The sequence below is a fragment of the Callithrix jacchus genome, chromosome 11 (genome assembly GCF_049354715.1).
Source record: "Callithrix jacchus isolate 240 chromosome 11, calJac240_pri, whole genome shotgun sequence".
NCBI classification, from domain to species: Eukaryota; Metazoa; Chordata; class Mammalia; order Primates; family Cebidae; genus Callithrix; species Callithrix jacchus.
The window spans coordinates 104,502,794-104,609,102 of NC_133512.1; the positions used below are offsets into that span (position 1 = coordinate 104,502,794).

The window sequence follows — 106,309 nt, forward strand, 5'->3', positions numbered from 1 at the left end:
TGCAGACGCATATGCTTAAAATTACCTCTGTAAAGACACAGAAGAAAGTGATAACATTGGTTGCCTTGAGGGAGGAGAATCAGGTAGAAAAGTGTTTCAAAGTATCCTTTAAAATTTTGAACCATACAAGTATATTATGCTTTGATGTTTTAATATTTGAGTATAGTTACATCTTCTTTCGATATTCTGGCACTTTTGAAAACGTCTGTATTTGGGGTACTCTATGATCCTGATTCTCTAGGTGTTATAATTAACATACATGTCTTACTAATCCAAAACTCAACCATGTAGTCTTTCTAGAACATAAATGGGAATCAGAAAATAGCAAAATAAACCAGCAAGCAGACAAAATAAATGTTACAAAGTCCATGAACTACATAAAGCTTAGGCACTTTACTGACAGGAAGTCTGTTAGACTCCCTTTAATCTGTTGATTTATTTATTGGACACAATTACATCAAGCTTGATAAAATGATTTACGCATCGAAAGAAGATAAGAAAAGGCAGCGTTGGCGGGGCGCGATGGCTCACGTGTGTAATCCCAGCACTCTGGGAAGCTGAGGTGGGCGGACCAGGAGGTCAAGAAATTTAGGTCATCCTGGCCAACGTGGTGAAACCCCGTCTCTACCAAAAATACAAAAATTAGCCGGGCATGGTGGCGCGTGCCTGTAGTCCCAGGTACTCGGGAGGCTGAGGCAGGAGAATCACTTGAATCCTGGAGGCAGAGGTTGCAATGAGCTGAGATTGTGCCAGTGCACTCCAGCCTGGCAACAGAGTGGGACTCTGTCTCAAAAAAAAAAAAAAAAAAAAAAAAGGGCTGGGTCTACTGAAAACAACAAGCAGTGTATTAGCTCTCAATTAAGAGGCATGCTGAGAGAAATTTATAATCAACTGTGACCAAAGGACTTAAGACATTTCGTTCATTTAGTGCAGGAGCAAACCTTCTCTGAGATCCCATATTTATGACAGTGACGTCCAAATGATGGCCTTGAGAAACCAAGAAGACATTCAGATATGCTCAAAAAAATCAATTAAGACTGATATTCATGCCTAATATTTAAATAAAATATAAAAACTTTTAATGATTAAGTCTAAAACAGGCTCCGCTCTCGGGAAAATGAAATAACACATTTCATGTTGGTGGTGTTTTAATTAGGGTATATTTTTAAGTGCTTAACTAAAGAGGTCACCAAATGCCAAAGTACTTGGTCAGAGCTTCCCTTTTCTATTGAACATAATAAAACATCAGCTCAAATGAAAACATCAGTATCAAAGATTGGCAGGAGGTTTGCAAAAATGGAGTCAGGAAAATTATTCTTGCAAAAGAAAACAACTTTATAATACATAAGAGCTCAGGAGAAACTTCTAACTTTTCTTCAATGGAATGACTCCAAAAATCACAGTCAATGGGTAATATGATTTAGCAAATAAATGAGAGGAATTGTGGCAGTCATTAATCTAGGACAGGTTAGAATAAAAGAGATGGTAACATAATGATTAACCGTAACAGAGTAATTAGGAGTATTGCTGACATACTCTTTGACCCAGCTATTCATTTCTAGGAATTGTTCTTCTAAAGGTAATTGCATGAGGGTGCAGAGATATTCAAAAGGACCTATATACCCTGGTTGGAAGCATACATATCTTTTGCTTTAAAATAATGCAACTTGACTGGATGTGATGGCTCACACCTGTAATTCCAGCACTTTGGGAGGCCAAGGCAGGAGGATTGCTTATGCTCAGGAGTTTAAAAACAGCCTAGACAACATAGGAAGATCTCTATCTCTACAACTGATTTTAAAATTTGGCTGGGCTTGGTGGCAGGCACCTTTAGTTCCAGCTACTCAGGCTGAGGTGGGAGGATCAACCCTGGGAGGTCGAGGTTTCAGTGAACTGTGATCACACCACTGCACTCCAGCCTGAACAACAGAGTGAGACTTTGTCTCAAAAAATAAAAATAAATAAAAGAATGTAACTGGAGACAACTTTAGTGTGTAAGGAAAGGGAACCAATTAAATACATGTTGTATTTATTAAATGGAATACTTACTATATAACCATTAAATAGAAGTGGGGAATACTATGTATATTGATATATAAAATTGAATACTTTAAAATAAAAAGAAAGCTATAGGATATCATACAAGGTATCATATATTTTGTTTTAAAACATTTCTCTGCATGTGTGTGTGTGTGTGTGTGTGCGTGTGTGTTAGGATATGATTAGAAAAAGGGTTAGAAAGATACCCCCCAAACTATTATATCAGTTGGCTGAGAATTTGAGGGAAATGGACAACAGGCTAGAAATTTTCACATTACTTTATGCATAGCTGTATTTCTTGATTTTTTAAAGTTATTTTTAAAATGCTGATAAAGAAGACTATTGTTGTTAAACTTGAAAAGCTAATTGATGGGATAGACCAGGAAATCAAACCCAAACTATAATTGGATTAAAATAAGGCATTAAAAATGACAAAGCTTGAGATGGTGTATAATAATCTGTCTTGGATATAAAGAGAGTTTCTGAATAGGTGGTGTCAAATAAGTAAAAGTCATTATAATTAATAGGAATCATTTTGTCTGCCTAGAACGCCTTCCTCCTTTCTCTGAGGAAGCAACTTTTTTCCCTTGGGAAATGCTTCTTTCCCCTTTGCAAACATTTGGCTTAAGAACATGTGATTTTCCTTCCCAGTCTATGCACTTGACCACAAATGATAGGCCTGAAGGTGAGCACATAACTCAAACTGGGCCAATCACGTAGACACCACGTTACCCCAGTGATAAGTGATGGTGCTTGTGTCTACCTGACTCAAGCAAGACCACTCACAGCTCTCCCTCAGCAAATGCCAAACTGGACTTGAGGAGAAGGAGTGTCATCCCTTTGTTGATACTGGGAATCAAAGGTGCATTCCTAGAGCTATCACCACCCACATGGAGGAAACCAGGTTGCAGAAGAGATAATGGAGCCAGTGTTAGGAAGAAGCTGTGACAAGGAGTGGAGGGCAAAATAGACCCTATACTCTTCCTTCCTTGTGGTTACACAAGAAAAAAAAATTCTTTTTGACTAAATCAGTTTGGGTTGGGTATCTGTTGTTCACATCCAGAAATATAATGACCAATAATAGAAAAAAGAAAAACTTATGAACAAGCCTACAGTTACTTGCTTCCACCTTTCATTACATGGCAATGCAATGATGATACATGAATCTAAAACTAAGCTGATAATATTCAAAAGATTGCAGACTACAACTTTTATTTCTTTTTCTCTTCTTTCTTTCTGAGATGGAGTTTTGCTCTTGTCATGCAGGCTGGAGTGCAGTGGTGCAGTCTTGGCTCTTTGCAACCTCTACCTCCCAGGTTCAAGTGATTCTCCTGCCTCAGCCTCCCAAGTAGCTAGGACCACAGGTGCCTGCCACCATGCCCAGCTAATTTTTGTATTTTTATTTTTAGTAGAGATGGGGTTTCACCATGTTGGCCAAGCTGGTCTCAAACTCCTGACCTCAAATGATCCACCCACCTCAGCCTCCCAAAGTGGTGGGATTACAGGCATGAGCCACCTCACCCAGCCTAGGATGACTACAACTTTTAGAATCTATATCACAAAATTCTTGAAGAAGACAATATTTGTAAGTTATTGAACAAAACCTCCTCCCCAAAGACCATTTTTTTTCTTGTTAGGTGATCATTTATTTGGAAACAAAACAAAAGGCAGAAAAATTATTCATAGATTCGAAGGCCAGAGAGAGAATCGCTGACTACGTTTATTATTGCTGAATAATATTTAAGGAGGCCGATCCAAGATGGCCGAATAGGAGCAGCTCTGGAGTGCAGTTCTCAGTGAAAAATGCAGAGGGTGAGTGATCACCGCATTTCCAAACAAATTTTTACCGCCCACAGACCAGGAGATTCCTGGGTAAAAAAGCACCACGAGTCTCTGGCGCAGCTGTTTCAGCCAGCACAGCAGGTTTTCACACAAAAACTCTCACAAATCCGGGTGCCATTTCAACTGGTGACTGGAAAGCCTGGAGAGAGAGTTGCCTGTTCAACTGAAAAAAAAGGGGGCTTGAAACTGGGAGCCAGGTGATCTGGCTCAGCAGGTCCCGCCCCCAAAAAGACCAGCAATCTGACACGCTCTGGATTGAGAGTTTCACAGCAAGCACAGCAGGATGAGGGATGGTCCAGCTCTGTGGGGGGAAGGGCATCTGCCATTACCGAGGCAGTCCGCCATTACCGAGGCAGTCCTCCATTACTGAGACAATCTGCCATTACTGAGGCAGACAGCCATTACTGAGGCAGTCTCCCATTAGAGAGACAGTCTGCCATTACTGAGGCAGACCGCCATTACCAAGGAGTTCTAATTATATCCCTGTAAACAAAACTGCAAAGAAGTTCACACAGCAGCTGGGCAGAGCCCATGGCAGCTCAGCAATACCTCTGCTGGCAGACTGTGAGTAGGCTACCTCCATGCTGGGCAGGGCATCTCTGAAAAAAGGCAGAAGCATGACAGGAACGTATAAATAAAGCCCCACCTTCCTGGGACAGAGCACCAGATGAATTCCACTGCAGCCAACTTAAACATACCTGCCCAGCAGCTCTGAACAGAACAACAGAGCTCACAGCTCAGCACTTGAGCTCCTATAAGGAACAGACTGCCTCTTCAAGCAGCTCCCTGATCCCCGTATATCCAGAGACAACTCATAAATAAGAGCTCAGGCTGACATCTGGCAGGTATCCTTCTGGGACACAGATAACAGAAGAAGAAACTGGCAGCAACCCTTACTGTTCTGCAGCCACTGCAGGTGATCCCCAGGCAAGCAGGGTCGGGAGTGGACCTCCAGCAGTCCTACAGCAGAGGGTCCTGACTGTTGGAAGGAAAACTAAGAAACAGAAAGAAATAACTTCATCGTCAACAACAAGGACGTCCAGAAACCCCATCTGAAAGCCACCAAACACAAAGATCACAGGTAGATAAATCCACAAAGATGGGAAGAAACCAGCACAAAAAGGATGAAAACACCCAAAACCAGAAGGGATCACATCTCCTCACCAGCAAGAGAACAAGGCTGGATGGAGAATGAGTCTGATGAATTGACAGAAATAGGCTTCAGAAAGTGGGTAATAACAAACTTCTCTTTGCTAAAAGAACATGTTCTAACTTAATGCAAAGGAACTAAGAACCTTGAAAAAAGGTTTGACGAAATGCTAATGAGAATAAACAGCTTAGAGAGGAATATGAATGAATTGATGGAGCTGAAAAACACAACATGAGAACTTCGTGAAGCATACACAAGTTTCAATGGCCAAATCAACCAAGCAGAAGAAAGGATATCAGAGATTGAAGATCAACTCAATGAAATAAAATGAGGAGGAAAGATTAGAGGAAAAAGAGGAAAAAGAAATGAACAAAGCCACCAAGAGATATGGGATTATGTGAAAAGACCTAATCTATGTTTGATAGGTGTATCTGAATGTGATGGAGAGAGTGAATCCAAGCTAGAAAACACTCTTCAGGATATTATCCAGGAGAACTTCCCCAACCTAGCAAGGCAGGCCAACATTCAAGTCCTGGAAATAAAGAGAACACCACAAAGATATTCCTCAAGAAGAGCAACCCCAAGGCACATAATTGTCAGTTTCACCAGGGTTGAAATGAAGGAAAAAATGCTAAGGGCATCCAGAGAGAAAGGTCGGGTCACCCACAAAGGGAAGCCCATCAGACTCACAGCAGATCTCTCAGCAGAAACCCTACAAGCCAGAAGAGAGTGGGGGCCAATATTCAACATCCTTAAAGAAAAGAACTTTCACCCTAGAATTTCATATCCAGTAAAGCTAAGCTTCATAAGAGAAGCAGAAATAAAATTCTTTACAAACAAGCAATTGCTCAGAGATTTTATCACCACCAGGCCTGCTTTACAAGTGCTCCTGAAAGAAGCACTAAACATAGAAAGGAACAACCAGTACCAGCTACTCCAAAAATGTATGATGGTAAAGAGCATGACACAATGAAGAAAGTGTGTCAACTAATGGGCACAGCAGCCAGCTAGCATCAAAATGGCAGGATCAGATTCACACATAACAATATTAACCCTAAATGTAAATGGGCTAAATGCCCCAATCAAAAGACACAGACTGGCAAATTGGATAAAAAGTCAAAACCTATCAGTGTGCTGTATTCAGGAAACCCATCTCACATGTGAGGATACACAAAGGCTCAAAAAAAAAAGGGATGGAGGAAGATTTACCAAGCAAATGGAGAGCAAAAAAAGGCAGGAGTTGCAATCCTAGTCTCTGATAAAATAGACTTTAAACCAATAAAGATCAAAAGAGACAAAGAAGGGCATTACAAATGGTAAAAGGATCAATGCAGCAAGAAGAGCTAATGATCCTCAATATATACGTGTGCAATATGGGAGCACCCAGATACATAAAGCAAGTTCTTAATGACCTACAAAGAGACTTAGACTTCCACACAATAATAGTGGGAGACTTTAACACTCTACTCTCAATATTAGACAGATCAATGAGACAGAAAATTAACAAGGATATCCAGGGCTTGAACTCAGACCTGAACCAAGCAAACCTAATAGACATTAACAGGACTCTCCATCCCAAATCCAGAGAATATACATTCTTCTCAGCACCACATCACACCTACTCTAAAATTGACCACATAATTGGAAGTAAATCACTCCTCAGCAAATGCAATAGCACTGAAATCATAACAAACAGTCTCTCAGACCACAGTGCAATCAAGTTAGAACTCAGAATTCAGAAACTAACTCAGAACTGCACAGCTTCATGGAAACTGAACAAGTGGCTCTTGAATGTTGACTGGATAAACAATGAAATGAAGGCAGAAATAAAGATGTTCTTCAAAACCAACGAGAATGAAGACACAACATACCAGAATCTCTGGGGTGCAGTTAAACTAGTGTCTAGAGGAAAATTTATAGCAATAAATGCCCATGTGAGAAGCAAGGAAAGATCTAAAATTGACACTCTATCACCAAAATTGAAAGAGCCAGAGGAGCAAGATTAAAAAATGCTCAAAAGCTAGCAGAAGATAAGAAATAACTAAGATCAGAGCAGAACTGAAGGAGATTGAGACACAAAAAACTCTTTGAAAAATCAGTAAACCCAGGAGCTCGTTTTTTGAAAAGATCAACAAAATAGACAGACCACTAGCCAGATTAATAAAAAAGAAAAGAGAGAATAATCAAATAGATGCAATAAAAATGATAAAGGGGATATCACCACAGATTCCACAGAAATACAAACCACCATCAGAGATTACTACAAACAACTCTATACACATAAACCAGTAAACCTGGAAGAAATGGATAAATTCCTTGACACTTGCACCCTCCCAAGCCTAAACCAGGAAGAAGTCGAAACCCTGAATAGACCAATAACAAGGGCTGAAGTGGAGGCAGCAATTAATAGCCTACCAACTAAAAACAGTCCAGGTCCAGATGGGTTCACAAGCGAATTCTATCAGATATGCAAAGAGGAGCTGGTACCACTCCTGAAACTATTCCAAACAATCCAAAAAGAGGGAATCCTTCCCAAATCATTTTATGAGACCAACATTATCCTGATACTAAAACCTGGTAGAGACTCAAAGAGCACCCAAGATGATGGGGAAGCTGGTTAACCCCCTTAATCGTTCTTTTTCAGGTGTAGATTTTGAGTTGGGGGGCGATTTTCCATGTACTTGGTGCTGGGCACAATGGTGGGGGAGGAGCATTGCAGATGTGTAAGTCTGATTCTTTTACCATTTGCTTAATGTTTTCACTTCTCTGTGGCCTTGGGAACCATTTCATTCTTGCATTTGCCTCGGGTTGTTGCTGGTGATTATCTTGGCACTATATAATGGTTTTCTGTTTTTTTGTGTGGGAAAGTGAAACCATCTTGCTTCTATATTGCCATTTTGGAACCAGAAGTAAAAAATCTTTGCATTAGTTAACTTTGTAGAATTGAATTAAATAAAGTTATCTTCAACTAATTTTAGAAAAACATGTAAATATTGTCTATGTGGCCCAGCGCAGTGGCTCATGTCTGTAATCCCAGCACTGTGGGAGGCTGACACGGGCGGATCAAGAGGTTAGAAGATTGAGACCATCCTGGCCAAAACAGTGAAACCTCATCTCTACTGAAAATACAAAAATTAGCCAGTTGTGGTGGCACATGCTTGTAGTACCAGCTACTAGGGAGGCTGAGGCAGGTGAACCCAGGAGGTGGAGGTTGCAGTGAGCTGAGATCGTGCCACTGCACTCCAACCTGGGTGACAGAGCAAGACTCTTTCTCAAAAAAAAAAAAAAAAAGAAGAAATATATTGTCTATGTATAAAAACTCATACTTGTTAAATCAGAACAGGATAAGAAGAATAGGAAGGGGACAAAACAATTCCATAGGGCGGATTTCAACCGTAATTACTATTTTGCAAAAAAATTCAAACATATAAATAAACCTCTCAGAAAACTGTTATTCTATACTGAAAAACAAAGTCAAATTTATACAATTTCAAAAACTGAAGATGAATTAGGACATTTCTAAATTACACAGAAAGTATAAATAATATTCTAAATAGTAGAAATCATGGTGGGGCATAGTGGCTCAAGCCTGTAATCCCACCACTGTGGGAGACCGAGGTGGGCAGATCAGTTAAGACGAGGAGTTCGAGACCAGCCTGGCCAACATGGTGAAATCCTGTCTCTACTAAAAATACAAAAGTTAGCCAGTCATGGTGGTGGGCACCTATAATCCTGCTACTCAAGAAGCTGAAGCATGAACCACTGAAACCTTGGAGGTGGAGGTTTAGTGAGCTGAGATTGCACCCCTGCACTCCAGCCTGGGTGACAGAACAAGTCTCTGTCTTGAAAAAAAGTAGAAATCAATACACAAATTATTAGGCATAATGGGAACTATATAACGTAAGGAAAAGGCACACTAGAAAAGAACACTTAACAACTTTATATTCAATTAAACAATGTATCATTAAAACATTAATGCACAATTGTTTGACATGGAGGAGAGTGTCGCTGCCATCAAAATTCTCTTTGCAAACCTCCAAGTACATGGAGCTAATTGAGGAGAGCTCCAGCTGCCAGCTTTGGAATCTATCCCTATGCCACCTACATACTGCTCTTATGGGATTTAAGGCACAACCTATTCCTGGAGAAAAGGATTATCTCCGACTGCAACTTTGGCTTGAGGACTTCCTATTGGTTTTCCCAACCTTTTCAATGTGGCTGTCTAGAAGGTTTCCGCTCACCTTTTCTCTCTGTTTCCTACACTCCAGGTCACACTTGCACTGTGGCTTGATGACTCTTCCCAGTGTTCTCTGGTTCCTTCTCCATATTCCTTCACAGACATTTCCCCCTAATAAGCACCTGCATGGTGAATCTGCTTTTGACATCTGCTTCTCTGAGAACATGGAATAACACAAAAAGAATGACAAAATAATACATTTGTGGAGAAAGATCTGAGTTGCACATCATTGAAATTAGCAATTTCAAGTAGCCAGCGTACTAGAACCTCAATAGTTCATGTGTAGCAGAAAAAGGAAGTCAGATTTGGATTCAGCAATGCAGTGGTTTTCTAAGAGGGGTAGATACTAGTGGTAAACTTGGATTTCTTTTTGGAAGAATTCAATGTTTTGAGAAGATCCCAAGTAGTAGTAGGTCTCAAATGCAGGAAGCATCAGCACCAGGAAGTAACTGGGAATGCATAATTGCGGGTGACTCCTCTCTTCACCCAGTTACTGAGGGTTCAAGGAGCAAAATCAAGCTCCCCAGGGAACAGCAATGGTCAAGGTGGAGCTGATATCCAGTCCTAGAGTTTTTACAACCAGAAATGGAGGCAGAATTTCTACTGCATCAGTCATTATAGAGGTCATGGTAAGAAAACAATGACTCTGGAGGCTCACCCGATCATCACAAATAACCTGTTAGGAAAAAGATAACTCATCACGGACTCCTTGTATGGGCAGTACTAATACCTTGAATGTAATCCTTCTTGGTCAGGATTACCTCAAAAAGAATGGCGATTCTTAGGGGTGGGAAGATAGGAACTGACAATATCAAGATGATAAAATGAATTAACAAAAATATTGACTACTTGGACAATCCAGTTACTCAGGCAACGTCAATAAATGGTAAACTCAGATGAGGAAATTAAAAATATATTGGTATATAGCTGTTAACAAAAAATCTTAAGTAAGCCATAAGGATATATTTAAAAATATTAACCACTAACCTCTTAATGGCAGAAATTCTGCCCAATACATGTTTTAGCCATAATATATTTTAAAAAGAAATAAATAATGAGAACATTAATAAATTGTTTCTTTTTTGCATATTAAAAATACCTTTTTATAAGTAAAAATTGGCTTAGAAAACAAATTAAAAATGCAATAAAAATCTATTTTAAAGTAATAATAAACAGAGCTCTGCATATTAAAATGTATTGGGATGTAGGCCAAAACAGTGTTTAGAAGAAAATGTACTCACTTAAAGGTCTTTAATAAGAAGAAATAAAAAAGAGATATTCATGAAAAAAATGATTGTACTGTAGAATTCCAGAACAGAATAAAATATTATTTTAAAGCAAAATAGGGAAGCAGTTTAAAAGCATAAATTAATAACCTGGAAATAACTGGCACAATTATATACAAAATTAAAAGCTAATTATTTGATGAGAGGAAGAACACTGATAAACCTGTGATAAAAATATAATTTTAAAAACAGAATAATTTGATGGCATAAATATATCTATATGGATACCCCAATGTGATATATCCAATTTTAAAACATCAGGCTGGGTGCAGTGGCTCACACCTGTAATCCCAGCACTTTGGGAGGTTGAGGTGGGTGGATCACTTGAGGTCAGGAGTTTCAGACTAACTTGGCCAACTTGGTGAAGCCTGTGTCTCTATTAAAAATACAAAAATTAGCTGGGTGTGGTGGTGCATGCCTGTAATTACAGCTACTCGAGAGGCTGAGGCAGGAGAATCACTTGCTCCTGGGAGGCAGAGGTTGCAGTGAACAGAGATGGCCTCACTGCAATCCAGCATGGGTGACAGAGGGAGACTCCATCTCAAAAAAATAAATAAATAAAAAGTAAAAAAATAAAAACATCAATATACACACCCAGAGAGAGAGAGAGAAAAAAAAAATCCTAACGTTCCCTAAATTAATCTCCTTTCCTGGGCACCCTATTCAATAAATGGTGCTGTGAAAACTGGACAGCCATATGCAGAAGGATGAAACTGGACCCCTATCACCACCACATACCAAAGTTAACTCAAGATGGATTAAAGACTTCAATATATGACTTAAAGCTACAAAATCCTAAAAGGAAATCTAGGAAAAATTCTTCTAGACATTGGCCTAGGCAAAGAATTTATGATAAAGACCCCAAGAGCAAATCCAACAAAATAAAAAATAGACAAATGAACCTCAGCTAAAGTAAAATTCTTCTGCACAGCAAAACAAAACAACAGCAACAACAACAACAAAAGAGTAAACAGAATCTACAAAAAGGCAAGTAACTCAATTAGAAAAAAACAAATAACCCCGTTGAAAAGAGGGCAAAGACTATGAACAAACATTTCTCAAAAGAAGACATACAAGCAGCCAATCAACATAGGCAAAAAAGGCTTAACATCACTCATCATCAGAGAAATGCAATTAGAACCACATGAGACACCATCTTACACCAGTCAGAGTGGCTATTAATAAAAAGTCAAAAGACAACAGATGTTGGCAAAAATGCAGAGAAAAGGGAACACTTATATACTGTTGGTGGGAATGTAAGCTAGTTCAATCTCCATGGAAAACAGTGTGAAAATTTCTTAAAGACCTAAAAATAGAACTACTATTTGACCCAGCAATCCCAATACTGGGTGTCTCCTCAGTGGTAAGAAATTATTATATCAAAAAGACACCTGAACTCATGTGTTTATTTCAGCACTATTCACAATAGAAATGATATGGAACCAACCCAAATGTCCATCTACAGATGTTAGATAAGAAAATGTGAGATATAGATATAAGTAAGTGAGTGATGTTTGTAACCTACTCTGCCAATCTTTGTCTTTAACTTGGGTTATGAGACCACTTACAATTAATATATATGGTATATATATATATATACATCACATAGATATCTCTGTGTGTGTGTGTGTGTGTGTGTGTGTGTGTGTGTGTGTGTGTGTAATGGAATACTATGCAGCCATTAAAAATAATGAAACTGTGTCTTTTGCAGCAATATATATGGAACTGGAGGCTATTATCCTAAGTGAAATAACTCAGAACTTGAAAATAAAATACCATGTGTTCTCACTTACAAGTGGGAGGTAAACAATGAGTATACTTTGGACATAAAAATGGAAATAATAGACACTGAGGACTTCAAAAATGGGGAAGGTGTGAGGGTTGAAAACTTATCTGTTGGGTGCAATGATCCCTATCTGGGTGATGGGTGTACTTGAAGCCCAAACGTCACCATTACACAATATATCCATGGAACAAACCTGTACCCCCTGAGTCTACAATTTTAAAAAAATCTCCTTTCCTGGATTCTCTTTCTGTCTGCCCAGTGTTAGAGAGGTGCATGCTCTGACTTCCTCCCTGTGTGGTCTTCTAGAGTCCCTTGGCTGTAATTATAACTTCCTAGTTGTTGTCTCTGGCCTTGATTTCTCCCTTAAGCGGTAAATGCTTTTTAAAAGTTTTTACTTAAAAATCTCTTCTTCAACATCTAATAAACATCCCTTAATTGAAACATTTAAAACCAAGACGCTCTCCACATGTACCCACTCACATACGGTTCCTCCTTCAATTGTCTTTCCCTCAGAAAATGGCACCACCGTTCACCCAGGTATTCAGGCATCAACCTCAGCATTATCATCTCACCTGGAATTCATCAACTAGCCCTACTGGTGCTACCTTTGAGGAAAGTATGTATATATGTTGATTTCAGCTGCTTCTTGCCACCTTCATTCCTATCAGTTTAATCCATATCTCTATTTCTTGCCTGGATCTTGCAGTAATTCCATTTAACACCACCTGCCTCAGGAGCCTGGACAAGCCTTTAAAATCTGCCCGGTGACATCCCACCACACATGAAGGAAAGTTTATCGTGTTCCCTCAGATCCTCACATGGGTAACGCCTTCACTCCGTCTGCTCAAATGCTGGATCACCTTATCAAAAATGACCTCATTACACCACTACCTTTCTGGCCATCCCCTTTTTCTGCTTTATCTTTCTTCGCAGCAGTTATCGTGACCTGAAATTATAGTATTCATTTGTATACTTGTATATTGTCTGCCTATTTCTCCCTCTGGGTGTCAGAACACACATTCACCCTGGCCCTGCCCCACTCCCAATACCTTTCTTTTTTTCAGAAACAGCAACTCCCAAAACTCCCTAGCCCAGAAGATGAAGTGGAGACCTAGAGAAGGCAGTGCGTTGCTTGAAGCCATGGAACTCCCCCATCCCATGTCATGTACAAAATTCACAGAGGTTTTAAGACATACTAGAGATTAGAGTTTTCACCCACGATTGAGAACTGACAACTGAGGCCTCAGAAGAGAGGAGCCGCACTAATGAATGCCTGTCAGGAATGAAGAAAAGGCCTGCCATCTATAAGTATGAGGATGGGAGTCAAAGGTCACTTTAGGCAGACTGTCTTTCAACTTCCACAGAGGAACTAGAATGGATTATTTCCCTAAGTGAGTGAATCTCTAGGTATGAAGGAGGCATGCTAGCTTTGATCCACCACTGCTCGCAGAGGAGGATCTCAATTAAAATAAAGTATACAGTATTACTGCATGGCTTCTCACTACCACAGGCCCAGTGTGTTTGGAAATATTGAGAAAGAAGTTGGAGGGTTGCGTCATCATGACAGCTTGGAGGCCCTCAAGGCATCTGGCAGTCCTCAGGTTTAGTCAGGGGAGGAACAACAGTTTTAAGTGGGCTTCTGTAGGTTCCACGGTAGAAGCCAGGACAGGGTACATGCCATGCGGCTTTAGACATTCACAGCCAGCCTGCCTCTGGGCCATCTCTTTTTTGGGTGAGCAGAGTGTGGTTCTGACCCTTCTCAGAAGTTGTTAGGCATTCCAGGCTAAAGTAACCCACCAGTCTTTTAAATATAGATAGTACAAATCCAATAACACTCTTATATTTCAACATAGCATTGGCACTAAAACCCAGACTGCTGTAATAAAATCAAGTTACATCCGCCAGTTCTATATTTATGGACCACAGGCTTTAGAAAATTTAGAGGACAATCTGGAAAGCAAAGCAAGAAAATTTTATTTCAAAATAGGATTTGCTTGGGAGACTCCAGGTCCCCAAAAGAGAATTACCGTGGAGACCCCTTACCAAGGCAGCCACACAAGCAGATCTAGAGTAGGTTTAGAGCCAAAATACACATTTTCCTGTTGTCAAATGATAAATCTGTATAAATCTTATCTTGTTCAACTAAGAAGTAAAAGCAACGACCTGGGACTAGACCTCTGAAATTATGATGTTAGAGAGTCTAATGATGGGATGAAGACATAATTTCAGTTATGGTTTCAATATGGTTTGTCTCTACCAAAACTCATGCTGAAATCTGATCCCCAATATGGTGGTGTTGGGAGGTGGGGCCTAATATGAAATGTGTGGGTCATGGGATGGATCCCTCATTAATAACTTGGTGCTGTTCTCATGGTAGTGAGTGAGTTTTTGCTCTGGTAATCCTGAAGTAGTTTTCTTGAAAATTGATTATTTCCCTGAGAATGGGTTTTTATAAAGACAGGGCTCTCCCGGAGTTCTCCTGAACTCTCCGAGAGTTCAGGACTCTACCTGAACTAATCACGTTGGCCAGGGGAATAAAATGGTCTGGTTTGCTCAGGTCACTTATGGTCCATCCCAGATAGGATGTTAGACGGAATCCCATAGAAACTTCATTGTCCGTTTTACAATGGGGTATGAGTGGAATGGATAATGGGGTGTTTATTACGGCTATTACTAGGCATATTACAGCTATTTTTACTAAAATAAAAATGATTTTTTTCTTCTGCATGCTTTTATGATTTTCAATTTTGCTGTAATGAACATATATTTTGTAATAAAAAGAAGGAAATACAAAAGAAAATAAAATTAGAAATAGGATACATAGCAATGGAGAACAATGTTAAAACTAGGATGTGTTAGGCACAATTACATGCTAATAAAATTAGATAAGTGAAATGTGTGCATCTCTATTAAAATACAATGTATTAATATTGAATCAAGGAAAAAGAGAACACCAAGAACTGAAAGAGAAAGTGGAAAATTTACCAAAGAAACGCACTCGCTTCTCCTACCTACTCTTTCCAGCAGAACTTGAAAATTGTCTTAAGATCTTCAAAAAGCAGATATGGCCTCCTAGTTACCAAACATGGTATTCTATCTGTAGTGGACATTTGTTGTGTTTGTAACTCAGAAGTATCTTTTGAACATCTTTCTATGTTTGGAGAATTTCCCATATTACAAATTCCTCTTCTCCAAGAGAGAAATCAGACCATGCTCTCCCAGACTCCCTTGCAGTCAGACACAGGCTTTGACCTGGGTTTTGCTAATGAGATGCATCTGCAACCAGACTTCAATTGCAAAGTAAAAACTGGGAGAAGGAGTACATAGTGTGGATCACCTTTTGGCAAATATAGTGCCAGGGCCTCTGGCAACCTGCTTTCACCATAGGCCTCTGGAACCCAGCAGGAGGAGCCTCCTCAATCACCACAGACACTCAAGTGGGCAGGAAGCACTGCTTAGAGAAGTGGTAAAGGCAGCAAGCCAGCTGACGTGGAGCCTGAGGGTTTGATGTGGGAGTGTCTGCAGTGGAGCACCTCCAGGGATGGCCTGAAATGTATGCGTTTCATCCCCCAGGCTTGACTTGCTCCCATAGGAGACTTTGACCCTAGAGGAACTGTAGGGCCTGATCTTTCAGGGTGGTCTTGCCCATCACACCAGGCTGATCTGACCTGAACACCCCTTGGTCTGCTGGCCTCTCCTTGGGCCCTAGTCAGGCCACAACTGCTTGTAGGGCAGTCTCTGGTGCCATGGGGGCTGGCACCATAGCTTCTGTGCTGGTGGACTGTGCCTGATCAGGGAAGATCTCCAGCTGGGTGGCTCCATGGCCACACACCAGGCTACCCATTCCCTCCTCAGACTGAAGCTTCCTCCAGGCCCATAGCAACTCCCCACATCACTTTGCTGGCATGTGCCAACACTAGTGGGAGGGGCTTGCTTTCTTTGCCCTGTCAGTGGAGGGGAGTGCAGTCCACCCTGCTTCCCTTTGCAGACTACCATTGCAGATGGAACCTTGGTGGGCATAAGTTCAGAAGCCCCACCCCTGCCAGTGCCTGGTCCTGCACTAACACTGTGCAGAGAACAGCAGATCTTCCTCTACCCTGAACAATCACTCCTGCTTGTCAGGCACAGAGAAGGCACCCTGCACCAGCCAGCACCCCACACCAGACCCAACACTACCTCCAGTGTGACCATACACACTGTCTCCAGCAGGGCTACCCCACTCCGCTGTCCCCCAACCCGTCTGCATTGCCTCTGTCACTGCGGTGAACACCTGCAAGGAGGCAGGCACTTGGCACCCACTGGCGCTCTGCCACAGCGGCTGCTCCTCACCGCACCACCCCTGCCACCAGCACACCATATTCCATGCCTCAAAGAGCCAGAGAACAAAATCGGGGCCCAATGCAAGTACTCCAGTTAATTAGAACATTGAGTTCTTTTATATCCTTGAGGACTTTTTGGTCTAGATAGTTTATAATTCATTGAGAAGGTGTTAAAATCTCCAACTGTAAGTGTGACTTTCTCTATTTCTCCTCCCTGTTCTATCAGTTTTTGTTCCACATATTTTTCAGTTCTGTTGTTTGGTGCACACACTTTTAGGATTGCTATGTCTTTTTGGAGAATTAACCCTATAATATATCTCGGTCTCTGATGATTTTCTTTGCTGTGAAGTCTATTATATATGGTAATAATAAAACTAGTCCTCCTTTCTTTTGCTTAATGTTTGCATGATATACCATTTTCAAAAATTTTAATTCTAAGCTGTCTATATCATTATATTTTAGGTAAATTTTTTGTAGACAACATATAAGTGGGTGATGTTTGTAACCTACTCTGCCAATCCCTGTCTTTAACTTGGTTTATCAGACCACTTACATACAATGTAATTACTGGTGCATTAAAATGTAACGTTTATTTAATTTTTTGTTTATGTTTAGTCTCTTTTTTATTTCTATAATTTCATGGCTTTCTGTGGATTACTTGAACCATTTTCACACTACTTTGATACATTTATAGCATTTTTGGGTGTATTTCTTGCTCTTTTATATATATAAGAGATATATATCATATATATGTAAGATATATGTGTATCATATATGTATCACATACACACACACACACACACACACACACACACACACACACACATATATTTTGAGACAGTCTTGCTCTGTCTTCCAGGCTGGAGTGTAGTGGCATGATCTCAGCTCACTGCAACCTCTGCCGCCCGGGTTCAAGTGATTCTCCTACCTCAGCCTCCCAAGCAGCTGGAATTATAGGCACACACCACCACACCTGGCTAATTTTGTATTTTTAGTAGAGATGGGGTTTCATCATGTTGGCCAGGCTGATCTTGAACTCCTGACCTCAAGTTACCCACCCACCTTGGCCTCCCAAAGTGCTGGGATTACAGGTGTGACCCCCACACCTGGCCCTTGCTCTAATAAATTTAGTGGTTGCTTTAGTATTACATTACATGTATTTTTAGTAGAGATGGGGCTTCTCCATGTTGGTCAGGCTGGTCTCAAACTCCTAACCTCAGGTGACGCACCCACCTCGGCCTCCCAGAGTGCTGGGATCACAGGTATGAGGCACTGTGCCCAGCAGTTTCTCCCATATTTATAATGTAATGGTCTTTCTCTACGTTGCTATCAGATACATTATAATTTTCTCTTCAATCATCAAACATGATTTCAAAGTCTCCACAAAAAGGAAGGTCAATTGTGTTTACCAATATACTGGCTTATTATGGTTTATTTTCTGATGTTCCAAGTTTCCTTCTTCTTTTTTTTTTTCTTTTCTTGAGATGGATGCTCTTGTTGTCCAGGCTGGAGTGCAATGGCATGATGTTGGCTCATTGTAATCTCTGTCTCCTGAGTTCACTGCCTCAGCCTCCCAGATTACAGCCGCGGGCCATCATGCCCAGCTAATTTTTGTATTTTTAGTAGAGATGGGGTTTCACCATGTTGGCCAGGCTGGTCTCAGACCTCAGATGATCTGTCCATCTCAGCCACCCAGAGTGCAGGGATTACAGGCGTGAGCCACCATGCCCTGCCCCAAGTTTCCTTCTTTCTTTTGTAATTTCCTTTCTGTTTAGAGAACTTTCTTCAGTCATTCATTTAGGGTGGTGATAACTTCTCTTAGTTGTCCTTCATCTGAGATGTCTTGATTTCCTTTTCATTCCTGAAGTGTATTTTTTCGAAGTATAGGATTCTGGGCTGGCAGTCCTCTTTTTTCAGCACTTGGAAAACATTATGTCACTCCTTTTGGCCTCCGTGGTTTCTGATGAGAAATCCACTGTCCTTTGAATCATTTTTCCAATACAGACATCATTTCTTTTTTGATGCTTTTAATATCTTTCTGCGTTTCTAGTTTTCAGAAGTTTAACTATGATTCGTCTCAGTGTGGATTTCTTTGGGTTGATCTGGTTTGGGATTTGCTTAGTTTCTTGAATCTGTAGGTGTATGTCTCTTGCCAAATTTGGGAAGTTTTCAGTTATCGTTTATTTGAGTGCATTTTTAGCCCTGCTTTTTCTGATGAAAGTACGTTAGATCTTTTTTTTTTTTTTTTTAATAGTGTCTTGCTGTGTCGCTAGGCTGGAGTGCAGTGGTATAATCTCCACTCTCTGCAACCTCTGCTTCTGGGGGTTCAAGCAATACCCCTGCGTCAGCCTCCCAAAATGCTGGGATTACAGTTGTGAGCCACTGTGCCTGGTCTAGATCTTTTATTACAGTCTCACACATCTCTGAGGCTCTGTTCAAATTTTCCCCAGTCCATTTTCTCTCTGTCATTCAGATTGGGTCATTTATTTTATCTTCTAATACATTGTTTTTTCCCCATCTGTTCCCTGTTGAGTCCATCCACTGAGTTTTAAATTTGGGTTATTTATTTATTTACTTGGGGGTTCTAATTTTGCCTTTTGAGTTCCAAAATTTCTGTTTGGTTCTTCTTACATCCTCTATTTTTTTGCTGAAACGTTCTTTTTTTTTTCCATTTGTGTCAGCTGATTTAACCAATTTTGTATTATGATTGCTTTAAAATCATTATCAAATAACTCTCATATTTCTATCATATTTATGCTTACATATATATGTGTGTGTGTGTGTGTGTGTATATATATATATATATATATATATATATATATATATAGAGAGAGAGAGAGAGAGAGAGAGAGAGAGAGCGAGGGAGAGAGATGGAGATTCTCTCTTGTCACACAGGCTGGAGTGCAATGGTGCGATCTCGGCTCACTGTAACCTCCACCTCCCAGGTTTAGGTGATTTTCCTGCTTCAGTCTCTTGAGTAGCAGGGATTACAGGCACCTGCCATTATGCCCAGCTAATTTTCTTATTTTTAATAGTTTTGCCCAGGTTGGTCTCGAACTTATGACCTCAAGTATTCCACCTGCCTTGGTCTCCCAAAGTGCTGGGATTACAGGTGTGAGCCACCACAACCAGCCTCTATGCTATTATCTGTTGATTATCTCTTTTTTTTTCCTTTCAGTTTCAGATCTCCAGGGTTGTTGGTATAATGAGTGATTTTCATAGAAACCCAGGCATCTTTGTATTCTATTATGAGAACCTAGATCTTATTTAAACCTTCTATTTTAGCTGGCTTTTTCAGGCACTTCTCCAGCAGAGTGGTGGCAGTCGGGAGCACCATCTTGGTGAAAGAGAAATTCGAGTTCCTCAATTGACCTCTGTTGACAACCCAGAGGACTCTTCATTAATGTTGGGCAAGGTTGGGGTTCCAGCCCCCATTTGGTATCTATTGATACCTTTCTGTGTGAAGGGGTAGGACTTTCTGTCTGGAGGGGTAGAAGTGATTCCTCCCTACAAGGCCTCCAGTACATTATGGCTGGGGGGTGGTTTGCTCTTCTTACTACTGATTGATGCTGAAAGTCTTGACTCTCCCTCCTAACAGGAGGCACCCCTAACAGGAGGGGATGAAGGCCTCTTTATTGCCCAGTGGAGATGAAATTTCTGGCTTCCTACTTGGGCTTCTCTGATACCGTGTGTGTGTGTGTGTGTGTGTGTGTGTGTGTTGGGAGGTTGTTTGTATGTCTCACTATGCGTTTCAAAGGTGGAAATCTAGGCTTTCCCGTCAGCCTTTGCTGGCATGGATGGGAGAGGAGCCACCATTTTTTCTGTGGCAGTTGGCTTGAGTAGAGTGACTATTACATGTTTTCTGTCTTGGTAGGCCTCCCTCTTCCTGCTTCTTTGGCTGGAGAGAGCAGGCTTCCCTTGGGGATCGTATTGTCTGCATCTATTTCATTTCCAGGTTTCTGCATTCTTCAGCTCCATTATTGGGATATATGAGGCTAATAGAAAACTCAGGCCATCTCATTCTGCAAGTCACAAAGTCACTACCTTCATAGCTCACTGCAACCTTGAACTCTTGTGCTCAAGTAATCCTCCCACCTCAGTCTCAGCCTTCTGAGTAGCTAGGATTAAATTTTTTTAATTTTTTGAGGAGATGAGATCTCTCATTATGTTGCCCAGGCTATACAAATGATTTTTTTTTTTTTTTGAGGCTGAGTTTTGCTCTTATTGCCCAGGCTAGAGTGCAATTGTGTAATCTCAACTCACCACAACCTCTGTCTCCTGGATTCAAGCAATTCTCCTGCCTCAGCCTCCCAAGTAGCTGGGATTACAGGCATGTGCCATCACACCCAGCTATTTTGTATTTTTAGTAGGGACAGGGTTTCTCCATGTTGGTCAGGTTTGTCTTGAACTCCTGACCTCAGGTGGTCTCCCTGCCTTGGCCTCCCAAAGTGCTGGGATTACAGACATGATTCATGGTGCCCAGACTGCAAATGGCATTTTTAAAAAGAAAAACCATAGGCCATGCTTGCTTATTAATACAGACTATACTCTTGAAATACATATTCATAGAATTCAAGTGATGCCTGATCCATTCATCTGGGGATACACATGATGTCATATGAACATCAATAACCCTAATTTCCTGTTCTTGCCTCTCTCAAAAAGTTCACTTCAAGTGTTTTTGGAATTCCTCAAGGGGTAGATTTTCACAGGAAATAAATCATCCAGTCAGCTGTGGTTACTATGCAGCATCCACTGTGTTATTTTTTTTTCTCTTATTTCTCTGAGTTCATGTCTGTTACCTACAGAGGCATATGAAGGAGGCTTACCGTTGTTACTGCTGTTGCAGACCATCATAAGGATAGCAATGTCTATTTCAAAGATGCTGTTTCCAGATAATGAAAACATCTAATTTTCAAGATACTGAGGAGTTCTGCATAAAAGAAGCGTTTTCTGCTCAGCTTTGAGCCACCCTTGGGCTGTGAAGCAGTACTGCGTGTTCCCAGTGCCTTCACGCATGAATCAAATACTCCTACCAATACTCTGTGCCAGTCATTTGCCTGTTTGCAGGTCAGCTTCCTGGCTTCCTCTGTTCTGCTCTGTATCACAAGGAACTATGCTTCCCAAGGCTCTTTCCTTTCTGACTTCTGCAAAGATTCAGCCAAGGGGAAGAGGGTGGAAGTAGAGAAGAAACCAGGATGTTTCTTCTTTTCTCTCTCTGCTTCAAGGAGTACCTCCAAGGGCAGGAATATGTACACAAATAGTTCTTTCTTCTAAGATCCCAGCTTGCTGAGAAGGTTTTGAATGATCCATCTTCTGTAGGTGGTACAACTCCTAGGCTCCAGTAACACCCTTCTCCTCTTTGTTCCTCTAAACTAAAGGTTTGTAGTAGTTTTTTTCTGTTGATAATTTTAGGGCTGCCTCATTTTCTCTCCCCCACCCATTTAACTTCTCAATTATTCTATTACCTATGTATCTAGTTAGATGTATCTAGTTAGATGTATTTTCTCTGAAATACCTAGAGCGGTTTGTGGTTTTTTTTTTTGGGAGGGTTCCAACTGTTTTAGACTTCTAAAAGTGGCCAGGTACAGGGGCTCATTCCTGTAGTCTCGGCACTTTGGGAAGCTGAGGTAGGTGGATCATTTGAGCCCAGGAGTTCAAGATCAGCCTGGGCAACATAGTGGGAGCTGGTCTCTACAAAGTAAACAAAAACTTAGCCTGGTGTGGTGGTGTGTACCTGTAGTCTCAGCTACTTGATGGGGCTGAGGTGGAAGGTGTTTGAGCCCGCGAGATCAAGGATGCAGTGAGCTGTGATCATGCCACTGCACTGCAGCCTGAGTGACAGAGTGAGATGCCGTCTCAAAACAAAGGGGACAATTTAAGGTTGTTCAGCCAGGAGGTTGAGGCTGCAGTGAGCCAAGATTGCACCACTGCACTCCAGCCTGGGTGACAGAACAATACCCTGTGTATAAGAAAAAAAACAAAGAAAGAAAAGAAAACAATAACACAAGTTGAACAACTTCAGCAAGAATCTTGAGGCCTCTGAGTAAACCAACACGAAGCATAGGAACAACACATTAGTATGAGATCAACTTCCTCTTTACGCATCATACTAGTTGTTAGGTACGGGTTGTGTGGCTCAACCCTGTAGAAAACCATGCACATTTTAGTTTATGTAATTGTCAGTCCTTAAAGTTGTGCAGTTTACAACGCGGTCATCTGTATCTAACAACACCGAGTAGGTAGACATTGTCAAACCTCATTTATCTTAGGTATTAATATTTATCTATTAGTAGCATTAAAGTTAGTCTTAAGTAATAGAAAGAAAGAACAGTAGCCTAAAGAAAACAATTATTTTCTTACATGTAAAAGTTTGTAGAGATGCAGTCCGGAGCCAATATAGCCACTTCTCTCCACAATGTCCACAGCACCCAGACGCTGGGTTCCTTCCAGCTCAAGAGCTCAACAGTTCCCGCAAATGTGAACCTCATTCTTGTCAAGCTTAGCTTCCTAGAAGGAAACATCTTCCTTCTAGGCAGCAGAATAGAGGAAGGGCCAAACAAAACAGAACAACAGCAACAACAAATCACACCAAGGCAATGGAAAAATACCAAGTGTCTCCTAAGGAAGAGTCCCAGTAGCTACTCTGACCCTCTGCTTACATCTCCTTGGCCAGCACTTTCAGGACTGGGTAGTGGATTTAGATGGTTCCTTCTTTCATCTATGGTAATCTTTAATGGGGAGAGAATCTGTTACCATACATTGATACTAATGCTCTGACCTTAAACTTAAGAGACTTTAGAAGACTCAGGATGTTAAAGGCCCCTCGAAAGAAATAGATACCTAACCAGAAACCTAGAACATAGATTTTCAGTGCTAGATTTTATCGAGATGAAAAAATAGGTAAAAATTACCCAGCTAGTTTAAAAGTAATGTAGGACTGAAAATCAAGTTTTTCAACTCCTGGTTCAGTGATCTCTTCATGATAGGCTGCTTCACAGGAAAACTGTCTTCCTCCTGTGGCATATTAAACATGACTGCAAATTATTTGCAAATCCTCCCCTCAAGTGGTGGAGTGTATTTTAATCTCAGTTGGCCTTGGGACTTGCATTGACAAATAGAATGTGACAGAAGTGATACTGTAGAGCTTCCAAGCCTAAGTCTCCAGAGCCTTGCAGCATTTACTCTTGCTCTCTTAGAATGCAGCTGCCATGGGAACTATCCCAACCTAGCCTGCTAGAGGGCTCCATGGAGGAGATCTGAGGCACCTTGGCCAACAGCCTTAGTCAACCATGAACTATGTGAGTGAGACCACACTGGACTAAGTAGCTCTGAACGGGCCTGCTATGTGAAAACTAACACAAATGAGTGCAGAGGATACTTCGGCTGTTCCTAATTTGCCAATCCATAGAAAGGAGAGAATAATATTTTTAAGGCACCAAATAGAGTTGTTTATTATGGAGCAATAAGTAACTGGTATGTTTCCTAACCCCTTAATCATATTTCTTGTGTTCTTTAAGGGATCCACAGAGGGAGACCACACAGCTTGTCCTAATCTTTTGTTTCTCATTGTTCCAAGTGAGACATTCAAGCGTAAGAATAAATGCTTGTTTCTCTAACTATTGAGTTTCGGGTGGTTTGTTACAAACAATTATTATGGTAGTATTTGACTAAGACCTTGGTTTTAGCAAGAGCTTATGTAAATTTTCTTGAGGAAACATACATGGAATTGACACAACTTATTAGAGTCTCTGTGTTCAGAGTACTGCCTTCAACACCTGTTAGACTGGGAAGAAAAAAAGTGGTGGCATGTAGAAAATACCAAAAACAGGCTGGCACAGTGGCTCACACCTGCAATCCCAGCACTTTGGGAGGCCCAGGTGGGTGGATCACGAGGTCAGGAGTTCAAGACCAGCCTGGCCAATATGATGAAACCTCATCTCTACTAAAAATAGTTCTTATTTCCCTCACAAAATTTATGTGAAAACTGAAGGACAACACAGAAGAAAAACATTTAGCACATTCCTAGCACAAAGGAAGTGCTCGGTAAAAAGTGGTTGTTATTTTTATTATTACCAGTATTTTATTTGATACTCTTATGGCATGAAACAAAAGCTCCTGGAATTAAAATAGACAGACCGGAGAACTAAGGCAAGCGGGAGGCAGTGTCCACAAAGATAAATGTGGTCCATGTGCCCCAGCTGTTAACCCACCTCTTCTCAGTGCTTAGATCTGAGTGGAGGCTGCTGCACTTCCATGACCAGGTATGGCTGCGCTGGTGATGACTCACCATGGAGTAGGACTTGGGTGATAAGAGGAAGCCATGCTCCTGAGACAGCTCCCAGGACGAAGGTTGCTTTGCCTTCAGGAGGCAGCTGAGTAGGGATTGGTGAACCTGGTAGCTATGCTGCCTCATCCCTGTGGGGCTTAGCTTCTCTGACAGGGAGATAATCTGAGTCTAGGCTGTGGTGCTGTCCACAGGGTAATGTCACGTAGCACACTCTTTTTTCAACTTTCTCTTCTAAGTGGTCTACATTATCATTTTCCTAAGGAAACATCAGCTCAGGGGATTTGATTGGTAGAAAAGGTGTGAGGAAGGGAATATGTGTGAAGGAACTAAAAGCCCATGGGTAGAGTGTTGGACTTTCTGGGGAAGTGAAGTTTGCAAAGGAGGCACCATCAGGATGTACCCACACAGACCAAACACCCCTAGAATCCTGAGTCATCATTTTCCCCTCATGCTGATTCCTACTCCCACCCTTAACCAAAATTCCACTGTTTCTATCACTGGCATCACTATTCCCCTAGTCATGCAGAAATGCAGTGTGGAGCTCCTCTGTGGCTGTATGATAGACCCCTCCTCCACTCAGTCCATTGCCATGACATTATTCCATACAATTTTTCTTTCTATGCACTTCCCTCCCCTCTGCCATCCCCCCTGGGCTGGGCCCTATCTTCATCATTCCTCCAACGCCAAGCTAAGCACTCTGTTTCTTGTCTTTATCCAATCAGTCCAGATTCCCAATACCACACCAGCATTTCTTAGATATTATTGTGTCTTATCACACCTTTCCTCAAAAGCCTTATTTTCCCCAATGCTTTCTTTTCTAATGTGTGAAGTTCTGACTTTTCTTTATGACTTTCATGACACCCCAACCGTCTGGCCCCAAGGGGCAGAATGGCTTTACTCCACTTCTCCACACCCACCCTCATCTGGCAAGTACACCACGGCCCTAGAACAGTGCTGATAGAATCTGGAAATATCGCCAGGGAATCATTTGCAAGACTATCCTAATAAATTACATTTTTTTTTTTCCTGGAATGGGGAAACAAGGGACAGAGGTGAAACACCTTCCCCCAGAAATGTGCTTGCCTCACTAACACCACAGGTAAGGGCGTAACAGGATGTGAGGAAGAGCATTTCTAGCTTGGAATGCAGTTCATTTCTATTAACATTTAGAAAGCATCTTGAGTGGGCAGAAATGAAAACCAGACACTGTACCTGCCATGACAGAGTGTCAATCAATAAGGAGAGGAAGAGGCAAGCTACCAGTGTAACAGAAAGCAGAATGAAAGAAAGAAGGGCTCAGTAAAGGCTTGTTTTGTTTGTAGAAAGCATGAGACCCTATGAGGTGGCATAGGCAAGTATTACCTTCATTTTCCAGATGACAAAACTTGCTTACCTGCCTCAGAGTTTAAGTGGCTTGTTTATTGTCACAGAGCTAATAATTAGCAGATTAGGGTCTCCTAGCTAGGTGATCTTTCGAATGCACAACTCTGCCAGCAGCCAGCAAAGCTATGAAACACCGAGATAAACAATTAAGCATGCTTGGGAACATTGTGAATGGGCATGGAGCTGGGAGGCCTCCTGGGAAAGGTGGCATTTAACCTGGGAATTGATGAATCCCAGAGAAACAATCAGACAGGTGTGAAAACAAAATTAAAATGGGGACTGGGCCCGAAAATTCCCAGGCAAACAAAACCAAGCAACTTAAAAATTGCTGTATTCTTGCAAAAACTACAAACGAAACTTCACTTGGGTCATTTCTGATAAATGCTTATGATAGATAGAAGTAAAACTTAACCCCAGCCAATGATAAGGAGCTAACTAACATATGATTATGTGACTAAGAACTTTCCAAAAAGTTACCTAAAAAAAGGCAATTACGCAACGGCAAAGCAATCAAATAATGTTTTATTTTGCTTCTGTAACTTCCCAGTAAATGCATGCCTCTGACATTCAGTCCTCGCAGCACTACACCTTTGTCGGTCTGGTGCTCCCCAATTCATAAATTGCTTCTTACTCAAATAAACTCTTTAAACTTTTACCATGCCTCATTTTTTTTTTTTATGTACAGAAGAAAAGAGAGAAGGAAGAATATTTTAGAAATAAAGGAACTTCATGGACAAAGTCACAGTGCAAGACAGGAGGAGACCAAGGGCAAGATTGCTTGGGGAGTGAAGACTCCCTCCATCTGCTCCCCTGAGAAGCTGAGATAAAGGGGGAGGAGAAGCCTGGGTGCCCTCCACTGATAAGCAGGCTCCACCCAGAAGCCAGTCGGTGTGTCTGGGGACAGAGGAAAGAGCAACAGAAGTGCCCCTTCTCTGGGGCGGGGCAGAAGGGGGACCGTTTCCTGGAAACCCCGTTCTCCGAATCAGCACCTAGAGTGGAACCAGGCAGGATTCTGTGGCCACAGAGGACAGACAGATGGTAAGTCCCCTTTTGGAGTCGGAGGCCTAGGGTAAGGGGTGAGGGTGGCTGTATGTAAATGTCCTGTCCCCGCTGGAGGGGCGGGACTGTGAGGCTTACAGAGTAGAAAGGGGGAAAGAGAGGAAGGTCATGGGAGAGGGAGCGAGAAATGGCACATCCAGTGGACAGGTTCATTCTAGAGCCCATCTGGGAACATAGTCCTGATATAAAAATGTGTGTTGGGGGGCAGGGCAGGCAGAGGGGGCATCAAAATGGCCTGATAAAACTCTCTTTAATGCACTGCTTCCTGAACCAGCTTCTCTCCTCCTTCTCCCTCCACTCCAGGAGTGGGGGGACTGAAGTGAGGAAGAGCCCAGGGAACCCAACCAGGCAGGTGGAGTGGGGACTCTCTAGAGCCAGGAAGTAAGTGGCCTCCTCTCCTGGGGCTGGAATACACTGATGTTGTCATTCCTGCCTCTAAATTCACACAAACACTCATCCCATAATGGTCTGCTTCATCCTCACCCAAAACAGTTGACATTCCTTGTTTTCTCATCTCCCAGGAATGAAAGTAGGCCTGGCTTTAGAAATAATTGGGAGAATTATTTCTGTGTAAAGGGACCATGGCACTAACAGATTCATTCTCTCTCCCCTCTTCTCCTCTTCTTCCCATCCCTCTCTCTCAATCCTCTACCTTGTATCTTTCACCTCTTGGTTCCTCCCATAGATTTCTCCAGAAGAGAGGCTGCCTGTGGAAGGGAGCAGGCCATGGGCAGTGGCCAGGCGGGTGCTGACAGCTATCCTGCTTGTGGGCCTGCTCCTTTGTTCTTCAGTGCTTTTGTTCTACACCTTCTGGAACTGTGGCCCTCGTAAGCAAGCTCCCAGACCCCCTAACCTAGTCAGCCTTCCCCCAACCCTGGGGCCCAGTCCCTGCTCCTGGGGCTTCTGTTCACCTTGACCCTTGGGGTCCCCATGGTTCTTCTTCCTCCCTGCATCCTAACCATTTCCTTTTCACCAGCTCCTCCCTTAGTTACTCACCTGATGTTCTTTGCCTAGCCCCTTGGGGGAGCCCTGGTCTGTTTCCCTCTTCTTTCCCAGCTCTGAGCTTTTCCCCACAGGCCCCTGTGAGACACCTGTGTGTTTGGACCTCCGGGATCATTATCTGGCCTCTGGGAACACCAGTGTGGCCCCCTGCACTGACTTCTTCAGCTTTGCCTGTGGAAGGGCCAAAGGGACCAATAATTCTTTTCAGGAGCTTGCCAAAAGGAACAAAAACCGACTTCGGAGAATACTGGGTGAGCGAAGCAGGGTTGAAGATACTCTGTGCAAGCGGGTGACTCTGAGCCTAGAACCACCATGACTGCCCCGAACCCTGTGTAGTTGTGGAGCAACTGATGGGATAACAGGGAGGGATGATTGGAGATGATGGGGGAATAAATGAGGTAGGATAGTGGGAGCTGTCTGGGTTTGCTCCTCTCTCATGTTTCCTGTCGCCTCAGGTACCCTTCTTCCATTTCTCTTGGTCCCTCTCTGCATTTTGTCTTCATCTAATTTCCATCTTCTTTCCTTGTCCATACATCCTTAATTACTCCAATTTCTCCAGCTTGTCCCTTTCAGCAGCTCCATCTTTGTTGCTTCCTCCAAATGTTCAACTTCTATCCTATGCATAGTGTCTTCCTCCAGCAGCATCTTCTCAGCACCTCCTGCATTTTCATTCTTTTCTCCATCACTCTTGTTCTCTAACCTCCGGAACCGCTAGTCTCGCAATGCCTCCTTGTCAATATTACCCTCTCACTCTCACCGTGCCGCAGCTCCCCCTCTCACAATGATCTCTTGCTTCTTGCTTCTCCATTATAACATGGAACAAGTGGGATCATAGAGATGGGTGACTGGAGATGAGGGATGATTAAATGAAAGAGGTAGGATGGTGGGGTGACAAGTGAGAGAGCACTTCATCACTGTGCGGAAGAGAAAAAATGGGTAAGCACGAAGAATATGCTGGAACAAGAGGAGAGCTGAGTTAATTGGCAGTGGAAGTAAAGTTCCTGCAGATGGAGGCTGTAGAGGAAAACTGCCAGGACTGAGAGGAAAACCAGAGGAGGAGCTGAAACTGGGCAGGAGGTTGGAAGTGCGTCCTGGGAAGTTGGTGCATGGTGGTGAGGGTTTGGGAATAAGAACATATAAGATAGGCATGCATTTCCAGTGCAAGGGAACCTAAAGAATGTGTTGACACTGTCAATTGGAATCTGGGAAAAATAAATGCATCCCTCTGCCCTCCGTTTTTGATGGGGAAAGAGTGGGAGGTGGAGTCTCTTTGGGTAGATGGATACTTTCAGGGAAGGCACAGAGATAACAAGAAGAAACATGCTCAGGATACATTCTATTGTCTACAATGGGATGAACAGATATTAGGGGACTGAGGATGGAAAGAGTGTTAGGTATTAGAGGGTGGATGATTCAGAGAGACTTGTGTTTGATTATTGTAATGTGTGTGTTTGTTTCCTGGGATCAGTGGATGAGGAGTCTGGACTAGGGGAGTCCTCCCCTGTTTCTTCTCTTTGCTAAACCTTTCCCTACGAATTTTCTTCTCTCCGACTCCTTGAAGTTCTCTAGTTCCCTGAATTTCTCTAATTTCTTCAATCATTTATTTCCTGCCTTTCATTTCTCTCTTTTCTCCTTTGCTCATATCCCACTTATTGCTTTCTCCTTTCTTCCATGTCTTTTCCTTCTTGTTTTTCTTGCCCCACATTTCTTTTATTTTCCATAGCGTCTTCTCCACATTCCCTTTCCCTGCTTTCATCTTTTCATCAAATTGATCCATTCCAAATTGGGCAGTCCTCTCATCTTTCTTATTTTCCTTGTCTCTATTCCTCCCCCTCCTTCCATATTCTGTGTGAGTCTTTCTTTCCTGTAAATTCCATGTCTCCCACCCTCCCTGTCTGCCTCTATACCAGTTGCCACCCCCTTTATTCTCCTGCAGATGAAAAGAGTCAAATTCTGTAAAATATTTGAAAAGAGTTATTCTGAGCCAAATATGAGTGACCATGGCCTGTGATACAGCCTTCTGGAGATGCTGAGAAAATATGCCCAAGGTGGTCGGGGCACAGCTTGGTTTATTATCATACATTTTAGAGAGGCACGAAACATCAATCAGATACATTTAAGAAATACATTGGTTTGGTCCAGAAAGGTGGAACAACTCTAAGGGGCGGGGGTGGCTTCCAGGCTATAGGTGAACTTAAACATTTCCTATTTGACAATTGGTTAGGTTTGTCTAAAGATCTGGGATAGACAGAAAGGGAATGTCGAGGTTAAGATAAAGATTGTGGAGAGTGGCTGCCCTTAGAGACAATCAGTGACAAACGTTTCCTCTTCAGATTTTAGTTAATCGAAAGATCTAGCTATGTTAATAGAGATTCTTTATAGATGCACATTTTCCCCTACAAAGAACAGCTTTGCAGGGCCATTTCAAAATATGGCAAAGAAATATGGTTTGGGGTAAAATATTTTGATTTTTCTTCTTCATCTCTTCATGTTATGCCAGAATCAGGTTGGAAAGTAAATCATGTTACATAGGATTTATAGGGCATGACTCCCCAGATCCCTTATATAGGAATTTGGGCAAGATAAAAATATCAGTGTTTAGTCCTCACTCCCATGCGTCCTTTCTAGAGGCCCAGAATTCCCCGCACCCAGGCTCTGGGGAGGAGAAAGCCTTCCAGTTCTACAACTCCTGCATGGATACACGTGCCATTGAAGCTGCGGGGGCTGGTCCCCTCAGACAAGTGATTGAGGAGGTGAGAAAAGTTGGAATATTAACTTTTCTGGGTACATCACATATGGGACCAACGCATGCTTGGGGCTGCCATTTTTTTTCTAGAGGGTGGGTCTTCTTCCTAAGGCCTCCCAAGTTCTAGGCGGGAGATGGAGATGAAAATGGTTATGTCAGCCGGGCGCGATGGCTCATGTCTGTAATCCTAGCACTTTGGGAGCAGAGGTGGGTGGATCACCTGAGGTCAGGAGTTCAACACCAGCCTGGCCATCATGGTGAAACCCCATCTTAAAAAAAGAAAAGTAAAGAAAATGGTTATGCCCTGTGAAAGTATCAAGACCTTGGAAGAAGTCAGAGAAACAACGATAGATGTGGCACCCTAGAGGAATCAAAGGGGCCAGATGGTAGCAGCTGCATAAAAGAAGATCAAGACAATGGGGGATGGGCCCCACAGATTCTTATGCTCAGCCCCCTCTCTCTCTTTTAAAGCTTGGAGGCTGGCGCATCTCTGGTAACTGGACTTCCTTAAACTTTAACCGAATGTTGAGACTTCTGATGAGTCAGTATGGCCATTTCCCTTTCTTCAGAGCCTACCTGGGACCTCATCCTGCCTTTCCGCACACACCAGTCATTCAGGTGAGGGATGCACTGGTGAAGACACTGTAGGACCTGACCTGCCTCCATCTCTAGCCAATCATCCTTCAGATTGGGGAGATAAGACATGTGTGTGACATAGTAAACAACCCTACCTTAAGGACAAATTATTGGTATGAAAGTCAGGGACATTAGCTGGGGGTGGGAGATGGAGCCACCGTGCTGGAAGGACGGAAGTAGGCCTGGTCTTTTTTACTTAATATGGATTAATCTCAGAGCCCCTTAACTAGTTCTCCTATCTCGAGGATTGCCCTCATTTTATTTACTCTTTACTTTTACCAGAGGGAACTTTTCTGAACCAAGGGCTAACTAACTATGCTACCGTCTGTGTTTAAGTGCTTCTCAGTGACCCAGTGGCTTGCCAGGTCATGAGAATCTCCTCCCTAATCTTTAGTAAAGCTTTGCAAGCACCTTGTGATCTGACCCCTACACACTTTTCCAGCTTATCTCCTGTACATTCCTTCTCTCCCTTACCCCCCAGCCAGGCTGACTCACTGCTAGTTCCAGGAATATTCCTCAGTTCTTTACATATGCTGCTCCCTGTGCCTGCAACCATCCCCCACACTCAACCTGGAAAATTTACATGTTTTTCAAATATTGGCATTATTATCTCTTCCAGGAATTCTTCACCAACACCCTAGTTATGAGTTAGGTGAAGCCCATCTCTCCCTCCTCTCATTTCCTCATGCTCTCAGCATGTATCACTCTGTGTTGACGATTATGAGCTTCCTCAGAACAGGATCATGCTTTATTCAACTTTGTTCCTCAGGACTTAGCACAGGGCCAGGCAGCGAGAGGCTTTTGCCAGGTATTTGTTGAGTGAGTAACTAAAGAAAAACATTGACTCTATCACTATTGTGGTTAAACAATGTAATGCTATCTGTGTATTTGCACCCTACTGACAAAAGAGCTACAAAATTATCAGAGGATAAATACAAAAGAAGGCTCGGTTATCATTATGAGGTATTCTAAAATTTAGTTCTAAACAGCGTGCTCAGGAGCACACTGAACCGAGGGCTAACTGATGTGGCCTTTGGGGACTGGTTAACTGGTTAAGGAGAGGCTCAGCGAGGAGAGAATGAGAGAAGGTGAGCTAAGCCAGCCTTGAAGCATCCACACAGGAGGAGTTGAAGCTACGGGACATTGGAAATTCTGAGCTAGGGGAAGAACCTGGAATGCTGTGATTCCTCTGTGGAATCAATGAGGGGAGGCTGGTCTTTTTAATTGAGGATTTGGGAGGAAGGGTGGGGTATAGTAGGAGGTAAAAGTGAAGCTGAAGATATAAGGTTGAGTCTGATTCTTTCTTTCTTTTTTTTTTTTTTGAGACAGAGTTTCGCTCTTGTTACCCAGGCTGGAGTGCAATGGCGCGATCTCGGCTCACTGCAACCTCCGCCTCCTGGGTTCAGGCAATTCTCCTGCCTCAGCCTCCTGAGTAGCTGGGATTACAGGCACGCGCCACCGTGCCCAGCTAATTTTTTGCATTTTGAGTAGAGATGGCGTTTCACCATATTGACCAGGATGGTCTCGATCTCTTGACCTCATGATCCACCCGCCTCGGCCTCCCAAAGTGCTGGGATTACAGGCTTGAGCCACCGCACCTGGCCTGAGTCTGATTCTTTCTAAGAAGATAGGCAGAGGTGATAAATTTGACATAATGATTTTTGAAAAAGGTACTGAGGACATCCAAGTATGATGACAATTGTGCATAGAGCAAATATTTTGATGGTTGTGCATAAAGTCAGAGTTTTGAAAGTCAATCTGGGGGTGTTGAGGAAACTAAATGAGCATTTTTGAAGCTCTGAGATAGTGGAAGAAATGGAAAGGAAGAGCCAGGCACAAGGATTTAGGATACTTCACCCTAGTGATGATAGTCCATGGTGTTCACAGAGGATTCGGTGACTGATTGGATATAAATAAATAAAGTGAGGGATTATACACTATGATCCCATTGTTTTGATTTGGTGTTAACGGGAGGAAGATGGTTATCATCAATGTGAGTCTGGATAGTGTCTTGGGTTAAAAGCAGGTAGGAAGGACTACAGAAGGAGAAGAACTCCAAAGACAGAGGGCAGAAGGGAGCCAGAGAAGAGTGAGGACAGTTGGAGAAACGGGAGCTAGACCAGTATGGTGGGCCACAAAGGAAAAAAAAAGGAGCTTCAGGAAGGAGGGGTCAGCTCAGAGAACAAGGAATGATACCTTTGGAAACCTAGAGATACTTTCAAAACAGTTACAGAAGTGACATAGACAGTACAGAACTTAGGAGGAAGGTAAGAAAGTGGAAACAATGCACATAGATGCCTTTTTATTCTTTGAACTTTGGACATACAGTGTAGTGAGAGTCAAGTGAAAGATTTTTTCAAGATGGAGGAAAAGAATATGGGCCAAGATAAGAGTGGGACATTGAAATTGGAAAAGAAAAGAAAGAGTAGAAGCAACGATCTTCAGAATAGAATCAAGGGCTCATCAGGGCCAGACTAAGGTGAGATATACAGGGTGCTTGCCTGGGGTGCTAATTTAAAAAGGTCCACAAAACTCAGTATCATGATAAATAGTATTTTAATAAATATTCCTAAAAAATCAAAATCAATGCAACAATCTGTGATGAACCAAATATCAAATTTTTCTTCATTATGAATTTATTTTGAAAAAAAAATTATGCTTTTTCCCCCAAAATGGGACAAAATTCTATGTGAATATTTTTAAAAATACTAATGATTTTTTTTTCAAAATGAATCAAAAATACACTGAGGACTTTTCTTGAACATATCATGATTCTTTTTGAAATTGACTAAAAGTACATTGCGTGTTTTTTTCTAGGAAAAAAGTCCATGATAAGAAAAGTTTTGAGATTTTATATATCACACAATTTTGGTAGTAATTTTGATTTAAAAAAATTTTAAATATTTATCTCGATTACTGAATTTTTTAAAAGAGTTTATTTGTGCAAAGAATGATTCATGAATTGGGCAGCATCCTGAAGCAGTAGAGGTTCAGAGAGCTCCATTCAACAATGTTGGCAGGCAGTATGTACAGAAAGAGGAAGTGACACCCAGAAACAGCTTGATGGTTACAGCCATTGCCTTTAATGGGCATAGTCTGATCACTTGACAGCTTGTGGTTGGCTGAAGCTCAGCTGCTATGGCTGGCTGAGATGGAGCTACCTATTAGAAGAATATATTCCTAAGTTAGGTTGCAGTTTGATTACTGAGGTTTTTGGTACCTCTTGGATTTTGTACCCGGGACAGGTTCCACACCTCACTCACCTTGGCCCTGACCCCGCCATGAGGAATGGCTCCTTTTAGGAAGCTGATTATTATGCTTCTGCCTTGCTGGGCACACCCACACTAGTTGTAACACTCACCATCTCTTCCCATTTTCACATCTGGGCTCTTCTTCTCCTGCCCCTCAACCGCTAATCCCTCCCTTTCTTTGTACTCTTGCTTCTCCTCTGTTCAATCTTTATGTCCATCTCCCAAGGCCATCTCCCATGGTATATTCCCCACCTCCCCACACCTTCCCACTGCATCCCCCATGCTCCCTGCTTCTCTCCAGTCTCTCTTATGTCCAGATAGACCAGCCTGAATTTGATGTTCCCCTCAAGCAAGATCAGGAACAGAAGATCTATGCCCAGGTAAGAAGGTGCATGGACAAAGGCCCTGCCCTCTGATGCCAGGAGAAAGGCAGGGGCCTCTGGCACCCGTGACTCATGTTTCCTTCCTCCAGATCTATCGGGAATACCTGACTTACCTGAGTCAACTGGGAACCTTGCTGGGAGGAGACCCAAACAAGGTGCAACAACATGCCTCCTTGTCCATCTCCATCACTTCACAGCTGTTCCAGTTTCTGAGGCCCCTGGAGCAGCGGCAGGCACAGGGCAAGCTCTTCCAGATGGTCACTATCGACCAGCTCAAGGTGCCTGGAACTGGGAGCCAGAAGACTGTGGGCATGGGGACCTCCCTCCCAAATATTACCTCCTCTTCTCCTTCAGCCTAGTGCTCTTAATTCCTTTTCATCCTGTCTCTGGCTCCATCCCCTTCCCCAGTTAGCTCCTTCCCTTCTTTTTCTCACACCCAAAGGGAAGCCCTTTCCCCTTCCTTCTCTTCTCTTTTCCTTACCCCCCTCAGCTTTGTGTCCCTCCTCTAAGGAAATGGCTCCTGCCATCGACTGGTTGTCCTGCTTGCAAGCGACATTCACACCGATGTCCCTGAGCCCCTCTCAGTTACTCATGGTCCATGACCTGGAGTATTTGAAAAACATGTCACAACTGGTGGAGGATCTGCTGCTAAAGGACAGGTTCGCCCAGGTGGGATTGGGAAGATCATGGAAAGGGAGGAGAGCCTGAGCACCGTAGGTCTCAGGGGCAAAGGAGACCTTGGGGAGGCAGGGTGGTAAGGGACTCCTGAGAAGATAAGAGGAACTTGCTACCTGTGGCTGCAGAGAAGCATGGGGTGGGTGGCACAGAGAGGATGGAGGGATCAAGAAGGATGTGTCTTGGGGAGCATGGGTAAGGGAGGATACACACGACATGATGAATGTAGGGTCAGCCAAGACACAAGGGTATGCTTAGAGTGGAACACCAGCCAGTAAAGAGCCTCTGAGCTGTGGAAGATACTGGAAGACTCAGACACAGAGGACAGTTGAGTGCATGTAGGTCTTTTTAGCAGCTAAGGACTGTGGGCAGGAGGAGGAGGCATATAAGATGAGGAGATGAAGGTGGTGAAGGCTGGGGATGCTTAGGGGAAGAAAGCAAGAGGAAGGGCCATTCTTCAGGTGTGGTGTGAGGATTCTGGAGCTCTTAGGGAAACAGTGTCTAAGAGCATTTCTGCTGGTATCAGGAAATCAAGGAGGGGTTGGGTTTGGGGACATGAGACTGTGGCTTTTAATGGGCTCTCTGCATGCCCTGATCCCTGGGGGGCTACCACCTGAAAGTAGTGGCTTTCTTCCAAGGGTTTGGACCCAAGGCCCTTCTTCATGATGGCATCAGCATCTAGAAATCCCTTTTGAGGGAGGTAACTGCCCATTCGCATGAGAGTGAGCAGATTCACATGAGGGTGCAATGCAGCCCAGGTAGGAGCATTGCTGGTAGAGCAGAGGGGAGTCAGAGAGCCCAACTTACTTATGCTGATGAGATATGTCTGAGGATAACCTGAGATTTCCTGACTGTGGAAGTAAAATCTGTTTCATGAGGTGAATCCAGACTTCATCTAGTCCAGAACTTCCTTTCCCTGTGATTTTGAAGGCTGCCTTTTCATCTAGTTCCTTTTACTAAGGAGCAAGATCCCACTTCAACCCACAACACAAAAAGCTCTTTTTGGCTTGGGTGCATGTTAAAACAGTTACTAATACAGAGGAGAAGGGGCTGCCTTCAGGAGTGTCAAGGTGACTTACACAAGGGAGGCTTTCATGAGGCATCTTTAGATTTGTGGGGTATATGTGTGGGTCTCTTTTGTCTCCATAGGGACTTTCTGCAGAGCCACATGATCTTAGGGTTGGTGGGGACCCTTTCTCCAGCCCTGGACAGTCAATTCCAGGAGGCACGCAGGAAGCTCAGCCAGAAACTGCGGGAACTGACAGAGCAACCACCCATGGTGAGGAGAGGAGGGAGTGTATTTGCCCAGATACTCTAAAGGAGCATCTACTCTTTTGAGGATTAAATGTTGGCATCTCCTTCTCGGGGAGGGAGGGGGCATGATGGTACATGCCCCCACATGTCTTCACTTTCCATAGAAGCAGGCAAGTTGGACAGACAAAGTTCAACTTGCAAACCAAGATACTACATGCCAGACCTTCAGGCACACATCTCCCAGGCTGACCTCTCCCAGCAAGAACCTCTCTGGCTTCTTGCTGGGTGTTTGAGCTCAAATATAAAACTCTGAAATTATCAAGAACTGCCCTTTCTTTGTCATAACCCTTACACTATTTGCTCAGGATAACTTGGACATAGAACTTAACGTTGTATTGGAATGAGAGAGAAATATGTTAAGCAGTGGCCTGTCTTTTGTCTAGTTGATTTCGTGTTCAAATGTGCTTCACGAGTTTATCTCTGACATCCAGTGCGATCTATTGGGCCACATGGAGGCTTCATGGCACAGATGTGGATATATCTGAGGAGGGGCCTGGGTAGAAAATGCATTTCACTAACCAGAGTCTACTTAATTTTTTTTTTTTTTTTTTTTGAGACGGAGTTTCACTCTTGTTACCCAGGCTGGAATGCAATGGCGCAATCTCAGCTCACCGCGACCTCCACCTCCTGGGTTCAGGCAATTCTCCTGCCTCAGCCTCCTGAGTAGCTGGGATTACAGGCACATGCCACCATGCCCAGCTAATTTTTCATATTTTTAGTAGAGACGGAGTTTCACCATGTTGACCAGGATGGTCTCGATCTCTTGACCTCGTGATCCACCCGCCTCGGCCTCCCCAAGTGCTGGGATTACAGGCTTGAGCCACCGCACTTGGCCTCAGAGTCTACTTATTACGTAAGATGCAGAGATGCTCCTTTGCGAAGAATCTTGAAATCCCAAGTTGGATATATCCAAATGCAAGCAGAAGAGTCTAGTATATTGGATATGTCCCACCCTCAGTAAAGGCCTTAGTTTAGTCTTAAAAATCACTGGATTTTTTTTTTTTCTTAGAATGATGATGTTTTTTTCTTAGTAATGTTTCTTAGTAATCCCGTACATGGGTGCCCTTAGTCCCCGCGGTGACGAGGGATTGAGAAAAGGAAATAAAGACAGAGACACAAGAGTTGAAGTTACAGTATGGGTCCAGGGGACCAACGCAAGTGTGAGAACAGTGTTGGCCCCGAGCTCTGGGCTCCAGACACTTTTATTATGTGCATAATTTCATTGATCTTATGGGCATGGAAGGAGAGGATGAAGAAGAGCTGGGCGGAGATCACTTGAGATCCTTCTAAGACATGCTAAACTAGAACTCAGAGTTTATCTCCGATTGTTATCAGGGTGCAGCTGCATCAGAAATGTAGCGGATGAGGAGCCACTTGGTCTGACCACACCCAATGCATGAAGGGGCTTTTATCTCCAAGGCATTGAGGACATAGAGCAATTAAAATCACTTCGTATTCCGAGAACCTAGGCAGAGCCTGAGGTGTTCTGTGATCTCTGCCCTGCAAAGCTTTTCTCCTCCTTGCCAGCTCCCATCTGCAAAGACCCCTCTGGATCTTGTGAGCAGAGGTCGCCTCCCTTCTCAGAGATCTTTGCGTAAGCCCTCTTTACTGGGCCCTCATGCAGTCTCCATGTTGAGAAGGCATTTGTGGGACAGAGCAGTATTGCCTGCTCTGCAGCCACCCCGAGGTGTTTCCCGGTGTTACTGTGCTCTCGGGTGGTCTTTACCTTAGACCTCCTGTTGGCGCTTGATTTCTAATTAACTGCACCAATAATATTTAGTTCAGTGTATAAACTTCAGTGTACTCTGAGCCAAACAAGCTTATAACTATTTAGCTAGAATTAACATAGGTCTCTCCCCTGGCCATCTTGACCCACATTTGGGGACCATTTCTCTGCCTTGGAGAAACTCTCTGCTTTGCCAACCTAAAATTGCTGTGGAATTCAGAGAAGGAAAAGGTATTCACAGGGACTGGAATGTAGTTACTGCTTATCAAGAGCTTAGAATGTGCTAGACATTTTTGCAATCCTTTAGATCTATCAGCTGATTTAATCTTTACAATTCCATGAGGTACCATTTTGTTCCTATTTTAAAGACAAGGAAACAGAGGCACTAAGGTTAAGGAAATTGCTCAGGTATAATAGTAAGTTAACAGAGTGAGGATTTGAACCCTGGCAGTCTGGCTCCAGGGTCTGTGTTGTTTACTCATTGTGCTAAAAATGCAGTCCTCCTGAGGAGCGTCACTTGGGTTGTAGAGTCCCCAAGAAGCTTCTGCCCAGCTTTTCTCTTGATTCAGGTGAAGCAGACCAGAGCCCCAAGTTATCTTGGTTGGGGTTGCTACAAATTCCCTGGCAACAAACAGCTACCTATAAATGTCAGCACTATGGCCTCATGGCACTTCTTGGAGTCTGTAAAGTGCTCCTGTTGAGGCTCAGGCTTAAAGAATGCAGAAGGCTGGCTAGGCATGGTGGTTCACTCCTGTAATCCCAGTACTTTGGGAGGCCAAGGCGGGTGGATCATGAGGTCAGGAGTTCAAGACCAGCCTGCCCAACATGACAAAATCCCATCTCCACTAAAAATACAAAAAATTAGCCAGGCATGGTGGCAGGCGCCTGTAAACTTAGCTACTCAGGAGGCAGAGGCAGGAGAATCACTTTAACTTGGGAGGTGGAGGTTGCAGTGAGCCGAGATTATGCCACTACACTCCAGCCTGGGTGACAAGAGTGAAACTCCATCTCAAAAAAAAAAAAAAAAAAGAATGTAGAAGGCTTAGATGTCCTGAAGCCATTGTTTTTTCCACTGGGGCACATAATTGTCCTTAGGCTTAAAAGCTGAATTAACCTGTGCCAACAAATAGTTGTGTAACCTTGGGGAAGCCACTTCCCCTTTCTGGAACAATAGTATAAAATATGACACTTAATAAAGATAATAGCTGATATACATGGGGTAGTCACTGTCTGTCAGCACTTAGCGCAGGTTCTGTGATCTCTGCCCTGCGAAGCTTTTCTCCTCCTTGCCAGCTCCCATCTGCAGAGACCCGTCCGGATCTTGTAAGCAGAGTTCGCCTCCCTTCTCAGAGATCTTTGCATAAACCCTCTTTACTGGGCCCTCATGCAGTCTCCATGTTGAGAAGACATTTGTGGGACAGAGCAGTATTGCCTGCTCTGCAGCCACCCCGAGGTGTTCCCCGGTGTTACTGTGCTTTCCGGTGGTCTTTACCTTAGGCCTCCTGTTGGTGCTTATTTCATTTAAACCTTCCAAAAACACTTCCTGGTTTTTAATCCCCATTTTGTGGCTGCAGAAATGGGCTCGGAAAGGTCAGAAACTTTCCCAAGACCACACAGCGCACAAGTAAATGAACAGACTCCAAAACAGATGTTTTGGCTCATAAAGTCATGTTTTTAACCACACAGTGTACAGGATTGAGAAATAAGTAGGTGCCACAAATAAAGGTTAGAAAACTTTTTTATAAAGGGCAAAATAGTAAATATTGACTTAGTGATTCATAAATGGCTGATGTTACAACTAAACTCTGTTCCTGTAGTGCAAAAACAGCTGTAACTGAAGTAAATGGATGCGTATGGCTGTGTTCCCAGGGGATCCTGGTTTAGACAGCAGATATTCTTGGAGTTCCCAAGAGGAAGAGATCAGGGAGCATTTGAAGGATCAGTAGCATCTCTGTGCAGTAGGCAGAACTGGCAAAATGTCTAGAGAGAGGAAGGAGTTTTCTGGCAAAGAAAGAGGCATCATCTCATGAGGACAGGGCAGGAGGGAGGCAGGGTAAAACTTAGTGCAGGGTGAGGGATCCTCCTGGTGGCTCTGGCTGGGAGGAGAAGACTAGGCTTGCAAGGCAGGCTGTGTCCATTGATGCCCCTGGAGCATGCTCCGGGTGTTTGAGAATCAGCAAGGAAGTGAGGGCACGTAGAGCAGAGTGACTCTGACAGTAGCGGGGAGGGAATCAGAGCGGGAAGGAGAGAACCATACAGCTACCTATAAATGTCAGCACCATGGCTTCATGGCACTTCCTGGAGGCTGTAGAGTGCTCATGTTGAGGCTCAGGCTTAAAGAATGCAGAAGGCTGGCCGGGAGCGGTGATTCACTCCTGTAATCCCAGGAGTCAGGTGGGTCACTGTAAGGACCTTTGCTTCTGTCTATGTGAAATAGGGACATGCAAGGTTGGGCGCGGTGGCTCACGCCTGTAATCCCAGCACTTTGGGAGTCTAAGGTGGGCGGATCACGAGGTCAGGAGTTCAAGACCAGTCTGACCAACCTGGCAAAACCCCGTCTCTACTAAAAATACAAAACTTAGCTGGGTGTGGTGGCGCGTGCCTGTAATCTCAGCTCTTCGGGAAGCTGAGGCAGGAGAATCGTTTGAACCCAGGAGGTGGAGGTTGCAGTAAGCTGAGATCCCACCATTGCTCTCCAGCCTGGGCAACAGGGCAAGACTCCATCTAAATAAATAAATAGGGGCATGCAGAGGGATTTATCTCATTTATGTTTTAAAAGAACATATTTTAAGGTTAGCAATGGGATAGCCTGATGATGAGTGATGTTTAAGAGGAAGAATGGAATCAAAGACATCACCTAGAGGTTGGCCTCGATATGGTCAAAATGTTTGGTTCTATTCAGTGGCTATTAATTACCAACTTCTGATCATATTCTTCTGAATGAATTATAATTTATAGCACCCTTATACAGAAAGATTTCTAAATCTCATTATTGGACCATCTTTGGATGATTAATTTTGAATAGAGTTACAGTCAATGAAAATGGCTAAGTCAGGTTTTCTTTTATGAAACTTGGGAAGATGGGTTTTGAGAAGTAACAGCAGAAGTTAACATTTGTGGTGATTAAATGTGAATGATTTCTATTCAGACCAGCATCTCAAGTTGTTCAGGTCTTCCCACTTTGGATCATTTGCAGTTTTATTCAGTGTATTTTCATCCAGACCACTGTGAAGATCCTGAAGGGAGAAGGACATCGGGTCAGGTTTTTGAAGACCTAGCAACAGATTTATGCATTCATTTATGTAACAAACATTTATTGAGCACCTACTGTATTCCGGGTGCTTCTCTAGGCACTTGGAATGCAGCAGCGAACAAAACAGACAGATAAATAACCCTGCCTTCAGCCACATATCCTGGTGAAGGAAGAAAGACAATAAACTAATAAAATATGTTAGGTGGTGTTATGAAGGAAAGCAAAACAGGAAATGAGGAAAAGAAATGCTAAGCAAGGATTAATTAGAATTCTTAGTAGGAATGTCAGGGGAGGTCAAGTTAGCTTGAAATCATTCACCATTGATGTTTACTTGTGTTGCAGCCAGATGAGACTCCACCCAAATTGCACTATCATTCATCATCAATTTCTCTATCTAATTCACTAGGACGCAATCTGTGTGTTTTCCACGCCTGGCTAAGCCAAGATAATGCCAACAGAGTGGGGTAGTGCCTTAGAGTACTTAGGGTATTATTTCCCCTGATCCCAAACATTTGAAGAAGGTAGGCTAGGTATTGTTTTCATTTTGACAGCTGGTGTAATGGAAGCACAGGGGTTTAAGTTAATAACTCAAACTTACTAAGTACTAATACTCTATTCAGTGGTAGGAAAGTAGTGGTGCTTGAGGATGAATTTTGTCTATAGATGTGTTTTGTTAGCCTGTAAACTTTGAATTAATCTCCAACATCCAAAAATTAAGATATGGCTTGCCCAGTATTCAGGTTTCCAGCCTGTGTTTTGTGTGTGTGTGTGTGTGTGTGTGTGTGTGTGTGCATCTGTGTGTCTGTGAAGCTTGGGAAGTACTGGGCTAGCCTTCTCCTGGTGACAACTGACTGTCACTATATGGCACAGCTCGATTCGGGCTGGGTGTGCTCTCCAGGAGGCTGTAGCCCCACCGTGCCACGTGGCTCTGATGTTGCATTGCAATTCTCTGTTATGCTTCTGCATGGCCCCTATTGGATGGAGTCTGTGGCTTCTGGTCTATCATATACCTTTAACCAAAGGAATTTTTATTATTTTGGCATTATTTTTCTTCATTGATACTATCCTAGCTCTTAGCCTTGACACATTATTTTCCAAGTGTTCAAAAACTGTTTAATGATTCGTTCTGCAATTGTGTTTAGAAATTAACATTAAAGATTCCTGGTTGGCCTGTAATCCCCAAAATTTCCTTTCATCCTATAGAAGTTGGGTCAATTTTTTGCTTCCCTCCAGACTCTTAGAGTTTGTCCTGGTTTCTATCATTTCTCAAATGCTATTTGTGGTTCTGAGGTTACATATGCAACTTTCTTTGGTGCCCTAAAATTAGTCCACTGAGTTTCATTAACTTGGGTTTGAAGTATTTCTTCTATTGTTTATACTTTGGAGACTTTTTTTTCTATTTCTCTCCCACTACCTCTCTAGCTCTCCCTTTGCAGCCACTGTGGTACACACTGCCATGCCACATCTCGAGAGACAGCTGTAGTGGTCTGAGGTGGCATTTGCATTCTCTGGTAGTTGGGTCCCATGGCAAAGCATGTGGGAGAAATGATCAGGCTCCAGCAAAGGGCTTCAGGAAACAAATCAAGAACCAGGAGGGGTGAAAAGGGTAGGCCGGTCCACACTTCCAAGCTCAAGTGGGCTCCTTGCTGAAGCTGGTTGCTCCTCCAGGTGTAACAACTGTCTGAGAAGAGGTATTCCTGGGCCAAGGTTGTTCAGCAGAATGTGGCCAGCAGACTCTCAACTTGGCCCCATCATTGCTTTCAGATCCAGATTTCCTTTCAGTTCCTGTTTGTTCCTCACATTTGTGTTTCAGAGCTCCAACTAACACAGCATGAGAAGAATCTGAGCCTCTTCTCTTTATAAGAAACAAGGTTGGTCAAGTACAGTGGCTCACGCCTGTAATTCTAGCCCTTTAGGAGGCCAAGGCGGGTGTATCGCTTGAGCCCAGGAATTTGAGACCAGCCTGGCCAACATGGCAAAACTCCATCTCGGGTTGATACACGCTTGTAATCCTGGCTACTTGGGAGACTGAAGCAGGAGACTCACTTGAACCAGGAGGTGGAGGTTGCAGTGAGCTGAGATCACACCAGTGTACTCCAGCCTGGGTCACAGAGCAAGACTCTGTTACCAAAAAAAAAAAAAAAAAAAAGACAAAGTTAGCAGACCTCAAGGTGCAATCGAACACAAATGTGGGCAGCCAGGCCTGCAGCCACCTCCAAAATGATACCCTCTTCAACTGGTGGGTTTAGGAGTTTCTTCTTCAGTGACTAACCAGACTGACCTCCTTGTTCTATTTCCTCTAGTGGGATGTCAGTAAACTCCCTCCATTCCCAGGACCAGCCGAGCTCCTGCTGATCCTGCAGAGAGAATAGTAGCGGCAGCTTCCTACCTTCCCTGTGAGCAGGTCTTTAGGAAGTAAACAAATCACAGGAATAAAGTTTTGAGGCTTCATCCTGCCTAACCCAAATTAGCATGTTAGCAGTTTTTTTTTATCAGTTCCAGCTTAGCTTTCCCTTAGGCCAGCTACCTCCTCCTGTCCCTGGGGTCCTTGAGTGTGCCTCTGTGTCATCTCTGGGTTTACTCCTTTGTCAAGTCTTAAAAGCCATTCAAGCCCACAGCCAAGACCTTCTCAGCATCGGTCTCTCGTATTTCTCATTCTTGACGTCCTCAGCTGGCACTGCCCGCTTGGCTGTTTGTCCATGGCCTCCTGCCTCTGCAGCAAAAGCCCTCCACCTTCCCATTCTATTCTCTCCTCTGACTTGGCTGGAAGTCTTCTAGCTCTCTGAATTTATGCATTTAGTCTTGTCTTGTGTCCTCTTCTCCTAGCTAACAATATGGCATCTAAAATCCTAAAACCCGGTTCTACTCTGACAATTTTCTTCTTTATAAGAGGCTACACTATGACACACAGTGCCCACCTGGAGAGAGGGTAAGAGTGATGGTGGAAGGACAGAATTTCCATCTCCAATCTCCATTTTGAGCAAAGAAGCATGGAGGATGGGAGTCATTGATGGGACCCCGGAGTAGAGTGTTCGGGGGTTGAACAGGGGGAACATAAGACTGCCGAAGCATGAGGTTTGGGTTCTCATCTTCTTTCCAGGAGCCTTTTGGTCCCCAAGAATGATGCCTCCTAGAGGCCTTGGTGTCGAATTCAATAGGCAATAACATGAAGGATTTGCTTAACCAAGCTCATGAGATCAGCTCTGAAGGAAGATGTGCTTTTGTACTGAGCAGTGATGTGTGTCACCCTAAGGGATAGTAACATGAGATTAAACCCAGAAGAGCTGTTGAAAGAGCACCCTATGGGAATGAAGATCTAGCGAAGACTGGGGAGACAAATGGGGAAGAGCTCTGAATGGGAGCCACTCATTCTAGCTTTGTCTCCATAGCCTGCCCGCCCGCGGTGGATGAAGTGCGTGGAGGAGACCGGCACCTTCTTCCAGCCCACGCTGGCAGCTTTGTTTGTTCGTGAAGCCTTTGGCCCAAGCACCCGAAGTGCTGTATGTGAGAGCTCTTCCCAGCCCACATCCCTCCACCCCTTCCCACCCAACCCAGCCTGCCCTCATTCTATGAACTTTGCCTTTCTCCGTGGTTTGTGTGGTTGGGGAATCGGGCAGTCAAAGAGAGAGAAGGGCCACTGAGAGAGGGAACCCAAAGACCCGCTCCATCCTGGGGTGGAAACAGTTCAGCTTCTGGACACGAAGTCTCGAGAGCATGCTGTCACTTGGACAAGTCACCCAACATTTCCCGTTTTGCGTTTCTTCAACCATCAGATAAGAAAATCAAACACTATGATCTCTAAGCCTCCTCCCTGTGATATCTAAGATTCTTTTAACAACACATGACATGACATCAGAACGGGATGACATAATCTCGAAGAGGGCAAATAAATCACCACTGAATACTTACTGAGTACCTACTACATGCCTGAGACTCCCTCAAGCACTTTGCATGAGCTACTTTATTTAGTTCCTATTATCCTGATTTTGTAGAAGAAAGAACTGATGCAAAGACAGGTTAAGTGACTTGCCCAAGGTCACACACAGTTACCAAAAAGCAGAGACAGGATTTGAACTCAGGCCTTCCAATGCCAGAGCCCAAGCTCTTGATAATGCCTTTCATTTTCCTCCAAGGAAGGATTTCCATGAGGTGGTAAGTGGCTGGGGAAGCAGTGACTGCACACTCAGGTTGTGAAGCCAGGGAGACTTGCTGGGAAGCTGAAGAGCTCAGGAGGATGGGGAGAGGGAGTGGATGTTTTAGAAAAGAAAGTGTGAGGATGAGAGCCCTGAGCCAGAGAAGAAAATGACAGCCCTCTCCTTCCTCTGCTTTCTGAGAGGTGTTCCTGCCCCCAAGAGTAAGAACACCGTCTTTCTCCCACATCAGGCTATTTCCACAAGGAAAGAAGCTATCTCCCTGATGGCCCTTATGGATGGCCAGGCCCCACCTTCCCTTTGTGGGCTTGGCACTGCCCTCCTCTCTCCACAGATTCTCTGCCCACTGGAGGTTTCTGGCCATCTAGGAATGATCCTTTCCACATCTCTTTCTGAGCTCTTGCCTCTTCTCTAGCTGCAGCTTCAGCAAAGGCAGCTCCTTGAGGCCAAAGCCTTTTCCAAGGGTCAGAAGCTGTGGGCAGAGCCAGGCTGAGGCCTCTCCTGATCCTGTCCCCTTATCCCTGGACCTCACTCCCACAGGCCATGGAATTATTCACTGTGATCCGGGATACCCTGATCACGCACCTCAGAAAGCTTCCCTGGATGAATAAGGAGACTCAGAACATGGCCCAGGACAAGGTCAGGCCAGGCGTCCTGGCTGGTGTGGGAGCCTGTGAGGGGAATGGAGTATTGGACCAAGCCAGTCGGGGGCTGGAAGCAAGAGCCAAAGACCTCCCTGGGCACACGCTAAGTAGGGAAGCCACTGTGCTGCATGCACATCCTGGCAACAATGTGAGAGGCTGGGACAGGGCAACGAGCGGGAGAAATTCCCTCTGGTAGACTCAGAGCAGCTGGATTCCTATCCCCTCCTGTGTCTCTCTCCAGGTCGCTCAACTACGGGTGGAGATGGGGGCTTCGGAATGGACCCTGAAGCCAGAGCTGGCCCAGCAAGAATACAGTGATGTGGGTCCCTGTGCTGTCCAGCTCCTTCTCAGTCCTTGACTTCTCACTTCTCTGATCCTCCTGAGTCTTTGTCGGACAATCAGATTTCCCTGGGTGACTCAGCCCTGTCCTTGCCCTAGTGCTGGCTGGGGTTCATGGGGGAATATCCACATCATAGGTCTTGCTGGCAGAAGAGCAGAATCTTTCCAGGTCCCAATGGGTGTGCTCACAGGCATGCATGCATCCTGTGACTGGCCTGGGTCACATACATACTGATACACAGACATATCAGTCTGTGTGCTGATATGTGTAAAGCCTGTGTGCTGTGTGGGCATGCCACTGGGCTGCGGTCCCCTGATCTCTGGATGCCTGTGTATCAGGGTTGTCTGTTTAGGGTCAAATGGACCCATTGGTGTATGTCAGCGCACATCTGTGTAAGTCTCTGTGTGCCCAAGTCACCTCCAGCCTCTTCCCCAGATACAACTTGGACCCAGCTTCCTGCAGTCTGTCCTGAGCTGTGTCCGGTCCCTCCGAGCTAGGATTGTCCAGAGCTTCTTGCGGCCTTTCCCTCCACATAGGTATGAGAGCAGGGAAGACACTGGCACTCCATCCCAGAGAGACCCAGCCATGATTACCAGGAAAGGAAGGCAGGGCTCAGGGCAGGCAGCACGAGCAGTAATGGTAGTTGGGACTGTGTATGCCTCTGGGTGGCAGGGCAATGCATGGTGGGGGCTGGAGTTTATGTGTGCTCTTCCTGCAGGTGGCAGGTGTCCCCCTGGGAGGTCAATGCTTACTATTCGATATCTGACCATGTGGTAGTTTTTCCAGCTGGACTCCTCCAACCCCCGTTCTTCCACCCTGATTACCCCAGGTATGGGTCACTCTGTGAGGGTAGGCAGGGAGTTTTCCAGCAGGGGCTGACAGCTGTCGGGATGGATGGGAGTTATGGTTGGATAATTGGGGTCAAAAATGCTGAAAGATTCTGGGGATCAAACAAGCCCTTATTTCCCTAGAGCCGTGAACTTCGGCGCCGCTGGCAGCATCATGGCCCATGAGCTGTTGCACATCTTCTACGAGCTCTGTCAGTAACAGGGGCCACTGGGAGGTGGGATTCTAGGGAACTCAAGAGAAGGCCACAGGGGAGGCCTGCAGGGAAAGGAAGGTTATTTGAGGGTTTGAGGTGGGGCAGTCTTGGAAACTTTGCCATACTCCTGGGAGCTGGGTCAGTCTGTGGTATCCCCCACAGCCTCAACTCTGCGGCACCAACCGACCCTCAATTGTGTGTTCTCTTGTCCCATTTTCAACAGTGCTGCCTGGAGGCTGCCTGGACTGTGACACTCATGCCCTCCAGGAAGCTCTCCTGTGCCTAGAGCGCCATTATGCTGCCTTTCCATTACCCAATGGAACCTCTTTCAATAACTCCCTCACCTTCTTGGAGAACGCTGCAGATGCTGGGGGGCTAGCCATTGCACTGCAGGTATGCCATTGTCAGAGGCTACTACGTATGTGTACTGGCAGACTAGAAAACATGTCTGAATTTTCCTTCCACCATTCCTTATGCGAGTCCAGTCACATGGCTTTCTGCCCTTCACATCCCCCTGAACAGATGGTAACTTGGGGATCAGCCCCCAATTCCAGCCATTCTCCGTTTTTAGGACATCTATAGGTCTTCTGGGAAGTACTCTTCCTTCTGGCTCAGATCAACTTGTCAGGGCAGAACCAGTCAGCCAGGGCCGTGGGTTTCGACTACTGTGTGGAGGGACTTTCAAATGGCCACAGGTCTAGAGCCTGAGGGCCCCTCTCCACCCCACCCCTACCCAGGCATACAACAAGAGGCTGTTATGGCACCATGGGGAGACCGTCCTGCCCAACCTGGACCTCACCCCCCAGCAGATCTTCTTCCGAAGCTATGCCCAGGTAGGTGGCGGCCACCTCCCGCCACAACTTGCTTTACGTCAGATGAACACCTTATTCCTGAAGCTCATGGAACTCCCTCCTCAGACACCCCTCCCCCAAGTACCCCAGACCCTCTGCCGCAGACATCCTCACTGTCATCCTTTCTCATCCCTCCCTACTCCTTGGAATCACTACCCAGATGACTACAGGTTCTTCTACCAAATTCCGCACCCCCACAACTCAAAATGTAGAAAAAACTCTATTCCCAGGTTCCTCCAGGAGAGGAGACCAACTTTTTCTTCTCTCATGCTCCCAAAATACAGATGCCTTAAAAATTAGCCCATGACCAGGCACAGTGGCTCACACCTGTCATCCCGGCACTTCGGGAGGCCAAGGCTGGTGGATCACTTGAGGTCAGGAGTTCAAAAGCAGCCTGGTCAGCATGGTGAAACCCCCATCTCTACTAAAAATACAAAAATCAGCCGGGTATGGTGGCGCACACCTGTAATCCCAGCCACTCGGGAGGCTGAGGCAGGAGAATCACTTGAACCTGGGAAGTGAAGGTTGTAGTGAGCTAAGCTCATGCCACTGCACTTTAGGCTGGGTGACGGAGCGAGCGAGACTCCGTCTCAAGAAAACAAAGAGCCGGCGACAAGCTGACTGTGTGCCACATTCCTCTTCAGATGCCTCATCTTAAGTGTGGCGCCCACTTGATATCACATCCTTAAGCACCCTGTGCCCCCTCAACAGACTCAGGCACGAGGTTTTCAACATGCTTATATTAGATGTCCCCCCAGAGCTCCTGCACTAGACCCTGCCTCCCGGTCACTGGTAAATGGTATCATTACACAGCCCAGACCCTCCTGGGCTCCTATCATGAGATTAAATGGCCTATACATTTCAGATGCTTCATGTGGCCCTTGGATCACTTGATCCCTTGTTCCCCTCTTTGTCTGCTGTCCCTGGTCACCCCTTGTCACCAGGTCAGCTTTGTCCTATAGACCCTCCTCCTTCAATGACCTCTCTTCCTGCTCAGGTGATGTGTAGGGAGCCCAGCCCCAAGGACTTTCACGACACTCACAGCCCTCCGCAGCTCCGAGTCCATGGGCCCCTGAGCAGCACCCCTGCCTTTGCTAGACATTTCCGCTGTCCACCTGGTGCCCTCTTGAACCCCTCCAGCCACTGCCAGCTCTGGTAATCCAGCTACCAAAGATGCCACAGCACAGAAATATTGACCAACACCACCCTGGTCACATCCACGGAATCAGCAAGATCTCCTTTCCGCTTCTGTTCCAAAAATAAAAGCTGGCACTTGGCTTCTGCTTGCCTCTTAATGACTTGTTCCTGCTATGTTCTCGGCCTAGAAGTCAGAAACCATGCGGGAGAAAAATACTCCGAAGTCAGAACAGAGAAGAGGGAGAAATGTCAAAAATATCTCATGGACACAAGAAAAGGAAAGAATCAACAATTGGTGACCTGGTGCGTTTCCGCCCAGTGGACCAAAGGCTGGACAATAAAGCAGTCTAGTTAGAGACAAGAAGGGCTGGGATTAAGTATCGGAAAGCGGCTCCCAATTTTCTCAGGATTTTATTGCTATTTGATTGTCATTGCCTCCTCCCTCTAATCTGCTGTCCTGAACAAAAGCAGGGAGCTGTGGGAGAGGAGGACATGGGTCTGCTATCTCTGGTCCCAGGAGATGAAACTCTGAACCCGGAGAGGCAGTCAGTTGGCACTGCCGGCAACTGGTATCTCTGCTGCTGAACCCTGAGGTACAGTGATGGTGGTGAGAGGCAGAGAGCCATGGCCTGCATCTCCTCTGGGAGTTGTGAGCTGGAGCCTATGGGGGGAGAGGATCAGTGAGTGAGCGTGAAGCAGAGGTAGATATCCAGGAAACAGGCTATCTCATTGGCAGCCTCAGTGGCCCTCCCAAGAAAACCATGACGCTGGCCAGACTAAAGCAGAAGCTGAGGTGAAAAGAGTGATGGTGAACAGCTGCCGTCTTGGACGTCTCGTCATCTTCTTGCTGGGCCATGTCCACTGCCTGCCACATCTCTCCCACTGAGGAGGCCACAAAGTACTCTTCGAACTGTTCTTGATTCTGCTCTGGAAAAAGGGAAAAGGATGAGCACTGAGCCCTGACCCTGGCCTGAACCAGAGAGGAGAAGTTAGAATAGGAAAGCCTAGGGCTGCAGGCCCAATTTCCCATATCCTTGACCTTGACCAGACAGTGGATGCTGTTTCTAGAGCATCTGATCTGTGTTCAACCACAGCCACAGCTCAAACACACACACACACACACACACACACACACACACACACACACACACCCTTCCTAAGGCTAGCTCCCTCCTCTAGGGTTTCAACACTGGGGGAATCAGGGATCACCTGGAAGCATGACAAAAGCCAGCCAAATGCACCATGCACCATGCTTACACACACAGAAGTTGCGTGCGAGTTCAGCTGGCCCATGGTGTGCCCTAACAATATTATTTCACACGGTAAGGATCAAGGCTGGAGTTTTCTCCCATAACCCAGACCCAGGTCAGGTCTCACCCTAGCTTCATCAATGACCTAGGCCTGGCCTCACACAGACCTGACCCTGAGCCTCCAGACTCTCCCATCTTTTTTTTCTACCTACCTGCAAAGGTTGTTTTCTCTGTCTGGCTCCTGGCTTTGGGGACTGGGCTCCCCTTCAGAGGCTTCACCTGCAGCAGCAGCAAGATGGCAACCAGGAATGCTGCCCTGCAGAGCTGGGGGACCAGGGAAGGCATGGAACTGCCAACCCACTGCCTTTGGCTGCCCCCTGCTCCCAGTGCCCAGCAGCCTCCCCACACCTCCTGCCCCATTCCTGTCCTGGCCCTGACCCCTTCCCTTCCATGGGACCCCTGCACATGTTCTGTGACATCACAACCATGGACCCAACCTTCATTCAGGCTCACTAGAGCATTCCATTGCCAGGCAAGAGAATGGAGCACAGACAGCAAGGATGGCAGAGTCCTCCAAGATGACTGCAGTGGGTCATCCTGTATTTAGCAACAGAAATGACCTAAGAGTTTGGAATGTACATTCACATTCATTAGATCCACGTAGCAACGAGGACTGCACAATCATAGTGTTTTCATATCTATTACATGCATGAGGAAATTAAGGCTCACTGAAAAAATGACTCACCCAAAATCACCCAAATATTAAGGGGCAGAAAAGGACTCTTGGTTAACTTTTACTTTAAAATATGATATTTTCCCACTATTCCACGTGGTCTTTCTATCAGAAGAGTAGTTTGCATAGGATGAGGTTCAGAACAGATGCACCAGCCAGGATTCTCAAGTCATGGGCGTGAACATGCTGCTCTACATGAAGCATGGGTCTGCCAGAAAATAAACATGGGGAGGAGCACAGGGTGAGGGTGGGCAAGGGCACAGGCTCTGTGTGTATATGTGAGACACAGAGGCAGAGACAGAGATAGGCAGAGACAGACAGAGAAAAAGAGAAAGAGACAAAGACAGAAACCGAAGGGTAGAGAGAGAGAGAGAGAGATAGACACTGAGATAGATGAAGAGAGTGGAGAGAGAGAAAGAGCAGGGTGCCTGCACCCAGCAGAACCCATTCACACCCTCTCTTCATCCTCCCCTGGTTTCCCCCCTTTTCTAACCTTTGCCCTCTTGTACCACCAGGCTGAAACGCCCTCTTCTCTCATTTTACACCTTTCTGTACTCTTTTTTTTTTTTTTTTGAGACAGAGTCTCACTTTATAGCCCAGGCTGGAGTGGTTTGGCACAATCTTGGCTCACTGCAACCTCTGACTCCCAGGTTCAAGCAATTCTCCTGCCTCAGCCTTCCAAATAACTGGGATTATAGGTGTGTGCCACCACACTGGGCTAATTTTGTATTTTTAGTAGAGACAGGGTTTCTCCATGTTGGTCAGGCTGGTCTCAAACTCCCAACCTCAGGTGATCCACCCACCTCGGCCTCCCAAAGTGCTGGGATTACAGGCATGAGCCACTGTGTCTAGCTCCTTTCTGCACCCTTGGACAGAAATAAAAGGTTGTTAGCCGCTCATCTCCTATCTCATTGCTTGTCGGAAGGAGTTAGAGTCTGCAGAGAAGCCACAGTGTGGCAGGGAATCTAGAATCCCAAATAACAGATGTGGAAGAATCCTGCCTCAGGACCTGGATGCGCCTCCTGCCCACAAGGCTGGCGAGCACAGGTCTGTTGGCAGCAACTGGCTGTGGGTAGTCACCCCCAACCGCTTCTTGGGCAGAGATGGATGGAAGGTTGTAGGTTAGGGAGACAGAATGAAGGCCTTTCTTCGGAAGCCAGAAACAGAGGCATAGGCCATGAGATGCAGGATGGATGCTGACAGGTAAGAGGAGAGTTTAGTCACTCCTGCACTCTCATAACCAGTTCACGCTGCTCCTGCTCATCCATGCATACCAGACCTGAACGAAACACCACATGCAGATCCAAGGACAATGGAGACAGGCACCCCTTCTGCAAGAAGGAATTTCAGAAAGGGAAATACACAAGGAGGTGCTTTCCCACAGAGGTTACTGGTGTTGGGAGACGTGCCCACGAGGATGCTCTCTTGCATATGGCACACACCGTCATCTCACACACTTTCTTCCCCATGGTCCAAGCCAGAAGACGAGGGACTGGGGAGTGGTACAGGAAGTCACTTGAAGGTGAGTGAGGAAAGATTCAAGTAGGCAGTGACCCTGCTCACCGCTACCTTCAACCCATTGACCTGAGATCCAAAGAATAATGCTTGAATGGAAAAAACCATCACTAATCTCCTCCCTCCTGGCTATTTTGGGGGAGGAGCCTCTTGGTTTCCTGGCGAAAAAAAGAATCCATCTCCAGCTCTGTGGGAATGAATGGGGAGGGTGACTGGGGTGAGAATTGCCTCCTGGGCAGGCTTGAGTGGAAATAACTGAGTTGCAGTGATGACCATTACTTCCATTTCCTCACCACCACCCCCCACCTGGCCCTGCATTATTGAAGGAGGTAAATTCTTGCAGAAAACAGGGAAACCCTTAAACATTTTTTTCTTATTACAAAAGTATAAAATATAGAAAAATGCAAACCCCCAAAAGGCTGATAATTCCGCCATCCAGTGATAATCACAATTAGTTTTAAAGTATAGTATTTGAAACCTTTTCCTAGATGGCTGTGGCCACGTGGTTTGGGAGTGTAATTCCGAAACATGAAAATCTAGGTATTAAGTTTCCCCCTCCTGTTTATTATGTTAGAATAAGAGGTCAGGCTGCTTTGGTGTGAAAGTTTCTGGGACCTGATGGTGTAGTTCGGTGCCCCCAACCCAGTTCTCCCGCTGCCTGGAGATATTACTGACGAGACATCAGTGGCGGGGAAGCTGGAGAGTTTGCAGGCGTCCTCACTGCCGCATGCTGAGAGAGGTGTGAAAAGAAAGGAGAGAAAAGAAAAAATAGAATGATGATGTCGAATACCACAAAAGGAAGAAACAGTTGGGAGAGAAGGCGAGGAGAGACTCCAAACCTCTGGTCTACCAGCTGGGATGGCGGGGGACAGCTTGGTCCTCACCCTTCCCATGGGGGAGGACAAGGTAAGCAGAGAAGGGCGAGTGAGAAGGTGAAGACCCAGGGATGGGGGCCTGAGCGTTGGGCCTCACCTTTCTCTTCCCCAGACCCTTACACAATGCCCTTGGCAGTCCCTGCACACTTGCTTTGTGCAGCTCAGACTGGGCCAGCCTCCTCCCCTGCCTCGTTCCCTGCTGGCCCCTACCCCTGCCCCCGCGCCCAGGACCAGCTTTATGGGTTGCAGTTTCCTTGGCAGGTGCTCCTTTCCTGGCCTGCCTCGCTTATCAAGGCATCTACAACCCCCACCTCATGCTTATCGCTCCCTCCATCTCCTTAGACTGGAAGTCACTCCACAAGGCCCTCACCCCCAGCGAGGCAGAAGAATGTCCCACAAGTTGAGCCCTCCCCACTCCCAGTGAGAACATAATTCCCCCGTATTGTTTTTAACTTTTCCTTTTGGCTGTTAATAAGAAAAAGGTCCAGATTTTCTTATTTTCTCCTTTTTGAAACATCAATGGATATTGGCTCCTCTGACTTTCCTTATTTATTTTCCTTTCAATTCTTGTCCTTCTCTAAAGGTGTTTCTGTCTGTCCTGACAATCTCTGGAGCAGATCTCTCTTTCTTACAACAAAAGAAGGGGGCAGTCCCCACTCCTCAAGACCCCCAGAGGGAGGAGGCCAGTGTGACAACAAGCCAAAAGGTTCCTAAGAAGCAACAAGGTCTGGAGAGTGGTTTGGAGCTGAGATTCCACCTTCAAAATTTGTTCCAATCTCACCGCTAACCGTGAGGTTTGGAGCCAGCACATCCACGAATTCTCACACAGAGAATTCTTCCTTGTTCCCATTTACCTATAGGTCTATTGAGTGAATGCAATTCAATAATATTGATGTACATCTTTGAAAACAACAAGAACATATACAACACGAGCTACAATATACAGCAGTCCCCTCTTATCCTCAGGGGACACATTCCAACATCCTCCAGTGGAGGCCAGGAACTGTGGAACTATGGAACTGTGGATAGGACTAAATCCTGTATATACTGTCTTTCTTTCTACACATACATACATACATGTGATGAAGTTTAATTTGCAAATTAGGCACAGTTAAGAGTTTAGGCCAGGTGCGGTGGCTCACATCTGTAATCCCAGCACTTTGGGAGGCTAAGGCAGGTGGATCACCTGAGGTCAGGGGTTTGAGACCAGCCTGACCAACATGGTGAAACCCTGTCTCTATTAAAAATACAAAAATTAGCCAGGCGTGGTAGTGGGCATCTGTAATCTCAGCTACTCAGGAGGCAGAGGCAGGAGAATAGTATTGAGCTTGGGAGCCGGAGGTTGCAGTGAGCCAAGATTGTGCCATTGCACTCCAGTCTGGGTGATAAAAGTGAAACTCTATCTGAAAAAAAGAAGAGTTTAACAACAATAAAGAAGATAGAAAATTATGATAAATATCCTGTAATAAAGGTTATGTGAATGTTCTCTTTCTCTCTCTCTCTCGAAATATGTTATGGCACTGCACTCATCTATTTTCCAACTGTGGCTGACTTTAGCTAACTGAACACTCAGAGAGTGAAACTGTGGGTAAGGGAAACTACTTAATAAAATACCGCAACATTACTCACTCCTCTTGGTCTTTCATTCCTGAATAGTCCCAAACATAGAATCACGATATCTTTGTCATCTACCTTTGCTCAGTTTCTGCTGTTCAACGTCTATAGAAACTTGGGGACCTCAGGACTCCTCTTACTTTTATCTCCAGGTATAGGAGAACCTGCTCAGGCACACTCCAGGAAGCTGGCCAGTCAAGGTCATGAGGACTTCTCACAAGGAGCGGTTGGTCTGGGAAGGGGTAGGGGGCCAGGAACCCTGGAGATGACCACGAAACACATAAATGGGAAGCTCTGAGAAGCAGCCCGGGAGTCTCTTGGGCCCACTTGTGGAAGGAGGATCAGCAGTGATTGCATGCTTGTGACACATGCTTTCCAGATGCTCCCATGAGACAGCATAGCTGTTACCCCAGTTTCACAGGTTAGGAACTGAGGCTCAGAAAGCTTACCTAACTGTAAGGGATAAGACTCAGGATTTGAACCAGGCTTTGCCTGATTCTTGAGCTGAAGGTCTTTACTTCCTCCTCTCCTTCATCCAATGATCTGCCCACCTTGATTGTGGACCTGCCTTCCATCCCTTTTCCTTTTCCAAGCTCTTTTGCCCCACCCCTCAACTTCTCAGGTCTCAGCAGTCCCAGTCCACAGTGAGGAACCTTCCCCTCCTCCTTTTCTCCTCCTGGGTGGTTCTGTGGCCCTGGGGCTCCGCTCTGCAATCAGCTCCTCCCTCTCCAGGAAAAGCACTTCTCCCCAGGCAGGATGGTCAGTCTCCTCAGCGCACCTGCATGCATACACAGCACATCACAACCACACACTGCACCCACACACCCACAGACACACACTGTGCATGCACACACCTCACAACCCACATACTGCATGCACTCGTGCACACACACACACACACACACACAAGCTGCATGCTGCATATACAAGTCACACAGGAGATAAACTCCTGTCCCAGCTCCAAACAGACCCCATCTCTTGTTCAACTGCTGTCATCCTAGACCTGTTTCTTTTGCCACATTTCTATAATCTGCCAGTGCCTGCAAAGAGAAGACATGGGAGGTTTTCTACCTAAGGCAGAAGGGCCCAGGAGCCAACTCCAGAAACTTCTGTCTTCCTTTCTGGTCAGAGAAGAAGACTGGGACCAGCACCTGGACAAGCTTCACATGCTACAGCAGAAGAGGTAGGCTTCCCAAGGGATCCATGTCCCTCCCGCCACAATCCTCAGACCCTCTGACACACCTGGGTATGCTTCCTGGATAGAGCACCCTAGAATTCAGGGCCAGTCACTCGGACACACCCTTTCCTTCCAGCACCCCCCCACCACCACCAATTACAGAATCCCAGCTGGCTTCTTTTAGTGGTGGTGGAGGATGTGGCTTTGGGCCACACAGGAAAATCTTGAGGGTAGACCTAAGGACAAAGGCAGAATGACAGCAAGGGGAGTGAGCAGACCAAAAAGGACCAGAGGGAAGGAGCCAGGGTGTGTGGAATGGGGAGGACAGGTAAAAGCAGGCTGCTGGTGGAGGATTGTGCTCCTGTGAGTGGCGGAAGAACAATAAGGAATCAACATTCATTTGAATGAAAGTGGATTGTGTGGGAAAGGGGAGAACTTTGTTTGGTGTATCTCAGGGTGCTGACCAGCTGAGGAGGGCTGCTCAGGTGGCACTGGAGGGTGCTGAGTTCAGTCCATCTGCCTTTTATGGAGTCTACTGTGTGCAGAGGGGTGCTTGATCCCAAGGACGCAAAGACTGAATGGGACTGGAGAGCTCTCAGAGCTGGCAGGGCTAGCGCACCGGCAGGCAGATCATTTCATGGCTTAGCCCTATGGTCCAGTCCCAGGAAGAGCAGCTGGGGCAGGGATGAATCCCACAGGCAGCCTCTGCCTCCAGGGGTTCTGTGGCTTGCCTTTTGCCTTTAGCCTTTTGTGGACCTGCCTTTCATCCCTTTTCCTTTTACAAAAATTGCTATTTGAGGAGTGAGGTTGGTAAAGTAGACATTAGCAGCCACAAATGGCTCCCCTGTGTTCCAGAAGAGTCTTGTGCTTAGTTCTATGTCCTTATCCTGAAATTCTTTTCTTTTTTTTTGAGACAGAGTTTCACTCTAGTTGCCCAGTCTGGAGTGCAATGATGCGATCTCGGCTCACTGCAACCTCCGCCTCCTTGGTTCAAGCAAGTTTTCTGAGTAGCTGGGATTACAGGCATGTGCCACCATGCCTGGCTAATTTTTTATTTTTGGTAGAGCCAGGGTTTCTCCATGTTGGTCAGATTGGTCTTGAACTCCCGACGTCAAGTGATCTGCCCATCTCAGCCTCCCAAAGTGCTGGGATTATAGGTGTGAGCCACCGCGCCAGGCCTGAAATTCTTATTAATTTTGAACAAGGGGTCCAGCATTTGCAGTTTGCATTGGGCCTGGTCCCAAGTGCCTCTGAGCCCTCACACTGGCACCTCCCCTACCCCATTGCTGAAGTGGAATCTTTGAGCTTCCTGCTTGAGAGTGAGACCCCTGGGTCTCTGAGAAAGGGGGCTTCCAGCCCAAACCTGGACCCTCTGCAGAGAGGCAGTGGGGCTAGAGTGCTAGGGAGGCAAGGACTTTCTTTGTGCAGTGGCTTCAGGATGGGGGTGAATTTGCAATCCCAGCCCTGACCACTCTGGGCTGGTCAGGAACACTGGGCTCCCTGGGACTGATTTCCTGGGTGAGACGGGGCAGGGAACTGACTCCTCACAACGGCCCCTCCTAGGGGAGCTGCCTGAACATGGAAACCCAGGCCCCACCTTTAGGTCAAACACTTCTTTAAATAAAAACACTTATTCACCCTGGCTCCTGGGGCTATTGGAAGAGAGAAATTTGGAGGCAGGGGACCTCAGAGCAGCCACTCCTTGGCCTGTCCTTTCTGTTCTTCCCCTCCAGACCCTGCATTTCCCACTGGGGCCAATACTTGCATATGTCTAGTCAGAGAGGCTCCAACTTTATCTCTCGTTGGGTTTGAATCTGGGTATGGTAGAAATGAAGATTAACAGAGGTCATGTAGAATGAATATCCTAACCTGCTTTGCCTTGAGACACCCAAATAAACAAGCTGTTTAGACCCTTGCATCTAAGGGTACAATGCAGAAGAAACAATATCCTTTACCTCACCACATGACTCTCCACCTTCTGCGGGGACCTGTATCTAAATAGCCTGAAGAGGCCGGGTGCAGTGTAATCCCAGCACTTTGGGAGGCCAAGGCGGGGGGATTGCCTGAGCTCAGGATTTTGAGACCAGCCTGGCCAACTTGACAAAAGCCTGTCTCTACTGAAAATACAAAAAATTAGCCAGGCATGGTGGTGTGCACCTGTAATCCCAGCTACTTAGGAAACTGAGGCATGAGAATTACTTGAACCTGGGAGGCAGAGACTGCAGTGAGCTGAGATTGCATTGCTTGCACTCCAGCCCGGGCGACAGAGCAAGACTCTCTCAGACAAACAAACAAAGCTTGAGGGAATAGTCAGAACTTCAGTGGCTCACGAATTTCACAAATTTGAAAAGGTCTGAGAAAGATCTAACAGTTGGTCGATTCCTCCTCCCTCTCTGTTGTTTTCCCCCAAACTCCCCTTGTTTAGAGACAGCAGGTCCAGCAGTCCCAGAAGTAGGGGGACCGCAGGTGGAAGTGCCCTCCGTCTCACTCTTCAACTATCCAGGATCTGAGACAGTTACTCAGGTTAGGTGAATTCAGCCACTCCTAGGGTCCTCCTCTTCTCAGAGAGTCTCAGACCACTCTTTCCAGACCACAGGTTCTCTTCCCTCCTGTTCTAGGCCCTTCCATGAACTATCCCCCTCCAGCAGAGCTTCAGGGTCCACCCTCACAGGAGAATCACCATGATGTGAATTGTAAGGAAGGCTTTGGGGCTGAGCCTTGCCCAAGTCCACCCTGGGTCATTCGAGTCCAGTAGGCATTTCTTTCCGGTGTTCTGCACACTGTGTGCATCACGTTGGTCTTAGAGAATGTCTCAGATCCTCTTTGCTCTTGGCCTTGTTCTGCTCTGACTGTCTCTTCCAAACGCACGTTCACATTTCCCCAGGATTCTAGAGTCTCCACTGCTTCGAGCAGCCAAGGAAAATGACCTGTCTGTTCTTAGGCAACTTCTACTGGACCGCACCTGTGACCTTCGACAAAGAGGTGGGATCTGGATTTCATGGGATGGAGGTGGGGGCAGAAGCACCTACCCCTCCTCCCCAGGACTTTAAGCTTGTGAAATGGGGCCTTGGAGGGTCTCTCTGGACCCTGAGGCCCCTTCCTCAAGGGAGCCTGGGAATTGTCTAACATTCCTGTCTTACTCCACTCCAGGAGCCCTGGGGGAGACGGCTCTGCACATAGCAGCCCTCTATGACAACTTGGAGGTGGCCTTGGTGCTGATGGAGGCTGCCCCAGAGCTGGTCTTTGAGCCCACCACATGTGAGGCTTTTGCAGGTAAGGAGGCCACACAGTAATTCAAGGCAGAAACCTTTGAGATGGAGGGTGTGCTGTTGTCTCTTAAAACTGGCCTCTGAAGGATGGGGTGGGATGCGGTGATGGAGGGTCAGGAGGACAGGCTCCGTTGAGTTGGGAGAAATGCAAAGGGCCTGATCTTGGCTTTTAGCTATCCATGGCTTCCTTTAGCATTTCCTCTCCATCCTCCCACAGTCCCTGCAGGACCTATCTCAGTTTCTTTCTCTCTTAGCAACATGAGAATGACTATATTTGCAGCAATCCCCTGCTGGTGCCCAGTAGCTGAGGGGTGGGTACCATGAGCAGGGCAGCCTGAGGAGTGAACCGTTGTCAGTCCCAGGCCACCCTCCCGAGCCCAGGGCAGAAGTCTATGCAAAGATCCACCAGGAACCTCCTGAGAGGAATGGTGGGGGATGCTGTGTCCCCGAGAGAACTGGGGACAGAGGCAGACCCCTGATGACAGCTGTCTCTGGACCAGGTCAGACTGCACTACACATCGCTGTTGTGAACCAGAACGTGAACCTGGTCCGAGCCCTGCTCTCCCGCAGGGCCAGTGTCTCTGCCAGAGCCACAGGCACTGCCTTCCGCTATAGTCCCCGCAACCTCATCTACTTTGGTGAGAGCAGGGCTGGGCTTGGAGGAGGGGCAGCTGGAGAGGCAGGCAAGGCAGAGGGAGGCCAGGGCAGGAGGGTCCTGCCTTCAGCTCTGTCTGTTGGGCAGCTGGGAGGGGCAGCCCTTCTAGGGCTTAATTAAGCCAGAGGCTAATTCCCTCCATGATCCTTCCTCTGGCTCTGTTGGAAGAGTGTCCCCCGAAGCCCAGAGCTGAGATGTAGGGGAAGAGGAGGAGGGCATTACTTGGGATAGACTGCCCACCCCATCCTGCCATCCTGCACTCTCCTGCCATGGATCTCTCTGTGTCCCCAGGGGAGCACCCTTTGTCCTTTGCTGCCTGTGTGAACAGTGAGGAGATCGTGCGGCTGCTCATTGAGCATGGAGCCGACATCCGGGCCCAGGACTCCCTGGGTAAGAGCCGGGATGGGGAGGGAAGCTGGGATGCTGCAGGGAGTGAGGGGCAGGGTGAAGAGAGGGGCTGGGACCTTCAGGAAGACCCCAGAGTGGGGATGGGAACATCATCAGGGACATTAGGCCAGTGCCCACATGATACACTGCATCTTCCCCAGGAAACACAGTGTTACACATCCTCATCCTCCAGCCCAACAAAACCTTTGCCTGCCAGATGTACAACCTGCTGCTGTCCTATGATGGACATGGGGACCACCTGCAGCCCCTGGACCTCGTGCCCAATCATCAGGGTCTCACCCCCTTCAAGCTGGCTGGAGTGGAGGGTAACACTGTGGTGAGACACACTCCCCATCCCTGAGGTGTCTTTCTAATGACCCTCAACCTACCCCGCTGGCCATGGGAGAAGCAGAGGTGAAGGACCTACCTTTTTTTAAAATCCCTTTTCCCCACACTCCCCAAAGAGATGGTGGTCCCTTGCTTCCTCTTCCATCACTGAAATCTTCAGCCTCAAGTTCCTCGACTCAAGGGGATTTGAGAACCTCACCTTAATGCGTGTGCTGTAGTAACCCACAGCTCTAGCTTTGTTTGCCTATTTTCTTCTTTCTGAGCTCTCTGGGGTTTTGGAGCAAGAAAGATGACAAAAGGGAAGCTTACAGATACAGAGGTTTGCTAATTCCACACTGTCTGACTGTTTCAAGGGGTGGGCAACTGGCTCCGTCCAGTGGAGTTGTTCCTCTAGACCACCTTCTCACACATTGAACCCTGACCCATCCCGGTGGTCTCTCAGATGTTCCAGCACCTGATGCAGAAGCGGAAGCACATCCAGTGGTCATATGGACCTCTGACCTCCATTCTCTATGACCTCACGGAGATTGACTCCTGGGGAGAGGAGCTGTCCTTCCTAGAGCTTGTGGTCTCCTCGGATAAACGAGAGGTATGGATGCCAAGGAGAACCAGGGCTGCCGTGTGAGGGAATTTAGTGCTTGTGCAAAGTCTGTCCACCTAAGATCCTGGGCCCAAGGCACTTCCCAGCCTTAGAATAGGTGGAGATTAACACAGTCTCCTGGGACCTGGGGAAAAGTCCAATGCACATTCTTATCCTGAATCCCCTGTCTCTCTGCTTAGCTGCAGTCCCTTCTGCCTACCTTTCTCATCCTAACATTTCAGATGAGAAACTCCAAATCAGAGTGGTTTTCTCATATTCATTCACTGGATCAGCACTGATACGGTTTGCATTTTTGTCTAAATGCAAAAATTTCATGTCTAATTGTAATCCCCAGTGTTGGAGAAGGGGCCTGGTGAGAGGCGACTGCATCATGGGGACAGACGTCCCTCTTGATGTTCTCTTGAGTTTTCACAAGATCTGGTTGTTTAAAAGTGTGTGGCACCTCCCCTTGCTCTCTCTCTCTTCCTCCTGCCCCAGCCATGTAAGATGTACCTGCTTCTCCTAGGCCTTTTGCCATGATTGTATGTTTCCTCGGACCTCCCCAGAACCTGTACAGCCTGCAGAACCATGAGCCAATTAAACCTTTTTTATTTATAAATTACCCAGTGTCAGGTAGTTCTTTATAGTAATGTGAGAATGGACTAATGCAAGCATATTGAACACCTGCTGTATGTCAGGCACTGCACAAGAAACCAACAATACAGAAATAAATAAAACACAGTTTCTGTTCATTGACTTCCTCAATTCTCAATCCTTGTCCTGAATAATTGTAACAGAGTAGGACATATGCCATAATAATGGTGTGTACCATGCATACAGACAGCCACATTGAGGTCGAGTTAACTTGGCTTGGACAGACCAGAGAAGATGTCACAGATTAAATGCTGAGGCTGGATCTTCAAGGAAGAATTGGGAGTCACCAGGAAGATGAGGAAAGAAAAAGAGCTTTTTAGAGAGGGAGCAACATATAGGCCATTCAGTAACGCTGGGTTGAGTGATGTAAGGGAAAGGAAAATTTGTTGAAGATTGCAGTAGAGAGGAGAAAAGACCTCCAGGTTTCAGGATGCTCCATGAGAGTGGCAGGATGTGGTTTATGCTCTTTATTTGCCACATGACAGTCTCCCAGGAACCCTTACAGAGCCAGAAAATATGATGACTTAATACTAATGAATAGAAGAAAAGGCGAGTGGCCAGTTTGTGAGATCTTCCTCAGAGATTATCCCTGGAAACAGATTAACTTTGAGCAGGAATGAAAAGCACAATCCCATGTGGATTTCACCACTACATATCCTTGGTCTTTGATTTAAGCTATTCTCAATATTCTCCAGCAGGTTTCATACCTGTCTTGGGTCAGTTGCTTTTTTCCTCCCTAAATCTTCCTCTCTAGCTCTATTTCACATCCCTCACTATCTTCAGCTGTAGTTTTGAAGACCTAGAACCCTGCCTTAGGATAAAAATCGAGGCTTTCTGGCTGGGGGTCCTTTAGCTTCCTGCCCTAAACGGCCAGGCATGTCTGGAAACTGCCACTGTCCCTCTCCTCCCCTCCAGCTTCCATAGAAAAGGTATTCTTGCTGTTAATGGCCACTCTATTGTGCTTTGAATCTGCCTCTTTCTAATCTCTCAGATGTCTCTTTCTGGCCATCATCCCCTCTCCTGTGTATCTTTAGCATCTCACCGATTGCTTATATCAGAGCATCATCCCACCCTGCCACATCCTATTGCCTGTAACCTCCATTGCTTCTTTCTAGCCCAGCAATACTTCTAGAACAAATCTGACTACTTCTGTGCTTGAATTCCCCAATTGCTTTCTGTTATATTTAGAAAAAACAAAAAAATGCAAACTTCCTACCTTGGCGTTTTTGATGCATGACACCCTTTTCTACCTCAGTCATTATCATTTTTGCTCACCACTCCCAGTAGATTCTCTCTTCTCCCCAACCACACCTCAGCTGCAAATGGGCAATGGGTTCTCAGAGCTTCCTGACCTTACAACTGCTGCTACCTTATGGCATGATCTTTCCTAACTCTCCCTTTACTCAACCAACTACTGTTCATCCTTTAAATCCTCTGTGGTGCTATGGTGTCTTGTGTTTACTGCTATAATCGTCTATCTGTGTCAATAGCACAAGGCCCAGCATATACAAGACATATACTATTTGTCCATCAAAGAGGTGACTGATGAGCTGAATGAGTGATGCTTACTGTCCTGCCTCTTCTGGTACACAGTAAAAAAAACAACACCCTTCTGCGTTGTTCACCCCAAGTTTCACTCCACTTTTATGGCAGGCTCGTCAGATTCTGGAACAGACCCCAGTGAAGGAGCTGGTGAACTTCAAGTGGAGCAAGTACGGGCGGCCATACTTCTGCGTCCTGGCTGCCTTGTACCTGCTCTACATGATCTGCTTCACCATGTGCTGCGTCTACCGCCCCCTTAAGTTCTGTGGTGGCAACCGCACTAATTCTCGAGACATCACTATCCTCCAGCAAAAACTACTACAGGTGATTGTTCTTCTCAGAAGGGGATGAAAGGGAATTGCATCATGGGGGTGATGGTGCTGGAAAGGAAGTGATGCTACTCAGGGATGACACCACTCTCTGGGTTCCAACAGGTGTAGCCTCCTGAACACCCAGGTCGAAATTAGACAGGAGACCAGGAGGCCAGAGATGGGCTTTAATAAGTACAAGAACGTTTGTCCAGGGATCTGTGGATTTTCTCAGACAAACTTTGAAAGAGTACTTGGAATGAGTAAGCCTGTGCATTTGTGAAATTTTTTGGTAATTTACAAAAAGTATCAGGCTTTTGTAGTGGGATGTTTAAGGTAAACTCTATTGCTTGAAAGGAGAAAAATTGCTCCAAGTCAATTTCTGAGTCTATTTCTGCTGTGTTGGGGGCAACATGGATGGCCCTGCTGGCCTGCATCCTCTTCTGTGCGTGGTCTATATGAGCCTATGGGAATAATGGGTCAGCCATCTGCCTGTCAGACACTCTGCAGAAAGATGTCTGGATTGGGTATCAGGTTGAAATAAATACTCTCTGAGGTTCCATTTATGTTATGTAGGGTTGCCATCCTGTGTTGTGGTGGCCAAGGGAAACCTGGTGTGAGGAAGAGGAATGATTAGAGGTACAGAGTAAATATAGAAATCTGCTGTTGAAGAAAGTAACCCCCTTTTTTTTGCAACAGAAAGGGTAAACTCTAATGAGCACTTCTGAACATATATAATTAACAAATATAGCTACATTTGGGAGTTGACTCTTTGTGGATTACTAAAACTTTTGTCCTGGTGAGCCGAAAATACACAGAAGGTGATTAGGTACATAGGCAGAAAGCAAAAGACCAGGAAAAAGAATTTTGCAAAGCAAGTGAGAGCTGAGTGACTGAAGATTATCTTGATGCAGGAAGGGGCAGCTACAGGTATAGCTCAACCTGGACTAGGAAGAGAGGTAGTTTGGGTCAGAAAAAGAATATAAACTTTCTATAGCCAAGAAGCAAAAATCTTGAGTTGGTTTAGACCAAAGACAGTGGTATGCACAGAGAAAGAACAGGGCAAAGATACCCAATGAAACCCATGCTAAGTAGAGACACTTCACCTCTCCTGGTTCTAGAATTGCCTTTCTATATATATGTGCAGTGTGTCATGTGTCCAGAGCCACTGCCTCTCACCAGGTAGGGTTGCTTCCTGGGGAAGACAAGCCTGAGTGTGTTAGAGACACTCAGAGAGGCTGTGCTCCATGCATCTCAGTCTGGGCACAAAAGCTGTCCCTGGCATAGGACATGAGGGAGATAAGGACAGTTAGGAGATGGCAAGTAGAGGGAGGAGTGATTAAAAATTGAGAAAATGTGTACACACAAACACGTTGAGGGTGGCTGGACTTTTCCGATGCTCCTGGCGCTATTTACTCAGATACGTCTTTTCCAACCTTCCTTTGTCTCAAACTTATTTGGAGATTTTCTGCATTTTGAATGTAGACAGTATTCTGGGTTAAAAGGTGGACAATGCTGAGCCATTGATGACCAGAAATCTCCTTCCTGTGTGTCTCTTTCTCCTTGGGACAAGGCTAGTTATGTACAAACAAGTTTCTTTGATCCAGATAGTCTATATTTAAAAGATCTCCTCCTTTGTGTCAGGACTCAGAAGCATAATTATAGCTGAACACCTGACCCATCATTCTTTTTTTCTCTCTTCTGCCTTCCTTCCTGTTCCTTGGCATTTTTACCCTTTTGCCTTCTGCTTCAGTGAAAGCCACTTCAGCTCAAATAGAAGACTTTGGACTTTCAGACATTCTTTTCTCAGTGGAGAAGTGGGTGGTTAAGAGGATTAAGAATGCTGCTGGAAGGGGTTCGATAACAAAGAACACTAGTGCAACGTCCCTATGCTGTGAGCCCCGGACCTGATTTATGGGATGACTATATTCTTCTTCAGTAGTAAGCCCATGTGGATTAGATCAGGGGCTTCTAAACTTATCACCATGATTTGAAAGATTCTGTTTTCACAATACACCAGATTTGCTAAATAATAGGAAATTCACGTTTTTTTTCCTACTGTTTTCTTACTTGAAAGTCTTAGAAAAAATGAAAATGCACAAATACAGTGTCTTGATTTGAGGCATGCATTGTTGACATATTTGTTAGCCGGTGGAGCGTCTTCTTAGATGAATGAATACTTTACCGTCCAATTATATTAATAACTCTGGGATCACAGGGATCTCAGTTACTTCAGGACTTCCTCTGCAGATCTCTTGGGATCTGTGGAAATCACTGGGCTCCATGACCCCTAAGATCCTTTCTAGTTTAACATCCGGGGTTTTATGGGAGCAGTGCAAGAGCAGCATCTCAGAACAGGTGAAAAAAAACCAAATTCCTCTGTATAAGGCAGCAAAAACTATGCGAAAACGGATGTATGTAAACCTGGAGTTAGTTTATCTCTATCCAATTGGGGAGGCTATCTTAGTAACCCTAAGATCCCTCATTGTTCAGCCATAAAAGTTCTGTTTCACCAGAGATTGCCCAGAACTCTATTAATTTGAGTTAACTTCTTATCTCCGTTATGTTTCTACTTGGTTTAGCTAAAGCAGCATGCACTACAGTAAAAGTTCTCTTAAGTTTCCAGGTGAGCAAAAAGTTCAAAGTCCAGAAGTCCAGCAGTGTCGGTTTTAGCCCTAACTCTGAAATTTAACAGTTGTGTGTCCTCAGGAAAATCCCACTTCCTGTTAGATCTGTGATTTTAAACCCAGACTGCGCATTAGAAACCTAGTAAAAAAGCTAGTAAAATGACTGGCTCCTAGGCTACACCCTAGACCTAATAAGTTAGAATGTCTGAAGCTGAGGCTCTGGCCTTGGTATTTTTAAGAGACTCTTTGAGTGAGTCAAATGTTCTGCCAGGGTTGAGAACCCCTGGCTTCCATCTTTGAGGTCCATGTAGCTCCGCCTTTCCGGTCCTAGGTCCACCACTCTGGTCACTGAGATTCCTGGAGCACTGTTCAGCAGGGGGTTCTAATTTCTCGTCATGTCTCCCTTTTCACTTTGAAAAATAATCTCTTGAGCCCTCCTTTGCTTTTCTCTTTCCAAGAAATGTTTTGCTAATCCATTCATTAAATAAATTATTATTGAGAGCCGCATAGAGGCTAAACAACTATGTCAGGTATTGGAAGTTCAACAATCATAGTCTGAGCAGAACACTCATGATCTCTGCTTTCCTGGTGTTTCTGGCTGGGTTGATATTAATCAAATGATCATGCAAATAGATATTTCATTACAGTCTATGACTGTTGGCATCAACGTTATTTTTTTTTCTTATGATGAGAAAAGCACAGAGTGGGAAAAAAACTTGTAACAGGGGTCTGGTCCATCTGGGAGGCCAGAGACTGCTTCTGAGAAAGATGACTGAGCTCAGATCTAAGTATGAATTCAGTGTGAAAAGAGAGTTCTAGACAGAGAGAATGCATATTCAAGGCCTCAAGGCAGGAAGAACCTCATCGAGGTCTGGGAATGAAAGAAGGCTCTCTAGAGCACAGAGGGCTGCGGTGGGTGCCTCCAGGTGAGGTTGTCCAGGTAGAGCCTTAAAGGCCATGTTGAGGATTTCACTCTTTATCCTCAGGGTAATGGGAAGTCAGAAGGATTTGACAGGGGGAGACTTACGGGTAATTTTTGTTTTAGAAAAATTACTTTGCTTGCATGGTGAATAACAGACGTGTGGGGTGGTAGGAAGGACACGGGGAGACCAGTCAGGAGGCTATTAGAGTTTAGCAAGCAGAAGATAATGGCAGATTGGCCTAGGAATGCAGTGGGGAGATGGAGGGAAGGGATTGGCATCAGGACTTGTTGAAGGCAAAAGTCATCCCGACTGTGTTTCCGTCTTTTAAAAATCATCTGCCTGTCACAGTCAGTGGGATCTATTTGTCTACACATCATCATCCCTCGTAGTTCTGCACAACCCAAAGCACCACCGCTATTTGAAAAGCGACTGATTGCCAGCTCTATACACCTCTGTTCAGGGGTCCTAACCAACCCACGGTGGAGCAAGCACAGCACATTAAAGACAGGGAAAGAGATGAGGAGAACCAGGAAGCCCGGTAGGTAGAAGTAACATCCACTGAGCGCTTATCATGTGCCCTTCACATGCATCCATCGGTGTTTTTGAGGCTTTAGTAAATGTGAATTGTGTAAGGCTGGGTGGGACCTGAGACTTGGCATTTCCAGCAAGCTGCCAGGGGAGGCCAGTGTTGTGATTCTGTGGACCATGTTTTGAGTGGCAAAGCATTATTCTATCTTTAATCTTCATGGAATGAAGATTATTTACCTAACAAGTGAATACAGTCATCACCACTTTAAAGATGGTGAGTCTGAGGTCAAGAGAGGTTGAACACTTTGGCAAAGACACTCAGCTAGCAAGGGTAGCACTGGGATTGGACTGCAGGGCTGCTTCCCTTCAGAATCCTCACCTTTAAACACCAGACAAGTCCACTTGTCCCTGCAGAGCGATGGGCTAGACCCCAGTCTTCTCTCTTGGCTAGCCGGGGCTTGCCACACTCACTTTTATCTACACATCTCATCTTCCCCTGTCAAGATGAGCACTTGAGAAGTGCTGTAGGAGGAGATCAGATTGAAGAGGATTCCCATTCCCAGATACTGACTTACTGGCTATTCTCTAGTTTTGATCATTGGCACTATTTTTTGATGGGCTTAACCTACTGGCATATAGAGCAAGTCATAATTCTGTGAGAATGAGTAAAGACTCTTGAGAAGAAAGAGGTAATTTCCCAAGCCAATCCTCCTGAGAAAATACAGAGACTGAGACATGAAATTCACCCTTGGAAGGCAGCTTAACTTACATGGGAACCAGCTCTCTCTCTCTCTCTCTTTATGGCCCAGTGGTTCTCAACTTGGGGTACATGTCCAAAACATCTATAGAACTTTTCGAGAAAATAGCAGGGCATGGTCTCTCATGCCTGTAATCCCAGCACTTTGGGAGGCTGAGGTGGGTGGATCACCTGAGGTCAGGAGTTCGAGACCAGCCTGACCCACGTAGTGAAAGCCTGTCTCTACTAAAATACGAAATCAGCCAGGTGTAGTGGTGCATGCCTGTAATCCCAGCTACTTGGGAGGCTGAGGCAGGAGAATCACTTGAACCCAGGAGGCAGAGGTTGCAGGGAGCCGAGATCATGCCATTGTGCTCCAGCCTGGGCAACAAGAGTGAAACTCCATCTCAAAAAAAGAAACAAAAAGAAAAAGAAAATGCCAGGTCCTTAATCCAAAATATCCCAGCGTTGGCCTGGACATGTGTGTTGTGACAAAGACTTTCCAGTTGATTCTGGTGGCAGTCCTGGTTAGGAACTCATGCCCAGTTAGGGAATTGGAGAAGCTCTTATGAGCTAGTAGAGGTTTCTCTGAGAACTTCACTCCTTTGCAAGTCTGGGATCATGGGGAGGAAAAAGATCTAGAGCTGGGCTTGACAACTGGTTCTGGGGCCTTCCCACTTCCCACTGGGGTGGCCTGTGTTGCACATCCTTTCCTTATGACCCAGCAGTGCCCCAGGTACTGCTATGCCCACTCCTTCTGGACATTTCTTTCAAGGCAGTGAACTCATCCATTTGGGAAGTGAGAGCAAATCTCATTAGGCCAATTCTTAGTGAAGTATACATGCCAGCCTGCATAGGGGATTTGGTTGTTGACAACTCCTTATATTGCAAGCCATGTTGTGAACTGAAAACTTCCAGTCATTGTTAGATGATACTTATTTTTAAAGGAGTGGATTGGAGTATTTTCCCTGTGCATTGTTAGCCAGGCCTGCTTGGGTGACCTTGATCTAGGAATCTAGAAATTTCAGAAAAGGATGACATCATTTCCATTTAGTTGTCATCCTTTTCCTCTTATGGCTACAGATTGGTCTCTACATCCCACTCCCTCTCCTCCTTACTAACCTTCTGCATCTCTTAGGCAATGCTCAGCTTGCACCTGCTGTCTCTTCTCTCCTTTTCCTCCTTCCTTCTTTCCTTTTTTTTTTTTTTTTTTTTTACCAGTTGAGTGCCTACCACATTGTACATTTGTGGATAAAAAGTAGGAGGGAGGCATCCCTGCCCTCAGGGAGCTCTAAGACTACTGGTAAGACATGGAGCACCCAGACACTTTCAGTGTACTGGGAGAGGGCTGTCAATCCACAGAAGCCCCCCATGTGCCGGGAGACCTGAGCTGGGCATGGAGGGGCAGGAAAAGAGGCCCAAGAGGAGTGTTGGACTGACCTGAGTCTTGAGGCATCGGTGAGGTTGAGCCAGGCCAATTGGTAGAGGAAGGCATTCTGAGAAAGTGGCACAGGCTGTGCAGGGACCTGACTTAGCAACTCAGAACCCCAATAGCTCAACGTGGCCGGAGCTCACACGGGTATGAGGACACAAGGCAGGGGCCATAGCAGCGAGGTTTTGTATATCTTGTTTGGTACTCTGGTTTTACTTTTTCAATTCTTATCTCATAGTGAGCTTTCCTAATTCAAAGAAAATGATGTCCATCATGCACATGACTTACAAATCAAATGGCAGAACTAATAGAGAGCAACTGCGTCCTGGACAGCCCCGCCTCCTCACCCATGTCTTACTCATGGGGGACAACCAGTTTTTTACTCCTTTTAGCTCTTGCTGTCATCACCTCTGCATCCCTTGAATCAAATGCTTCTATCTCCAGTTGTCAATCAAATTTAGACATTATCTAATGAATTTCTACAACGATAAAGATTAAGGAGCACCCTCCACTGCCACCTCTCCTGCATTTCTATTCTGAAGGCCTTGGGGAGCTAGGAACGATGTTAAGCAGAGCAGCCTCAGGATTTTTTTTTTTAATTGCATTTTAGGTTTTGGGGTATGTGTGCAGAACAAGCAAGACATTTGCATAGGTACAAACATAGCAGTGTGTTTTGCTGCCTTCCTCCCCTTCACCCACATTTGGCATTTCTCCCCAGGCTATCACTCCCCAGCTCCCCGCTACCCCCGCTGTCCCTCCCCTCTTCCCCACAATAGACCCCAGTGTTTGGTACTCCCTTCCCTGTGTCTATTTGTTCTCATTTTTCATCACCCACCTATGAGTGAGAATATGCGGTATTTCATTTTCTGTTCTTGTGTCAGTTTGCTGAGAATGATGTTCTGCAGATTCATCCATGTCCCTACAAACGACATGAACTCATCATTTTTGATGGCTGCATAATATTCCATGGTGTATATGTGCCACATTTTCCCAATCCAGTCTGCCATGGATGGGCATTTGGGTTGGTTCCAGGTCTTTGCTATTGTAAACAGTGCTGCAGTGAACATTTGTGTGCATGTGTCCTTATAGTAGAAGGATTTATAGTTCTTTGGATATATACCCCATAATGGGATTGCTGGGTCAATTGGAATTTCTATTTCTAAGGCCTTGAGGAATCACCACACTGTCTTCCACAATGGTTGAACCAATTCACACTCCCACCAGCAGTGTAAAAGTGTTCCTATTTCTCCACATCCTCTCCAGCATCTGTTGTCTCCAGATTTTTTAATGATCGCCATTCTAACTGGCGTGAGATGGTATCTCAATGTGGTTTTGATTTGCATCTCTCTGATGACCAGTGATGATGAGCATTTTTTCATATGTTTGTTGGCCTCATGTATGTCTTCTTTTGTAAAGTGTCTGTTCATATCCTTTGCCCATTTTTGAATGGGCTTGTTTGTTTTTTTCCTGTAAATCTGTTCAAATTCTTTGTAAATTCTGGATATCAGCCCTTTGTCAGATGGGTAGACTGCAAAAATTTTTTCCCATTCTGTTGGTTGCCGATTCACTCTAGTGACTGTTTCTTTTGATGTGCAGAAGCTGTGGAGTTTGATTAGGTCCCATTTGTCTATTTTGGCTTTTGTTGCCCATGCTTTTGGTGTTTTGGTCATGAAGTCCTTGCCTACTCCTATGTCCTGAATGGTTTGCCTAGATTTTCTTCAAGGGTTTTTATGGTGCCAGGTCTTATGTTTAAGTCTTTAATCCATCTGGAGTTAATTTTAGTGTAAGGTGTCAGGAAGGGGTCCAGTTTCTGCTTTCTGCACATGGCTAAGCCAGTTTTCCCGACACCATTTATTGAACAGGGAATCCTTTCCCCATTGCTTGTTTTTGTCAGGTTTATCGAAGATTATATAGTAGCAGATATGTTGTGTTGCCTCCGATGCCTCTGTTTTGTTCCATTCGTCTATATCTCTGTTTTGGTACTAGTACTGTGCTGTTTTGATTACTGTAGCCTTGTAGTATAGTTTGAAATCCGGTAGTATGATGCCCCCCGCTGTGTTCTTTTTGCTTAGAATTGACTTGGCTATGCGGGCTCTCTTTTGGTTCCATATGAAGTTCATGGTGGTTTTTTCCAGTTCTGTGAAGAAAGTCAATGGTAGCTTGATGGGGATAGCGTTGATTCTGTAAATTACTTTGGGCAGTATAGCCATTTTCCCGATATTAATTCTTCCTAACCATGAACATGGAATGTTTCTCCATCTGTTTGTGTCCTCTCTGGTTTCGTTGAGCAGTGGCTTGTAGTTCTCCTTGAAGAGGTCTCTTACATTCCTTGTGAGTTGTATTCCAAGGTATTTTATTTTTTTTGTAGCAATTGTGAATGGCAGTTCGCTCTTGATTTGGCTTTCTTTAAGTCTGTTATTGGTGTAGATGAATGCTTGTGATTTTTGCACATTGATTTTATATCCTGAGACTTTGCTGAAGTTGCTTATCAGTTTCAGGAGTTTTTGGGCTGAGGCAATGGGGTCTTCTAGGTATACTATCATGTCGTCTGCAAATAGAGACAATTTGGCTTCCACCTTTCCTATTTGAATACCCTTTATTTCTTTTTCTTGCCTGATTGCTCTGGCTAGAACTTCCAGTACTATATAGAATAGGAGTGGTGAGAGAGGGCATCCTTGTCTAGTGCCGGATTTCAAAGGGAATGCTTCCAGTTTTTGCCCATTCAGTATGATATTGGCTGTTGGTTTGTCATAAATAGCTTTTATTACTTTGAGATACGTTCCATCGATACCAAGTTTATTGAGGGTTTTTAGCATAAAGGGCTGTTGAATTTTGTCAAATGCCTTCTCTGCGTCAATTGAGATAATCATGTGGTTTTTGTTTTTGGTTCTGTTTATGTGGTGAATTACATTTATAGACTTGCATATGTTGAACCAGCCTTGCATCCCCGGGATGAATCCTACTTGATCATGGTGAATAAGTTTTTTGATTTGCTGTTGCAGTCAGCTTGCCAATATTTTATTGAAGATTTTTGCATCTATGTTCATCATGGATATTGGCCTGAAGTTTTCTTTTCTTGTTGAGTCTCTGCCGGGTTTTGGTATCAGAATGATGTTGGTCTCGTAAAATCATTTGGGAAGGATTCCCTCTTTTTGGATTATCTGTAATAGTTTCAGAAGGAATGGTACCAGCTCCTCTTTGTGTGTCTGGTAGAATTTGGCTGTGAACTCGTCTGGACCGGGGCTTTTTTTGTGTGGTAGGCTCTTAATCGCTGCCTCGACTTCTGACCTTGTTATTGGTCTATTCATAGTTTCAGCTTCCTCCTGGTTTAGGCTTGGGAGGACACAGGAGTCCAGGAATTTATCCATTTCTTCCAGGTTTACTAGTTTATGTGCATAGAGTTGTTTGTAATATTCTCTGATGATGGTTTGAATTTCTGTGGAATCTGTGGTGATTTCCCCTTTATCGTTTATTATTGCATCTATTTGGTTGTTCTCTCTTTTCTTTTTTATCAGTCTGGCTAGTGGTCTGTCTATTTTGTTGGTCTTTTAAAAAAAACAGCTCTTGGATTAATTGATTTTTTGAAGGGTTTTTTGTGTCTCTATCTCCTTCAGTTCTGCTCTGATCTTAGTTATTTCTTGTCTTCTGCTGGGTTTTGAGTTTTTTTTATCTTGCTCCTCTAGCTCTTTCAATTTTGATCATAGGGTGTCAATTTTGGATCTCTCCACTCTTCTCATGTGGGCACTTATTGCTATATATTTTCCTCTGGAGACTGCTTTAAATGTGTCCCAGAGATTCTGGTATGTTGTGTCTTCGTTCTTGTTGGTTTCAAAGAACTTCTTTATTTCTGCCTTCATTTCATTGTTTATCCAGTCAACATTCAAGAGCCAGTTGTTCAGTTTCCATGAAGCTGTGCAGTTCTGGGTTAGTTTCTGAATTCTGAGTTCTAACTTGATTGCACTATGGTCTGAGAGACTGTTTGTTATGATTTCAGTTGTGTTTTGCTTGCATTTGCTGAGGAGTGCTTTACTTCCAATTATGTGGTCAATTTTAGAGTAGGTGTGATGGGGTGCTGAGAATAATGTATATTCTGTGGATTTGGGGTGGAGAGTTCTGTAAATGTTTATCAGGTTTGCTTGTTCCAGGTCTGAGTTCAAGCCCTGGATATCCTTGTTAATTTTCTGTCTGGTTGATCTGTCTAATATTGACAGTGGAGTGTTAAAGTCACCCAATATTATTGTGTGGGAGTCTAAGTCTCTTTGTAAGTCATTAAGAACTTGCCTCAGGATGTTATCCGCATTTTAGAAAGATCAATTCAGAAGCATTGTGGGGTGTGGGTTGAAAGAGGGGAAATAGATGTAGGGTAAGCTAGATGATAGATGGCATGGGTTTGACCTAAGGCAGTAGTTCTGTTAACCGGGGAAAAGGAGAGCATGCCAGAGAGAATTGGGAACTGAACGAGCAGGACTGGGGAATCGGTGCCCTGATAATTTACTTCACCAAGCATAATTAGGCAACAATATTTTCTATAGTATTGTTTTTTGAGACAGTTTCGCTCTTGTTGCTCAGGCTAGAATGTAATGGTGTGATCTTAGCTCACCACAACCTCCACATCCCAGGTTCAAGTGATTGTCCTGTACCACCATGCCCACCTAATTTTGAATTTTTAATAGAGACGGGGTTTCTCCTTGTTGGTCAGGTTGGTCTTGAACTCCTGATCTCAGGTGATCTTCCCGCCTCAGCCTCCCAAAGTGCTGGGATTACAGGCATGAACCACGGCACCTGGAAAATTAGGCAGAAACATTTTCATAAGGACCTTAAATCTAGATAGAGAGTGAATCAGCATCTCCATCTAGAAGAAAAATCTTGAATGCAACTCCGCAAGAATGAAATTCTAAAAATTAAAAGAAACATTCATTACCAGTTTGGGCTAGGGTTTAATTTTAGGGGTGCAACTGTGGTTAATTAAAAGGGGAGCCTATTTTCACTTCTATTTAATGCTCCTTTCCATTTCTGAAATACTGAAATCTTCCTTAACTTTGCAAAGAGTTTCTATTCTAAAGCAAGAGCTAACATTATATATCAGTGTGAAACACTGGAGCTCCCCTGGAAATCTAAAGAAAATCAAAGTGCTTTAAAAGCCCAATATTATCGTTACTTTTATTGTGACTTTTACACACATGTATTATTTTTGTTTTCCAGAGAGAGTCGTGTATAAAGCAAAGCAAACAAACTTTTACAGAAGGGTTTGCATTCTGGTCTTGGAGAGCAGCAACAAAGGGTGCTCTCAGGGGTCCGTGGCACTTTGCAGCCTGGTTTAAGGGTGAGGACACTGGGGACAGTGCTGGAGGCAGCTACTCTAGGGCAGTCAGATCCCTGGCAGTGCAGAGGCAAAAAATGGGGGTTTCTGAACACCTCCGTTACTCATTAGTGAATTTGGGAAGGGGAAAACCTACTTGTAAAGGAATCTGTTGAACTGGTGAGAGGAAGCCCCAGCAGGAGAGTCTGGTGACCAAAAGTGTCCCCAGCATTAGAGGGGTTTCACATTTTTGTCTCCTGAAGGAATGGCTGCTGCTACTCCCTGGCTGGCTTCTAGGGGCGCTCTGTCTTCACAGCCGTCCTCGCCAACTTACGTGTAGTCTTTTTCTTCTTGAGCCAAGAAAAGAGTGGTAGCATTTTTTTCAGACATATTGAATCAAGACACAATATTTTTAAAATAAAAATAATTTTTTTACAGACGCCTATATGGCATGGATGCAGTTATTTCTATATTTAATGTTATTTTGTTTCTAAAGTAATGTATTTGTTATTTACCCTCCTACTCACTACCTGACTCTGAAGGAGTTGGCGTGTTTTGCAATAAAAGACAGATGCTATGGAAACATTAAGATAAAGAAAAAGAACACAGTCCATGAACAGGATTTTAGGAGAGCAGATAGGAATTCAAAGATAGTTGCTAGAGCTGAGGGCATTAAAAAAATAAAAACTCTTAAATTTTTTGGAAGCAAGTAAAAAAAGAAATTTTCTATTATATGATCAAATAAAATTTACCAGTTTCTCAAAAGATATAAACGTCAGAAAAGTTTACAGAGCATACAATTTTTTAAGCCAAATAAAGACATAAATAAATAAATAGAAGTGTTTACTGACGTCTGGTCGCAGGTGGTTAGACCACAGAGTTCCCCAGACACGCAGACAGAAGCTTGCGTCTTAGTTTCTCCCGGTTCCCTGTTAAAAGTGCTGCCTCTCACTGGACAGGTGAGTGTGCTGCTGCATTAGCATCTGGAGAGATGCTTACAGGCTCCAGCTGATTAGCAGAGCAGGGTAATTGCTGTTTCTTATGCTAATGAGGGATCACGTTCTCCCTAGCTCAAATCATCAGCTTTCCTGCTGGCCCCAGGGGACTCTCAACTCCTTTCTTGGGTGCACAATTTGGAGGTGTGACCTTGGACAACAGAGCTCCCAAAAGTCAAAAGGCTGCTTGCATGTGTTAAAATTATTTGTGCAATATCATGTGGGAATTGTCTATAGGTGAAGACAGTTTTCTAGAAAGAAGGCATCCAGTTTTTATTATGTTTTTAAGTTAGCTCATAACTTCAAAGAGATAAGGAGAATTAACGCAGGATTTCATCACTACATCTGTGATATTGCATAAGTTTCACTGTGAAGTAACATGCATTGAAGTAGGGTGGTCTTCATTTCACCTTGTACTGTGGACTATACCTTCTACAATTGTTGCTCAGGATAGACAGGGATCCTTCCTAATAGTGTCTCTAGCCCCTTCTCTGCTCTTTTCTGTAATATCAAATCATAATAAAACCACAGTGAATATATCTATAGTGCTTTATGGTTTGTAAAGTTTATGTAAACATATCATTAATGTAAGCTTCACAATGACTCTGGGAGGTAAGCACTATAGTCTCCATCTTACAGATGAGAAACCTCAAGTTAAGAGATTTGCCATGACTGGTTCAAGGTCTCACTAAAGGTAGCAGATTCTGGGCCCGTGAAGGAACCTGAATCCTGTTATATGTTTACAGTGTATTCTTCTCACTGGGAACCATGACGAGATTGGAAAAGCTGGACTTTCCACATAGCTGAAACCATCCCAAGCCATTAATCCCTCTTCCTGTTGGCTCATTTGATGCTCTGAAATGTGTTCTCAGCTTCTCAGTATATACATCACAAATTACTGCTTACAGCATCTATAGAAAAGGCGATTTTGCTAGATGGTAGAGCAAGACATTGGCATATGTGACATACATTAAACCTTGGATACATAGACTCCTGTCCTGGTCACAGAGTTGCCCACAATGGCGAGTACAATGGGGGTGGGGTGACGCTGGTGGAAAGCGGAGCTTCCATTTATTTTGGATGGACCTTAGCAGCTTTCGATCATTTGCACAAAAGGATTTGACTCTCTGCCCATCAGAAAGCACTTCTTCTGAATTTCCCCAAATAGGAGGCCTACAAGACACGTGAAGATATCATCAGGCTGGTGGGGGAGCTGGTGAGCATCATCGGGGCTGTGATCATCCTGCTCCTAGAGGTGAGGTGCAGGCGGGGTCCAGGCTAAGCCCCTCCCATCTAAGGCCCAGACTGAACCACAGTCCACATTGTTTTTTTGCTTTGCTGTCCTCTCCCCAGATCCCAGACATCTTCAGGGTTGGTGCATCTCGATACTTTGGACAGACGATTCTTGGGGGGCCATTCCATGTCATCATGTGAGTATCCCCTCATTCCAGCCCCCTGCCTTTCCTTACCAGAATTGTTTCCCATCTCCCAGTTCACTCTCTGAGATCTAGACCTCAGCTCACTTTCACTCCAAGGATTTCTCTCTAGTGGGCTTGTAGGTGTGACTGTATGTGTGTTTCAGGTGTAAAGACTAGGCCTGAGCGTGTGGGTACCATTGTGCTGTAGGAACCTAGAATAGTTTCAGTCTTGTCTCTCACTTACTGCTCCCTGCTCCCCCAGCATCACCTATGCCGCCCTGGTGCTGGTGACCATGGTGATGCGGCTCACCAACACCAATGGGGAGGTGGTGCCCATGTCCTTTGCCCTGGTGCTGGGCTGGTGCAGTGTCATGTATTTCGCCCGAGGATTCCAGATGCTGGGCCCCTTCACCATCATGATCCAGAAGGTCAGTGCTTTTCCACAGCTTCCTCCGCCTCAGGCACAGGGCCTTCCCAGAAAGGGGGATGGCGGTAGAGTAGAGCTGGTAGAACCATGGGGGCCTCCTGACCTGTTAGCATTAGCTGCTCAGAGGCAGTGGAAAAACAATCATCCCACCCTTTCTGCCTTGTCTGTTTCCTGCAGATGATTTTTGGAGACCTAATGCGTTTCTGCTGGCTGATGGCTGTGGTCATCTTGGGATTTGCCTCCGGTAAGGCACCACTCCCACCTCTACTAGATCAGCAGATCCAGTTCTCCGGAAAGTTTACTCTCATTCTTGCTCTCAGTTCACATTTGCACTTCATTTGGCCCTTTTTTCTTCTCCTGTTGGAAAGTAAGTCTAAAAGCACACCCATATTTATAGGACCACGGGCCACTCAGGTTGGCCTAGAAGGTAAAGCCATGTGTTCAGGGTCAATAACATTCACATTCACTAACTGCCCTGGAAGGGCTTTAAAGGAGAGACAGAAAAGACCTTTGGTGAGAGCGGGGCATTAAACAAGAAAGACTGGCCAGTCGTGGATCTCAGAAAACCACGTGGACAAACAGATCGTGCCACGCTTAACTCTCCTGTGTTTACAATGCAGGAGAGGAAACAAAGCACTCAACAACATATAACTTGCTTTCTTTCTATATGTGGTCATTTAAAGTTGAGAAAAGTCATGAATAATTATAAAAAGGAGGTGCAGAAAAACAGCTTGGATGGTTTGAAGAAAGACAGAGAAAATAAAAAAGAAGAGTTGTTAAAAGAGACTGGGAGATCAGGGACACACAGGCACCCAGTCAAGGCACAGCCAGTCAGAGTGCCAGGGAGCTAAAGAAAGGAGCAGCACAGCAAGAAACTGCAGGTAGGTAGAGAGAGCCAGAGGGAAGGAGAGGGTGGGGGGACGAGCGGAAGAGAGTCCTTAGAGAGGGGCAGAAAGAGGAAGGCCTAGGTCTGAAGAGTGAAAAGTGAGTAACTCAAATTCAGCCCTCAGTGTCTGCAACTGATCATCTGTTAGACAAGAGGAGGTACTAGATGGCCTATGAAGATCCCCCATCTCTAAAAAGCAGTGACTCAGTGCAGAGGACTCTATTACTGTCCTCAAGAATTTCCCATTTAATGGGGATTCCCCCAAAACAATAGACCAAAATAACAACAACCAAAAACAGTAACAACAACAAAAAACCCCACCAAAATCTGAAATGTGAAAGGGTAAAACTATGCCTTTCTGCCTGTTTGGAGTTCTCCACCCCAAGCCCTCATGTATCCTTTCCTCCCACTCCCTGGCCATCTGCATATACATAGAACACATTACAAAATGAGGTGATGGTCACAGAGTGGCCCTCTGCAGATGTCCTCTATCCAGAACTCTCTAAACAATCACTTCTTGGCCATTGCACTTGCTTTTCTCTTAAATGAATAAGGAGGCAATGCTTTGTTAAAGACCCTGTTTCTTTTCTGCTCTTGGAATCATCTTGTGCTTCAGTTCCCCATGCAGAGAGGAGGCTTTCAAATGGTCTAGGGCTGTCCTGAAGTTCCAGTGTCACTGCTATCCAGTAGGCTCCACCCTGATCAGGAATCCGTTTCCTGTGATGGTTCAGGTTCATCCAGGGAATGTCAGAGTGACGGACGGTTATCTAGAGGCCATCATGATGAAAAAGGGGCTCTTCTTTTAGCCTGTTGATGTGTTCTGTTCTTTAAAAATCGTTGAAGATTCCATGCATTCTTGTAATAACTTGCCTTTTAAGTATTTGGTTTTCTAAAATGTAGAAACCAGTTAGGTGACCTATTATCCATTATCCATACACACATGTACACACTGCACACACACACAATTTTGTTGTCGTTAAATTACTGATTATTATTACCATGACCATTACCCAGAGTGGTGAACTTAATCTTCGGACATGTTAGGGTTAGACAGTTCCACAGGAAAGATTTATCTGTACGTAATTATCTGTGCATGTGTGCAAGTGTATTTAGACAAATATGTAAATCAGAGATAGAATAAGTGCTTATCAGGTCCATGCTTATTGTGATAACTCCATTATCCCATCTCCATGTCCTCTTCCTGGGCGGAGCAGCGTTCTATATCATTTTCCAGACAGAGGACCCAACCAGTCTGGGGGAATTCTATGACTACCCCATGGCACTGTTCAGCACCTTCGAGCTTTTTCTCACCGTTATTGATGCACCTGCCAACTACAATGTGGACTTGCCCTTCATGTTCAGCATTGTCAATTTCGCCTTCGCCATCATTGCCACACTGCTCATGCTCAACCTGTTCATCGCCATGATGGGTGACACCCACTGGAGGGTGGCCCAGGAGAGGGATGAGCTCTGGAGGGCCCAGGTGAGTTCTTTTGTGTTAGTCTTGCTAAGAGGCAGGAGATGGAGAGAAAAATCCAAGTGGGATATGTTATGGTCGATCATTCTTAAAAGAGTCACACAAAAATCCAGTGAGGCTGTCACCTCAACAGAGGTTTGCATACATCAGAGGTACATGTGGACAAATTGAAGGGATGGAAGAGGATTAAAGGAAGGATACTGGCACGGGGTGGGATCGTTGCTCACAGGTGAAAAGTCGATCAGGGAGTCATCCTTTAGTCCAGTGGGAACTAGAAGTGGCCTTGTTCTGGTATATTCCACTTTTTCATTTGGACCATCTATTTGCTTCTATAAATCCCTGTTTCTCCGTGATCTTTTCTTTATACCATAGGCTAACAAATATTACAGTTGGAAGTGGCCCTCAAGCTGACCTCCTACTTAACATAATAGTCATTTATTGGTCAGAAGGTTGTTCAATATCTTCTTTTATGCTGATTAGGACCTCATTATCTTGTAAATTCAGGTAGAGGGTAGGAGGAGGGGAGTTTTCTTATATTTTTAAAGATTTTGTTCTTAGACGTTCATGTCGCATTGAGCTAAAGCCTATATTCTTAAAATTTCATCCTTTGGCCCCAGTCTTTCCTTCTCATATAACACAGAACACATTCTTCCATATAAGCACCATTCAAATATTAGAATAAAGACATCGTTTTTCACTTAGCCTTTTTTTTTTTTTTTTTTTTTTTGAGACGGAGTTTCGCTCGTTACCCTGGCTGGAGTGCAATGGCACGATCTCGGCTCACCGCAACCTCCATCTCCTGGGTTCAGGCAATTCTCCTGCCTCAGCCTCCCAAGTAGCTGGGATTACAGGCGCACGCCACCATGCCCAGCTAATTTTTTGTATTTTTAGTAGAGACGGGGTTTCACCATGTTGACCAGGATGGTCTCGATCTCTTGACCTCGTGATCCACCCGCTCGGCCTCCCAAAGTGCTGGGATTACAGGCGTCAGCCACCGTGCCCAGCCCTCACTTAGATGTTTTAATCATTTAATGAAGATCATGTAGATGCTGCTGTGTGTTGGGAAATGTCTAGGAGCTGGAGCATGAGCACAAACACAACAGACACCATCTGTGACCTCTTGGAGCTGACGGTTTAGTTGGAAAGACAGGCATGAAGCGAATGACTTCACAAAAAGCCGTAAAATTACAGCAGCAAAAGTGCCATAGAGAATGTAAGGTGCTACGAAAAGGATGCAGCAGGGGAATCAGAATGAGGAGTGAAGACATGCTTTCCTGAGGGAGTAGCATTTAAGATGAGAACCCAAATGTGAGCAAACGAGCTAGTTAAGAGGAAAGACGGAAAGGGATGGAGGTCAAGGTTAGTATCGATCGATTAGGACTCTTGGCTACAGGGACAGAAAACCAAACTCAGACTTTTAGATTTTTAAACAGAGCGGGGAGGATGTGTTCATTCTTGTAAATGAAAAGTTTAGAGAACTAAACTAACTTTAGAGGTATCTGGCCAGAATGCAGATCCCCATCTCACACATGACATCAGTTCCTCTGTTCCGCTCTCTTCTGACCTCTCTCCTAAGGCAAGCTCTCCCATCCTGTTAGTGAGATCACTTCTAGAAGCTCCAAGGTCTAAAAAGAATGAGGCTGTGCATCGCAACACACAGCTCCACGGGCCCATTCACATGTTCTGTGAGGCTTCTGGTGCCAGGCAATACTGCAGGCTTTGAAAGAATGCCTTTCCCCCTGTCAATTACTTCCATGTTCCATCTTGTGGGAACACATTTGGGTCATAGGCACATTGTTGAATCTAAAGAAAGACCAAGGACTGGATAGTGGGGGTGTTGGTGATGGTGGTGGAGGGGAGGTTTGGGGAGGAACAGACTAATAAAGCAGAACTGTGTGAAGCCCAGTCCACTCAAACCAATGTCCTGAGAGTGAGGGAGCAATTCCCTAAATGAAGAATGGGTGCTGTTACCTGAGGAGGGAGGTGGCTCCATGATGGCTCAGGAAGAACAATAGACATTACTTTCACGGCAAAGAAGAAAACATGTCCAGGGAAAGAGAACAGAATGACTGGAAGTCCTGCCTAGGAGGGAACTTAGTGCAACTAAAACAGAGAAGTGTAGAGTAACCAGAGAGATAGAGAGTAGAAAAATGTGAGTTATTTATAACATAAATAATTCCCTCCGTTAGTAAGCCTTCCTGGCTCCAACCTAGTGTGTGTTTGTTTTTTAAGATGGAGTCTCACTCTGTCACCCAGGCTGGAGTGCAGTGGTGCGGTCTCGGCTCACTGCAACCTCCACCTCCCAGGTTCAAGCGATTCTCCTGCCTCAGCCTCCTGAATAGCTGGGACTACAGGTGTGTGCCACCACGTCCAGCTAATTTTTTGCATTTTTAGTAGAGATGGAGTTTCACCATGTCAGCCAGGATGGTCTCGATCTCCTGACCATCCCGATCGTCCCTCGGCCTCCCAAAGTGCTAGGATTACAGGTGTGAGCCACCGTGCCCAGCCCCTACCTATTCTGATTGCACCCTTTATTCATGCGCTGATAGATCATGGTTCCTTTGAAACTAAAATAGTCCCCAGCATGACTGGAGCAATACAGTACAAAGTGAGGCCATGCCTTTCCTTACTTGGACATAATGCTAAGGGCACCTAAAACAGAGGCAGGTCTTTTAGCAGATACACAACTGGCCCTTATTAAGCTTGTGATCAGCCAGCACCCCCACATCTTTGCTCCATGACTCGCTTATCTAAGCTTCCTAAATGTAAGTGTAGGGCCTTAGATTTGGTTTACTTAAATTTCTTGTCATTGATTTTACACCCTCATTTCAGTCTAGTGAGATCATTTTCTATTACTTGTTGCCCCACATATTACATATCCCTCCTAGTTTCGTGTCACAGGCACATTTGATAAGCTTGTCTTCCACGTTTCATCTAAGTAGTTAATGAAGGCTGAGCAAAGGACAGAACGCGCAGTGGACTTGCTACTGGAAATTTCCCAGCCAACTTTGCAGTCATGAATCAACCCTTTTCCTTCTTAAGATACAGATATTTAATTTGCTGAAAATTCCCTGAACGGCAACAGTATCAATTCATACCCAGGATCATAGAGATTCTATTTAATCATTTTATTTAAATCAAGATAACTGGTCTGTGGCTTTTCTGTGAAAAAGAAATTGAGATTAGTTTGGAGTGACTCATTTTCCATGAGTCTGAATAGTAATGTAAGGGCCGCTATTTTTTCAAAACGCTCACCAAAATATCCTCTCTCATTTCTCGATGAGTGAAGCTGGTAGCACGGTGCCTGGTGTAGGCTGGGGGGTGACTAGGTGGCTGTTCTCATCACCCACCTCTAGTGTCCTGTCTTCACAGGCTGCCTTTGGTTCCTTTGCCAGTGGCCTCAGTGCCTCTCTGACCCTCATGGCTCTGGCTGAGTTCTTTCTGTCCCTCTTTCCTCCTTCCAGGTCGTGGCCACCACAGTGATGCTGGAGCGAAAGCTGCCTCGCTGCCTGTGGCCTCGCTCCGGGATCTGCGGGTGCGAGTACGGGATGGGGGACCGCTGGTTCCTGCGGTGAGTGACGGTGTGCGCATGCAAAGCTGCAGATGTGTAGAAGGCCACGGATGGAAGGGTGACAGAGAGGTGTCCTGGAGCCTGCCTTGGCCTGTCTAGGGGAGGGGGCTGGAGCCAAAGTGGAGGGGTAAGAAGAATGCTGTGCATACCTCAGGGCAGCCACATGTAATAGGTTGTACGCATGTGTCCATCCTCAGGTGTCAGCATGGGTTACCAAGTTGGCTGTAGTCTTGTTCCGAGCTGACCTCCATTTCCAGTGTACTTTTGGCTTGGATCTAACTTCCTCCTTTACAGTCTGCCCTCATCTCCTGATGTGACTCCTCTCTCCTCACATTTACTTCTTTGCATCTTGTCATCCTTGTGACACACTTATCTATTCGTTGGCTCTGTTTTCTTTCACATTCCCACGTATTAAGCAGCACATCACACACACACACACACACACACACACACACACACACACACACGTGTGCATCCTACCACCCTGCAAGCCCTGATTTCTCAGCCTTGATCATCTCTATCCCAGGTTAGCCTCCACTCCAATCACCTCCCTTCACTTGATCCCAGAGACTCTTCCTGCTTCAACTCTACTCCCTTCTTTCTCCTTCCCTCATGACTCTGCTTTCTAAATGTTCACCTCTGCTTCTCCCCTGCCCATCTCTCCCAACCTGGACTGAGCCCTTTCCCCTTTCCCCTCATCAGGGTTGAGAACCACAATGATCAGAATCCTCTGCGAGTGCTTCGCTATGTGGAAGCATTCAAGAACTCAGACAAGGAGGATGACCAAGAGCATCTTTCTGAGAAACAGCCTTCTGGGGCTGAGAATGAGACTCAAGCCAGAGCCTCCCTGGCCTTCCCAAATTCCTCCCTATCCCGGACCACGTCCCAGAGCAGTAGTCACCGAGGCTGGGAGATCCTTCGTCGAAACACCCTGGGGCACTTGAATCTTGGACTGAACCTTAGTGAGGAGGACGGAGAGGAGGTCTACCATTTCTGATTAGCATCGCTGTCACTCTTGACCTTACTCCCAGTTGGCCTGGGGGTGGGGACAGAAACAGAGACATCTGTCTATGCAAGTGTCTAACTTCTGTGCCTATTAATCATGGGAAGATGGGACAGGACAATCCGTAAAGGGCCATGTCTCACACTTCACATCACAATTTCTGGCAATGGACAATGGTCATCTATTGTCTTACATATTTTCTGGGTTCTTGGAAGTCCCACATCTCAGGAAAAAGGAAGTTGGCAACTAAAGACATGTGGTAGGGATGCTAGATTAATGTCAGGACCATTTCTCTTCTTCCCCACACAGTCCCTAGAAAGTAGTAAGCTGTGTCCAGGTGTGGCGGGTCATGCCTGTAATCCCAGCACTTTGGGAGGCAAAGGCAGGTGGATCATGAGGTCAGGAGTTTAAAACAAGCCTGGCCAAGATAGTGAAACCCTGTCTCTACTAAAAATACACACACACACAAAATTTAGCCAGTCCTGGTGGTGGGTGCCTATAATCCCAGCTTCTCAAGAGGGTGAGGCAGAGAATTGCTTGAACCCGAGAGGCAGATGTTACAGTGAGCCAAGATTGCCCCACTGCACTACAGTCTGGGAGACAGAGCAAGACTCCAGCTTAAAAAAAAATTAAAAAGTAAGCTATGAGGCTTTTCTGGCTCCTCAGGGCTCCATGTGGGGAGGGCCAGGCATGGCTTAGAGGTTGTGGCCCTTCTTTTTTTTCCTCTCCCGTTGGACTGTCTCCCCACTGAGCACCCAAACAGCAACTACAATGAGAAAATGTCCTTATTCTTGCCTTCTTTAATTTTTTATTGAGGCACATGTCACATAAAATTTACTGTGTTACCTGTTTTAGATGCACAATTAAGTGGCATTAAGTACATTCACATTGTTGTGTAATCATCACACCATTATTCATTTATGAAACTTTTTCATCACTCCGAACTGAAACTCTAAGCTCCATTGAACAGTAACTCTCCAGCTCTCTCCCTGCCCCAGCTCCTGATAACCAATATTCTACTTTCTGTCTACAAATTTAACTGTTCTAGGTACCTTATACAAGTGGGATTCTGCAATCTTAGTCCACAATCTGCCAAATTTTGTTTATCCATCTACGAATGGACATTTGAGTTTTTTCCACCTTTTGGCTGTTGTGAATAATGCTGCTGTGAACCTGATGTACAGATATCTGTTACTTTGGGCATACACCTAAAAATGGAATTGCTAGATAATTCTTACGTTTAATTTTATGAGGAACTGCCCTACTGTTTTTCACAGTAGCTTTTACCATTTTACATTCCCTTCTAATGAGTGTGAAGTGGTTTCACATGTAGTTTTGATTTGCCTTTCCCTAACCACTAATGATAGATACTGAGCGTGTTTGTAGGTACCTACTTATTAGACATTTATATATCTTCTTTGGAGAAATGTCTTTTTGGTTTATTTTTCCATTTTTGACTTAGGTTTTTTTTTGTTGCTGTTGTTGTTGAATTGCCCTATCTTTGCTTCTTGAGGCTCAAAGTGTGAAGTGTTTGCATCTTGCTGTGTTTTTAAGTATGTACGGCAAATTATGCCTATATTTGAATGGCCTAATCATTTATTTTCTAGGACCCTCCTACTCTGTCCCTAGCTAATCATCCTTGTGTCTGGGGGCAACAGGCTCCTGCTTGGACCCCTGACATAGCCATCCTCCATTCCCATCTCCCTCTGCCCCACACTGAGCTGTGAAAGGACCAGCAACAATAGAGGAAGGGTCATCCCTCTCCAGGAGGGAAATTAGGAATCAGGGGTCCAGGGCACCCATTATAGGTGCTCATGGGTAATCTCTCTTGTGTCTGCAGCACTGTACTTCTAATTCTAGCTCCTCTCATCACCCTCACCAAAAATCCATGACAGCTTTTCAGAGGACTGTGGTCTGGGATAGCAGAGATATAAGTGGGATTTGTGAAACCACAGACCGTTCATTCAGATACCACCAGCTCAGGGCTGAGTGTCCAACAGTGACGGATCACACAATGTGTTATACACATGCTCACACACACTGTGTTATACACATGCTCACACACACTGTGTAACACACATGCTCACACACACTGTGTTATACATATGCTCACACACACTGGGACACACTGGTGGCAGGGTATGTACAACTGCTCAGTTGCCATTATTCTTCTTTATTATCTTCATAGTGGAAGCTCTTTAAAACTCTGCTTCTGTAGTCCTTTGTGTTTGTTTTTGTTTTCTGAGACAGTTTTGCTCTGTTGCCCATGCCGGAGTACAGTGGTGCGATCACTGCTCACAGCAGCCTTGATCTCCTGGACACAAGTAATCTTTTCCCCTCAGCCTTCTAAGTAGGTGGTACTACATGTGTGCACCACAACACCCAGCTAATTTTTGTATTTTTTTTTAAGAGATGGGGTTTTGCCACGTTGCCCATGGCTAGTCTTGAATTCCTGGTCTCAAGCAATCCACCTGCCTCATCCTCCCAAAGTGCTGGGATTATAGGCACGAGCCACTGCACTCAGCCCTATAATCCTTTTAATACTTGCTTAACTTGCCTATAAACTTACATGTTTTTTGATTTGAGCCCTTGGCATACCCCCAGATATTGTCCTTTGTCCTGGTCTGTGCATCTGGTATGTAATTAAAATTTCTTACCACCTAGGTTTTTCACTAAAAATAAGAGTTACTAAGAGTTAACATTATAAATTAATGAATGTAATTAAAACTGTTAGGTGCAAACAATGTGTATTGAAGAGGTAGGATGTAGTTTTTTTTTTTTAACAAATGTTAAAATAAGTCATGAGAGTGTGGCTCTTTTAAAAAAAAAGGTGTTTTTTTCAAGTTAGAAGATTTTTCTTTTTTTGAGATGGGGTTTCACCACGTTGGTCAGGCTGGTCTCGAACTCCTGACCTCAAGTGATCCACCCTCCTCGGCCTCCCAAAGTGTTGGGATTACAAGCATGAGCCACAGTGCCCAGCCCTAGTTTAGAAGATTTTAAGGATTGTTTCAAGTCAACAGAAAGGACAAAACTGAAGTTTTAAGCAAGCTGTAGAAGGTTTTTGGAAGATTGATCTTATAAAAGGAATTTTGTGTGTGATCAAGTGTGGCTAAAATTTTAAGAGAATTATTTAGTTTTTATATAAATTGAGCATTTATATAAACAGCACATTGATGAAGGGATCTGAATCTGAGCACTTGTGGAGGATAATAGGATTTTCTTGGAATATTGATCTGTTCTTTAACATGAATTTATAAAGTTTATAAAAGTCTTGTGGAAACCTTACCTTATAATCAAACTAATTAAAATTTGATAGATTTGCTTATAAGATTCTATTAAAATTAGCTTTAGAATTAATAATACAGTAATAGAATAAATAAAATTTGGTTTTATCTTTTAAATAAGATTTTTATATAATATTAAGAGATGTTTTTTTATTTACCCTTTGAATAAACTGCAAAAACAAAATAATAATAATAAAGAAAAAAAGAAAGATTCAGTCGACTTGACGCTGTCTCTATTAGGTCCTATTTTTTAGGAAACTAAGCTCTTCTTTATCAAGGAGTAAAGATTTCTGCTTTAAAAAAATTGGTGCGTTATGACTTTAGCTAAATGACTTCCTTTGTAATAATCTGTAATCTCATTTTGTGATATCAAGTGCTTTAAACTTTTAATGTTTGACAGATTTTCCAAAATTAAATTCTAAATGCAGTCTTTTAACCTCAAACTGACTTTTAAAGGTCCAAGAGAAACATATTTGGCTTAGTTGATACATTAAAATCATACAGGAAGCATTGCCAAATATAAAATGGTATTTAACTTTCTTTGGGATATATTTCTATAAATGTGCTATTGCTATGTGTTCCAAAATTGTATAATATTCTTATAATTTTAATATTTCTTGGTATATATTAACAATAATCATTATAATTATTTTATATTAGTGTGTGCCACAGAAATGATCAGATTTCCTTGTCAGTTATATCTTTGACCGTGGATATCTTTTGTCATTCACAATTATTATTTTACTTTGTTCCTTATCAAAATGTTGTTTATAATCAGCTATAGGACTCTGATGGTGTATTAGTCCATTCCCACACTGCTAGGAAGAGGTAGTTGAGACTCAATAATTTATAAAGAAAATTTAATTGACTCACAGTTCTGCATGACTGGGGAGGCCTCAGGAAACTTAGAATCATGGCAGAATCACCTCTTCACAGGGTAGAAGGAAACAGAATAAGTGCCAAGTAAAATGGGTAGCCCCTTACCTAACCAGCTATTGTCCCTGCTGGAGTACAATGGGCAACTCACTGAGAGAAGGAGTTCTCATGAGAACTCACTATCATGATAACAACATGGGAGGAATATGTCCCCATGATTTAGTTACCTTTCACTGGGTCCATCCCACCACATTGTGGGGACTATGGGATTACAACTCAAGATAAAATTTGGGTGGGGCCACAAAGCCAAACCGTATCAGATGGATACTTTTAAATGAAGGTTTCTGATAGCTTTGGAGATTGTCCCATTAAAATAGAGAGAGAGAAAAAAAAAAAACCTTCAGAGATCTGATGTATTCATGAGGATTTTTGACCCAATATCAAGTAGAACAAAGGTTAATTGCATGAACTGAGCTAATAGAAGACTAAAATAATTTTTTGTGTGACCTTTTTTATCTGAAACATTGCTGATTCTTTTCAGTTTTTGGGTTGTTTACAGCTTTAAATAATTGAGTAAAATACGCTCTTGTGAGCCAAATTTAAAGCATATTTCTTTCTTTCTACCTGATTTCTCCAAAATTTGAAAACTATTTTTCAGTATTCTTAATTTATGACAATATCATTATTTGTATGGTTTCAATAAAAATCTCCTTTCTTTTGTAACAGGACACAATTGGAGACTACTATTTTACTAACGCTTTGACTAGAATGAAATATTTAAAGAGATAAGCAAACTGTTTTAAGTAATTGCCATTGACTTGTAGAGCCAATAAAAGATCCTTTAAAAAACTGGCCTTGTCCCTTACCTACACAACTCTTTTACAGGGTTTCCAACCTGTGATAAGTAAAGAATGTTATTTTCTGACAGGCCCAGGAACCCCAAGTTATCTTGAGACTAAGAAGAGAGGCATTCACTCAATTCATACAGATATCTGCAGGTGCAAATAAATTGACTAGGCTTGGGGTCTTTAAAAACTCTAATCTGGCTGGATACAGTGGCTCACACCTGCAATCTCAGCCCTTTGGAAGGCCGAGGCAGGTGATCACCTGAGGACAGGAGTTTGAGACCAGCCTGACCAGCAAGGTGAAACCCCATCTCTACTAAAAATACAAAAATTAGCCAGGCATAGTGGCAGGCGCCTGTAGTCCCAGCTACTTGGGAGGCTGAGGCAGAAGAATCGCTTGAACCCAGGTGATGGAGGTTGCAGTGAGCTGAGATCATGCCACTGCGCTCCAGCCTAGGTGACAGAGTGAGACTCCATCTCAAAAAGAAAAGAAGGCTGGGCGTGGTGGCTCAAGCCTGTAATCCCAGCACTTTGGGAGGCTGAGGCAGGTGGATCACGAGGTCAAGATATCAAGACCATCCTGGTCAACATGGTGAAACCCCGCCTCTACTAAAGATACAAAAAATTAGCTGGGCATGGTGGCGTGTGCCTGTAGTCCCAGCTACTTAGGAGGCTGAGGCAGGAGAATTGCCTGAACCCAGGAGGTGGAGGTTGTGGTGAGCCTAGATTGTGCCATTGCACACCAGCCTGGGTAACAAGAGCGAAACTCCGTCTCAAAAAAAAAAAAAAAGAAAGAAAAAAAAAGAAAAGAAAAAAAAGTCTGACCTGAGATTCCTTAAACAAAAAAAAAGCCAATTAAAAGAAAAGAGCCTATATAGAAAAGAATTACTCTTGCTGCACTTTATACAAAGAATCAGGCCACGTACAATACAACTAAAACTTCTTTAAAATAAATTCATCCTACTATGATTTGTCTGATAAAAATGGAGGACTAAGGAGAGAAAAATTATGTTTTAAAAAAAAATTATAAAACATCTATTCTTAGACCTTACCTTATCCATTGTTTTTCAGTTTTATTCTTTGTTAAAATGTATTTGGACTGAATCCTAAGTTCTTTCCTGGCTACAAGTCTCCAAACTACTGTTCATATTTTTTCCCTTTTTCTTTCATTTGCTCCCATTTTTTTTTCTCATTTGGAATCTAGAAATTAAAACTAGAAATTTTAATTTAAAATTAAGTTTAAATTAAAACTGTGCTTTTCTTAAAGTTCTGCCAAGTGAAACTAGAAACTTAAACTTTGGGAAAAGTAACAGCAACTTATTTAAATATATAAACCACTTTTGTGCCTGCCTAGTGATGCATGGACTTCAGAATAATATAGCCTACATCAGTTTTCCAGGATTACTTTCCCCTTTTGTTGTCATGATTGTAAGGCTGGTTGCCTCGCCAGGAGCTCGAACACGCCCATCCCTCTCCACGCCTGAAAATTACGTCAACAGGATTTGCACTCAACACCAAACTCTGCTCTAGGCCCTAACGCCCACCTCTGCACCCTGCACCAAGATCTGCACTTGGCACTAAACTCTGCACTCGGCTCCTAGCTAGCCATTGGATAACCTGCCAAAATTTAAAAGAAGTCCCACCAAAACCTGCCCAATAGCACAGCCCGCTCACCAGAAATCCCTCCTACCTACCAATAGCAGCTTGCCCCGTTCATGTCCTGTGTCTCCACAGCCAATCAGAATACCCTCCCTCCCTATAAAACCCCAAGCCTGAGAAGAGCCGGGCATGAATTTTCTGGCCCCTTTCCCCAGGACCACCGAACCTCGTCTGGGAGTTAAATAAATTGGCATTTAATTTTCTTGTGCTGACCTCAGTTTCCTCATTTTAAACTCGGCAATAAACCTCACAAGAGAAATAAACCTTACAATGATCTTTCCTCCTTTTTTACTGGTTTTCTTTCTCTCTTCTGTCCTCTGTTTTTCTCTGTGGGACATGAGATTTCGCAACCTGCTAAGAATGATCCTTCCTAAAATGAGGGACCTAAGCATCTAGAAATAAACTGTCCTAGTGACAAGGGATCAGACCAAACCTGAGATAAGAGTCTCATTTTCTTCTACAATGCTTTCCCTGAAAGATTTGGAAGAATCGGAAGGGGAGGGGGATGTGAAAAGAAAATAAAATCTTGGGACCTCAAACTCACCAGGTGAAAGGGAAAAGTTGAGTTTGGAAACTGAGTCAAACTTTTGGAAGTTGCCTTTCTTCCAAAACGTTTGGAAACTCGCTGTCTTTTTGTTCCTAAACAGGTGGCCTCCCTCACCCTGACATTGCAAATTAACAGTTTATCTTCACAGATGCAGGAGAAGAGGGGAACAGAAATCGTCCCTCCATCTACCCTGGAATGAAGGCATATTTTGACTTCTTCCTCTAATTTACTTTGTCTTATGTAAAGTGAAGATTTATGGAGCATAACACAAATACACAATTGACTTTTCCTCTGCTCCTTGCTTCTGGCATGCAAGGTGTAGATTCAGTGAGCACTAATCAAAGCCTCTAAAGAATGCAACCACTTGGTGTGGGGGTGGGGTGGCAGCAAAAAAGAGAAAAAAAAGAATGTAACCACTTGTCTTATTTGTCTACCCTTCCCCTTTCTTTAACTTTTCTCCTTCCCATCCTGCCAGCTTTTTCCCCTTTAAGTACTGAAGCCTTCAAAACCCACTTTAGGAAAAGTGCAGGCCTCAGAGCTTTCTGTCTCTTTTTCCTGAGTGTGTCTTCAACCTTGCAAAACAAACCTCTAACTTGACGGAGACCTGTCTCAGACATCCTTTTCTGAGTTTACAACTTCCACTCCTGTGCAAAGCTAAACTCCCATCTGTGTTCTAGATCCGTTCTGAACTCTGTCTTTTCACACCCCAGGTCCATCGATGTCTCTTCTTACGTGTGTATCTTCAACCTTTTTTCCCTGGTAGCTCTGTCAGCAAATAAGCATGCTCTATTCTTTTGCATTTTCAAAGAAATTGCAAACTCCCTCCCTCAACCTCACCTCTCCTTTCAGCTACTGTTTTATCTTTTTTACTCCCTGTTCAGGGCCAAACTTCTTAAGAGTAAACCCCATTGACTACTGGCCTCCCACTGACACCTCCACTCATGTCTTCTTCATGCTACAGATACCACGTGGTGAGGTTATATACCTGTAGACTGAACAGTCTTAGTTTTGCTTGAACTCTCTGTAGCATTCAGATTACAATTAACTATGCGCTACTTGTTAACACATCTCGTGCCACACGTGGTAACTGCTCTGGCTGCTTCTCCTCCACCAATGCCTTAAAGATTTTCAGTTCACAGGCTGTTTTCCTCCCCACCTGGGTAGTCCTGCCTAATTCAATTACTATGCACCAGCTCAGAATCCCTAGCTTCTTATCTTCACCTTAGATCTGTCTCTGGAGCTCCAGGCAGGAACAACTTGGCCGCCTATTGATTGGACGGCTCTACCTGGATATTTTACAGACACATCAAAATCAACATGTCCCAAACTGAACAGCTTTTCCTCCTCACCAAACCTGCTCCGCCACCAGTGTTCCCAACGAACTATGCAGTAGCACAACAAAGTCGCCTCAGACAGGATCCTAGGCATCGGGTCCTCCACACTGCTGTCGCCACTCTCAGATCCAGTGAATCTCACGATCTCATGTCTTGTGGATAGTCTAGTCCCTAAACATGTGCTTTGAAAAATAACTAATTTTGATTAGATCACACATCACATGGTACAAAACGCAAAGAGCACACAAGGTATCTGGGAAGGTAAGCTCTCCTATCTCTGTCTCAGCCTCTTGCTTGTTATTCTCAGGGACATTCACTGATAAAAAGTTTATTATTTATCCTTCCAAAAATGCTCTAGGCATTTCCAAGGATATGTGTGTATGTGTTTCTCTTAAAATACATACAATAGCATGGTCGATTAGAAAAAGTTGTTGCGTTTGTCACTTCAGACATTTTAAAGTATCTCATTCTGCACATGATTTGACCATGGTGTATTATGTTTACTCCTGGGTAGTGCTATATTCTCCTTCCTCTTGGGCTTCATAGTTTCTGGACTTTTCTACCCCGCTGTCTCCATTTCCTCTTCATCTTTGTTACTTTGATTCATCCTATTGGTCTCAGCTTAAAGATCATACACTTAGGGTGTGTGCATGTGCACCTGTGTGCTAAAAGAGGGGGCTCCCTGACTCCTAGGTTAGGTGAAAGACCACCTGCTTTATGTGGTGAGACCACCTGTATTTTCTTTTTATTACACGCACTGAAATGTATTGCACTTATTTGTTTAAATGACCGTTACCCTCACAAAGGTAAAGATGATGTCCATCTGATTCACCCTTGTATTCCCAGCATCTGGCATAATTCCTAGTATGATGTATTATGAAATAAATATTCATTAACTGAATCTGGGAATGATTGATTTATCTTTATTCTAACTTTTCTCACTGGCCATACATGTTTCCACTTTGTTCCACTTCTCAAAGGTGCTAAAAACATAGCTGCCTTTTGAGTGAGGTTGTAGTAATTAAAGATGACCACATAATACGAGTGGAAACGCTTTAGAAAGAATAAAAACCAACGCAAATGAGATTACTAGGAAATTTTTTAGCCTAAATATGCCTGTGAGTGAGTGTGTGTGTGTGTGTGGATGTGAGACAGAGAGAGAGAAAGGAGGAGGAAGAGGAAAAAGGTGGCAGAAGAGAAGGGGCAGGAGGGGGGCTGACAGAGAAGAGAAGAGGAAGAAGAAAAAGATGAAGAATAAGTAAAGAGGAAAAGGGGGAAAAAGTCCTTCAGCAAAGCTCTGGGACAGCGCTTACTGCTCAGGCCGGTATGTAGATAATCTGCGAGATTCCACTTCTGCCCTCAGGAGCCCAAGTGAGAAAGGAAGAGAACACACACGCACAACACACGCTCACTGCAGGGCAGATATGGGAAGTGAACCATGTGCGAAACTAGATGCAAATGTCTCTTCCTGCCAGGCAGCTGCAAGGCTTCTTTATAGGGCTCCAGGGACAGGGAGTAGAAGAAATACTCACTGCTCTTTCTGCCTCAGGAATTCTTCAGGTACCCACAAATGGTTACAATTCTTCCCTCGTGTCTCCTGCTGTCCCTGATTATTTCAGAATATAGAATGCAAAAAAAAAAAAAAAAAAATCATGCTCCTGAATGCCTCGTAGGCCAGAGGGAGGAAAGCAATGAGAAGATGTTGGTCTCCCAGGCATCACTGGACTTTTAAAATGCCTCCCTCCCTCAGACGTTTGCAAAGTATGTTATGGACAAGGTGCTCCGTTCTGGTAAGGACAGTTGAGTTGCACCTGAGAAATGGCTCTGCCGGCAGCCTCAAGAAGGGAGGCCAGAGGGCAGCATTCCTCCCTCTGTGTTGCACCTGAAGAAATGCAAGATAAGGTCTGGGCAGAGCTGAGCAAGAGGAAGAAAAGGAGGCAGGAGAGAGCATGTCAAGGAAGGGCTGCCTTAGCAGGTCCCTAGAGCAGGATGGCATTGCATGGTAGGGCAGAGAAGAGACATTGGCATCCAAAAGGCCTCTCAGCACGCCTGAGCTCACTCCAGGAAAAGCTGAGAGAATGCCGTCATGTGGAGTCAAGGAGCATTTACTCCTCTGAGCCAGGCTCACTTGTTTCTTAAAGATTAATGAGGAAAAGATGAGAAATGAACATGAAGAGAAATACTTTACCTGGGTAATGCTGAGTGATGTCATGTGGGCAGGGAGAGGTTGAAGGAGTGTAGCCGCCTTCTCTCTGCCCTGGGATGGCAGCCAGGCTGGAGCCACCTGCGGAAGGACTGGACATACTTTCATTTTGCTCGCACCTCTTTGTTATCTTTGTGTTCGTGGAGGAGGCAATTAGGACCAATTGGGCCTGAGGGGTAGGGGCTTGTGCAAGCCAGCTGCAGCTGGGAAGCCCGAGTGGGTGCTCCACCCTCACCTGTGCAGCACTTCCTGCACTTGCCTGTGGGAAAAAGCGTCTCTTTCATGATTCTTTTTTTGATACGGAGTTTTGCTCTTGTTTGCCCATGCTGGAGGGCCACAACCTCCGCCTCCCATGTTCAAGCAATTCTCCTGCCTCAGCCTCCCAAGTAGCTGGGATTACAGACATGAACCACCAGGCCCAGCTAATCTTTTTTGTATTTTTAGTAGAGATGGGGTTTCTCCATGTTGGTCAGGCTGGTCTCGAACTCTCGACCTCAGGTGATCCGCCCTCCTCGGCCTCCCAAAGTGCTGGGATTACAGCTGTGAGCCACTGCGCCCAGCCTCCTTTGTGATTCTTAAAGGCCACTGTCTTATCAACGAAGCTTTCTCTCCTTGGCTCTTTTACTTGCGTTTCTTCTTCTTCCTGACCAAGCTACGGTGCCCACTGAGGGTTGCAACATGCCTCCAAGACACGTCATCGTCACCACCCTGCCCCAACCACCACCACGGCCTTCTTTGGTGGGTGACTGTCAGGTCCTGGGCTAATCCAAGGCCACCTCAAGCTGCGGCCTCTTTTTTTATTCCCATGAGCAGAGCTCCCCCGAGAACCAGGGCTCTTTACCGATGATGTGAGCACGTGAAAACCCAGTTTCACTCTCCAGCTCTGCCATGGTGTTAGCTGAGGAAACTTGTACATCAGTGAGTGATGATCATTTTTGACTTGTGCACCTGACATGATTATGACAACAAAATAGCGCCACGCATGTGAAAGCACACATGTTCCTAAAATTGTACTGCTGTAAGGAGTGATTGCAATACCTTGGGCCGCCGCCCTGGTTCCCTTCGCTTGTGCTCTTGCTCCCTCAGCTTTTTTTCAACCCTCTCTGGACACTGCCTTCCAATTCAGACATAAGGAGGTAAAGGGAAGGAGATGTAGAAATAAAAGACCATGGCTCCGTGAAGGTGTCACTGACGAGGTCCTTAGCGCCTCATGCCCCTGGGTCAGAGAGGGTGACCCCCCAGTGATGGCTCTTTCCTTCTTAAAGAACTCTCAGACTCCAGCCCCTCATCCCGTAGTCCCTCACTTTCCCTCTCTTTTCCCTAAATAAACCACCTCCAGAGAGAGCAGCTGCAAAGGGAGGATTGCAACTTGTTCTTTCTTGTTTTTTTTGAGACAGGGTCTTATTCTGTTGCTCAGGCTGGAGTGCAGTGGCATGATCATGGCTCACTGCAGTCTCAATTCAGCCTCCCAAGTAACTGGGACTACAGGTACGCCACTATGTCTGGCTATTTTTTGTTTGTTTTTCAGAGATGGGTTTAGCCATGTTGCCCAAGCAACTTGTTCTTTCTTTACCCAGGCAGAAGTCTCCATCTCTTCCCCTTCTCTCTCCCTCCTCCCGTGGGTGAACTTAGTGAACCTGAGGGGCAAGAAGGAAGCAATCCCAGGTTCCTTGGCCTCTGTGCCAACCCCTCTAGGTCTCGGGTCAGCAATCACTCCCTCCCGCTGGGTTCCAGGCCAGCCTTGAAGGGGTAGCTCAGGATGGGAAGGTGGGAATGGCTGCGGGCACAGGTGTCTGCTACACACACCATGTCCTTTCCTCCATTCTAGCTTCTGCTCCCTTCCCACCTTCTCCAGGCCAATTAATCTTTCAAGAGCAGATGGCCATTTCTCTGCGTGTGGGCTGGGGATTGCAAAATACCCTTCCAACCCCCACCAGGCGCGCGCGCGCACACACACACACACACACACACACACACACACACACACACACACTTCCCTGCTACCTCTCCTTGCTCTTCACCACCTTCTGAGCCCCTCCGTTGTATACTGGCCCACCTTTGCCCTTGGGGCCTAGGAAAGAAAATATTCCTATTAAATGGCTTGCAATTTCCCAGGCACAGCTCATCCTTCACAAAACGTAGTTCAACATAAACTGTTCGCCAGGCATGTCAATGGGGAAAAAGAAGAATGTGATGTGATTTAGCTTCTTCCTTTGAGACTCTCCACGTGGGAAACATAGGCAAGCAAAGGGACAATGTAAATGCAGTAAGATCCTTTTCATGCAGGGCAGAAGGGGAGAGAGGCCGGCGCAGAGGAGGCAGGGACTGGCCCTGACTGGGTAGGGCTGGGTGCCTAGGGAACAAAAGAGAGTTTGACATCCAAATTGGGCTTAGAGGATGAGCTGGAGTTTAGGAAGAGATCATCTGGGGTGTCTTTCTGAACTGGGGCAGGATTGGCCTGGTTAGAGAGCCCGGTATAGGGGAAATGCCATGACCCCTATTTCCTCACTATTCGAGTCAACAGTGAACAAGGGACTTAGATGTAAATAGTCTCTTTGGGAGGGCAGGGGGCGAGGTCTATGGAAGGGATGTTACGGAAACCCACCCTGTGTAGGTGGTAACAGCCTGACGCTGGATCTACTCTAGTCTCCTGGAGGGAGAGAGCAGATTTGCTCACCAGAGGGTAATCTGGTCTATCACTGAAAGGGCTCCAAGGCAGAATAACAGCCACAGAAGACAAGAATGAGGGAATAAGAACAGGGCTATTACCGTACATTTGCCATGGGCCAGCTGCCTTGCACACCCTTCTCTCTTTAATTCTCAGGAGCCTGCAAGTTAGCTGTTGTCATCCTTGTTTTATAGGTAGGCAAGTAAGGCCCAGAGAGGCTGAGTAAGCTGCCTAAGGTCAAGTGACTACTACTGTGCTCATTTTGTAGACAAGGAAACTGAGACTGAGAAGGGTGGCTGATTTGCCTAATATCACCCAGCCACTAATTAGCAGAGTCTGATTTTAAACCCAGATTTATCTGGCTCCAAGACCTCCTACTTCTACCTCACAACTCAGAGCCCCTGAAATAAGACAGCTCTAAAGTCTGTACCGGAAAGCTGTTTCCTAGATGGGTTCGATTTCAAACACTCCCACCAAAGCAAAACGGTAAAATAAGTGACTTGCATTCATATGACACTTTATGGTGTATAAAGTCTTTTCATGGCCTTTATCTTCTTTAATCCTAAAAACAACGCCATAAAGCAAACAGAGCAGTAGTAGGTGTCCCTGTTTTACAGACAAGGAAGCTGATTTTCAGAGAGATTGTCTGATTGAAGTCACAGCTCTCACCGGAATGGAGCAGGGCAATGACCCAGGATTTCTGGCTCCTGGAGAGGTCTGTCTCCATAGGGGCTCCCTCGTTGTATGGACAGATGGATAAATCCAGACCCAGGTGGGTCAGGCATGACCCTCTTCACAAAGTCTGTAGCAAGAGTGAACACAGATAACAGAACTAAGAGACACGTCTGAGACTCTCAGCTCACAGGCGCTTGCATGCCTCTGACAGACGGTGTGTTTGGGGCATGACAGCAGCCACCCTCAGTGGTGGGCACACAACCTCAGTCGCAGCATCATAAACCAGCACCTTCAGTGTTGACTCGGACAGGCAGCCCTGTGCTGACAGTTTTGTTCTGCCCTCTTGTCTGTGTGCAAGAATTTTAGGCCCAGTGCTGCCTGCAAAACAGTTCCTGGTCTTCCTTCCCAGCAGCAGCATCTTGAAGACTCAGGGGTCCCTCAGACATGCCAGAGTCAGCTCTTATACTTAGGAACCTCAGCAAAGCAAGGAAAAGGAGGAAGAGGAGGGAGATAAAGCAGGACAAGCAGGAGCCCCAGGCAGGAGAACTGCTCCCAGGATACAGCACATAGCTCTGTGACGACAGGGGTGATGGGTGGACAGATACTCCTGTCAGATCATTGTATACTCCAGCAAATGCCCGTTTCCATCTTGCCCTATGCTTGTAGCAGCATACACATGCTCAAACAAAGCCACGTTGCACACTACAGCATCCACACTGCCACATGCACAGAGCCGTACACACAGGAGGGAACCATACCCCAAGCCCTGAGAATTATGTGTGATGCGGGCAGGGGAGGTGGGGAGTTGCAGAATAGCTAAAGTCTTTTTTAAAATTTTCTAGTTCCTGTTATTGTGGTGACTGACTAGGGACCTCACACTCCTGGTGCCCAGTTAGGTCGAGGATTGCCCAACAGCCATCTGGAGAATGTGCTGTTTACCTTCCGCCTCTCCCCGTATTCAGCTGGGGCAGCACCTCCTGGCCCCCTCGGCTCCTGCCACCCTGCCTTCCTCTCAGCCTCCCAGCTCAGGTACCTGCCACAGAATCTGCCCAGTCCCTGGTGCCTCAGCTCAGCACTGCCTGGCAGTCCAGGGGAGGCTGGGCCACCACCTTCTCCCTACTATGGTTCCACCCAGAGCTGAAGCTCCAGCTGTGGGAATGTTGGGGAAGGTGTGCGCCTGACTCACTGGCACCTCCCAGCCCCTAGGTTCTCAGGTGTGCCCCTTCCTCCTCCTCGATTCTGCTCCTTCCCTGCTCCTGGGTCTCTCTGTCCTGAACCCCTCATACCCAGACCTTCAGGAAGGACACGCTGCTTCCAGCCTGTCCTTGTCCGAGGGTTTAGGCATGTCTATACACGTTAAACAATCCCCCACTCTTAAACAAGTCTGGCATTTTGCTATTTTGGTGGTGGGGTATTTGGGTGAGTGCTTGTCTTAAATAAATAGAATTCAAAAGAGTTCCTTTTTTTGAGACGGAGTTTCACTGTTGTTACCCAGACTGGAGTGCAATGGCAGGATCTCGGCTCACCGCAACCTCTGCCTCCAGGGTTCAAGCAATTCTCCTGCCTCAGCCTCCCGAGTAGCTGGGACTACAGGCACGTGCCAACATGCCCAGCTACTTTTTTGTATTTTTAGTAGAGACGGGGTTTCATCATGTTGACCAGGATGGTCTCGATCTCTTGACCTTGTGATCCACCCACCTCGGCCTCCCAAGATGCTGGGATTACAGGCGTGAGCCACCGCGTCCGGCCCAAAAGAGTTCTTATCACTGGCTGCCCTTTCACTGAGTTCGTTGGTTGAAGAGAGAAGAACAAGTGCAGGTGGGGACAAACCAGAGGAAGACTGGCAACCAAATGCCACCCTGCAGGGCTGCTGCCCCAAAGGCGATGGTGAGCAGACTGCGTCCTTCTGGAAAAGGATTTTGCTTTGGGTTTGAATTTTTAACAGCCATGATGGGCTTTGGGATGAAGGTTTGTTCCTGTCTTCTGAGCCCCAAATAGTGCTGCTTACTCTGGGCTTAGCGACTCCACATACCCTCCCTTTCCCACTCCCTTGCTAAGTGGCAACAGCCAGGTTCTCATGGAATGAAAACAGTTGGTGATCTAGAGCCCAGAGTGTGGGGACACAGCCAGCCTGCTTCCGCCTCGTCAGAGGGACCATGCCCCTTGTCCCCTCCACATCTGTGGCTTTCCAGACCTCTGAGAATCACCATGGTTCGGGAGCTTCACCCTCTCTTCAGCCAGAGCTACTTGGACCACAGGATCCTGTCACTTGGAAGGTGAGAGGAGGGTCAGAGGCTTTGTGTCTTCCTGTTCTGCCTGCAGTCCCCTCTCTCCTTCCTGTGTAACTCAGAGACAAAGACAGCAGGGCTTAACCTGAGGGGCCTTTTCTGACACAATGAAGCTTTGAGCTCCATCCTGCCTAGAGCTGGAAGCTGAGAGGGGGGCTTCCTGGGAGAGCAGAGAATGGAAAAAGGAACAGGGGCACTCAACATCTGGAGTCCTTATTTTTGCAGATCAGGAAATGAAACCTAAGTGACTTGGCCAACGACACCGAGTGATTTCTGGTCAGCTGGGGTTAGAGCGCAGCTGTCCTGATTACAGATTGATTGCTCTCTCCATTTTACCTCTCCCAGAAAGCCGATCGCTGCAAGGTGCATTTAGCATACTTGTAAAGCTTGCTGAGGACCTGCAGCCTCTCTTCTTGGTTGTCTTTGGTGCCTGCAAGAGAAGAGATGGGGCCCAGTATGGAGGAATGAAGAGGACTGGGGTGCAGTTTTAACAGGAACGAGACCTTGGGGTCTGATGAGGAAGAGAGACAAAGATGAGGGACAGCAGCTTCGGGGAAACATGGCCAGCAGGACCAGAGGCTGGGCCCAGGGCAAACCTCAGGACCTTGGCATCCTGCACGCACCAGATAGCAGGGGACCCATGCGGTGGGCAGGGGGACTCTAGCTGCGGCTGGGTAGGGCCGGTGGGGCATGTAGGCTTCCTCCAAAGCTTTAGGCCTCCTCTCACAAACCCAAGAGGGTCAGTACCCATTCTCGCCAGATCAGCACTCAGCCCCTCCCCTGACATCTTCCGGGTCAGGAACTCAGACTCACTGAGAGGGTGACGGAGAAGCTGCAAACCACATGAGCGCTCCCAAGGTTGGACCCACCTTCCGCTGAGGGGGTGAGTGAGTGGGAGAGGGTGAGAACTAGAGGCCAGTTGGGAGAAACGGACAAGAGGAGAGGGTGTCCATACAGACGGGCATGTTTGCCTTTTGGGTACATTCTACAAAGGGGAAGGGGCCCAGGAGGCCTGAACACCTGTGGATCTTGAACTCTATAGACTGCTGGGAGGACGCTGGAAAAACAGACAACTGTGTGTGCACACACAATTGCTCTAGAACATCGCTGGAACACATTGATTCATTTAGACACACAACACACCATGCATAAATTTACGTCAAATAGCACACACATGTGTATCTAGACGTGAAACTGGCTGCATGGTGTGGCTGCTTGTCGCCTCTGCCTCCTTGTGCCCTATTTTCATCTCCAACTTAGCCCTTCGACCACCTTCCTCTTGGATGTACCCCAGATCTTGCCAAGGAAGCGTGTGGAGTGTGAAGCTCCTTGGATGTGGAGGCTCCATGGGCCAAGGACTGGGAGGTAGGAAATGAGGGCTTGGGGCCCCAGGGCTGGAGCTACAGTGAGTGACCGGGATAAGAATAGGGGATCCGGGACTAAGGTCACTTTCTAGGGAAAGGTGCAAGGCAGTTCTGCAACGAAATAGTCCTGTTGCCCTGTGAAAGTTGAAGTGACTTTGTGTGCACATGTAACCATAGGTGACGCATATTTCTTCAGACACATAGGATGTTTAAGTACAAAAGGACATTGGAGAGTTTCAGAACAAAGTGCTTCCCAGGGAGCCACAGAGCCAGCGCAAGAGTCAGACACCTCCAGCCAGGCACCACAGCAGTGCACCACGCCCCCAGCCCTGGGGTGGGAGGTGTGGGGGCAGGGAGTGTGTGTGGGGTGTATATAGTGTGTATGTATGCATGATATGTGTGATATGTGGTGTGTGTGTTTGTGATGTGTGTGTGGCGTGTGTTGCGTGTGTGTGGTGTTTGTTGCATGTGTGTGGCTTGTGTGTGGATTGTGTGGTGTGTGATGTGCATGTGTGTGTGGTGTAAGATGTGTGTGTGGTGTGGGATGTGTGTATGTTGGTGTGTGTATATGTGCATGTCTGTGTGGTATGAGGTGTGTGTGTGGTGTGGGGTGTATATGTGTATGTTGGTGTGTGTATATGTGGTGTATGTGGTGTGTGCATGTGTGTGTGTCTGCAGGTGTGTGTGTGTAGGTGTGTGGGTGTGCAGGTGTGTGTATCTGTAGGTGTGTGTGTAGGTGTGTGCCTGCAGGTGTGTGTGTAGGTGTGTGGGTGTGCAGGCGTGTGTCTGCAGGTGTGTGGATGTGGGTGTGCAGGTGTGTGTATCTGTAGGTTTGTGTGTGTGTGTCTTCAGGTATGTGTGTGTGTCTGCAGGTGTGAGTGTGTAGGTGTGTGGGTGTGCAGGCATGTGTCTGCAGGTGTGTGTGTGGGGGTGTGCAGGTGTGTGTGTGCATGCACTCACTATCATGGGCTCCTCTGCAGGCTTTATGAGTTGGCACATGCTGGTGAACCCAGTGACTGGAACAAACTCCAATCTGAGTGAGTAAGCTGTGCCTTCGACCTCACTGCCCCTTGCTGGTTCCATCCCTCATGACCAGAGAGCGAGGACATGCTGGCCCAGAGGCCAGGGCAGCAGGCAGCTGGCGAACCTCAAGAGATGGAGGACAGAACAGATCCAGCATTCTTCAGAGAGAACACTCAGTCATAGACACACACACATACACACACACACAACATGCACATGCCCACACTACACATAAACCACATACATAAGTGCACACCACATACCATACACACAACACAACACACGCATCTCCACACTACACAAAAACTGCACAGACATGGGTGCCACACAACACAGACACACACACACCACACACACGCATGCACACCACACAACACACCACATACACAAATGCAACACATATACCACACACAACACACACAACTCACACACACACACTCATACCACATAAGCCACATCTACAACACACTCCACAAACAACACACCTACACCACTGCCACATACACAGACACCACATGACACATACATACTATGCAATGAACACAGGCACACACACCTCACACCCCACACATACCAACCTCCCCCACCACACACTGACACTTCACATACCCAACACATATATCACACACACTACACAGTATATCACATACACCCCCAACATACCACACACATGCAATGCATGTACACACACCACACACACACACACACACACCCCTCACGACAGAGACTAAGACCAAGGGAACAGAGATATTATTGCACAGTGACAGAGGC

The 106,309-nt window shown here is 45.1% G+C and overlaps 3 protein-coding genes across 13 annotated transcripts; 2 read left to right on the forward strand and 1 right to left on the reverse strand.

Moving 5' to 3' along the window:
* Window positions 1-27,250: 27,250 nt before the first annotated feature.
* On the forward strand, window positions 27,251-53,424 carry KEL (Kell metallo-endopeptidase (Kell blood group)). Of its 11 annotated transcripts, none has more exons than XM_054237619.2 (19): window positions 27,251-27,371; window positions 28,078-28,219; window positions 28,469-28,645; window positions 31,023-31,147; window positions 31,612-31,633; window positions 31,710-31,758; window positions 35,329-35,407; window positions 35,500-35,688; window positions 35,921-36,069; window positions 37,235-37,364; window positions 45,768-45,878; window positions 47,070-47,321; window positions 47,415-47,492; window positions 47,949-48,049; window positions 48,232-48,342; window positions 48,485-48,552; window positions 48,779-48,948; window positions 49,293-49,388; window positions 50,404-53,424. In XM_054237619.2, the coding sequence occupies exons 1-19, from the start codon at window positions 27,369-27,371 to the stop codon at window positions 50,563-50,565; spliced, it is 2,214 nt and encodes a 737-aa protein (XP_054093594.2). In that variant the 5' UTR covers window positions 27,251-27,368; the 3' UTR covers window positions 50,566-53,424. The 11 variants fall into 11 exon arrangements, 9 of the variants coding, with proteins under 9 accessions (XP_054093594.2, XP_078199713.1, XP_054093583.2 ...); XM_078343587.1 differs by having other exon boundaries at window positions 47,070-47,168; window positions 50,732-53,424; XM_054237608.2 differs by having other exon boundaries at window positions 31,612-31,758; window positions 35,345-35,407.
* Window positions 50,917-52,222, reverse strand: LLCFC1 (LLLL and CFNLAS motif containing 1). The gene is made up of 3 exons (XM_078343592.1): window positions 52,006-52,222; window positions 51,316-51,470; window positions 50,917-51,204 (listed from the first exon to the last, which is right to left on the reverse strand). The coding sequence occupies exons 1-3, from the start codon at window positions 52,211-52,213 to the stop codon at window positions 50,947-50,949; spliced, it is 621 nt and encodes a 206-aa protein (XP_078199718.1). The 5' UTR covers window positions 52,214-52,222; the 3' UTR covers window positions 50,917-50,946.
* Window positions 53,425-57,292: 3,868 nt separating the features above from the next.
* Window positions 57,293-91,665, forward strand: TRPV5 (transient receptor potential cation channel subfamily V member 5). The gene is made up of 15 exons (XM_078343588.1): window positions 57,293-57,713; window positions 60,592-60,689; window positions 60,858-60,980; window positions 61,477-61,614; window positions 61,923-62,021; window positions 62,180-62,355; window positions 62,809-62,955; window positions 65,254-65,466; window positions 79,159-79,245; window positions 79,344-79,420; window positions 79,671-79,836; window positions 80,013-80,079; window positions 81,936-82,204; window positions 85,663-85,769; window positions 86,472-91,665. The coding sequence occupies exons 1-15, from the start codon at window positions 57,586-57,588 to the stop codon at window positions 86,764-86,766; spliced, it is 2,190 nt and encodes a 729-aa protein (XP_078199714.1). The 5' UTR covers window positions 57,293-57,585; the 3' UTR covers window positions 86,767-91,665.
* The last annotated feature ends 14,644 nt before the right edge of the window (window positions 91,666-106,309 follow it).

Bases quoted from the DNA above. Each gene is read 5' to 3' on its own strand.
- KEL (XM_054237608.2), top strand. The intron at 35,689-35,920 runs GTGCCTGGAACT...CCCTCCTCTAAG, and splicing joins TCACTATCGACCAGCTCAAG to GAAATGGCTCCTGCCATCGA. The intron at 36,070-37,234 runs GTTCGCCCAGGT...TTGTCTCCATAG, and splicing joins GATCTGCTGCTAAAGGACAG to GGACTTTCTGCAGAGCCACA.
- LLCFC1 (XM_078343592.1), bottom strand. From the start codon at position 52,213: ATGGGGCAGGAGGTGTGGGGAGGCTGCTGGGCACTGGGAGCAGGGGGC. The intron at 51,471-52,005 runs GTAGGTAGAAAA...CCCTTTTTCCAG, and splicing joins AGAGAAAACAACCTTTGCAG to AGCAGAATCAAGAACAGTTC. The intron at 51,205-51,315 runs GCCAGCGTCATG...CTCCCCCCATAG, and splicing joins TCAGCTTCTGCTTTAGTCTG to GCTCCAGCTCACAACTCCCA.
- TRPV5 (XM_078343588.1), top strand. From the start codon at position 57,586: ATGGGAGGTTTTCTACCTAAGGCAGAAGGGCCCAGGAGCCAACTCCAG. The intron at 62,956-65,253 runs GTATGGATGCCA...CTTTTATGGCAG, and splicing joins TCTCCTCGGATAAACGAGAG to GCTCGTCAGATTCTGGAACA. The intron at 65,467-79,158 runs GTGATTGTTCTT...TTCCCCAAATAG, and splicing joins TCCAGCAAAAACTACTACAG to GAGGCCTACAAGACACGTGA.